We start from the raw sequence: 144,179 nt of genomic DNA on the forward strand, positions 1-144,179 counted from the left end.
AGTATATACGATCGGCTAAAAGGCTCAACTCTAGGCAGGCTCGGTGGGCACTTTTTTTCGGACGTTTTGACTTTACTCTATCGTACCGCCCGGGCTCCAAAAACATCAAGCCCGATTCTCTTTCTCGTGTTTTTGACCCTTCCGAACGCCCGTCCACTCCCGAGTGTATTCTTCCCGAGACGTTAGTGGTCTCCACTCTTACATGGGAGGTCGAATCGAAGGTCCTAGCGGCCTTAGAAGGGGTAACGCCTCCGCCCGGATGCCCACCGAACCGTTTGTTTGTGCCGGAGGGGCTAAGGACCTGCGTTATCAAGTGGGGTCATTGTTCCAACATGGCTTGCCATCCAGGGGTTAATCGAACTAGGTTTTTAGTCAAGCAACGATTCTGGTGGCCAGCTATGGCTCGTGATATTCGCAGTTTTGTTTTGGCTTGTTCAGTTTGTGCCACTGGTAAGACTTCCAACCGACCTCCAGATGGGTTACTCCAACCTCTGTCTGTCCCTTCGAGACCCTGGTCCCATATCGCACTAGATTTTGTTACCGCCCTCCCACCCTCCCAAGGGTATACGGTTGTTTTGACCGTGGTGGACCGATTCTCGAAGGCGACCCATTTTATACCCTTAGCCAAATTACCCTCTGCTAAGGAGACAGCGGTTGCGGTCATTGATCACATCTTCCGGTTACATGGCCTCCCGGTGGATGTGGTTTCTGACAGGGGTCCCCAATTTGTGTCCAAATTCTGGCAGGAGTTTTGTAAGTTACTGGGGGCGACGGTTAGTCTTTCCTCTGGGTTCCATCCCCAGACCAATGGTCAGACTGAGAGGGCCAACCAAGATTTAGAGCGAATGTTGCGATGTTTGGCGTCCAAGAATCCTTCCTCCTGGAGTCAACAACTCTCTATGATTGAGTACGCTCACAATTCACTGCCAGTGTCTTCTACGGGCCTTTCTCCATTTGAATGTAGTCTAGGTTACCAGCCACCTGTGTTTCCCAGTCTGGAGTCCGAGGTCGCCGTCCCCTCCGCTCACGCCTTCGTCCAGAGGTGCCGCCACACTTGGAACAGAGCCCGCGAGACTCTGCTGCAAGTGAGGGCGCGTACCAAGGCTAAGACCGACTGCCACCGGTCGAAGCCTCCCGTATACGTCGTGGGTCAAAAGGTGTGGCTTTCTACTAAGAACATTCCGCTCCGCTCCGTTGCCAATAAGCTTGCTCCCAAATTCATTGGCCCGTTTACTGTCACTAAAATTATTAGTCCAGTGGCAGTCCGCCTCAAATTGCCTCCGGCGTACAGGAGGATTCATCCCGCCTTTCATGTGTCCAAAATTAAACCTGTTTTCCATTCTCATCTTAATCCGCCTACTCCGGTTCGGAGGAGAGAAGTTGGGTTCCTGCTAGGGACATTCTGGATCACTCCCTTATTGATGATTACAATCAACAGGTAAGGAGTTCTGGGAACGCCGTGAGGCGTTCCTAGGAGGGAGGGTACTGTCACGGTTCACTAATCCGCTGTCTCATACTGTTGTCTGTGTGTAGGTTTTGGGATGTGTCACTTGATTGTTCTGTGTGTGATTGCTGATCAGCGGCAGCTGTGGATCATTACACCTGCCTATATTACGCCTTGTCTTTCGTCTCGTGTTTGTCAGATCGTTTGTTGTAGTCCTGGTGTTGTCCCGTTGTTTCTCGTGTTTCTTGTTCCTGGATTGGATTCTCGTCGCTGTTCCCTGTTATCTGTCTGTCTCGTTGGATTACTCGTTCTGGATTTCATGCACGGATACTCACACGGACACACCATTCAGGACCATCATTCATCACGGACACTTCATCGCCCATCGAAGTCCCTGTGTTACCCCTCTCCTGCTGTCTGTGTTGCTGCTGTGTGTTTGTCATCTACTTACCTGGCGTGAAGCTCTATTAAAGAGATATTAACTTGCATTTGTATCCAGTCTTCTTTTCCGTGACAGTTTATAAATGCTGCCAATGAATGGGATGCTATTACAAATTTGTTGAATACATATATTCTAAACATTTTGTCTTTAATAATATTTCCAATAAACTTGGCACAACCAGTCCATTTTGAGATTTTCATGCATATGTTTGAATTTAAAGAATAAATTTCCATTTACTTTTTACAAATTTATCAGCTGTTTCTTTAAGAGATTGACCAGTTATCATAGTGAACTGTTTCAAGGACACACAAAATCAAACATAGACTTTAGCATAGTTTGATAAATATTTGACTGTCCCCGATAACATTGATTCAGACGGATGAAAGCTTGTTCTCCATCTCCAGTGGAAGTCTGTCTGGTTTCTTCAGATTGCACTATGTGGCATCTTCTAGCTGGGTTAGTTCTTCTGCTGTGTGCTGCAGGTAAGGAGAAAACAACAAGACAACAGGAAGAAAACATGGTAATATGATAGTTGATCTTGTGATTTAATGTCTGCAATAATATTTCTTGTGTTGTTTTTAACACTAAACTTGTTGCCAAAGTATGGAATAGTATTTGGCAGTTTGTTTTAGTTCAAACAAAAAGTGGATTCAGTTTGTGTGATCCCTTTCTCTGTTTCTTCCTCAGATGCCGCACCAGTTGGTGACAGAACAGTTCCTGATTTTGGAAAGAAGTATCATGTCAAAGGTACATTTCTGCCTAATTACACAGAACATCCCAGTACAGTACACTTGTTTTTCAGTATGTCACATGTGCCTCTTTTCTGTAGGTGAGCTGAATTTGCCTTATTCTGATGTTTCTGGGCTAAAGGAACCGTTTGAAGTTTGGTACGACCTCGAGGGGAACAGAAGTCGCATCGACTATCGTAACAGTCAGTGATCTTCTCATGATAAAGTCACATAGTGTTAAAATCTAAATAGATTATGTATGTAGTTTCTCTTCATTGCTGTTCTCTATACAGGTACAGTGCGCACTTTTCTGATTGGAAACGACTTGGATTATGGCGTCATTTACCAGATCACACCAGTGCCAATTAAAGAAATTAAATATTTCCAGCTTAAAGGAACAAAGGAGGATCCAATACGTCCACAGGCGGCACTGCCTGATCTGCAGGGCTTTGAAGTATGTACACTGGAACACAAAAGATATTTTGAAAAATGTCTCAGTGTTGTGTTTTTGTCCATGAGATGAACGTCAATGTTCGGTGTTGTTTTGGACTCCAGTGACTTTCATTGTATAGACAAAAACAGTTGAAACTTTATCCAAAATGTCGTCTTGTGCTGTGTAGAAGAAAGTCATACAGGTTTAGAAAGATACAAATGACATTAGATCCCACAGATTCAATTAACTGTAATGCAAACCAAATCAACTTTTTTGTCCAGTTTGAGAAGATGGAGGATTACGCAGGCGTTCAGTGTGAGGTCTGGAAGAAGGTCACACAGGCTGGTCATAAGAAGAACACATATCGTCTGTGGGTCAAACGTCCAGAGGGAAGTGATTCCCCAGCCGTCCCGTACCACTTTGAGATGGAGGGCTTCAACACTCTTTTGGAGTCCCACAATGACAAATACATGATTGACTACAGTGACTTCAGCTCACAAACTGAATCGGACATTTTCACACCCCCTGGAGGTAACTGGAGAACACATTCAGTGACACGCCTCTTTTACACTTACAGACCATCTGATCAAAAGCTCACTGAGGTATTATGTGTTTAATTAGGAATGACCTATGAGGAGTTTCCAGATCCTCCTGAGGAGCGTCAAATATTGGCCAATCCCCTTCAAGACTATGTCAGCACCTCCCCTGTTAGCCACGCCCACCGATTGTTCGGCCCCTTTAAGGAGAACTTTGAGCGTCAGTATGAAAGTGAGAAAGAGCACGAGGAGCGCGAAAACAACTTTGTACATACTTTTCGGTGAGAAAAAACAACAAACATTACAATATAGAAGTAGTAAGTCTATGAATCTGTCTAATTTTAGATACATATGCTTTATTGTTCAACATCCTCTTTCTCCTCAGGTTTGTGCACTCTACAAACAGAGCCGGTCTTACATTCAGCGTTGGTATCAATCACTTCGCTGATAGGTCAAAGGCAGAGATGGCCAGGGGATGTATAATTCCAGATTAGATAAAGGAAGATACAAAATAGTCCTCACATATTTCTTTGAGTCTGTTGCCAATGTATGATACAGTTGATAAACTTTGTCTGATTAAGTGTCTTTTGATAGAGTTTGTCATTAAAATCTAAAGGTGAAATAATTAAAGGGTTAGTTCACCCAAAAATAAAAATTCTGTCATTTATTACTCACCCTCATGCCATTTCACACTGATGCAAAAACTTGGGAAAATGAGATCCAGGCAGATGATAAAGTTGATGAAAAATTATTTATTCATTACAATTAAATTTAGCCTCACACGCAAACTTTAATCGATAATGAAAATACTTAATAAAACCAAAAGGTAAAATAACCATTATAAAGTATTAGTCAATAGTTAATAATACAATTTAGAGTATTGTATCTAATAGATGAAGATCAAAAAGAGCAATAATTAAGACATTTGCAGATAAGAGACAAGACGTAGAAGCCAAGGAGAGCAAAGGAGGGAAAAAGCTGAATTATCAATGACTTGGTCAGCTTTATACCATGAGCATATAGGGAAATTTACATCCCACTCAAATTGATGTTTTGTTCTAAAAGAAAAGGTTAATTTCACCCATTACGTCATCTACTGGTAAAGTGTCAAAAATAGAGAAAAAAGTTGTTTTGACCCCCTTTGGGGAATTTTGCAAATTTTACCCTTTTAAATGTCATCAGGAAAAATAACAGACATATTTTGATCAGATTCAAATTCAAATGGTTAATTCTGCAGGCGTCCAATGTCTAACCACAAACGTGTCAGCGTGACCTGTCACACTGGAACACTTGAAGAACAATTGAACATAGCAATCATACTCTTAAATATAAAATAACCATAAGGGTACAATAACAAGTAAATCCTTGAAAATATGATAATGATAAGAATTAATATATAAAGTATTAGTACATAAATATATGAAAGCAAAAGTACAACTGATAAATCATAAGCCATAAATGATTAAAAATGAATATTAATAAAAATGCATGAATATGAATATTGACCATTTCGGATCCATCACACACCTTTAAGACCTTCGTTCATCTTCAGAACACAAATTAAGATATTTTAGTTCATGATATTTTAGATGGCTCCGTGAGGCCTTCATAGGAAGCAATGTCACTTCCTCTCTCCAGATCCATAAAGGTACTAAAAACATATTTAAATCAGGTCATGTGAGTACAGTGGTTTAATATTAATATTTCATATATATATTTCAAAACACTGCTTCTTGAAGCATCGGAGCACAAGAATCAGTGTGTCGAATCATGATTCGGATCGCGTTTCAAACTGCCAACGGCTGAAATCACGTGACTTTGGCGCTCCGAACAGCAGATTCGACATACTGATTAATCTGTGCTCTGAATCTTCCTGAAGCATTGTTTTGAAATCGGCCATCACTAAATAAGTCGTTATTTTGTTATTTTTGGCGCTCCAAAAATATTCTCATCGCTTTATAATATTAATATTGAACCACTGTACTCACATGAACTGCTTTAAATATGTTTTAGTACCTTTATGGATCTTGAGAGAGGAAGTGACATTGCTTCCTATACTGCGGTCAATCTAGCCGCCCCTATATTTCGCGGTCCGCGCATACACTTGGTATTACGGTAGGACTGACTGTGAACCGATCTGAACGTGATTTCACATTCATTCATTTATTCAGTCAGCCAGTCAGTCAATAAAAATAACTAAAAAAAAATATTTCACAGCTCAATTTCACCTGAAAATGATAGTAAACCTCAAAGCCTGACATTGTATGCTGCTGAATTCCAAAATTAAAGCCCTCCAACAATCATACGCTGTTTTGTCCATACATTGTGAAACTGAATACATTTCACAGACCTATTTTACCTCGTGTGGAGAGGACACCTTATCACAGTGTCAACTGCACCGTTTCAGGACATTCTGATGTTGCATTCCAAAATAGAGCCCCTCAAAACTCCTGGTTCTGCTGTTTTGCTCATATTTTCAGAAATTCATAAAAAATAAAATCCTAGTTTCTTTCCACAGACTAATTTCACCTCAGGTGGAGAGGACACATTCTCACAGTGTCAACTGCACCGTTTCAAGACATTCTGATGTTGCATTCCAAAATAAGAGCCCCTCAAAACTCATGTTTCTGCTGTTTTGCTCATATTTTCAGAAATTCATAAAAAATAAAATCCTAGTTTCCACAGAATAATTTCACCTCAGCTGGAGAGGACAAATTCTCACAGTGTCAACTGCACCGTTTCAGGACATTCTGATGTTGCATTCCAAAATAAGAGCCCCCCAAAACTCATGTTCCTGCTGTTTTGCTCATATTTTCAGAAATTCATAAAAAATAAAATCCTACTTTCCACAGACCAATTTCAACTCAGCTGGAGAGGACACCTTCTCACAGTGTCAACTGCACCGTTTCAAGACATTCTGATGTTGCATTCCAAAATAAGACCCCCCAAAACTCATGTTCCTGCTGTTTTGCTCATATTTTCAGAAATTCATAAAAAATAAAATCCTACTTTCCACAGACTAATTTCACCTCAGCTGGAGAGGACACATTCTCATAGTGTCAACTGCACCGTTTCAAGACATTCTGATGTTGCATTCCAAAATAAGAGCCCCCCAAACTTCATATCTATGCACTGTTTTGACTATACGTTCAGAAAATCATAAAAATAAAAGTCCTAGTTTCCACAAAACAAATTCACCTAAGATGGAGAATACACCTTCTCATAGTGTCACCTACATCGTTTCAGGACATTCTGATGTTGTGTCCCAAAATAAAAGCCCCCCAAACTTCATATCTATGCGCTGTTTTGTCTATACATTCAGAAAATCATAAAAATAAAAGTCCTAGTTTCCACAAACCAAATGCACCTCAGGTGGACAGTACACCTTGTCACGGTGTCAACTACACAGTTTCAGGAAATTCTGACGTTGTATTCCAAAATAAGAGCCCCCCCAAACTTCATATCTATGCCATGTTTTGTCTATACATTCAGAAAATCATAAAAATAAAAATCCTAGTTTCCACAAACCAATTTCACCTCAGATGGACAGTACACCTTGTCACGGTGTCAACTACACAGTTTCAAGACATTCTGATGTTGTATTCTAAAACAAGAGCCCCCCAAACTTCATATCCATGCGCTGTTTTGTCTATACATTCAGAAAATCATAAAAATAAAAGTCTTAGTTTCCACAGACTAATTTCACCTCAGATAGACAGTACACCTTCTCATAGTGTCACCTACATCGTTTCAGGACATTCTGATGTTGTATTCCAAAATTAGAGCCCCCCAAACTTCATACACAGTTTGGAATACAACGTCAGAATGTACTGTAACGGTGTATTTGTGTATAGACAAAGTGTATATATGAGATTTTGGGGGGCTCCTATTTTGGAATACAACATCAGAATGTCCTGAAACAGTGTAGCTGAAACTGTGAGAATGTGTCCTCTCCACCTGAGGTGAAATTAGTCTGTGGAAACTAGGATTTTATTTTTTATGAATTTCTGAAAATATGAGCAAAACAGCAGAAACATGAGATTTGGGGGGCTCTTATTTTGGAATGCAACATCAGAATGTCCTGAAACGGTGCAGTTGACACTGTGAGAATGTGTCCTCTCCACCTGAGGTGAAATTATTCTGTGGAAACTAGGATTTTATTTTTTATGAATTTCTGAAAATATGAGCAAAACAGCAGAAACATGAGTTTTGAGGGGCTCTTATTTTGGAATGCAACATCAGAATGTCCTGAAACAGTGTAGCTGAAACTGTGAGAATGTGTCCTCTCCACCTGAGGTGAAATTAGTCTGTGGAAACTAGGATTTTATTTTTTATGAATTTTTGAAAATATGAGCAAAACAGCAGAAACATGAGTTTTGGGGGGCTCTTATTTTGGAATGAAACATCAGAATGTCCTGAAACGGTGCAGTTGACACTGTGAGAATGTGTCCTCTCCACCTGAGGTGAAATTATTCTGTGGAAACTAGGATTTTATTTTTTATGAATTTCTGAAAATATGAGCAAAACAGCAGAAACATGAGTTTTGAGGGGCTCTTATTTTGGAATGCAACATCAGAATGTCCTGAAACGGTGCAGTTGACACTGTGAGAATGTGTCCTCTCCAGCTGAGGTGAAATTAGTCTGTGGAAACTAGGATTTTATTTTTTATGAATTTTTGAAAATTTGAGCAAAACAGCAGAAACATGAGTTTTGAGGGGCTCTTATTTTGGAATGCAACATCGGAATGCCTTGAAACGGTGCAGTTGACACTGTGAGAATGTGTCCTCTCCAGCTGAGGTGAAATTAGTCTGTGGAAACTAGGATTTTATTTTTTATGAATTTCTGAAAATATGAACAAAACAGCACAAACATGAGTTTTGGGGGGGCTCTTATTTTGGAATCCAACATCAGAATATCCTGCTGAAACGATGACGTTAACACTGTGATAAGGTGTCCTCTCCACACGAGGTAAAATAGGTCTGTGAAATGTATTCAGTTTCACAATGTATGGACAAAACAGCGTATGAGTGTTGGAGGGCTTTAATTTTGGAATTCAGCAGCATACAATGTCAGGCTTTGAGATTTACTATCATTTTCAGGTGAAATTGAGCTGTGAAATATATATTTTTTTTAGTTATTTTTATTGACTGACTGACTGAATAAATGAATGAATGAATGTGAAATCACGTTCAGATCGGTTCACAGTCAGTCCTACCGTAATACCAAGTGTATGCGCGGACCGCGAAATATATGGGCGGCTAGATTGACCGCTCATTTCTGGGTGGCGGCTGGCTTGACCGCAGTCTTCCACTGGAGGCCTCACGGAGCCATCGGATTTCAAGTAAAATATCTTAATTTATGTTCCGAAGATGAACGAAGGTCTCAAGGGTGTGAAACGGCATGAGGATGAGTAATAAATGACAGAATTTTCATTTTTGGGTGAACTAACCCTTTAAGAATTCACTATTTTATCAAGTGACTAGACTTTTCTCTGATGAGATTAGTGTAATTTAATCTTTTTCTAAATCATTTTTTGAATAATTACATTTGGTTAAATTGAGTATCTGCATCTTCAAGCTATTTTGGCAACATGTATCATTTTCAGTTTATGGTTTGTAGTTGATCTGTTTATAAAGTGATCATGGTGACATTGGTTATCGAACCAGAAGTATTGAAATGCTAATGATTAAAATACTCATTAAAACCATATGTTTTGTCTTTGATTAAATGTTCATAACATCAAAAATTACTGTCACATCAATAAGTTTTGATATTGTGTAATGTTTTCTGCCAGACTATTGTTCTAAAACCAGTGTTTACTTTTGCTTAAATTGCTTAATTTGTTTGCTTAAATGTTTCTGTCACGCTGGTGGTTGTATAAACACACACATATGTGAGCCAACCCCGCAGTTTGCTTTCCTCGCCACTAGTTTGTCGGCATCAGCTTGGTGTGTTCTGGGCTTTAGATGTCTCTAATTATTATCTTTTTTCTGCCTCTAAATTGGTCCTTAATTCAGTTCTGCCTAATTCCATCATTATACAAATATCCTTATCTGACTCTTCATAGACCTTAGTCAGGGAGCCATGTAAAATTTCTGTCAGGAATGAAAACAAGGGTTCATGTTTCATGCCCTTAAAATCTCAGCACAAAACCCACAAAAACTGAACATCATACTTAGAATTATAAAGTGTACATAGTATTAATATTTTTCTAAAATCTGACCTTGCAGTAGATATTTAGTTATGTATAATATGATTGTAAAAAAACACTACAATTATATTATAGACATCTATTTAATAATCAATACAGTATGAGAATTTATGCTATATTGTAAATATAGTCATGGCTAAAGAACTTTGGAAATGACAATTTGAAAACAAAGCAGAAGTCACTGGCAAATAAATACACAAGTGATAAATAATCCCACATGTATGCCTTTCTGCAGGTCAATTATATTAATTAATATTCATAAATTAAGCTGATTTAGCACTGTTTGTGTGCTGATTCAATCCATTTTTTAATCAAATTTATAGTGACGAATTTCTGGAAAGCGTACTTTAAACATTATCATATATGTGTTTCTATGCAGCTAGCATTTTAAAACAGTCATACTTGATAAGGCTTTTGTTACAGCCTATTTTAACTGTAAAAATGTGATTTGAAGACCTTTGATTTCCAGACAGGTTTTCTTGGTTACAGTAAACAGTCTAGAAAAAATGTAAAACTGTACAGTTACAAAATGGAAAGGTAATAAGACTGAGTTCAGACAAACAATATGCTGTACAAATGAATTTTCTTTTGTTTGTCACTGTTTACTTGAATTTCTACACTAAAACTAATGCTAATGCCATTAGTAATTAGTGAAATGTGTCCAGATGCAGTGTGTACAAGTCCATAAAAAACACAAGGGGCATTTGGGTAACTTCCCAAGCCATCAACAACAATTACAAGAAGCACTTTTGCGACGAAAGATGCTTTGAGGTGTAAATGTGTTGGTCATAGATTTGCATTGTCTTCACGAATAACTGTCAGTCTTCCCACAGCCGTTTGAGTGAAGTCCTTGCAAGTCACAGTTTTGCAAGTAAAAAGCAAAAAGCACAAACTTCCATTCACAACTGATGTGATCAACCAAGTGGTGCAGAAACAACGAAACCCTTGACTTTGTTCTTCTCTATGATAATTAAGCCATTTTAGGGAATGAGCATGATCAACCACTTATCTTAGAGTGGAATCTGGGTCCGGGCAGAGTACAATTTCTTGCAGTAAAAACTATTTCATGTCATTTTAATGTTATATTGTGTTATGTTTCTCAAAATAAAACTGAAAATAATACACCACTCTTTATTGGTATTTATACAAAGTGTCTGACTTCACTGTAAATAGGAATTGTTGGTTTAACTTAGCGTAAGTTATCTGGTTGCCTTAAAATTTTGAGTTCATTGAAATTAAAAATTTGAATTAATACACCATGAAGGCGATTGGTTTAATTACCAGAAACTCAAAAGATTATGTTATCTGAACCACATGAATTAAGCTGATTTGACAAAAGAAAAATGTTGTGATGATAAATCATGAAAATAATTTTTTACAGTGTTGTTTTCAAATTTTCCTATCGGTACATTCAAAGTCAAACCACTGGAGTTGTTTGGATTACTTGAACACTATGTCCTTTTTTTGACCTTGGTACTGTTAGATCCATTGGATGTCATTGTATGGGCAAAAATAGCTGAAAGATTCTTCAAATATCTTATTTACTTTTTGTAAGTCTAGGGCTGGAACAAAAAGATGGAACAATAATCAGAACAAAAAGTAGTTGAAGGATAATGTGCATAATTCAATTATTTATCTGACTTCAATATAATTAATCTGACTCTACTAAAGTTGTTTTTTTGCTTTAATCTCTTATTCTTTAAGGGTAAAAGTATTTCTTAGAACTGATAGAAAAACATGGGATTGAACCTGAACTTTTTGATATTATCAGTATTATCAGTGGTAAAAGGAAAGATTCTCAAAGCCTTTAAAGCAGACAAGGTTATTAAGTTACATGTTTAAATATACAGACAGAAGAATGGAACAAAATACTGTATAGAAAAATTTAGCTGTAACAAATTAATGCATTGCTGTGCAGACAAGGCCGTAAAGCGTTCTTGTAGTATGCATATAGTATGTAGGGTGCGGGAGTGGCAGGGTTAAAGCCTTTTCTCCAAGACAACAGTTAACTTTCCTTCTCACACCTTGAGCAGAGCATTGTTAAACATGAGTGGAACACAAACAACAAAACCACCTGACAGGAAACTGAAAGGTGTGGTGATCAAGAGGGGGAGAAGTAGGCTACATTAACATTCTCCTTTATCGTTGCATGGTTTAAATTGCATGGTTTCAGTAGCATGGTATAAATTAAAAATTATATATGTTTTAACCATAAATGCTCATCTTGAACTAGCTCTCTTCTTCTTCTCTATTAGAATTCTGGCAGTGTAGACACTGCTAAGTGTATTACTGCCCTCCAGAGGTCAAAGCTTGAACTAATTGTTATACTTGCATATTGTATATGAGAATTTAGTTCAAACATTCAGTCAAACTAGTTCAAAGCTATTTATGGTTAAAACGTATATAATTTTTAAATTTTATTTAGAAAGTGAGTGATGGTTTCTCTAGATAAGACTCTTATTCCTCATCTGGGATCATGTAGAGCTCTTTGAAGCTGCACTGAAACTAATTTTGACCTTCAACCCTTTGGGCTCCATTGAAGTCCACTATATGGAGAAAAATCCTGGAATGTTTTAATAAAAAAACCTTAATTTCTTTTCGACTGAAGAAAGAAAGACATGAACATCTTGGATGACATGGAGGTGAGTAAATTTTAATTTGAAAGTGAACTAATCCTTTTACAGTGCATCTTCTCGTGTGGGATAAGTCTATGGACATAATAAAAAATAATACATTAAAACCAGTGTTTACTTTCATTTGCATTCTCCACATGTGTTGGTGTACATTTCTTTCGCTGTCAGAAGCTCATCTCGTGTTTCAAGCATTTCTGCAGTTACTTTCCATCTCTCATTTCAAAACACTTCACATTCATTACGCTTTATCTTTCTCGTTTTGACGCTTAAATCTGATTTACTGTGATTCGTGTAGTAAAAAACACTTGTGAACTATGAACTTGTTAGAAATTAAGTCAGCAATTTTAACCGCCATAAAACCGATATAAGGAAGTTGCTCAAAGAAAGCAGCTGACTACAGTCATGTGACAGCAATAGACCCTCGTGTCATATGACTTCAATTCAGTCCCTCCTTCGCGTGTTTTTATTGGAACTTTCTGTTGTCTCATCTCGCCATTGGCACAAACACTCACGTAGTTTTGTTTCAGGATTGACTTTTAGACGGATGAAAGCTTATTATTCATCTCCAGTGGAAGTCTGTCTGGTTTCTTCAGATTGCACTATGTGGCGTCTTCTAGCTGGGTTTGTGCTTCTGCTGTGTGCTGCAGGTAAGGAGAAAACAGCATTACAACAGGAAGAAAACACAGCTGATCTCGTGATTTAATGGCTGCGACACATTTCCTGTGTTGTTATTTAACACTAAACATGTTGAGGGAGTATGCAATACTATATTTAGGCTTAGTAATGTTTTAAGTACTCGTAGTGTATAGTATATTATGCTTGTGCATTAGTTGATACGTAAAAGTTGATGAAAATAATTATTTGTTTTCATTCCCAGATGCCACACCAGTTGGTGGCAGAACAGTTCCTGAATTTGGGAAGATGTATCATGTCAAAGGTACATTTCTGCCTAATTACACAGTACATCCCAGTACAGTACACTTGTTTTTCAGTATGTTAGATGTGCCTCTTTTATATAGGTATGCTGTCTTTGCCTTATGCTGAGATAAAGGAACCATTTGAAGCTTGGTACGATCTTAAGGGGAACAGAAGTCGTATCGACTTTTATCATGGTCAGTGATTGTCAAATAATAAAATCAGGCAGTATTGAAATGTATGTAGTTTCTCCTAATTGCTGCTCTTTATACAGGTACAGTGTGCACTTTTTTTATCGGAAACGACTTGGATTATGGTGCCACTTACAAGATCACACCAGTCACCACTGAGACAGAATTCAATACTATGAAGTGTTTCCAGCTTAATGGTACCAAGGAGGATCCAATACTTCCACAGACGGCACTTCCTGATCTGCAGGAATTTGAAGTATGTACTACTTAAAAGGCCAGTTAACCCAAATGTGAAAAGCAAACCAATGCAACAGGGCTGAAATGTGTATAAAATCATTGTTTGTTATGCAGTTTGAGAAGATGGAGTATTACGCAGGCGTTCTGTGTGAGGTCTGGAAAAACGTCACACAAGTCGATCATAAGAAGAACACATATCGTCTGTGGGTCACACGTCCAGAGGGAAATGATTCCCCAGCTGTCCCGTACCACTATGAGATGATGGGCTTCAACACTCTTTTGGGGTCCCACTACGACAAGTACATTATTGACTACAGTGACTTCAGCCCTCGAATTGAGTCTGACATTTTCAAACTACCTGGAGGTAAATACTTAAAATGCATGGCATGTTTCTGTTTCTGACAGATCATCCAATCAAATGCTCACTTTTGTGTTTAGGAATGACCTGTGGTGACTTTCCTGGTCCTGGTGCGGAGCATCATTTATCGGCCAATCCCCTTCAAGACCTTATCCACACCTCCCCCGTTGGCCACGCCCACCGTATGTTTGGCCACTTTAAGGAGAAGTTTGAGCGTCAGTATGAAAACGAAAAGGAGCACGAGGAGCGCGAGCACAACTTTGTACATAATATTCGGTGAGGGAAAAAAACAACAAATATTACTAGAGATTTAGTGGTTTGAAAGTATAAAATTGAGAAAATACCCCAATTACTTTATTGCAAATCTATTTTTATTAAGCAACATGGTATGAAAGACTGCTGTATTGTGATAGTTGTTAGGCACAACATGCAACCCCTATAGCCATGATTATATCTCTATATCGCACATCCTTGATTGCTACTATATAGTAAAAATGATTAAAAATATTAAAGGAACACTTTTTGGGAGATTTTTTTAATTATTTGACATTTATTATGTTTGACAATAAGCAGAATCTGCTGCCAAATTATTATGACAATGTTATGGTGACTGGCATTTTAGAAAGGCTAGTTTTTAAGCTTTTAATGGTATATTATGAGTCTATCCTTTTAAAATGGTCATACACTAAGTTTTTTTTTTTTTTTTTAAACAGCAAATTTTGCAGGAAAAATGTATTTGATTTGAAATAAAGACTGTGTATCTTTAGATGAAATGACAAAAAATATAAGAAGAAAAGGCCTTTTTTTGGTTACAGTACATAGACATCTCATCTATCTAGAAACAAATGAGAATATGGAGCCTGCACAATTATATAATGAGAATGATCTTGTCTGATTTTTACATCTTTTCTTCAGTTATGTGCACTCTATGAACAGAGCCGGTCTTTCGTTCTCCCTCTCTGTCAATCACCTGGCTGATCGGTCACAGGAAGAGCTGACCACGATGAGAGGACATAAAAGATCTCATGTTCACAGAAAGGCTCAGCCTTTTCCCTCTGAAGTCCGTTCTATAGCCATCCCTGATTCAATAGACTGGAGGCTGTTTGGTTTGTAATCCTTGTTTGTTTTTTAATGAGTTGTTAAATGTGAAGTCCGAATCTTTCTACGAATGTTTAGTGTTGCAGAAGTGATTCAGATGATGATACACAGACATATATGTATTTTCAGGTGCTGTGACGCCAGTGAAAGACCAGGCTGTGTGTGGATCCTGCTGGAGCTTTGCCTCCACTGGAACACTAGAGGGAGCTCTTTTCCTCAAGGTAAATCTACACAACAAACTCCAGACTACATATCCACCTGATTTTGTAAGGCATGGCCATTTTTAAAGGGATAGTTCACCCAAAAATGAAAATTCTGTCCTCATTTACTCACCTAAAAGTTGTTCCAAACCTGTCTGAATTTCTTTCTTCTGCTGAACACAAAATAAGATATTTTGAAGAATGTCGTTAACCAAACAGTTGATGGACCCCAATGTATTTTTTTTTCCATGCTATGGAAGTCAATGGGGTCCATCAACTGTTTGGTCACTCATATTCTTCATAATATCTTCTTTTATGTTAAGCAGAAGAAAGAAATTCAGACAGGTTTGGAACAACTTTAGAGTGAGTAAATTATGACAATTTTCATTTGTGGTTGAAATCTGCCTTTAAGCGAGTGTAAACGTGCGCATTCTTTTATATGTCTAAAGCAGGGGTGACTAACGTCAGTCCTGGTGAGCCACATTCCTGCAGAGTTCCACACACACCTGAACAAGCTAATCAATGTCTGAAGGGTTGCTAGAAAGCTATAGGCAAGTGAGTTTTTATCTGGGTTGGAGCTGAACTCTGCAGGACCAGAGTTTGTCACCCCTGGTCTAAAGGATAGAGACAGAGCAACACATAATCTGAAAACCATGCCCACCGGGGGGACAACAATCCAACCCTCTCCATTGACTTTGTATTGCATTAAGCTGCCTCCTTGTCGTTTTTGACTTAAAACAAAAAACAGAACAATGTCTAAAAGCTACTATGTAACAGGGTGTTCAGAAAACAAGCTAAAAAACCCAGAACTACATTTTTAAAAGCTGTTGAACCCAAAAAAACAAGCGTTTAAGGACACAAAAATGGATAAAGGCAATTGAGACAGAGTGCAATGTGTCTATTACTCTGAAAACTACACCTACTGGAGGGGAACCTAATCGGCAATAGGAAAAATAATATATAAAACTGACATTTGGATATTTGACTTACCAGTGACAAAATGTTTACTGCACATGTAGGCATACTGAGTGTCAGGATCCCACAATTTACCCATTCTTCCTGCTGATGCTTCACGTCTTATTGCCTGTAACCACTTTTGTCTCTTTAAAGGTGCCATAGAACGTGTTTTCAAAAGATGTAATATAAGTCTAAGGTGTCCCCTGAATGTGTCTGTGAAGTTTCAGCTCAAAATACCCCATAGATTTTTTTTAATTCATTTTTTTAACTGCCTATTTTGGGGCATCATTAACTATGCACCGATTCAGGCTGCGGCCCCTTTAAATCTCTTGCTCCCTGCCCCCGAGCTCGCGACTACAAGTGCAGTTATACAGTGCATAAACAAAGTTCACACAGCTAATATAACCCTCAAATGGATCTTTACAAGATGTTTGTCATTCATGCTGCATGCATGCATCGATTCCTGTGAGTATAGTATTTATTTGGATGTTTACATTTGATTCTGAATGAGTTTGATAGTACTCCGTGGCTAACGGCTAATGCTACACTGTTGGAGTGATTTATAAAGAATGAAGTTGTGTTTATGAATTATACAGACTGCAAGTGTTTAAAAATGAAAATAGCGACGGCTCTTGTCTCCGTGAATAAAGTAATAAACGATGGTAACTTTAACCGCATTTAACAGTACATTAGCAACATGCTAACGAAACATTTAGAAAGACAGTTTACAAATAATCACTAAAAATATCATGTTATCATGAATCATGTCAGTTATTATTGCTCCATCTGCCATTTTTTGCTATTGTTCTTGCTTGCTTACCTAGTCTGATGATTCAGCTGTGCACATCCAGACGCCCTGCCCTTGTCTAATGCTTGAACATGGGCTGGCATATGCAAATATTGGAGCCTTACATATTAATGATCCCGACTGTTACGTAACAGTCGGTGTTATGTTGAGATTCGCCTGTTTTCCGGAGGTCTTTTAAACAAATTAGATTTATATAAGAAGGAGGAAACAATGGAGTTTGAGAGTCACTGTATATCTTTTCCATGTACTGAACTCTTGTTATTCAACTATGCTGAGGTAAATTCAATTTTTGATTCCAGGGCACCTTTAAAGTCTGGGTTTTTACGGTTCAGTAACTTATAAAAACTTAGTTCTGTTTTATTTTTAGCTTGTTTGTTGCACACCCTGTCACACAGTAGCTTTTAGGCATTGTTCTGTCTTTTGTTAGTAGCAAGAAATGACGAGGAGGCGGCTTCACGCAATACTAAATCAATGGAGAGTGTTGGATTGTTTTCCTTCCCGGTGTGGGCGTGGCCTAAATGCGCTGTCTCTATTGATGTCTGTTGGGTAAAACAAGAGCTTATTGATGCAATTCAGTCTTCTAACTGTTATTTGTGGTCAGAGGCTTCTGTAAATATTTAAATTATACATACAGTTACGTTTCAACTACTGGTGCAACCCAAAAAATCAACACTTTATGTCAAAACTAGGCTTAGTTGTAACTTATCCAAAGCTAGTGCAACTGCCCCCTATTTTTGCAATGTCCAACTGAATTAAGTTTTTTACTTGCTTTAAACTATTCCTTGTATTTCTCTCTCCTTTAGACGGGACAGCTGACATCATTGTCCCAGCAGATGCTGGTCGACTGCACGTGGGGATTTGGGAATAATGGTTGTGATGGAGGAGAGGAGTGGAGAGGTTTTGAGTGGATCATGAAGCATGGAGGCATTTCGACCGCAGAGAGCTATGGAGGATATAAGGGCATGGTGTGTGTACATACACCACACATCTCAACCTGGCCCAGTTTCTGACTGATTCAGATAGTCGTTTTGGTTATAACTGACATCTATAATGGGAAACAATATTTCCTGATGGCATATAATTAGTTTTCTCAGACACTGGTGGTCACTAATCAGTTGACTGTGTGTGTTTCAGAATGGTTTGTGTCATTATGATAAGTCCTTCATGGTGGCACAGTTGAGCGGGTACACTAACGTGACCAGTGGTGATATTGAGGCACTGAAGGCTGCTATCTTTAAATTCGGCCCTGTAGCAGTCAGCATCGACGCTGCTCACCGTTCCTTCGCCTTCTACAGCAACGGAGTCTACTACGAACCGGCCTGCAGTGAGTCTTCACACATTCAGTCTCACTAACTTAAATCCTAAAACAAACTCAGTTGTCCTTTCCTCCATCTTTATACCACATACTGCAATGTTATGATTTTGTGATGCATTACATGGTCTGTTAGCAGCAATCACAGACATTCGCATTAGACTGGATTAGATTTCTCAGACCACTGTGGAGTTTGAGAAAATAACAGTATATAATTTGCTCTGGAATTTTTAAGGAGGTTGTCTGAGAAAAACATAGACATGGCAGATTAGAATGATATTCTGCACTCATTTGAAATTGACTTATGACATTCTATGAAATTCATCTAAATTCACCAAATCTTATGAATGTGGTTGTTGTGGTTTGTGATCAAATGGGCACCAGCTGCTGCAGTAAATGTGGTGTATTCAAACAACTTTGACATAGTCCTTTTATGTTTACCCCTTTTAAATGCCTCTTGCCCGCTGTGAACAGTTGCCCTGAAGCCACCGGGTGGCGGTGCAACCAGGCTTGGACCCGTCATCGCTGCTTGCAGCTATATTTTGTTTTGTACTCTCCAATAAGTTGCCTCATCATCAATTTTATATGTATACAGAATGTAATAAATTCTAAAAAATATCTTTTCTATCAAGCTTGTATGTTTAGGTTCAGTAATTTCAGTTTAATGGCAATTAATAGGTCCTTTTCATTGCCATTTAATGTGAAATAACTGAACAAAAACATAATTTTAGAAGAAAATTTCAGGCACTTAGAGGCTTTTGCATCCTATCTATCTATCTATCTATCTATCTATCTATCTATCTATCTATCTATCTATCTATCTATCTATCTATCTATCTATCTATCTATCTATCTATCTATCTATCGTTCTATCGTTCTATCGTTCTATCGTTCTATCTATCTATCTATCGTTCTATCTATCTATCTATCTATCGTTCTATCTATCTATCTATCTATCGTTCTATCTATCTATCTATCGTTCTATCTATCTATCTATCTATCGTTCTATCTATCTATCTATCGTTCTATCTATCTATCTATCGTTCTATCTATCTATCGTTCTATCTATCTATCGTTCTATCTATCTATCGTTCTATCTATCGTTCTATCTATCGTTCTATCTATCGTTCTATCTATAATTTATTTTTATAATTTTTTTCATATTTTGCAGAAATTATACATATAAACTATACATATTACAGTTTTTCTCAGTTGCTTTGGTACATTTCTCAAATCATCCTTACAATTTGCAAAACTGTTCATTTCTCGAAATAATTTGAATTATTCCAAATTATTAATTAATTAGAACTGCAAAAGCCTGGAACTTGCTGAGAATCCTTAGTTCATCTCTCAAAAGCATGTATGAATGAACATATCAGTGCAGTCAGAATGACAAGTCCTTAGTTGCGTTCCAAATGACACTTATACACTATGTACTTGTGCACTATGTACTCATCCATGTAGTGCGTTAATTGTATAAGGATATTTTGTCATTTAACAACGGAGTCTGATCCTCCCTTCCCCTCCACTACGTAATTAAAGCTGCGACAGTTGAGTGCACAAAGTGTCCAACATTACACACTTAGTTTTTTCCATTAATTTAGTGCACCATCCGGGTATTTAAAGTGCACTTTTTCTTTTTGGAACTTTCAGTGTTAACGCACTACTCGCACTATTTATACTTAAAAACGTCATAGAATAGTGCATAAGTACGCGAATTGGGACGCACCTCTTGTGTCATTGTTCTCGAACAAGATTGTCAAAATGCTTAGCCATGTTGTCAATATAACGGTGATGAATATTTCAGATGTAGCCTAAACTATGGCTATGGTTTAATGACAGTGAACAAATTACTGTAAAATGTCCTTGTGATAAATGAAAAAGACTATATATACATACACTGTATATATGTATTCATGTGTATGTGTGTGATATAGTACGTATCTGTGTAAAGTTCATTTAGCCTACTATACTGTAAGTGTAAAGCAAGTGTAATATGCTACTGTAAGTGTAAAAATGCCATTGTAATATTAAGATTATAGCGTGCATACCATATTAGAGTACAGTGAACATTGCTGAAATGCATACCTGTTATGTCTACAACATGCTTGAATGATTGAGGAAAAGGTTTTTCTCCAAACATTCGGCTGCATATTTAGACCTGCATAAGCCATTGTAAGGTCATGATTGAGAACATAGTTCATGATAGTGGGGCCTCATTTCAAAAGAAACGTGCCTACGTCCTTTGCCTTATCTACCTCTTCCTCTGTTTTGCCTCCCTACCCTTCTACCACACATCCTTACTCTTCTTCTTCCCAGCTGTTGACCCTGTTCTTCCATTATCAGAAATTGAAACTCTTGTGTTGTGCTCTGCCTATATATGCTTTCCAGTTGAAGATTCATGACATGCATGAATCATTGGTTGATCTAATGCTTTTCATTCCCTGAATACATTAGTGAAAAAGCTAATGTATAAAGCAAAATTCATCAATTCAGGACACATTCACAAAAGTCTAAAAAAAAATGTATAGATAATATACTTGACATTATGATAACTAGGTCAACCATTTTGCATTTAATGACTTGTGCGATGAACTAATGACTAGATGTTTTGAGGGGTAAGATTATTCAACAGAGAACTATATAACACATTTTGAGCAACATGACATTAGCAATTGATAATGTAGGAAATAGCAGACAATTGTACATAATCAAATGTCTGAATGTACTAAAGCATTTGCAGTTTGTTCAAAAGAATGAGAAACTGCTTTTATGATGTGCAAAAGTGACTAGATGATGTGGTGGTTGAACAAGTAGTTTTGAGAATTTCAGTTTTGATCTGAGAAATGTGCCAAAGCGACTGAGAAAAACTAATATACATAATTAAAAATAATAAATAGAATTTTTTTCCATCTGCAAATTGATTTTATATATTAAATTGTTTCATATTTAATTTTATATGATTCATTTTATTATATTATATATTGTTAGTAATTTATTATAAAAACATAACATTTTGCAGATGGAAACATTTTGGGAAATATGTATATATTCTTTTTTATATATTCTTGTATATAAAATTTTTATATTAACTATGCATAATACTTACCAATTGTGTGTGTGTGTGTGTGTGTGTGTGTATGTATATATGTGTGAGTGTGTGTATAATATATATATATACATATATAATAAAAAAATATATAATATATATATTATTTTATTTTATTTTATATATATATATATATATATATATATATATATATATATATATATATATATATATTATATACACAACTATGGAAAAAAATAAGAGACCACACCAACTTCAGAAATCAAAGTTAAGTCGTATAGTAAATTACACCATAGCTCAATATATATATATATATATATATATATATATAATAAAAAAAAAAAAAATATATATATATATATATATATAATTTTTTTTTTTTTTTATTAAAATATATATATTATATATTTTTTTATTAAAATATATATATATTATATATATATTTTTATTAAAATATATATATATATATATATATTATTAAAATATATATATAAAATATATATATATATATATATAATTTTTTTATTAAAAAAAAAATATATATATATATAAAAAATAATATTATATATTTTTTTAATTATATATTATTTTTTATTTTATTATATATATATATATATATATATATATATATATATATATATATATATATATAATAAAAAAAAATGTATATATATATATATATATATTATATTTTTTATTATATAAATAAATAAAATATATAAAAATATATATATATATATATATAAATATATATATATATATATATATATATATATATATATATAATATATATTATTATTTTTTATTATATTTTTTTATTTTATATATATATATATATATATATATATATATATATATATATATATATATATATAATATGCTTCCATCTGCAAAGTCATTTTTATATATTAAATTGTTTTATATTATTATTACAAAAAACTGAAAATAACATTTTGCACATGGAAACATTTTGGGAAATATGTATATTCATTTTTAGATTAACTACACATTAATATACATGGAAACAAATTAATTGTTGTTAACTATCTCCAAATGGATTTATATATTATATGGTTATCATTATTTTATTATAAAATAATATTTTGCTGCTGGAAATGTTGCATTTTGGGAAACTGTACATTTCCTTCTACATGTAAGCACTGCCTGTATACTCCCAGTAATTTCACTCATTAAATCCTAAAAACATATGATGATATTATGCACAGTTTATATTTCATACTCAAGTACATACTCATGCATTCTTTTACCATTAGCAATGCTTTAAATCAAGTATACAGTACTCTTTTTCTGTAGAATCCAACAATTCACGTTTAATTTTTCTATATCCACAGAAAACGGGACTGATGACTTGGATCATGCTGTGCTAGCAGTCGGTTATGGGATACTGAATAACGAGCCCTACTGGCTGGTGAAGAACTCCTGGTCCACTTACTGGGGCAATGATGGTTATGTACTGATGTCCATGAAAGACAACAACTGTGGTGTGGCCACTGATGCGACGTACGTGACCTTAGCCTAATACACGTACGTCTTTCAAAGAAAATCTCACAAGGCAACAGAAGGATGGTTTTCATTGGTTTTATTGCAGATCCTGGATGCTGGACAATTATTCACAGTTTTATTGTGCTTCAGTTGGAATGTCAATAAATGGAAAGTCATAAAATGCTTGTTCATTGTAAAATCACATTAAGACTTGCATTCCATCATGCAGCAAAAATAACACTCACTCATACTGTCCACAGGCAGCAACTAGCAGGCCTTTATTAGATGCTATTTGCATTATTCTCATGTCATCATTTCATCACATTGCCTCTCACAGGAGTACCAGGCTGTTATCAGTTAACATCTCATGACAGAGTAAGAGCCTCTTAATAATCATGCAGTGATATGAAAAATGCTTTGGTTAAAGGGATAGTACTGTCATCATTTACTAACCTTCATGTTGTTACCATGGCATTTTGACTTGTGTGAAACAAACTTGTGTGAATCTTGAAAGATGCTTTCTATTTAAATACAGTACATAGTGACCATGACTGTTTAGCTCTGAATCAGGAAGAAATGATTCAGTCCAAACCACCTAATAAGAGTTGTTTAATCTGGATCAGAATGATCTGGATTTGAAAATCTCATGTTTTGCTATCCAGGATTACGTAATCCATCTTTTGTGCCAGTGTTGTGCTGAATTCCTGCTCCCGCCAAATTATAACCCCCCTAGTATTGGAAGGTTTAGGATTAGGGGTGGGGTTAGGATTAGGCAATCAGATGGCGACTTCAACGAGGGGAGTAATAATTTTGCAGGGAGCCAAAATTCGGCACAACACCGGTTTTCAATGCAAAATTGGATTGGATCACCCTAATCAAGATTACACACTTTATCAGATTACCAAATCTGTATTAAAAGTGCTCTACGGAGCCCCTAAAGGGACATGATGATGGAAAAAATATGAGATCGGGGGAAGAAAAAATTCTGTGTAGCGTTCACCCGAGAAACTTTGCGTTCACTCGCAAATAACTTTTGACTGGTTCATCTCTTATGATTGTGCCGAATGTAGTTAACAAACAGTGATAATAAACATTTTAAATTAAATATAATATTGTTGTTTAATATTTACAGCTGTGTGGGCATTATTTTATGGTGCCAAAATCTCTTTTTTACTTTATTGTAGGCGAAAGGCTTAATAGGTAGCCTAATGTCTACTTTATTACTAATTTATTACTTTGACATTTAAACTAATCAAGAGCAAAATAAAAAAATGAGTGTGTATTACATTATACAAATGTTGTATTTTTGGGGGTTTCCGTTTCAAAGCCTTTATTAAATTTTTGTTCCTGAAATTCACCCTTCTGCTGCCATAATCCGAAATGGGTTTTTTTTTAGTTTTTTTCAAATGTATCCCAATCTTACAAAAAGATTTGGACACAAATTGGTAATTTAATCCAGATCAAAACCAAGATTGGATTTTGTTCCAATCCGATAGCCGCAATCCGATCAGATTTCTTCCGTGTCACTGTCCAAAGCACCATTTGTTGTCAGTTTCTAAGTGTTAAGTTGTAATATTTTAGCACCGTTTTGTTTCACACTGGACACATTTGGCACAGCAATGCGGGGTTAACCCAAGTGTGAAACGTTCCTTTACCCGGGGTTAAAAGCAGGGTTTAGAACCACAATGACCCGGGATTAAGCATAGTGTGACAAGGCTTTTGGAGCATAGTTCAAAACTTTTATTTTCTTCTGAGCATTACAAACGTTGTCAGTGGTGAATTATCTTTTGTATGAAAAAAGACCAGCATGATTGATCTTCACAAATTTTATATGACACAGCATGAGGGTTTAAATTGACATGGGGGTGAGAAAATAATGACAGATTTATTTATTTTAGGTGAACTATCCCTTTAAGATCTGATTGCCTGTTAACATTTACAACATTAGACCAATTGCATAATAATAAAATAGTTAATTTCTATAAAACAATTTCATGCAGTAAAACTACAATTGCCTGTTTTTAAAAAGTTAATATCAGTATATAAAGGTTAAAACTAGATTGTGTCATTTGGCAGTGCTTGTCTGAGATTGAAGTCCATGAGATTGTGACTGTCCATCATCCCAATATTCTCATGTCCATCTGGCTGCAGTAATGTATGTAGCATTGGCTCAAGCAACATTAGAAAGTCATGGCATGTCAATCACATACTGCAATAAACCACTTTAATTGTGCGTGTGATGGCGTTTTTTTCACTGAAAGCAATAAAAAAAACTAAATGCAGCCAAATCAGCACTTTCCCTGTAGCTACTGAGACTATTCAGGACACTAACATGCTATTAAAACAATTTCAACCAGGCAGACGTTTCTGGGAATTGTCATTTCAAGCAAAACTAAATGCAAGCCACTGTCCTCAAATAAGACAAATATTCCCAAACACTGGACACGTACATAAAGGATTACATTACAAAGAAGGCACTGGTTTACTTTCCACTAGACGAAATGCTCACAAATCTCGCAAGTCAGTTGCCGGTGGTGTTAGTGGGAGGGGCATTCTCATCTAAAGAGCACTAACTAACCCTTTAAACGGTCCCCCCCCCCCCCCCTTTAGTGAACAGTAAGCTCCGCCTTCTTTGATTTGATTTTTTGCGCTGAGGAAGAGCAGCTTAAAAATTTTACTTTTTGTCATCCTAACAACAAACAAAAAGGTGCGTAATAAATTCCAGCAGAGCTGCATCTAGAATAGCAAATATTGGGGGGCACAATTGGATATTTCTAATTATTGGGAGACTTGTCCCCCTCAATGTCTATGGGGGTTACAGCCCTGGTCCTGATGTAATTCAGTCAAATACACAACCTACAGCCATTCCAAAAAAAAAAAAAAAATTATAATGTATTAAAATGTATCAAAACCTAAACCATTCGCAAGTTTCACCGTTCATCAGCAGGACTGATAATCAAACACACTACAAAGAGAGACTTCATAGAGTTTGTGTGTGATCATTTATATCTATCTGGACTCATCTGCTAAACTCTGCAGTTCCTGTCCTTCTGTGCTGCTTGGTGATTGGCTGGTATGTATAGGAATCTGTCCGTCATATTTCAGAGTAGACCTAAAGGAGGAGAAAATAGGAGAAACTATTACAGGGCTTTCATTTTTGGGTGAAATATCCCTTTAAGTGTATGAGGTGTCATTGTGTACCTCTCTGTATCATAAATGCTGTCTGGTAGTGGTTGATTGGCAGTCTCAGGCAATGCTAGGGCTAACACTGCAGCAAGCAGAGGGGTGGAGCCAAATATCACCATTGGCACAACAGGTGTGTGGCGTCCAAGCAGGTTTATTAGTGGCGCTAATACTCCACCCATCCGTGCAAACATAGAAGAAACACCAATACCTGTTTGTCTGTAGACACAAAAGGCATATCTGAAATTATTTCCACATAATGTTTGGCAATATGCTGAAATCAAGAGTGCAAGCAGCTCTTCAGTCCCACCAGAGGCTGCTTTGTGATATTTATAGTCATATTAATCAATACAGTGCTTTCACAATGCACACTGTTTCAAAACAGCTTTACAAACATGTTTAGAAAGAAACCATAGTTAACGTAGTTGTAGTAGTGTTTACAGCACCTCAGGCAGCTGATACTCGCTGGTTATGTTAAGTGGTGTTAAATTTCTGACACGTGCTCTAAATGGTTGACCAATCACAACAAACTAGGGCCGGCTAAACAATCAAAGCAGAGTGTGCTTTTCGGTAGGCTGGTTTTAAAGGACCTGAAACTAAGGGTACATTTAAACAACAATGATGTACTAAAAATAGAAAAGCATGCTGTATTCTGCTGCCGGGCCAGTAGTTGGCGATGTCACTTTGTAAAGAAACACAATGCACTTATAGACTGAACACATAATACGCATGTGCATCACCATTTTCACAAACATGGAAACGGTAACGGTATCATTTTCGAAAACTTGCACTTTCAGGCCCTCAATTTGCCTTTGTTGTGTAAATGAACAGCCAAAGTGCTTAAAAAGTTTTCTGTTTTTAGCTGAAAATGGTGTTTAAAATGGCCCCTAAAAGACAGAGGGTGAAAACAGGTGCTGCAACAATGTAAAATAATGAAAAATAGTGAACATTAAAGGGGACATATCATGAAAATCTGACTTTTTCCATGTTTAAGTGCTATAATCGGGTCCCCGGTGCATCTACCAATCTACAATCCAATAACTTTGTTTTGTCAAGCCTTTCTCTGCAATCATGTGAAAAATGAGCCGCTCAGATTTCGCTCCCCTTGTGACAAAGGAAGGGGATCTTATTATAATATTACCGACCCTTAATCTGCACATTTCCACCCATGGCGCCGTCATTTTGTTTTCGCAATTGATAATGGTGTAATAGTTCTAACACCATAGCAAAAGTTTGAGAACTTAACTTCTTCCTGAGTCTCTCCATCAGTGTTGACTCCGGTTTGAACAATGTAAGGCTGAACACCGTTACTGACAATCCTCATTTTGGCTGCGTGAGATTCTCCAGCTTTGTTGTTGTTGAACAACCAAAGCGCAAACTGTTAAAGCTCCGCCCTCTTTTAAGTCTTTTTAAGTTCATTTAAGTTTTAATTTCTCTTTTTTTCTCTGAAATGTGTCACTTTAGTTTTAGTGGATTTTGCATAGATTGTAATTTTTACATTAAAGGTGCAAAAGTTCTGATGTGATTTATTTTTTTGTTTAATTTTTTACATCACAAAAAAAAAAAAAGTTTTTTTTAACAGGGGTGTGTAGACTTTTTCAAATCCATTGTATATATGATGCAAATGCAAATACCTGAGAACAGTTGGAAACAGTTCTGCAGAATAAATATAGATGATGGCAAAAGACGCTGTAATTCCAAATTTCCCCACCATGGCCAAAGCAGTTCGAATATGAGCACTGTCTGAGAGAAAGAGAGTTTGACATGAAAATGATGGAAACGAGAGTAGGAGACAATTAAGGAAGAGGATTAGGGCCAAGCAATAATAAAATAATAAAACCATCTTGAGATTAAAGTTGTTAAATTTCGAGAAAAAACGTGCTAAATTACGAGAAAAAATTTGTTCAATTACGAGAACAAATTTGTTAAATTATGAGAAAAATGTTAAATTTCGAGAAAAAAGTCGAGATAAAATGTTGAGAATAAAGTCATTAAATTATGAGAACAAATTCATTAAATTACAAATTAGTTCTCATAATTTAACGACTTTTTTCTTGTAATTTAATGACTTTATTCTCATAATTTAATGAGTTTATTCTCAACATTTTATCTCGACTTTTTTCTCAAAATGTAACAACATTTTTCTCATAATTTAACGAATTTGTTCTCGGAATTTAACGACTTTTTTCTCGTAATTTAATGACTTTATTCTAAACATTTTATCTTTTAACTTTTTTCTTGAAATTTAACAAGTTTTTTTCGTAATTTAATGAGTTTATTATCAACTATTTATTTTGACTTTTTTCTCGAAATTTAACGAGTTTTTTTTTTCGAAATGGTTTTATTTTTTTTACTATTGCTTGGCCCTAATCCTCTTCCGTACACAATAGTGGGCACAATAGTGCAAGAAAATACTACACCCTTGGGGGAAAAAAATAAATATAAAAGACAGAAATAAATTGTAGAAAAGTGCCTCTGGCCATGTTTGACTGCTCACCTGCTGGAACAATGAGGGTAAGCAGACACGCACCACCTCCCACAGCCAGGAACACACTCTGTGGGATTCGTCGACTGCAGGGCAGGAGAACCAACACCAGTGACCTTGCGGGAATTTCCACCAATCCAAACATGAACTGAGTAAGGTAAAGGTCTGCGCCGAGGTCAGACACACCCAGAGACAGACCATAATACACCAACACATTAACAAACCTGGAGAAACAAAGAGACAAAAAGTAAATTAAGGGACACCTCTATGTGCGTGTGAAGGGCATGACTTCAAACAATGAATATTGCACATATACACTGCACACAGTCGAGTTTGAGGGTGATTCTTCAACTATGAGAATGTGGACACTCTGACTGGAGACTGTCCTTGTTTTTTATGAAAGTAGTAAATTTTCACCACAGTGTTATTTCCACCACAATTCAGATATGCATGTTTTCACTGTTATTACACATCTTCTGAAAGAGTAGAGAATCTCCGGATCAAAGCAAAGGAAAAGAAGAAGTTAAAACAAGCAATAAAAGCATTGCTTATGAGCATGTCAAATAACGTGATCGTCAAACATTAAACGGCATATAAAATAAAAACCGCCAAACGTTATCGAATGATATGTGTCAACCCGTAAAGCTTTGGGGGTGTTGATGAACTCGATCTATTGTATCTATGTTTTGATCATCGTTCTGAATCTAATCATGAAAACATGATTTTCTCAGCTTTTTATTCAAAATGTTGCTTTTTAAAAAAAAATGAAACTTACCCACATTCAAGTGTTGATAAATAAAGAATGCATGAAGCTAGATTTTTTTGTTCTTGTTGTTTAAAAGCAGAGGTTCTGTTCTTTCTTTTGATATATTGTAGTGATTCTAGTTTATAAAGTTTTAAATATGGATATTTTTCTTACAAAAACCCATCGCTTCGCTTCAAAAGGCCTTTATTAACCCCCTGGAGTTGTATGGATTACTTTTATGATGTATAGATGTACTTTTTTGGGCTTCAAAATTTTAGTTACCATTCACTCCCATTATAAAGCTTGGAAGAGCCAGGATATATTTTTTAATATAACTCCGATTGTGTTTGGCTGAAAGTAGAAAGTCATATACAACTAGGATGGCGATGAGAGTAAGTAAATTATGAGACTATTTTAATTTTTGGGTGAACTAACCCTTTAATATTAATATTATTAATATGATGGATTTTCATGTATGGGACCAGGGTAAAACATTAACATAAAGGGAGTTTGAAATGTAGTAAGAACAAAAAAGAAGGCATGATAAAAAGGTTTCCAAGACCTGGCCTTCATATTACAGAAAGTACAACACTGAAGTCTAAATATATACTATATAAATGGATATAAAAGTGCCAAACATGTAATTTATCAAAACTATACTCCTACACAGCAACTCCTAGTAATCTCACCAGATATAGAAGAGTATAAGCGCTCTCCTCCTCATCTGGGGAGTTCGGAGCAGATCAACAGCTGTATACTGACTGCGTCCTTGTGGGCCCTCGTATCGCTCCACCTGTGATAACAGAAGTGACGCTTTAATACATTGAAGCAAATGCTATAAAACATCCTGTTTTCAAAACAAACACTCACATTCGGGACAATGGGAGAAACCTTGGTAAATGCAATTAATGATCTGATTGTGTGAAAGTCATCTAGTTGCTCTGGTGATGTGAACCAAAGCTTCAGACTATCACTTCCTAAAGACTATAAACAAAAGCCCCATGGTTGCCTAGGGTGGGGGATGGTTGTTGTCATGGTGATGCTAACAAAGCTATAAGAGATTTTATGGGATTTGAAGATTGTGCCAGAGGCGTGACAGGAAAAAAGAAGCCAGAAAGAGTGAAAGCAAGTCCATGAGAAAGTTTGTGGTACCTGAACAGTTGGAGGTAAGGTGCGACCATTGACCGTAGCTGCCTTACGCAGAAGATCAATCGCCTCCTCCTTTCGGTTATTCACCAACAGCCAACGGGCTGAATGTGGAAGAACCCTGAGAAAAAGGAGGAGAGCAGAGTGGAAGGAGATTTATGTTGACAGAATGATAAAAACAGAGGAAGGGAGGAAGTTAAGTAAGTGAAAGAGAGACTTGAGTACTGGTTTTTATGTACTTTTTTATGAGGCAACTTTTATAAAGAGTCTCTGAGCCTTATTGTGTAATGTCAGATACATATACAAATTATACCATCAATGCTTTATAGTAATTATTTTAGTAATAACTTATTATTACTATCTATATAAGATTATTAAAGACCAAAAATGAAAATTCTGTCATTAATCACTCACCCTCACCCTCAAACCCGTAAGACCTTTGTTCATCTTCGGAACACAAATGAAGATATTTTTTAATCAAATCTGAGAGTTTTCTGTCCCTCCATTGACAGTCGACGCAACTACCACTTTCAAGCCCCAGAAAGGTGGTAAAGACATCATTAAAGTAATCCATGTGACCCCAGCGGTTTAACCTTAGTTTTATCAGTGCGTTTTTTTGCAAAAAAACATAATTTACCACTTTATTTACAAAATATGAATCTCCAACGTGAGTAATTAATGACAGAATTTTAATTTTTGGGTGAACTAGCCCTTTAACATTAATAATATTGTTAACAATAGTAATAATAATAATGTCCTGTTCAAAAATAAAACTGATTTAAAACTATTTGTTTATCCTCTTTTAAAAATTAAACATCTAAATAAAGTTACAATAATTTAATATAAATAATAATACGTACAATTAGCACAAAAAAGTTCTCACAAAAACATGAAGCAGCTCAACTGTATACAGCATTGATAAAAAATAAAAAAAATAACTAAATCAGCATCAGATTTCTTAAAGGGATAGTTCACCCAAAAATGAAAATTTGACATATGACAAATGAAAAGTTGGACATAGTGGTGTATTCGAGGTAAAAAATTATATAAATATTGTTCGGTTTCTCACACAAACCGATCGTTTCGTGTCTTAGGAGATCAATATGCAATCACAAGCCGTAGGGGTTTAATTTGCATTTGTCTAAGCAAGTTTTATTTACTCTTATAAAAGAAGTTCCCATTGACACACATTATACGGCTGACAGACGGCAACGGTTGGAGTTAAAAATCATCATTTGTGTTCTACTGAAGAAACAAAGTCACCTACATCTTGGATGCGCTGGGGCTAAGCAGATAAACATCAAATTTTCATTTTTGGGTGAACTACGCCTTTAAGGAACATGTGACAGTAATGATGCTGAAAATTCAGCTTTACATCACAGGAATAAATTACATTTTAAGACATATTAAAATACAAAACAGATATTTAAAATTGTAATAATATTACTGTTTTTACTGTATTATTAATCAGCATAACAGTGAGCATAAGAGACCCCCAAAAAATATCAAATTATTTTAATTATTTATATATTCACTTGTTAACTTGGTGTTGTCTCACCAGATATAGAATATGAAGAGAAAGCCTGGTGCAGAGATTGCAATCTGCAGCTTCCTCCAGTCTCTGATGAGATAGGCCACACCCGCCAGCAGCATGTAGCCGAAACCAAAGAAGTAGTCGGTGAAGATGCCGGCCAACATCCGTCTCTGTGTGCATGTCCACTCTGTGCCTGTGGAGGGAGGTTAAGTGTTTGGGGGTGGTTGGGATTGGGGTTTAAGGGCTCAATCTAGGGTATTTAGGTCTATGGCAAAGAAGAAATGAGTTTATTACTGTTGGCATACAAATATGTCAGCATCACATTGAGCAAGAGTTTGGTATGTGAATTAGACTTCAAATATCATGTAGTGTTTACTTCAAATATCATCAGTGTCTTGCTCAAGGGCACAATAACAGGAGGTTTTCTTGATATAAATTACTAGAGAGTTGCTCCAGAATGCCAAGGCTCACCTAGCACAAACGCATTGATTATCACACCCGACACTGACATTCCTATGATGAAGCGCAGGGTGACATAAACGGGGAAGTTTGGAGCGAAGGCAGCGGCCACACCAAACACTGTCTGAAGGGCTAAAGACAAGAGCATGGCAAACCTCCTCCCACACCTTACAGAGAGAGAGAGAGAAAGAATGAGAAAGATTTGATGAGAAATGTTGGTGGATGGATGGGTGTTTTTTATCATACAGTAGAGGGTTTGATAAAATTATATATAGGGTGGATTCAGGTAAACTTTTGGCCACTTTTGAGCATCTCAATAGTGCCTCGGTTTTCCTTAATAAGGCCATATTATGGCCTTTTACTGTCTTGATTTTGTTTTTATGCTCTACTAGAACAGGTTTTCATGATTGAATGTTCAAAAACACCTTATTTTTCACATTTCTGAAATTGTTGCAGCTCCTCTGTTCCCAGTCTGTCAGTAACGCTCTGTTTAGTTTCTGTTCTCTCTCAGTGAAGCTCCTCCTTCTGAAAAGCACAATGCGCTCTGATTGGTCAGCTGGACCAGTGTGTTTTGATTGGTCAACAGCTTCGAGTGTGTTAGAGAAATGTTACCATAACCGTGAGTTTCAACATACTACTAACTAACTCAACCAGGCCCTTAGGCGGGAATTATTTAAATGAGGAATATAGTCACCTTTATTTATATAGCGCTTTTTACAATGTAGATTGTGTCAAAGCAGCTTTACATTGATAACTGGTACATTATTTTGGCTGCACAGCAGCTCTTAAATAATAGTGTCAATGCAGGCAGATTAAAGCACTGTTGATTATCAAATGTCAAGTCAAATGTCAAGTGTCCCCAACTAAGCAAGCCAAAGGCGACAGCGGCAAGGAACCCAAACTCCAACAGGTGACATCAGGTGGCAAACAAGTGGCAAATAGGTGTTAAAATGGAGAAAAAATTAAAATAAAAATATAGTGAATATAGTGATGTGTTCATTCCTGGAAGAAACTCAAGACTACAATGGAGGCTTTCAGGAGTTCAGAAGCAGTGACACGGATATAGAGAATAACTCCCACTGGAGGGACCTTTTTCATGCTCAAACAGCAAAATTACACAATAAAAAAAGGTGAAAATGTAAAAGCATAACAGGTCTTTAATTCACCCTATATAGCAGTGGTTCTCAACTTTTTTGACTTCAAGGCCCCACTTTGTCCGAAGATGATATGTACATCTAGTACTTCTGTTGTAATAAGAACAAGTAAATTCAAAAATATGCTGTCTGTAGTGTTTTCAGTAGCACTGTAATTAAGGTTATACAACTTTTAAATCATAAGACATATTGGGGTCAACTAGACATTTGCAGAGGTCTCACAGCAGTGGTTCTCAAACTTCCTCTATAGCGTATACAAAGTATACACACCACAAAGTTGGAAACAATGATGTGTATTTACTTTCTATGAATGCATAAATAACTCTAGGCAACATGCATTTGACATTAAAAATGTATTAAATGCGCTGAGGGCATTTAATGCAGAAACAGTTGAATGGAAAGAACAAAGAAAAAGAGAGAGAGAGAGAGAGAGAGAGAGAGAGAGAGAGCTATGAGCAGGGCATGACTTCTGGTTTCCCTCGGGTTGTTTAGGGCTGAGTGAGCACATGTGAAGTGTGAGGATGCATATACCTGTCTGCCATTGCTCCAAACACAACAGCTCCTACCAGCAGCCCCAGCATATAGACAGATGAGCCCAGACTGTTTAGACCTGCCTTGTCACACACCAGATCCCACTGCACAGATAAACACACAAAACACTAATATTAGCACATGAAAAATCATTACTGGCATTTGATGATTTATTTTTTATTTGTTTTGGGGGTGTTCTTGCACTTGTTGCAAATCTACAGATTATTTACAGTTTAGGATATTAACTGACAAAGAAAAGGGGCATGTTCACCCAAAAATGAAAATTCTGTCATCATTTACTCACCCTCAGTATACATTTCTTTGTTCTGTTGAAAACAAAGGACAATATCTTGAAGAAAGTTTGTAACCCAGCCACTTTGGGCCACCATTGACTTCCATAGTACTTTTTTCCTTACAAAGTCTCTTGTGCTCAGCAAGGCTGCATTTTTTTTAATCAAAAATACAAAAACAATAATACTGTGAAATATTATTACAATTTAAAATAACTGTTTACTGTTTTAATATATATTTAAAAAGTATTTTATTCCTGTGATCAAAGCTGAATCTTCAGTGTCACATGATCCTTCAGAAATCATGATGATTTGCTGCCCAAGAAATATTTCTTATTATTATCAAAGTTGAAATACGCTGTGCTGCTTAATATTTTGTGGACACCTTTATACATTTATTTTTGTTCAGGATTCTTTGATGAATAGAAAAGAACAGCATTTATTTGAGATCGAAATCTTTTGTAACAATATAAATATTTTACTCTCACTATTGATCAAAAAAATCATACTGAATGTTTAAACGGTAGTGTATAGGCTATATAGATTATATTTTGTTTATATATTTGTTTATAGATTATTATGTAACAAGGATTAGATAGATATATAGATAGATAGATAGATATTTTTAGGGCTGTCAAACGATTAATCGTGATTAATCGCATCCAAAATAAAAGCTTGTGTTTACATAATATATGTGTGTACTGTGTATATTTAATATGTATAAATAATACATGCACATACATGTATATTTTTAAAGGGTTAGTTCACCCAAAAATGAAAATAATGTCATTTATTACTCACCCTCATGCCGTTCCACACCCGTAAAACCTTCATTAATGTTCGGAACACAAATTAAGATATTTTTGTTGAAATCCAATGGCTCCGTGAGGCCTTCATAGCCAGCAATGACATTTCCTCTCTCAAGATCCATTAATGTACTAAAAACATATTTAAATCAGTTCATGTGAGTACAGTGATTCAATATTAATATTATAAAGCGAGAATATTTTTGGTGCGCCAAAAAAACAAAATAACAACTTATTTAGTGATGGCTGATTTCAAAACACTGCTTCAGGAAGCTTCAGAGCGTTATGAATCTTTTGTGTCGATTGTGTCGGTTCGGAGCGCCAAAGTCACGTGATTTCAGCAGTTTGGCGGTTTGACACGCGATCTGAATCATGATTCGACACAAAAGATTCATAACACTCCGAAGCTTCATGAAGCAGTGTTTTGAAATCGGGCATCACTAAGTCGTTATTTTTTATTTTTATTTTTTTATTTTATTTTATTTGATGTATATATTTGTTAAATATATACATGTACGTGTATGTATTTATATATACATAATAAATATACACAGTAGGCTACACACATATATTACGTAAACAAACTTTTATTTGGATGCAGTTAATCGCGATTAATCGTTTGACAGCAATAATATCAAATAATATTATATTTGGGTTAAATATATGGGTCAAATAATATTTATTGTGCCCATTTAAGAAATAAAAACGACATTAAATTGCTATTTTTGGAGAATGTATAGCGCGTGCCCGTGTTTACCTCAGTGACAGTGGTGCTCTGGAAGAGCTCGTGGCTGTACACCCATCCTGTCTTACAACTTGAGCGTGCACTATCGTTCTTTCCTGAAACTACTGTGCACGAGTCCGCGTGCTCTGGCAGAAGGGAGACGCTCAGATTCACATTTGAAAGGTTGGCGGCGGTAAGGGACCAGTCCTCCATCCTCGAACCCCGACAATGGTGGGGTGGCGTGGCGCCTGTGAAGACGCTCGCCATCATGTGGAATGCGAGAAAGATCTGCGGCAGACATATCCACACATACAAAAGCTTCTGGTATCTCCCAAAGCCACCGACTGTGGCCAGCAGCTGATCGAAATGCATTCCCGACCTTGGAAAAATAAGTCTCGAGGAAAATGAGCCTTCACACCCCCATCAAAATACAGTGACCAAGTGTACAGATCAGAATCAATTTAAACGCAGGCAGAATTAAAAATCATTATTCATTTATTTTATCCCGAGGAAAGCTCACATAAATCAATAGGCTAACAAATGTTTACGCAGCACGTGCCATTGTATGTTGTTGTTAATCAACATCATCTTAGGAACAAAATGATATTTTGGGTTTAAAAAGAAGCTCAAGCAAGTCCTTCCCCCACCTGTTCAAGACAAAACAGTTCATTAAAAGCCAGAAATGTTAAAATGAGTTCATGTCCACTTTCCAGCCGTCTTCTTTTTCCAAGGCTCGCGACAGATCTGGTTTGACTGTTCGGAATCGCCACACACCCCGCGCGCTCCGCTGTTACAAAATCCTGAAACAACGAGAAAGGCTGGAGCAGAACAACATCGTCTGGAATGGATCGAGAGCAGCTGCTGTGTTACTTTTACTCATTTGACCAGAAACGATGAAGAACATAATGGATAACCAACATTGTTACATTGAGCTGAATTGGCTGATTAGTTTGAAGATCCTTCTTAAGTTGAGCTCGCGGCTGGTGAAGTCTGGTCTAAATGGGACACGCGCATAATGAGACTGTAGAAGATCAAAGCTCTGTGTAAATTAGTCCCACGCGACCCTCTAGTGCACCTTACACGGGAAAAACAACCTCCGGGTGAAAACAAGACATGAGGTGACTTGGACAAACAAAAGCGTGCCATCAGAAAGAAAGCTGCTTTTCAGTCCAAATGCAAGAATTACTTTTGAATTGCAACCTTTATAGTAAACGTTAAAACACAAACACAAGCGACAGCAAAATTAATAACAGCAAACTTTATAATGGATGTACACTCTAAAAAACAAAATGCTGGGCTAAAAACAACCCAAGTTGGGTTAAATGTTTGCTCATCCTGCTGGGTAGTTTTATTTAACCCAGCTATTGTTTAAAAAATACATTATTGCTTGCTTAAAATGAACCCAACATATGTTGGAAATGAACATTTATTAATAAGTTTAATGAATAATAATTAAAAAATAAACATTTATTTAATTGTTTATTATAAAATGGCTAGTTCCTGTCCTTTATTCTGATTGGTCAATAGCTGTGTTTTATTCATGATAAAACATGGCTTCAGCAACCACTCTTAGCAACATAAACTGTTTATTCTCATTTGATATTGTTCATTGAAGCTTACTTTATTATGTAGAAGAGTATTGTGAGAAAGAGATCGAGAGAGCGAGTTTATTACCTGCATTCAGATTTAGCATTTTCCTTCAGGTCAGTCCTGTTCATAATAAAAAATCAGTTTTAATGCAATATCTTGTCCTTTTAACAGTTAAGGGGTTTTCCCGTGACTGACAGCGCTAGTCAAAGCATTTGTCAGTTGTGTCTTGTTCCGTTTTCACAACAATTCAGTCTTTTTAATATAAAAGTTTTCGCTACTGAGTGACACACTCATAAAGACAGTCTTTGCCGCCATCTAGTGGCGTAATAATGTAACTTCTGTTGCTGTTCACGGTGAGGGACAATTTTTTTCTGGCGGAAGGAAGGCTTTTAGTGATTTTACTTCATGAAAGTTGCATCGATACATATTTTTTGGCTTTAATAATTGTATTGTGTGGCAACCGTTTTATAAAAGCAACAAGGTACGAGAGGCTGTGCTGTATCGTGAATAAGTCATGGCTGAAGGGGTTACTGCGCTTTGTGTCATGCCTAACAACGCCCTTCAGCCGTGAATTATTCACAATACAGCACAGCCTTTCGTACCTTATTACTTAATAAATGTTCACCTTTTGATTAGGCCTATTATTGTTGCCTCTAGTAATTATGAGTCTGATTTTTAATATCCAACATATGGGTTCATTTTAAGCCAGCCATATAGTAATTTTTAAACAATAGTTGGGTTAAATAAAACTGCCCAGCAGCACGTTTTGCAAACATTTAACCCAACCACTGGGTTAAAACAATCCAATCGCTGGATTTGTCCATTTTCAACCCAACTTTGGTTGTTTTTAACCAAGCATTTTTTAGAGTGTAGCTTACAGACATTTTTAGAACAAAACCACTTGTGTCTTCAGTGAATACCAGCTTTTTGCATTCTGGGAAAACAAAATTTAATTTAAAAAATCTACACAAATGCAAATATCTTTAAGGAGGAGCCTAGTAGAAAAAAAATAGTCAATCAGCTGTTCATAGAGAACTAAACATCAATAGAAAGATAGCGGTCATAATTAAAAAACAAAACAGATTTTATACTTCAAAGATTATAATTTTAACACAAACTATTCACCATGACAGGTGTTATAGAAGCACAGAACCCAACAAACATTTATGTTGTGACAACGTTGCTGCTACGTTCTGTTTTCATTATTGCAATAGTTTGTGTTGTTCTCTATGTTTATGCAACGTGACAATAAATTTAAGATGCAAGAGGGCTATAGCAATAATGTTAAGCAACATTCAGCAAATGTGTGGCAGGCGACCTTCTGAATACATTTGAAGTTTTCTATTGCTCTAGCAACACACAAAATGGCTATTAAACACATTAAAATATGAAATGAACAGTATTAGATTATCTAAATTTAATTCTTAATCACATGCATGTCAAAATTTCATGCCCAAGATGTATAAGATTATCATCATTACCAACAAAATGAAACGTGAAGTATCTGTATCCAGCTAACTTTTTATTTGTTAGTCTTGCGGAGATGCCCAGCTGCCCCAGTGACTCCCAAGGTTTGATCATACAGTGATTACTCAGCTGCTAAAACATGGCCTTCACTTTCTGATGTCTGATGTCCTGGTGAGCTTGTTTTTTGAGCACAACTTCACTCTCTACACGCTGTGAGGCTGACATGGAAAGTTTCAGGCGCCACATGAACAGAAATGGCTTCAGTAAACATGACCATTCAATGCTTTTTATTAGATTTAAATGAGTTTCTTTTGAGTTGACACAGTTCAGCATGTATTTAATGGCCATAAGCTTTAACAAATAAAAAGTTGTCTTTTAAATGTATTATATCAACTACTAGAGCATCATCACCTCCATTTACCTTTTAGCAGGAGGATCATTTGTTACCTGCCATTTAGCAGACACTTTTTCCTTTGAATATTCTCAGTCTTAACCAGGCCTGCAGCACTATAAATGCATTTTATAAGGCCTGACCAATGAACTAAAGCTTAAAGTCGTCATAACAGAAGCTGCAATAGTCTTTTCTTCCCTATTTGTGACGTATACCCGAGTAAAACGGCTTCTCGAGCAAGAGAAAATGTAGGGCGGGGCTTCATTTTGTCTACAGGGATTTTATTGGATGGTTGTGTTTTGCTATTGGTCGATCTCATGCACATTAATTAATTTTGCACAGATAACAAAATTATAATAAATGCTGCAATATTCCATAAAAATAAGAATTGTCCATTTTGATTTCATGGTGACTGTACAGATTTTTAAAACGTATATATAAATAGCACTATTTCAAAAACACAGAGGAAGTTCCAGAAGGACCCTATAGCTTAAAAAACTCTTCCGGGTTTTATATATTTTAAAATAATTTTAATGCTCTGCTTATTTTTGCTCAGCTAATCAATATGAATTTGATCTTTTTTTATTTGTTACATATTTATTACTATTTAGCTTTAAATATGAACTACATTTTCCCCCTATTTCTCAGCACAAGTACAACCCTTTAGAAATGACAATAAACCATAGAAATGAACACAACCCAGCATCCCATCATGCATAGCGCGCGTTGCGTCATTTCCGTCAATCTTGAACATGGAGTCGAATGGACTGAAGCTGAATTTCTGGGAGAACGGACCGAAACCCGGTCAGTTTTATTCATTCCCGGGTAGCAGCAGCGCGGCTCCATCATGTGGACCCATCAAACACACACTGTAAGTTCAGCACGACCGCTCGGTTCTGTGTTTATCAGCCGGTAAAGTTGTGCTTTCGATTTGCCTTTTTCTCTGCTGCATCATCATGGAGGAAAGTTGCTGCTTATCCCGGCCGGAATGTTGTCTAATATACACATTCTACCTCTATTTGATCATTTAAATATACTTTGAATATAATTTATATCTGTTTTTACTCACACTTGATAAAGTCAGAAAGTAAGAGTTGAATGGTCCAGTGATCTGTTAGCCTGTTAGCAATAATGCTAATGATTAGGCAAATATCAAAACCGGTGTCTTTTTAATTAACAGACTTATAAAGTATAGTACAATAGTACATAATGAACGTAATTGTGGACATAAATGAGACAAGTAATAAAAAAACCCTCATAATAAAAACAATAATTGAACTAAAATACACAATTTATAAATCTATAGGGTGAATTCAGGGTGTTTTTGCCGTTGAGATGAATTGGAAAAAGTGTCCCAATCAATCTGAATTCACCATATTCACCATATATGCAAAAACACATCAGATGTTACAATATGCAAATGTGAAAGTGGTGAACTTAAAGGGTTAGTTCACCCAAAAATTTAAATTCTGTCATTAATTACTCACCCTCATGTCGTTCCACACCCGTAAGACCTTCATTAATCTTCAGAACACAAATTAAGAAATCTTTTGTTGAAATCCGATGTCTCCATGAGGCCTTCATAGGGAGCAATGACATTTCCTCTCTCAAGATTTATTAATGTACTAAAAACATATTTAAATCAGGTCATGTGAGTACAGTGGTTCAATATTAATATTATAAAGCGACCGGAATATTTTTGGCGCGCCAAAAAAAAAAAAATAACGACTTATATAGTGTTGGCCATTTTTAAAACACTGCTTCATGAAGCTTCGGAGTGTTATGAATCTTTTGTGTTGAATCATGATTCGGATTGCGTGTCAAACCACCAAACTGCTGAAATCACGTGACTTTGGCGCGCCGAATCGCTGATTCGACAATGATTCATTATGCTCCGAAGCTTCATGAAGCAGTGTTTTGAAATCGGAAGTCGTTATTTAGTTTTTTTTGTGCACCAAAAATATTCTCGTGGCTTTATAATATTAATATTGAACCACTGTACTCACATGAACTGATTTAAATATGTTTTTAGTACCTTTATGGATCTTGAGAGAGGAAATGTCATTGCTCCCTATGCAGGCCTTACTGAGCCATCGGATTTCATCAAAAATATCTTAATTTGCGTTATGAAGATTAATGAAGGTCTTATGGGTGTGGAATGGCATGAGGGTGAGTAATTAATGACATTATTTTCATTTTTGGGTGAACTAACCCTTTAAGTACTAATACAATGGTACATTTTAGTTAAAATATTCATAATGATGTTCATACATATACACCATCGTTTAAGAGCTTGGAGTCGGTACGTTTTTTTTTTTTTTAAAGAAATGTATCATTTTATTCAGCAACGGCACATTAAATGAATCAAAAGTACAGTAAAGACATTTATAATGTTTTAATTTCATTATATTTCAAATAAATGCTGTTTGATTTTCATCAAAGAATGCAATATATATATATATATATCTGTTTCCCCCAAAATATGAAGTAGCACAACTGTTTTCAACATTAATAATAATCAGAAATGTTTCTTGAGCAGAAAATCAACATATTAGAATAATTTCTGAAGTATCATGTGACAATGATGACTGTAATATTTCACAATATTACATTTTTATTGTTTTTTTTGATCAAATAAATGCAGTCTCGGTGAGCAAGACTTTCTAAAACATTAAAAATCTTTCAAACCCCAAACTTTTGAATGGTGATTTATGTACATTTACGCTCAATTTGATTCATTTCCAGCAACCCCATGGTAACGGGCACGTCAGTGCTGGGTGTGAAGTTCACCGGTGGTGTGATCATTGCTGCCGACATGCTCGGCTCCTACGGGTCCCTGGCGCGTTTCCGCAACATCTCCAGACTCATGAAAGTCAACAACACCACCATCCTCGGAGCCTCAGGAGACTATGCTGACTACCAGTACCTTAAACAGATCATTGAGCAGATGGTGTAAGTACACACACGTTTGGTTGAATACTTTGTCATTGGTACGCGAATAGGTTGAAAACTCTGTGTTTGTTTTAGGATCGATGAGGAGCTTCTTGGAGATGGACACAGCTACACACCTAAAGCCATCCACTCCTGGCTCACACGGGTCATGTACAACCGCCGCAGCAAGATGAACCCCTTGTGGAACACAGTGGTCATTGGTGGATTTTACAATGGAGAGAGGTGGGACTGAAAGCATTAAACAACATTCACGACCCGTCAGACTTATTTAAAAGTGAAACATAAAAAAATAGGGAGGGACTTTGATTTTATCTTTTGTGAATTGGTCTCTAATTGATTAAAAAAAATAAAAATTGGTGACGTGAAGTTTACATTATTATAAATGATTACATTTTGTTGAAACGATGAATAACATGCACAATAAATTTAATATGTCATAGTCAGGTCAATTTTATTTGTATAGCGTTTTTCACAATACACATAGTTTCAAAGCAGCTTTACAGAAAATTATGATGTTAATAATACAATCTTAAAGGAACACTCCACTTTTTTTGAAAAAAGGGTCATTTTCCAACTCCCCTAGAGTTAAACAGTTGAGTTTTACCGTTTTCGAATCCATTCAGCCGATCTCCGGTTCTGGCGGTACCACTTTTAGCATAGCTTAGCATAGTTCATTGAATCTGATTAGACCGTTAGCATCGCGTTTAAAAATTAGGAACTATTAGGAACTATACTCTCATTCAGGCGTAATAATCAAGGAACTTTGCTGCCGTATCATGGCTGCAGCAGTGCAATGATATTACGCAGCGTCTCTCACATACGTCTCCATGGTTGCAAGGCACGTTCCCTGTGCAAGCAGGGGCTCACAGGCGCTCCGTAATATCATTGCGCCTGCTGCAGCCATGATACGGCAGCAAAGTTCCTTGATTATTACGCCTGAATGAGAGTATAGTTCCTAGCCATATCAGCCTAGAAAATCACAACTTTTTATTTTCCGTCGGTCTTAGTACACGATTTAACTAAAGAAGAGTCAAGTTTTAAATAGGAAAAATATCAAAACTCTTTGGTCATTTTTAAGCGCGATGCTAACGGTCTAATCATATTCAATGAACTATGCTAAGCTATGCTAAAAGTGGTACCGCCAGAACCGGAAATCGGCTGAATGGATTCGAAAACGGTAAAACTCAACTGTTTAACTCTAGGGGAGTTGGAAAATGAGCCTATTTTCAAAAAAAGTGGAGTGTTCCTTTAAAGGGTTAGTTCACCCAAAAAATAAATTTCTGTCATTAATTGCATTACTCACCCTCATGTCGTTCCACACCCGCAAGACCTTCATTCATCTTCAGAACACATATTAAGATATTTTTGATGAAATCCAAGAGCTTTCTGACATAGACAGCAATTTAACCACCACTTTCAAGGCCCAGAAAGGTACTAAAGTCATCGTTAAAATAGTTCATGTGACTGCAGTGGTTCAACCTTAATTTTATGAAGCGACGAGATACAAACATACATACATAGCTTTGCATGAGTGTGCGGTTCTTATGCAGATAAAGTTATATATAAGAGCTGTGCGGTAATACAATTACACTTTTGTTATGCTATATTCAGTTATGCAGCCGATTTTTTGCTCTATAGTTTATATTGTTTTACATGACTATTTTGTATGTATGCAGGTAAAGTACGATGAACCATATCAAACTTTTAATATGTCGCTCAATAACACAATAATACATACCAAATAATGTGAGTGTACTGTATGTATCTGGTTAAGGTTGGATATACCTATAATAGTTGTGTATTTTGTTATTATTTCAGTATCTGGTGATATTGAGAATTATGAAACCTTTTTCAATTTATAACAATTTGGTGTAGTGACAAGTATGATACTAAAAATAATTAGGCTTGTCATATACAGTTATAGAGTAAAGAGAGACAAATTTGATTTCATGATGGCATTAATTGAGTGTCTGTTATTAAAGTTTTACTGAACACAATTTTTTTTTCTTGTTTCTCTCTTAAGCTTTCTCGGTTATGTGGACAAGTTAGGAGTTGCATATGAAGCCCCAACAGTAGCAACAGGATTTGGTGCTTATTTGGCTCAGGTAGGTTTTCTTCTTCTTTTTTCCCCCCATCAGATGCTAAAACCCTTATCCTGTGAACTTATCGTATGTGCTTGTGTTTTTGCAGCCCTTGATGAGGGAGGTGCTAGACAACAAGGTAGAAATCACAAAGGATGAGGCACGAGCACTGATAGAGCGATGCCTTAAAGTGCTGTACTACCGTGACGCCCGCTCATACAACAGGGTAAGACACGCTCTTTATTCTTTCAGCTGATTGTCCTTCATGAAAATATCTCGGGTGCAACATTTCATTGTATGCGTTTCAAGAAACAGAAAATAATGTTCTTCTTGTTCTAGCATGAAATCGCCATTGTAACAGCTGATGGTGTGGAGATTATTGGACCACTGTCTTCTGAAACAAACTGGGACATTGCTCATCTGGTCAGGTAGGCTGAAATTATTGATGTTTGCTTACAATTTATGGTTTAATAGACATTTATGGATATTTATGATAATCAATAAACTGATATGAAGTATCTTAACTGTATAGGTTTCTACAAATGTTTGAATTAGTATAATATACACTTTTGTTTGGGGTCAGTAAGATTAAAAAAAAAAAGTTATTTAAAGAAGTCATTAATTCTCACCAATTTTGATTAAAATACAGTAATATTGTGAATTTTCATCATTACTTCAGTCTAACATGATCCTTCAGAAATCATAATATACTGATCTGCTGCTCAAAATACATTTCTTATTATCAATGTTGAAAACAGTTGTGCGGCTTTATATTTTTGTGAAAATCGTGATGTATTGAATGAAAGCAAAACAAAATCTTACCGACCTCAACTTTAAATGGTAGTGTATTTTGTTGGATATGCATGATGTATATCTCAATGTACATATTTAACATCACAGTTAAATCATGATTGCTGATTCATTTTATTGCCCCACTAACTGCTGTTTTGTTTTATCGCAGTGGTTTTGAATGAATCCTGTTCTGCTGAGCCTGTTTTCGTCACATCATCTTTGGATATGCTCTTAGTACCACCAGATCACTATTATATTGCCAAGATTACTGTTAGACTTGTTTCTCGCTCTTTTGTTATTCATAAATAAACTTAATAAAGTTGTCTACTGTGTCCTCATTTGTCCTTTTTCATGTATAATTAAATAGTTGGTAGATCAAATCAAGTTTTTATATAGATGTTCAAGAATGCAAATTAATTTATGAATTGCAAATCTAAACATTTGTCATGTATTTTACATTTTCAAATTCTGCTGATTAGTCACCAACATACATATATATATATATATATTTTTTTTTACAGATTTTTCAAATGTTTTGCATTCTATGCCATAGTTTTCCACCAAAAGTATTTGAATATGTTACATGAATTTGTTACATTAGTCATCTTTTTTTCCCGAAAACATATGTAAAGGAAACCTATAATTTAATGAAAAATTATAAATACTTCTTGCAAATACTTTGTGGTCAGAACAAGTAATACTAGTCACAATTTCCCATGTGACTGTACGTAATTTTTATCATGTGACTATATACACAGAAAAGGATCATATACAGCAGATACCTGTGATTAAGGGGAGCACATACAAAATTAAGTTTATACTAAAACTTCTGTTTTCGACATGCCAATTAAAATCACTGTCAAAGCAAATTTGTCTAAAAATGTATATCTGTATAGCATACAATGTGTGTATAAACTGTTATTTTAGAGGCCATTGGTCAGATTTCCTTAAAAGGGACCCATTATGCCCCTTTTCACAAGATGTAATATAAGTCTCTGGTGTCTCCAGAATGTGTCTGAAGTTTCAGCTCAAAATCCCCCACAGATCATTTATTATAGCTTGTCAAATTTGCCCCTATTTGGGTATGAGCAAAAACACACCATTTTTGTGTGTGTCCCTTTAAATGCAAATGAGCTGCTGCTCCCTTTCCAGAAGAGGGCGGAGCTTTGGTTGCTCGACAACAAAGCTGGAGAATCTCATGCAGCCAAAATGAGGATTGTCAGTAATGGTGTTCAGCCTTACATTGTTCACAATTGAGCATCATAACTTTGCATTTGTTGTTTATGTTCAAACAGCAACATTATACACTAAAGTTAAAGTAAAATCATAATCAACCACACTTTTAACTTAAATACCTTCTTAAAAGACAACACCCCATGCTTCTTAAAGGGAAAAAAAACACTGCTTAAATTACCTATAAAAGTGTTTATTCTTTGACATGAATCAATTATGTTACAGTATAACCCTAAATACAGTAGGTAATGATTTCAAATCATTTCTATTTACATTTATGCACATTATGATAGAGATCAAACCTGATGAAAAGGAAAACAGTGATAAACTAAACCACATGGTGTAACAGGTTGCACATTAGTAGTTCAAAGAATAGTAGAAGCCTCGACTACAGAGGACTTCAAACTAGGGATCTTTAGCACCCATTAATGCAAAAAAATATTTACAAATGCAACCATACAGACATATGCAAGCAATAACCTACATTTGCATGACTCATTTTCAAAGACACTTCAATGAGAAGTTCATTTTATTCTCCAAAATTAAAATCATCAGTTATTGTTGGCAGAAGGCACGTAAAACGGCTGCAAGTTTCGATGATCTGACTTAATGATCTATGATTTCTGATTCCTCAAAACCATGGAAAGACTCCAAATCGCTGTCTTTCTCAAAGATCTTTTTCAACGAAAGCATGCTGGACTGCGGAGAGGACAACGATTCTGCAGAAACAATACTCGAGGTCTCCGCTTTCTGCTCCTCAACTTTATCTCCTTGCAATTTACTGACAAGGAGAGCTTCAGTGAGACTCCGCACGAGCTCTGAAGGTTCCTCAGACGTCACCTCTGGGTTTGAGCTCAAAACCCGATCGAAAGAGCGGAAGAGTAGCTTAGGCTCTGCTTTAAGGACATCCAGTACCTCCACAAGCCAGCGAGCAAGAAGAAGAGCAAGGTCAGCCGGTTTGGCTCCAACCAGTTCCTGTGGCACCGTCGTCACATGCTCGCTCCATCGAGCCTGCAGGAACTCGCGTAACACAGGCCCCAGGCAGGCTTCGAGGGGCTGCAGACGGCGAGAGCAACTGCGAGGGATCAGACCTGGAAGAGTGTTGGCACTGTTGAGCGCTGCCAAGAATTCATTAGACGTGTGGCCTCTGTATGTGTCCATTATCAGCAATCCTTTGCCTCCAGAACTAGGGTTGACATGCCGACACCACACCTTGTCCAACCAAAGCTGTAGTTTTTCTTCCTCCGTGAACCCTTCTGGTCTAGCCTCCAGGATGATGAGATCTGGCAAGGAATGTGCATCTGGTTTGAAAGGTTCGCCTCTGAGGAAAAGCATGGTGGACAATGTGGTCCCATCAGCCAGGGCTGTGAACACAACCTCTATGAGTGGATGTGTGGTGCCCATCAACTTAAAAGCAGACAACATGGACGATGAATCTGCAGAAGCTTCATCCAGCTGCTGCATATCTAAAAATATGGAAAGCTCATCCATGGCGCCCATAGAAGATAGTCTAAAGGCTTGTGAATTAACTTGCTTTTTCAGGAAGCTGCTGAAGGAGCGCTCCAGCTCCTGGGATTTACCCGGTAGCAACTTGCTGGAGGTGGCAAACGCCTGCAAGCCCAGATCATGGCGTAGCAAGAAATCAACCGCCGAGTCGTAAGAGATATCTTGCGCACCATGACTGCTCATGAAGTCGAAAAGGTTAGCTTCATCGATAGGTAGCTGTTGCTCACGTTGGCACAGCACCCATTCGACTAACCTATCGGCCGCCGGTGGCGTCAAGCTTTCTCTGCTTCTCAAGGGCTCAAGCTGAAGCTTCCGTTTCAAAAGCAACGACTGGACTTCTTCCGGAGGAGTGTCGAAGTGATTGGCGGCCTGTGGGACCCCACAGCAGAGGGCGTACAGTACAACTTTCAGCTGAGCTACGGTGAGCGAGTTCTCCACTGTACATCCTGTATCGACTTCAGAAAGCCCTCCGTTCAAAGTTTGCTTCGGAGCATCTGGTTTGACGCCACAGTTTTTGTCTGGAATGGGAGTTTGTTCAATAGGTTGAACCTGAATGGGAAAGGACGCTGTGTGAGCGGGACTAGCAGGCAGCGTTATTGTGTAGCTGGGTCGAGGAAGGGGTGTAGAGGACAGAGGAAGTGAACTCCTGTTCACTTGCTTCACTTGCAAAGGCAAAAAGAATGCGTTGTTGAGTATCTGACCTCCTCGGAGTAGGTCCGTTGGGATGAAGACGAATCTACAATGAAAGTAATTTATAAGTTATCTCTTCTGCTAAACAGGATTTTCAATCGCTTTTATGAGCTCTACATGAATTAAAGGGATAGTTCACCCAAAAATGATAATTATCCCATGATTTACTCATCCTCAAGCCATCCTAAGTGTATATGACTATCTTCTTTCACAATCAAAGATATTTTTAAAAATATCCTGGCTCTTCCAAGCTTTATAATGGTAGTAAATGGGGGTTGAGATTTTGAAGCTCCAAAAAAGTGCGTCCATCCATCATAAAAAAATTCATATGGTTCCAGGGGGTTAAATAAAGGCCTTCTGAAGTGAAGCGATGGGTTTTTGTAAGAAAAATATCCGTATTTAAAACTAAAATAACTAGCTTCTGGCAGATGACCGTACGCATACTGCTCAAGTCGACTTGCGCCAAATGAGTAACCCCTTAAGCGATGTATGACGTAGGACAGTGGTTCTCAAACGGGGGTACGCGCGAACAAAATGCTGAGTAGTCTAGTTCATTCAATTCTACCTTAAAATTATATTAAAAATACATGCTTGATTTTAATTGCCAAAATGTCGTAAATCCAGTACATTTAATCAAATTACCTCATCATTTGCAGTCAAAAATGACTGTATCCACACAAGCAGCATGCATATGAATGATAGATTGCGTGCAGTCTGCTGCCTTAAATCGCGCTAAATTACTGCCGTTCTCGACAATGCACTTTTGTAAAAGTGGGGATTTAGCACTTACTCGCATGAAGAACAAATATAGACACAGATAATGAATTAATTTCGATTTAAGACTCAAACTTTCTCCGATACAAAAACATACCTTGTGTGAGTTCTTGTATTTAATGATGATAATGAACAATTGTTCCCAAATATCCACGACTGCAAACGTGACATTATAATACAACAGATCAAAAAATAAAACATATAGTACTGTCAGTATTTACTCTATTTTGCTATGAAATAATAGTTCTAACGAAAACCACAGCAGAACTACAACACACGACATGTCTGTGTTTCGCGAACAATTCTGCGGCTTTGAACGAATCATGAGAGTCAATGATTCAATGATTCATTCACAGCCACTAGCTTACTGAATGAATGACTCGATGACTCACTCATAAAAACAATGACTCACTGCCACCTACTGGCGGTTTTAGTTTAATATTTAAAAGTTTTACTTAGTTTTGCCATCATTGCATATTTCTCTATAGAACATTTTTTATTTAAAAACATTATTTATTTTATATATTTATAGATAAAGGTAAAAAAAGCACTGGAAAATCAATTTAAGGGGCAAATATTGTCCCTTAATGGTAAAGGTGTGACTGCAGTCGAAGTGGAAGAGAGGGGGTACGCAGAAGGATAGTCATACCTTCAGGGGGTACTCCAAGCTAAAAAGTTTGGGAACCACTGACATAGGATATAGGAATATCGTAAACTAAGACGCCTCTCGCGGTTTAAACAAATATGGCTGTGCCACAAACTCAAGCTCCTCTTCTCTTATATCAAAATCCTCTGACATTTCTCTTTAAAATTTCTCATTTTAGACTTCTGATTCATGACCAGTGTTTTGTTTTGCTCGATCCTCTGCACTTCCGTGTTCATCATTGCGTCATGCCATAAATCAATGAGTACAGCTGTCTGCCGGAAGCTAGTTATTATAGTTAATTAAATTTTAAATATGGATATTTTATGGATAATATGGATAGCCCCCCTGGAGCTGTATGGATTATTTTTATGATGGATGGATGCATTTTTTTTGGCCTTCAAAATCCCAACCCCCTTTCACTATTATTATAAAGCTTGGAAGAGGCAGGATATTTTTTTAAATACAAAAACAATCTCTGATTGAAAGAAGAGTGTCATATACACCTAGGATGGCTTGAGGTTGAGTAAATCATTTGATGATTTTCAAGCTTCTACAGACTTTTCCTAAGAGTTTTCTATTTTGGGCAAACTATCCCAATAAGCATTCCTTTTCTGTCATCATTTGCTCACCCTCATGTTGTTCCAAACCTGTATCACTGTAAAAGTTATTCTGAAGAATGTTTTTGTCCATACAATAAAAGTTAGTGGGGTCCGAAACAACATCAGACCCCATTGACATCCATTATATGGAAACAAAACGAAAAAAAAAACCTGAAGACATTTTAAAATATCTTTTATGTTTCACAGATTCACAGTAGACAGACAGACATACAGGTTTGGAACAACATGAGGGAGTAAATGATAGAAACTAACCCTTTAAATTGAAAAAGAAGCAGAAATCAACATACCTTTTGTAGCCACGTGAAAATCCTTCTGAAACATGAGGAATAATATTAATAATGTGATTGTGATAGCATCATTATTAAGTGCTTGACTTTTCAATTAAAAAATATTTTTAGACATAAATAAATAACTTACCCCGCAAGGTGCACCGGCTTGCTTGATGTTTAGGATAATCAGCAAGATGTTTAGCCATCGAATCTCCAACCCGAGTTTTGTATTTACATGTGGTACAGTTCAACCTCCCCTTCCTGCAAACATTTTCATTATCATGATTGACAATAAAAGTAATATTACATTCAGAGCAAACAAAAAAAAAAAAAAACCTCAGGTCTTACTTTGGGCAGGGTTTGTATAGGGTGATATATTTTTTGGTGCTTCTCCGAGGAACATGTACACTGCAAATAAACATGAGGGAGAAATGAGAAAACACTCAACACCTCACAAAAATTAAATTATAAGTTTTTCACCAGATCATGTTATATTAATTGTTTTTTTACAGATAGGTAAAGGTAATCTAAATGTAAATATAAGGGAAATAACCATGCACAATTAAATATTAAATAATACCAAACAATATCAATCCATTAGCAAATAATCAATACATGATATATTGTCCATTCCTAAGGTAAAACACTTGGTTTTTTCAAATAATACTACTACCTCAAAAACTGTAAAAATCAAAAGATTTTCACCTGATCATGTGATTTGCATAAGCTCTGGAACAGCAAGTACAGTATCGGCAGAGGGAACAGCTCACATAGGTGGGGAAATGGTTGGAAAAATACGGAATGTCAAAGTTGCATTCCATGCAGAAGTGTTTTTCTGTTGGCTTGCTGGAAGAACAATATGATGGTCAGAAGATTTTATATATAGAGAAAATATTATATCTATATACACTCACCATTGACTCTCAAACTTGACCATTAGCTCCATCATGCTTTCCACTGGCTTTTTCTTGAGAGGAATGACTTTATTGGTGACACTGTGAGATGCTACAGGTGTTGATGTAGCATTTGAGGAAGTGTTCAATGGAGGTGCTCCTAACTGATCTCTGTTGTCAGTACTGTCAGCGTAGGCTCGGATGATAACCTGAAGCAGAGAGGAGTAAATGTGAGGCCATCAAACAAGCAATAAACCAGCAATATCTATGACTGGGAGTCTCTTACCCTAGTTCCAGGTGTGAGGCCCTCTAATTGCTTGGGTTTGACACAGGTCCTGTGAAACCTTTGTCTGTGGTGCAACTCGTCCTTCTCACAAGTGAACTGAAGTCGGCATCTGCCACAATGATGCGCTTTTTTTTTCTGGATGAATAAACTTTAATGAATGTAGACATCACAACATTATGTGCAGTATGCAAAATGGTATTTCATTATGACATTGTGATATTAAATGATGTGTTCATTAGATGAAGGTTATTAATTGTTATTATCTATCATTAAAAACCCTCTGAGCACAGACACTTCAGTGCTAAGCACATTCTTTACCTGATGTCTAATGTAGTGCAACTGGAAGCCACCACATGACCTAAACACTTTTAAGCAGTAGGGACACATTAAGATGCAGGTGTCCTTGTGCTGCTCTGTGAAGTGGCTTATAACATCTTGGTAGAAAGAAGATCGGTACTCGCACACCTGAGGAGCAAAAAGAGTAAGTGATTTACACAAATATTTTCAAGACAAAACAGTTGCTGCTGAGAGGAATGACATGAAGCACGTGTACACAAAGTTACCTGACACATGTAGGGCATCTCACCAGGCTTGTGCGCGTGTTTCATGTGGTTCAGAAAGAGCGGTTCGCTCTCAAAGGACCACTCACAGATCTTGCACACTTCTGTAAAGCAGAATGAAATGTTTTAAAGGGGACCTGCTTTTTTACATTGTAATGTTGCTGTTCGAGTATGAAAAAGGTCTGCAAAGTCTTGTCCAAGGGAGTTATTCTCTATATCAGTGTGCACTGTTTCTGAACTCCTGGAAATGACTTCATTGTAGTTTACATGTCATAATATTCCTCATTAAAATAATTACCACCCAAGGTGTATGCAAAATAAAGGGGTGGGGCCTGGTTGAGTTAGTTAGTAGTGTGTTGAAACTCATGGTTATGGTAAGGGGCGGGACATTTCCCAAACACGCTCAAAGTAGTTGACCAATCACAACACACTGGTCCAGCCGACCAATCAGAGCACATTGTGCTTTTCAGAAGGAGGGGCTTCATAGAGACAGGAACTAAACAGGGGTGCATTTCCCAAAAGCATTGTTAGCCAACTATCATCGCAATTTCCATTGAATTCTATTGGTAATGACGGAACTTGCGATGATGGTTGGCTTTGGGAAACGCACCCCAGATCGTTACTGACAGACTGGGAAAAGAGGTGCTGCAACAATGTCAAATATGGGAAAAATAAGTTTTTTTTTTTTTTTTTTTGAAAATTCAAGCCCAAAAACAAAATCAAGACTTTGTAAAAGGGCATAATATGGCCTCTAAGTTGGAACTAAAATACCGGCAGTCAAATATTAACAACTCATGCATCAACAATGGTTTAAAACCTAGTTTTTGACATACATATGAAAGGGTTTTTGGTGTATAGACTCACTTGAGGACTCTGCATGGTTATGAACTGTCTCAACATGGCACTGCAGACGGAAGGGTGTTGAGAAGTTTCTGTAGCAATGCTGGCACATAGAATGATAGTCCACTTCCCCTGTTTGGCGCTCCAACTCCATGTGGTGTTTCATGTGGTTCATCATCCTTTAAAATGAGGATTGAGTGTTGAATATCTATCTATAACAACAACACCCCTCAAAAACAAATCTGAAAACCAACTTACTTGATGTTGCCCTTCACCTTCTTGTCACAGAATTGACATTTCATTGCAACAGGATCTGCATTGGTTCTTAATGATGCAGGTTGGCCAGGATGTTGCCCATAGAAGAAGTCTTCAACTAACATGATCATTCTGCCTTGGTCGTCAAAATCTCCAGAGCGAGGATTAGGCACTCCCTCAGGTATCTCAGATGTGGTGACGTGTTTGAGAGATGTTTCTGAGGACGTGGAGAAGGAAACGGGATTCTCTGATGTGGAGGGTTTTGAGTGGGTTGTGTCACTCGTGCGCTTGATCCTTTTTCTAGATTGGGCCTTCAGGTCCCGGACACTCTTGATAAGTTCTTGATTGCATTGCTGGAAAATGGGGAACAAGATGAATGGACATGAGTAAGACCTAGGCAAAAGGTTTAAAGACCACCATAGAGGAGGTTTCCTACAGCATTGTTTGTAGATATTTAATCTAAAAAGTGCATGAGTAAAAACTTACACAGAAGTATCCACGGAGGGACTGACTCTTTTGGTAAACGGCTTTACAGCAGACACAGAAATTCGAAGAACTGGCTCCTCTTTTTAATGCTGTAGAACAAAGATATGCCACTCAATCCCTTCTCAAAGACCTCTTAAAGGGATAGATCACCCAAAAATGAAAATTCTGTCATCAATTAATCACCTTCATGTCGCTCCAAATCCAAACAACACCTTGTTTTTGCAGCGACTTTCAGCATGTTTCCTTTAACAATATCTGATGTCTACGTTTTATGTCATGGCGTGAGAAATGTACAAACCATGCGAAATCTGATCAGAGCAGTCAAACTGAAATGGATTTGAATAGGATATCAAACCACATGTGTAGCATTTCATTTGATTTTTTGCCATTCACACTTACTAAATCTGCTCAGATTTCAATCAGATATGCACTAAAATCGGATTTGGACAAAGTATGAACGTTGCCTAAATGAAGACAAATTAAATTTTTGGGTAAACTAGTACTTTAAACACACAAGAGCTGCATGATTCTGAATACACTGAGAATCACAGCATTTTTCTGTTTAAAATGGGGATCACAATTTTTCCTCAATTCTGAATAGACAGCTAAACAAAATAACAATTTACTAGAGCTTGTGACAAAATGTTAATTGCTGCAGTCTATATAATAAATATTTAATTAACTTGAATTAATTTTTTTTATTGGTTTGAATGAATGATTCAATGACTCACTCATACAAACTTCACTCACTACTGGATGAATCAGCATTTTTGAACAAATTTCTTGAATGAATCAATCAATGACAAATACATTTTTAACAGTCACTTGTCGCCATCTACTGGTGTAACAATGTAATGATACAATCTTTATTTGAAGCATCAAGTTACTAGTTGAAAAGGTGATTTAGTCTATTTTGATCGCTTCTGTAGACATCAAGCTATAAACTTTTATCCCAGTACTCTCTAATAATTTTTATTGATGCAAGACAGAAATAATGATACTGTATGGTTGAAGAGACTGTTTGAGAAGCTATTTCATACCTACTGTATACATGAAGGTTTAATAGACATAGTGAATCATTGTTATTAAGGAATAAGTGGAATGAGTGTTTGAATCGAGATTGCAATCTTTTAACGATTATTCGTGCAGCTCTAAAACACAAACAATGTCAATCAATATGTTTACTCAATAAGCTGATGTCAAAATATAAAGCATCAGCAGTAATTAAAAACTAGATCTGAAAAATAGGAGGGTAAAACCGAATCAGTGATTCATCAGAAAAAGGTCCTGACCGTTAGTTGTTGAGGCAGGAGGGGCAAAGATCTGCGCTTGAGGTCTCACAGTCTGAGACAGCCCACCAGACAGGAACGGGGCTGGAGCTCTGTTTATGTTGTTCTGGATGGTGACGGTTGAGGTGGGCTGCACTAGTGAACTCACTACTTGACCAGCAGCTGCTCCAGCAAGCTTCGTAAACTTTATAACTTTAATTGTTGCACCTATCAAAGTAAACAAAAAATAAAACAGACAGGTCAATGACCCAAGAATCGATGCACAATGTAAAAATTGTGTGATAAACTGCATGAATTGTCACCTGGAGCTGCGGCTGGTAGGACGTTGGAGGGTGTCACATTGAGAGTGGTCACTCCTGGGGCCGATGAGGTGATGCTTTGTACGTTTGAGGGGCTATTGATGGTCAAGGTGACTGGGATCTGCAATGCTGATAGTTTTCCAGGCGTCGTTTGCTGTACTGCACTCCCTGGGGTGACCATCCGCGGAGCAATTAACTGGGGTGTCTGAGCTGAAGAGGTCAGAGAAAGTATTTCAGCAAAATGAGTAATGCCCCAATAAAAATACAAAACATCTGTTTGAATATGCGACCTCTAGTATTGTGCCTTTAAAATCGTGATGAAATGAATGCCGCGACAGATCTTTTCTTTTGCACTGTGACGTGTAAAACAAGCAAAAATGTAAGGCGGCGACTTGTTTCTATCCATTGGTTGCAGATTGGATTTTAAGATGTTGGCATTGCACTCAAAAATTAATGAGTGCTTGCAATAGACTATAAAAAAAGAGGCAGAGTGAACCAGAGACAAGTCTGTTGTTTACACAGGAAAACTGAGTAATGATTAAACATTTCATGGTCAAACATTTTTGAAAATGAAACATAAATGCATAGATGAATTGCTCACAGCAAGATACAGTATTTAACATGCATTTAGAAAATACACAGGGAATTTTCTTTCATGCTGACTTAAAATTCAGCAATGCATCCTGCAAAATATGTCTGGGAGGGAGTAACCATGTAATTAAATCAAATTATGACTTACCAGCAGTAAGAAAACTAATAGGCTGTCCATTCAAGATGTAACCAAGTGATGTTCCCAAACTCATTGGCCCTGCCAAAGGCTGACCTGGATTAGGCTAAAACAGATGATCATCACTTAAATACAACATCTTTGGTATGTCTATGTATGTAAACAGAAGGTTAAATGCCTTATTGATAGTAAAAGAGCAAAGTGAAACCTGTGCACTGATGTAGATAGTCTGGCCAAGTGTGCCACCTGCAGCTCCACCCGGCTGGACAGCATTAGGCAGTAACGTAACAGCAGGAGCTAGAGGTAAAAACAAATCAACAAGTCCCACAGTTATTCTTTTAACAGTATTTTTTCAGTGTGGCGTCATGTCTGCGATCACTAATGACCAATAGGTACATGGAAAGAAAGCCTCTAACTGGAAAGTCAATTCTGCATAGCACTGGAATACTGTTTAGATCTTTATTGCATGTTTGTTTTCTTCTTACCAGAAGCCAAAGGCACAGCTTGATTTACAAGGTCAGTTGTAGCTGATGTCGGTTCAGCGGTGCAAACAGATTGTGCTGGTATCTGTGCACTATTGCCACTTGGGACTACAGTAACTAAATTAAAAAATAAACAAAAGGCATTAAATTTCTATTTTTATTTACACTTGTTTTCCTAATATATGGTTAAATGCTCGATTAAATGATCAAGAAATGATAATGAGTGTTTTTACATATAGTGAAAACTAAACAAATGCCCTGTCCAAATACCCACACTTATGGTCTTGGCCACCTGAGAGCGCGTGCACGCGGCAGGAAGTAAGTGCGCAAGACTGTCCCATGTCTTAAAAATGCCAAAGTGCAGTGCTAAACCTGCACTAAACCCACACTTTCCCATCATGCATCATGTTCAGGATGTTCCTCTAAATCGAGAAATCGTGAAATGTTGAGGAAAACATTCCACTGTAAGGTAATTTAATTAGATATTACATAGAATTTGGAAGTAAAACAAGTGTTGCACTATTTATTGGTGCATTGATGAGTAGGCTATGTGTATTTTGTACAACATTTGCAACTGCCTTTAATCAATTAGAAGCACCACAATTTTAAATGGGGTCTTCTGTTACATTGGGGTCTACCATCTACTTAGAAGTTTTTAAATTTAATTTTAAAATTTTCATTTTAAGTTTATTACATTTTAAAATGCATAGTATTGAAAATCAAAATTAACACAATTTAGAATTTTTGCAATACTATAAGGGTGTCCCATTGGGTAATAAAAAAATTCTACATACTTGCGGTCTTCACGTCTACTTGAACACTTGGGCCAAATACAGGAAACTTCATGCAAGTAGACAAGTGGTCAAGTGCAAAGACCGCAAGTGTGGGTATTTGGACAGGGCAAAAAACATTCACCTTTGTTATATCGCTGGTTCCTGTTTTCTGTAATACTCTGGCATGGCTCTAGATCATCTTCATCACATTGCATGTAAAGGTCCGAATCTGCCATGTTTCTGTAAACAAAAATAGTCGCTTATACAGTCATCACTCCCGTCAGCAAGACTATGTTGGCTATGGCCAGTGGGTAGCTAAACATATACTATCTATTTGACATTAAAATATTACTATTATTATTAATAAATCGAAAAGCTAACAGGACAAGTGATCATTTTGTTATATGCAATACAGCTTTTAATCAACAATAACATTTAAAGTCTGGACAATGTGTAACAAGACCTTATTTTTCCTAAAAGTTTATATATATATATTATACATTTTAGTTGTCAGTGGTTGTTCTGAGGCTCTCAACTGATACTTTCAAACATAAAGTTAAAAAAATTCATAAACAGTGTTGGTGTGATGCATTACTAAGTAATTAATGACTAATTTAATTACTTTTCACATGAAAAAAGTAAAGTAAGGGATTACGCTTATTTTTTTCTGTAATCTGATTACAGTTATTTCAGATGTAATTGCATTAAATACTATATAGAACAATTCTACATAAAACAGTGGATTTAACATCAAATTTAATTTTATATTATTTTATTTGAAAGAATTAAAAGAGCAGTTTCACGTCTATCCTCGTAACTTGAGGTTGATATGGTATTTAGAAAGTCATTTTTTAGAGAGACTATTTAGTACAGTAAGCCAACTAAGATGTAATTAGTAGCTAGTAATAATTACTTTTTAGAGTAACCCACCCAACACTGTTCATATTGTTTAATTTCCTGTCATACGTTGGCAAAAAAAAGTGATATGTATGACATAAACCGATTTTTTCCCTCAGTATCTACAAACTGTCATAATAATAAACGTGAGCTGTAACAGACGCGCGCTCGCGATCCTCCCCTAGAGCGCGCGCGAGGCTAACATTAGCCCGCCCTGCTAACTGCATGCATGTGTCCTGCCAATGCGCGACCCCGTGCAGCTGTGTATGCAAAGCTAGAGGGGCTAGCCTTTACCTGACTGCACAACTTTTAACAACTACTTTACAAACACCGACGCGTTGTTTCTAGGGAGAAGAAAGGGAAGTCTTACCTCATGCACAGTTTTGCATATGCGCAAGATAGGACACTGATTTATAACGCGTTATTTCCTTTAATTCTTCGCGGGGTTTGCCATGATGGAAAAACAATGATCCCTGTTCTGCAGACGTTTTTCCCTCTTTGCTCGCGGTGGTAGGCGAAACATTTAAAAACGTCACTTCCACGCGTGTTTCCCTGCGCTCTGATTGGTTGCGATCTTTTGTGAGAAACGCGGGATGATCGTTATTATCCAATATTTAATAAAAAAAGGCAAATAAAACACTTAATGTCAGTGCAGGGTCATGTTACATGCATATTATGATATGGAAGGAGTATCATTTCCAATAATAAACAATAACGTAAATGCGTTTTAAAGCATATTATTACCATCTACAGTGAAATATTAAGCATATATGCACATTTTGAGACCATTATCGTCCTACCTGCTGCACAGATTTGCTTTTATAACGGCAATATTTATCTACGCTAAACATGCACTAACTTAGCCGGATAAATTAGTGCAGTGATCCAAAACCGCCGCAAACTTGACTCGATCACTGAGAGAAAAACATTGGCTTTTAGTCAATGCATGTTAGTTTCGCGCTATAACTAATAGTTTCCCGCGTATTCGTTTTCTTTCTGCCTGCTTTTATTAATTCCAAGATGGCGGCTGATGTTTAGAAGGCAGGAATGCATTATTGACGTAACATACAATCATGTTTCCCAAGCAACAACACATTTCTGTGATATATATATATATATATATATATATATATATATATATATATATATATATATATATATATATATATATATATAAACAAGAGTTCGTGTTTTGTTGTTATAAACGTGCGAACAAAGAAATCCCTCATGTTTTCATGCTGCTCAATTTATTATCCCACAACCAAGAACAGAATTAGCATTTAGGCTTCCCCTCGACATTTCTTTTGAGGTTTTTAATAAGAGGAATGGCAGTTAACATTCTAAATAAGATTTAATAACATAAATGACCCACAGTCATACCTTTTAGAAGTGAAATTTGAATCTTTTTGTTGTTTTTTAAACATATCCTAGCTATAGCAATTTGTTTGCACTTTGTTTTAAAACAAAGCAGCTTCAAAATTCACATTTACCATTTAAATGTATTATGCTGTAAAATTAACAAAACGTCTCTTCAAGTAGGCTAATTTGAACACACAACATAAAATAAACATATAATATTCTAAAAGCCTATAGAAAAAATGTACCTTATAAGTTGACATCATCCCTTACGAAAATTAACCATGGTTGTTTTGTAGTAACCATGGTTTAACCATGGTTTTTATAGTAAAACCATAGTAATTACAAAATTAACCATGGTTTTACGTAGTAACCATAGTTAAACTATGTTTTTTGTAGTAAAACAATTAACATGCACTAACTTAGCCAGCTGCTTTCATTAATTCCAAGATGGCAGCTGATGTTTAGAAGGCAGGAATGCATTATTGATGTAACATATTGAGTGTTTCTATTCAAATGTTCCTTGAATGAAACATCAACTTTTTAATATTAAAACGATCACGTCTTTTTCTTATATATATATATATATATATATATATATATATATATATATATATATATATATATATATATATATATATATATATATATATATATATAACAATAGTTTGTGTTTTGTTGTTATAACGTTACTTGCAGTGAACAAAGAAATCCCTCATGTTTTTATAGAGCTGCTCAGTTTATTATCCCACAACAAAGAACAGAATTAGCATTTTTGAGCAAAATGGCTTCCCTTCGACATTTCTTTTGGGGATTTTAATAAGAAGAATGGCAGTTTTGATTTAAAAACATTCTAAATAAGATTTAATAACATAAATTACACAGTCATACCTTTTAGAAGTGAAATTTGAATCTTTAGTTGTTTTTTAAATGTAGCCTAGCTATCACAATTTGTTAGCACTTTGTTAGCACAAAGCAGCTTCAAAATGCACATTTACCGTTTAATTTAGCTGTAGAATTAACAAAACGTCTCTTCACGTAGGCTAATTTTAACACAGACTATTTATAACCATTCTAAAAGCCTATAGAAAAAAATTAAACTTTTGAGTTAAGTTGATCCCTTACGAAAATTAACCATGTTTTTTTTTTGTTTTGTTTTTTGTAGTAACCATGGTTTAACCATGTTTTTTTTATAGTAAAACCATAGTAACTACAAAATGAAACATGGTTTTACTAAAGTAACCAAAGTTAAACTATGGTTTTTGTAGTAAAACCATAGTAATTACATAATGAACCATGGTTAACTATCGTATTACTACAGAAACCATGGTGTAACTATGGCCTTTGCAGTAAGATAGTAACCCAGCTAACAATGTACCATAGTAAGCCGACAGTCTGTCCAGTGTTTCTACTGAGTGCTTACAGGACATCTTTATTTGATAAATATATATTTATTTTAATGTATTTTTACGGTTAAAAAGAATCTGAAAACACTGAATAAAAAATAGTGAGGCTGCACACACAGCTCTTTTGCACTAGTTAAGTGGATAAACTGCAACCTTTTTAGCCTGGGACTTTATTAAATAAAAAGTAGGTCATGTGCAAGTGCAGTGTGTCTTGTTTACATGGCTATAACAACAGGTTGATATGTAATAAGAAAGCACAATTTAAAACACATGACATTTAATCTCATTTGATCAACACTGTCCCTGACAACTTCAAGATTCCAGGGCAATGTTTCCTAAAGCATCGTAAGCCTACACTTCTGGTCTTGGCTAATATATAAAAATAAGTGCTAAACAACTGAATAAAGCCCTTAAGAGGGAGGGAGGGAGGGAGGGAGGGAGGGAGGGCCACATGGTCCATACAACATACCCCCAAAAGCTTTTTGTAGCTTAAAAGATCAGAGAGCTGTTTTCAAATGCCTCAGACTGCACAAATTAAGTCACATCTTAAAAGTAGACTATACTTTTCTCCTAATGAAAATCTTTGCTTTACTGTTATCTGCTATAGAAGTGGAAATAGTTTTGATCGTTGTTTTTGTTATTCACATTTCCGTCTGACCGCAAGCCATGGAATCTAACATGATCTTGACTTAATCTTCTTATAAAACCTTAACCCTGGCTTGAACACAGGGTGATTAGACTTGATAGCCGGCACTGAGCTTGATGGTGGCTGTGCAGATTTTTTAAAACAAAGAAAAGAGTTTAGTACTGTACGACAGAAAATAAAATGAAAGCAGAGCTGACAGCGCATCACAGTGGATGACATGTATCTCTCTATCCCAGCCACAAAACTGTGGGAGGAACTGAAGGAAAATTGCCTCGCCAAATACGGTGCAGTAACTGCGGTCACAGCTATTAGTAAGTTACATAATGTCATTTCCTCTCATTCTAACTTTTGCTGGGCTGAAACAATGTTTCAGTCAGTTATGAACTAATACAATTTCTTTCATATGTATTGTAGAATATAATAAACAGCACAGTTTCAGTGCGGTACAATGTTGTGGCTCAAGAGGTATTTGATGTAGCTTAAAGGATAACAGAATTACAGATTAACAGAGTTCAGAGGCTGTCTGTAATCATGTGTTTTTACAACAAATTCATGATTGTAATATGAAATCCATTTTATACATATATATATATATATATATATATATATATATATATATATATATATATATATATATATATATATATATATATATATATACAGGAGTTGGGTTAAATGTTTGCCCAACTTGCTCGGTAGTTTTATTTAACTCATCTATTGTTTGAAAATGACTACTGCTTGCATAAAATGAGCCCAAAATATGTTGTAAATTAACATTTATTCATATGTCTAATATATGAATGTTTATTGATAAGTTTAATGAATAATTATTCCACACTAAACTAAATATATTAAATTGCTTATTAATAAATGTTCACCTTTTGATTATTATTGTTGCCTCTAGTAATTATGTGTCTGATTTTTAATTTCCAACATATTTTGGGTTTATTTTAAGCCAGCCATATAATAGTTTAACCCAACCACTGGGTTTGTCCATTTTCAACCCAACTTGGGTTGTTTTTAACCCAGCATTTTTTAGAGTGTATAAACACATTTGGCAAAAATTGGAAATAAGTTGAAGTTGAAGTACTAAAATTGAAATAAAAACTAATTAAGGCTAAATAGAATAAAAAGCACATTACCAAAACTGAAAATATCAAAATAAAAACTAAATAAAAAAGTTTATAAATACTATACTAAAATAACACTGATGCTATTTCGAATTGGATTTAGTTGGACATTTGTTTAAACAGCGATTGTATTTACAGTAATACTTTCCAATACATTTTTTATCATGGATCTCATTGATTTGATATCAAATCTGCTGAGGGAAACAAGTCAGCTCTCCAACAGTGCTTCCAAGCCAGATCTGACCTAAAAGCATTTTGTTTAGATCTTTAAAAACCTGTATTTAGAATTTCCTTGTTTTTGAATTGAAGAAAGTGCTCTATAATGGATTTTCTTCAAAAACAGGTTTGGTTCTGCTGAGAAAATGGATTGCAGGTGGAGTGTGTCGCTGTCGGGTGCGACTGGATGGGAAGACAGTCATCATTACTGGCGCCAACACTGGCATTGGAAAAGAGACGGCACATGACATGGCCATGAGAGGTAAACACGCTGCATTCTTAAAAATAAAAGAGTGGTTTTCACAGCAATGCTTTGTTTCCCCAAAGAACCTTTCAGTCACCCCTTAATGTTAAGAACATTTTAATAATCTAAAGAACCTTTTGAGCAATGGAATGTTTCCATGGATGTTAAAGGTTCTTCATGGAACCATCAATGCCAAGAAAGAACTTTATTTTTATGAGTGAAGAAAGTCTATATTTTAGGTCCACTTTGCATCATGGCAAATCATTAAGCTGGACCAGGGCAGCGTTTCCCAAAAGCATTGTAAGCTTAAGTTGATCGTAGCTCCATTGAAACCAATGGAGCTACGATCAACTTAGGCTTACGATGCTTTTGGGAAACGCTGCCCAGATTGATAAACAATCTTTTTTTAGGGGCCCGGGTTGTGATGGCTTGTCGAGATCTTTCAAAAGCAGAAAAGGCTGCTGCAGAGATTCGCAGATCTACAGGAAATGGCGACATAGTAGTTCGGCACTTAAACCTGGCATCTCTGTTCTCCGTACGGCAGTTTGCACATGAATACACTGCCACTGAGAATCGACTGGATATACTTATTAACAATGCTGGTGAGACATTTGACTACTAGTTAATCAACAAATCACACTGTGCTTTTAGCTGTATTATTAATTGTTGCTTTTTTTTTTTTTTTTTTGTGGATAAACCTATTAGGAGTGATGATGTGCCCTAAAAGCCTTACAGAGGATGGCTATGAAACCCAGTTTGCTGTCAATCATTTAGGCCATTTCCTCCTGACTGTTCTGCTCCTGGACATGCTGAAGAAGTCTAGCCCTAGTCGAGTTATCAATGTATCCAGTATTGCTCACAAAGGAGGTAAACCCACCAATTAACATCATTCCTTTTAGATTGTCTGCTTCACTCCTTTTAGTTGAAAGACTATCCATAAAACTCTAAAGAAGATGCGTTTCACAGCGATGCCATAAAAGAACCATTTTGGGTTCCTTAAAGAACCTGTCAGTGATCATTTTTTTGTGTGTGTGTGTGTGTGTGTCAAGAACATTTGTGCAATGGAAAGAATGTTATTCAATTATTAATGTTTTTAAGGATGAAGTGAGTGTTAGATGAAAGCAAATGTTTTAAATACTCATGTTCATTTCCCCCTTTTTTCACAATTAAATATCCAATCACAACATATTTCAGTCTGATGACCTTTCTCATAGGTAAGATCAACTTTGATGACCTTAACTTCAATAAAGCACCATATGATTCATTGGTCAGCTACAGGCAGAGCAAACTTGCCAACCTGCTGTTTACTCGCGAGTTAGCACGGAGGATTAAAGGTTTGTGCGCTCATCAGTACATCAGTCACGTTCAAACATAGAAAATGCTTCAAAAGCTGTTTTACACCTGAATGTTGTATTTTCCCTACATTAATCCTGCTCTGTTTTAAATCAGGGTCTGGTGTAACAGTGTACTCCCTTCACCCTGGAGTAATCCGCACTGAACTGGGACGTTACGTGCAGACCCGCTACCCTCTGCTCAGTGCCCTGTTGTCTTTTCCTGCTCTCCTACTGATGAAAACCCCCAGTCAAGGTGCTCAGACGTCCATCTTCTGTGCGGTTGCTGAGGGGTTGGAGTCTCACAGTGGCTGCTATTTCAGGTGAGCTGTTAACAAGGACCTATTGTGCACATTTTCAGTGTTGATTTTGTTTTTGGGCTCTACTAGAATAGGTTTTAATGCTTTAATGTTCAAAAAACACCTTATTTTTCACATATTTTACATTGTGGAGGCACCTCTCTTTTCTAAAACTTGAACCTTTATGTTTGACACTGGATGATTCTGAGATCTGTTTGCAGTGATTGTAAGCTGAAGGAACCAGCTCCTGAAGGTAAAGATGATCTCGCTGCTCTGCGATTATGGAAAATAAGTGCAAAGCTTGTGGGCTATGAAGAGGACTGACAACACTCCACCAAACTCTGTTCATAATACCACATGCATATACAGGAATGCTGTGTATGCAGCTATCAACATTCAGATCATCATTTCCATCAAGTTTTTTTTTTTTTTTCTAATGGAAACTTTATTTAATTTAATTGATTATTAGTGGTTTCTGTCTAAATGGTATTTTTATCTGGATCAGTACTATAGCAATCCCCATGTTCCCTGTCTTGCACATTATTGTATAAATGTAAGATAACTGATATTAACATCTCATCATTTGTCATTTTAAAGCTGTTTTGAAGTATCTAATTTGATGATCAATAAAGGTTTCATTAAGTCATATTTTTATTGTAGCCTAAATGTTATCAAAATAATATTCAAATAACATACATTAGTAATTTTAGCATTAGATGCTGGTAAAATACATTAAGAGTTAAGTGCCTAATGAATTTGAATCTTTAAACATGAACCCGAACACTGCAATGAACCAGCATTTTAATGCTGATAATGATTTTATTTTGATGATAATAAAATCGTAATGAAATCATATTAATGTAACAATGATGTTTGGAAAAACCCATAAATTAATTTTCAGTGTTGGGGTAACGCATTAGAAATAATGCAAGTTATGTAATCAGATTGCTTTTTTTTAAGTAACATATGTTCAAATTTACATCTAAATATTTGAGTTACTTTTTCAAATAAGTAATGCACGTTACTTTGTTTTCCCATTTAATGAATGACGCCTCCTCTGTCCCCATGTTGAGAAAAATCGGGAGTAAGGTGCAGATGCATTGTGTGCGGGTGCGCTATGTAAACTTGATTATTGTAATTCTTACTTTAAAAAGTAACTTTCCCTAACGCTGTTAATTTTAAAAAGTGCAGTAATGCTGGTGAGATTGATTGTTAGCGATGAATGATTCCTGACCGAATCATTCTTCTTGAATGATGAATCAAATCTTTAGAATCAATTCTTTCACGAAACCGACTTAAAGGGTTAATTCACCCAAAAATGAAAATAATGTCATTTATTACTCATCCTCATGTCGTTCCACACCCGTAAGACCTTCGTTAATCTTTGGAACACAAGTTAAGATATTTTTTTTTGAAATCCGGTGTCTCCATGAGGCCTTCATAGGGAGCAATGACATTTCCTCTCTCAAGATCCATTAATGTACTAAAAACATATTTAAATTAGTTCATGTGAGTACAGTGGTTCAATATTAATATTATAAAGCAACAAGAATATTTTTGTTGCGCCAAAAACAAAACAAAATAGTGAGTTATTTAGTGATGGCCGATATCAAAACACTGCTTCAGGAAGCTTCAGAGCGTTATGAATCAGTGTATCGAATCATAATTCGGATCGCCTGTCAAACCGCCAAACTGCTGAAATCACATGACTTTGGCACTCCGAACAGCTGATTCGACACAAAAGACTCATAATGCTCCGATGCTTCATGAAGCAGTGTTTTGAAATCGGCCATCACTAAATAAGTCGTTATTTATTTTTTTTGGCACACCAAAAATATTCACGTTGCTTTATAATATTAATACTGAACCACTGTACTCACATGAACTGATTTAAATATGTTTTTAGTACATAACTGGATCTTGAGAGAGGAAATATATCTCAATATATCTCAACAAAAATATCTCAGTTTGCGTTCCGAAGATTAACGAAGGTCTTACGGGTGTGGAACGTTATGAATTAATGACAAAATTTTCATTTTTATGTGAACTAACCCTTTAATTGGTCTGAGCAATGACTCACTGAACCAACACATTAATACTGTTAATGAAATTGTTTTTTAGTATTTATTTTTATGATTAATAAAAGTTTAATGAGATCATATCTTTACGTAATCATACTATAAAACACATAAACGAATAAATAATGCTTTAGGTCGTCTGGTTGAGATGTCCGATTCATGACCGAATCGTTCTTCTGAGTCGAATCTTTTCGAATCCGACTAATAAATTGCTCCGAGCACTGACTCACTGAAAGTTTTAGTATTTATTTCGATGATAACTAAAAGTTTAATGAACTCATAACATTAAGCAATCATGCTATAAAACACAAACGAAGAGTTCAGTGATTCATTACGCTCGTCTGGGGCGAGGAAAAAAAAACCTTCCATCGCCCTCACCAATATGGCGCTTTATTTACTCCGTTTTACGTAGCAGCCTTGAATTATGGGATATTGTTCATGCCCTACGAACTGTTACCAGATCAGTTGAACTAGTAAATCGAACCTTCAAGACTGACGGATCGATTGAACTACAACAGATCCCAAATCAGATGCGGACTGAATACTCGGGTACACCGGAAGTAGCAGGAAGCGCAGTGAGTTGTCTGTCTCCCATTGTCAACAGTGTTGGTATACGGGAGTAGTTTACTAATGAAAAGAGCTTTTTATCATTAGTTAAACAACTTTGAAGGGATTCGATCATTTGACCCATTCTCACTGACAATCAGAACATATATAAAACGACAAAATGAACGTGACTCTGGCTGTCAAGCAGTATATTTCCAAAATGATAGAGAGCAGCGGACCCGGGATGAAGGTGCTGCTGATGGACAAGGAGACGGTAAATTAATTTAAACAGCCTTAACAGTTCAAACAAAAGCGCAAATGTGCTTAAGTCAATGATAATCTAGTACTGTGTGCAGTATAAATGGGTTTTGCTGTCATGTGAACTGAACTGAACTGAACTGAACTCTCATTTGTTTCTAAATAAAGTAGATTGTAAACTAGTCATAGACAGTGACAAACAGTGGTTAAAACATTGCTAGCATGTTCTCTTTACTCTTCCTCTGTTTCTTTACAGACCAGTATTGTGAGTGTGGTCTACACTCAGTCTGAGATCCTGCAGAAGGAGGTCTACCTTTTTGAGCGCATTGACTCACAAAACCGAGACAATATGAAGCACCTTAAAGCCATCTGCTTTCTCCGGCCAACCAAGGTTTCATCATTGTCTCTTATAACATAGATTTAGACTGCATTTCCAGGTGGTTTCATACATAAGATGTCTCTGCTTTCAGGAGAACGTAGAGCATCTGATTCAAGAGCTTCGTCGGCCCAAGTATAGTGTCTATTTCATCTGTGAGTGCCAGCATCAGTTTACCTCTTATTTTAATGAGTTTGCAGAATAAGGGTGGTCAGAAGATGCACTTTCACTAACTTTAGGCTTATTCTGTGCAGATTTCAGTAACGTGATCAGTAAGAGTGAGATAAAGGCTTTGGCTGAGGCGGATGAACAGGAAGTAGTTGCAGAAGTGCAGGTGGGTCTTATTCATAATTGATTCATAAATATGCTTTCCATATTTATATACAGTGTCCATAAAATGTTGTCAAACTGATCATTTTGTTACTCTAGGAGTTCTATGGAGATTTCATTGCTGTGAACCCTCATCTTTTTTCCCTCAACCTTCAAGGAGTATCTAGGGTAATATAATTTAAAAAGAATTTGAATATGGAACTAGTGCATGCATTTTATTGCACTGAATGTTTTGGCTTGCATTTAATTATTTCTAAATTAATCATTTAAAGGGGGCCTATTATTCTTGGTTTTGTTTTTGGACTCTACTAGAATGTGTTTTCATGCTTGAATGTTCAAAAACACCTTATTGTTGCAGCTCCTCTCTTCCCAGTCTGTCAGTTACGCACTGTTTAGTTCCTGTCTCTATGAAGCCCCTCCTTCTGAAATTTCCATAAACATGGAGTCGTATTACATTACGTATGTATTTACATTGTAAAAAGCGCTATATATATATAAAGCTGACCTGACTATTAAGAAATATCTGCGTGCACACGAAACCACTGAAACCGACTCAAAACGATGTACTATACATGCCCGACCAGTATGTGGCGCTGTAATTCTGCCACAGAGATACACTAAAAATGGAGAAGAAGACTTGGAGCATGTGCGTAAACCTTGCGCACTGTAAACAAACCCAACACGACACAAAGACAAGACGTGGGGTGATGAAATCATCGTTTCATAAAATATAAGGATTGGCTGTACAAACAAAAATGCAAGGGTGTCCTTTTCAGATTTACCCACTCTGGGACCCGGTTTAAAAAAAATAGGGGTTTCAGGCTCCCAAACGCCGGATTCGCCTGTACAAAACTCTGATATGATACAAAATGTTTACGTATACAGCTAAACGCTTCTTTGTGTGTACAAGCTCTAACTCAACCAGGCCCCGCCCCCTTATTTTGCATATGCCTTGGGGTTGAATTATTTAAATGAGGAATATTGTGAGGTGTTTGTTACCGGAAGAAAACTCAAGACTACAATGGAGGCGTTTCAGAGAGTTCAGAAACAGTGACACTGATATAGAGAATAACTCCTGCTGGAGGGACTTTGTATCTTTGAAGGCCTTTTTCATGCTCAAACAGCAACATGACACACTGAAGAAAGATGAACGTAAAAAAGCATTGTAGGACCCTTTTAAATATAGTTTGAGTTATTAGGGATAAAGGCATGTTATGATACCAAACCGAAAACTGGTTCAAAACATGTAAATTAGTTCACAAGATCTACTTGTGCTGCTTGGAATTATTTCCTTTTCATCTTTTTATTTAATTTCTTTCATCAAGTTAATCATTTTCTCACAACTATCAGGGACCCTTGTGAACAGGAATCCTTCTGTTTTAGGCTCTCTGTGAATATCCCGTTGCATGTTTATAGGGTCGCAGTTGGGAGCCCAGTGTACTGCCTCGTGTCACTCAGGGTTTGACATCAGTGCTGCTGTCCCTGAAGAAATGCCCCATGATCCGCTACCAGCTCTCTTCTGACATGTCCAAAAGGCTGGCAGAGAGTGTCAAAGTAAGACTTCACTTTGTAATTGAGTCATAGATCTGTAGTATGCATTTCGGTGAACAGGTGATTGTTTTATAATTAATTAAGTTGGCTTGAAAAAGCAAACTTACTGTTATGCTATTTTCATGTGAGACTAAAATTTCCAACTCTAACTCCTCCTAGAGCTTTAACTCTACAAACTCGGGTCAGACCTTCAGAATGTTCTGACTTAGTGTGCTATATCTTTACTGATTCAACTTATGGTTTTCCTAAAAATTACTATTAAAGCTCGGAAAAATCCCATTGACTTTCATTGATGGAATGTTTAAATGAGCCAAGACTTTCAAGTTACAACTGTCAATATTCAAATTTAAACTACAGAAGCCCATTAGACTCAAACTCAATTAGACTCAAGTATATTCTATGTACTATTTCTAATCCATTGAAACTCATAAACCTATCTATCTATCTATCTATCTATCTATCTATCTATCTATCTATCTATCTATCTATCTATCTATCTATCTATCTATCTATCTATCTATCTCATAGCAACCACCCAAAACAACTTAGCAACTGCATAGCAACACCTTAGCAACTACTCAGAATACCCTAGCAACCACATAGCAACACCCTAGAAACCACCCCGAGTACCCTAGCAACTGCATAGCAACACCTTAGCAACCACCCAGAGTACCCTAGCAACCGCATAGCAACACCTTAGCAACCACCCGAGTTCCCTAGCAACCGCATAGCAACACCCTAGCAACCGCATAGCAACACCCTAGCAACGACCCTGTGTACCCTAGCAACCACCTTGAGTACCCTAGCCTTGAGACCCCTATCTATCTATCTATCTATCTATCTATCTATCTATCTATCTATCTATCTATCTATCTATCTATCTATCTATCTATCTATCTATCTATCTAATCAAAACTACAACTTTCAAACTTCAAACTTTCAAACTTCAAACTTTTAAAACTACTTCAAACTTTCTAGCTAGGCTTTTTCAAGCCAACTTAAAGTTTGTCTTCAAACTTTTTAATCTAGTTTGATTTACTCTACAGAAAAATGTATCAACTAATGATCTGTTTGTGTTTCCCACAGCAAATCATTACTAAAGAGTATGAACTGTTTGACTTCAGAAAAACAGAAGTACCTCCTCTTCTCCTGATTTTAGACAGAAGCGATGATGCCATTACTCCACTTCTCAACCAGGCAAGAAACAATGTGACATCAAAATCTCATATTACAGAACAAGATCTGTATGCAAAATCCTTGACATGACCACCAGAGGGAGATAGAGCCCGTGGAAAATTCTGTTAAAACAGTATTCAATTTCAGTGCTAGATATCAAATAAGATGCATTTTATTCTTTTTCCCTACTGTGAGATTTACAGGAGCCAGTGCACCCTGCTTGCATTTGCTGAAAAATGTTACTGCAGCAAAATAATTATTACATAATGATTTAGTGTGCTGATGTTGCAGTAATTGCTACATGTGCCTGTGTTTGCTTCCTCTAGTGGACGTATCAGGCTATGGTTCATGAGCTATTGGGCCTCAATAACAACCGCATAGACCTGTCCAGAGTGCCTGGAATCAGTAAGGACCTACGGGAGGTGGTCTTGTCTGCAGAAAATGATGAGTTTTATGCAAATGTGAGTAACATATTGTTTGAAGTACATTAACAGATTCCATTAAAGAGCGTAATACATCATGAGATTATTTACCAGGTAATTTTTTGTTTCAAAGAAACTAATGTAGTGTACACAATGAGGTCTTGTAAGATGATAATAAAGTTTTAGTTTTTTGAAAAATTTAAAACAAAGAAACATTATTACAAAATGAATACAAATTGTTTACAATTTCTAGGTTACAAGTTGTGACTTGTCCATGTTTAACCCCTTACATACTGACATTAAAGCAAAAGAAAGCACAAATGAGAATTTTTATCTCTGATAGATAGATAGATAGATAGATAGATAGATAGATAGATAGATAGATAGATAGATAGATAGATAGATAGATAGATAGATAGATAGATAGATGTAGTGATTTCAGACTTTTGGACCCCTATCTATATGTTGTTTTCGTTCTTTTTCTCTCGATAAGAACTTGTACCTGAATTTTGGTGAGATTGGAACAAACATCAAGAACCTGATGGAGGATTTTCAGAAGAAAAAGCCCAAGGACCAACAGAAGTTAGAGTCCATATCTGACATGAAGGTGAGCGAACCACTGCTGAAGCCAGTCAAAGGGTTAGTTCACACAATTTCTGTCATTAATTACTCTCTCTCATGTCGTTCCACACCCGTAAGACCTTCGTTCATCTTGAGAACACAATTTAAGACATTTTTGATGAAATCCAAGAGGTTTTTTTTGTAATCTCCAATAGAAAGCAACATAATAACTGTCATTCAAGGTCCAGAAAAGTAGTAAAGACACGGTGTAATTTGATGGTAATTACATTGCTTTCTATTAGGGATGAAAAAAAAAAAAAAAAAACCTCTTAGATTTCATCAAAAATATCTTAATTTGTGTTCTGAAGATGAACGAAGGATGTGGAATGACATGAGGGAGAGTAATTAATGACAGAATATTTATTTTTGTGTGAACTAACCCTTTAAATACTGTTCACTGTAGCACATTTACATTTAATCATTTAGCAGATGCCTTTATCCAAAGTGACTTACAAATGAGGAGAACAATAGAAGCACATCATCTTATATGAAGAGTGAACCATTTTTGTGTTTCTTTATTGTGTTACGGTATTATGACCACTTTCTGCCCACCTTTGTAGGCTTTTGTGGATAACTACCCCCAGTTTAAGAAAATGTCGGGCACGGTCTCAAAACACGTGACCGTGGTTGGGGAGCTGTCCCGCCTGGTCAGTGAAAGACAGCTGATGGAGGTGTCAGAGGTGGAGCAGGAGTTGGCCTGCCAGAATGACCACTCCAACGCACAACAGGTCAGAGTACAGACCTGCATTCTTATCGCTAAAAATGTTGATTATTATTTCACAACATCACTGTTTTTACTGTATTTTTTTATCAAATAAACGCAGCTTTAAAGGTGCCGAAGAACATGTTTTTAAAAGATGTAATATAAGTATAAGGTGTCCCCTGAATGTGTCTGTGAAGTTTCTGCTCAAAATACCCCATAGTTTTTTTTTTTATTAATTTTTTTTATCTGCCTTTTTTGGGGCATCATTATAAATGCACTGATTCAGGGTGTGCGGCCCCTTTAAATTCTCATGCTCCACGCCCCAAGAGCTCGCGCTTTCCTTAAACAACATAAAAAAAGTTCACACAGCTAATATAACCCTCAAAATGGATCTTTACGAAGTGTTTGTCATGTAGCACGTCTAATTGCGTAAGTATAGTATTTATTTGGATGTTTACATTTGATTCTGAATGAGTTTGATAGTGCTCCTTGGCTAAAGCTAACATTACACACTGTTGGAGAGATTTATAAAGAATGAAGTTGTGTTTATGAATTATACAGACTGCAAGTGTTTAAAAATGAAAATAGCGACAGCTCTTGTCTCCGTGAATACAGTAAGAAACGATGGTAACTTTAACCACATTTAACAGTACATTAGCAACATGCTAACGAAACATTTAGAAAGACAATTTACAAATATCACTAAAAATATCATGATATCATGGATCATGTCAGTTATTATTGCTCCATCTGCCATTTTTCGCTGTTGTTCTTGCTTGCTTACCTAGTCTGATGATTCAGCTGTGCACAGATCCAGACGTTAATACTGGCTGCCCTTGTGTAATTCCTTGAACATGGGCTGGCATATGCAAATATTGGGGGTGTACATATTATGTACATGTTATGTTGAGATTCGCTTGTTCTTCGGAGGTCTTTTAAACAAATGAGATTTATATAAGAAGGAGGAAACAATGGAGTTTGAGGTTCACTGTATGTCATTTCCATGTACTGAACTCTTGTTATTCAACTATGCCGAGGTAAATCAAATTTTTGAATCTAGGGCACCTTTAATAAGCAAAGAGACTTTGAACCGAGTGAATGTCCATCCACAACGTTTTTTGTGTTCACCTACAGTATGTTAAGCGCTGTAAATCTTGAACCATTGCTGATGAGAAACTTGTTCCTCTTCCTGCAGAGCTTGAGGCGGTTACTCCAGAACCCTCGGCTTTCTGAAATCGACGCTGTGCGGCTTGTGATGCTGTACGCGCTTCGCTATGAGAAACACAGCAGCAGTATTCTGCCCAGCCTTATGGAAGAGCTCAATCGCAAAGGGGTGTCAGAGAGACACCGCAAGGTGCGGGCCAGCAGATCTGTCCTGTAGCACAGTGTATTATTATTGATTGGTAAAGTCCTACTATTACTAGTACTATTATTAAAAAAGAAAGCAATTTTGCCTCCATCTGTGCTGTAGATGGTGCAAGCCGTGGTGGAATATGGTGGAAAACGAGTCAGAGGAAGTGACCTCATCGCTCCTACAGATGCTGTGGCCATTACCAAGCAGTTTTTCAAAGGACTCAAGGTAGATCATCTGTTTACCAATATGTTTTCGTAAAGGGGTCCTCATTTAAAAAAATTCCCACCCAAGGCAAAATAAAGGGGGCAAGGCCTGGTTGAGTTAGTTCGTAGTGTGTTGAAATGCATTGTTATGGCAAGGGTCGTGACATTTCCAAAACATGCTCGAAGCAGTTGACAAATCACAACACACTGATCCAACTGACCAATCAGAGCACATTGTGCTTTTCAGAAGGAGGGGCTTCATAGAGAGAGAAACTAAACAGAGTGTTACTGATAGACTGCGAAGAGAGATATAGATAGATATGTTCCCATCCAAATTTCTGAATTTAACTTATGCGCAAAATTGGAATATCACGTACAACAATCATGAATAAAGCAGTGTTTCCATCCCATGTTTTCAAGAGGACAAAATGGTCACTTCCTGGGAAATTGGTGTAAATTATCTGTAATAAAAATGGAAGTTGCTGCAATCAGGGAAGAAATCATGTCTCTTTTTTTCTACGTCATAATAGACTTGCACCTCAGAGAGCACAGGTGTTAATGAATGCAGTCGTGTGAGATGCTTTGGGAAAGGTCAGGCAATTCAGAATGATCAAACCAATATATGAGATGCAATAAAACTTGTCCAGTTGTCTAATCACACAGCCTCTGTTGAGGCAAAGTCATGTGAGGTTTTTTTTGCACATCGAGAGACTATTCAGCAAATGTTACCATCATAGTTTATACGAATATCTCATCAGATAAAAATGTTTGCAAAAGTTTTTTATGTGCATTTTTAAAATTTAGCAAATTAAATAAATACATTTTATAGCTCTATATATATATATATATATATATATATATATATATATATATATATATATATATATATATATATATATAATAAAATATAATATATATATTTAAAATGTGATACCCCAAAATGTGCATAAAAATAGGTGGATGGAAACATAGCTACTGTAAAATATGTGAAAATAATGTGTTTTTTTTAGACATTCAAGCATTAAAATATATTCTAGTAAAACAAAACAAAATCAACACAGTGTAAAAGTGCATAATAGGTACACTTTAACATGTCATATAGCCATAGTCACATGCTGTTTATAACTTGTTTATGTGTTTGAATAGGGAGTCGAAAATGTGTACACGCAGCATCAGCCGCTTCTACACGACACGCTGGATCAGCTGATCAAGGGTCGTTTGAAGGACAGCCAGTTCCCCTACCTCGGGCCAAATTCTCTGAGAGACAGGTGATACAGATACATAAATAGACTGCCATTCACACTCATGCATTAATAATGTACAGGCACACTTAAAGACATTTAATGTGAGCATTTTGTTGCTGCTTTAAAGGTAAAGTGTGTCTGTGATGCTTTTTTTAAATAGGCTGTTTAATGTGCAATTCAGAAACTTTGTGCTTGGATTGAAACACACATGGACAATTCTCCTACGATTCTGAACAGACAACTAAACAAAATAACATGTAATTTACTAGAGGTTCTGACAAAATGTTAATTGCTGCTGTCTATATTGTATAATAAATATTAAATTATTTTGAATTATTTTTTTTAATTGGTTTGAAATGAATGAATCAATGACTCACTCATAAAGACTGCACTTGTTTCATTACTGAATCATTCAGTTTCATTACTGAAACAAGTGAAGTCTTTATGAGTGAGTCATTGAATCATTCATTTCAAACCAATAAAAAAAAAAAAATTCAAATCAGTGTTTTTGATCAAATCTCTTGAATGAATGATTCAATGACAAATACATTTTTAACAGTCACTTGTCGCCACCTACTGGTGTAACAAAGTAATTGATACAATTTTTATTTGAAGCATCAAGTTACTTTCAAAAGGTGATTCACTCTATTTTGATCACTTCCATAGACACCAGTGTTTATATCCAAACTATAAACTTTTATCCTAGTACTTCTGTGATCACTTGAATTATTGTAACACAGAAATAATGATACTCTGTGGTTTTAGTCTATTTCATACATATACATGACAACTGCTCTCTCTGGGTCAGAACCCAGATCTGAATGTTCGCTGTGATCGTGCTTGTCAAAGGTTTAATAGACATGGCGAATCACTGTCATTAAGGAATAAGATCTCGTGGGTGTTTGAATCCAGAGCAGAATTAATCGTGCAGTTAAATAAATGTGCTCCTTCACACTCTGTCTTCACCCTTCAGACCTCAAGACATTATTGTCTTCATAATTGGCGGGGCCACTTACGAGGAGGCATTAACTGTTTACAACCTGAACCGCACAATGCCAGGCGTACGCATCGTACTCGGGGGCACGGCCATTCACAACACTAAGAGGTCGGTGTTTTTAAATGCTCTTAACGCTCTTTTCACCATCTCACCTCTGTCCATTAGCCCTCTGGCACACAAGCCTTTATGCCTTATTCAAGAAAGAGCCCGGTTACAGTGACATCAGCCCTAGAATGGTGTTGTGTAAAGAACATACACTTGTTGTGCACATATAACTTCGTTGAATCTTTCAGGGTCTCATTCTGTTTCATTCTGGACTATATGGAGTTTTGTTTCTTGGTGCTCTGACTTATAAGATGATTTTGATTTCTTTTAGATATTGCACTACTTATTTAATATATGAATTATATATTTTTCTATATACACTACTGCTAAAAAGTTTGAGGTTCAACAAATTTTCTTTGAAAGAAATTAATACTTTTATTCATCAAAGACACATTAAATTGATCAAGTGACATTAAAGACATTTTATAATGTTACACAAGATTTCTACTTCAAATAAATGCTGTTCTTTTGAACTTTCTGTTAAACAAAGAATCCTAAAAAAAAATGTTTTTCATAAAAATATTAAGCAAATTGGCATATTAGTATGATTTCTGAAGGATCATGTGACACTGAAGACTGGTGCTGAAAATTCAGCTTTGATCACAGGAATTACATTTTATAATATATTACAATAGAAAACTCTTATTAGTAATACAATTGTGTTTCAGATTGTAATAATAATTTACAATATTACTGTTTTTACTGCATTTAGTTCAGTATTTACATGATGTCTGCTATGTAAACTCTGAATGAATCTTAATATTTTCAAGCAAATGAATTTAGTTTAGCTAAACTTCATAAAACTTCAATTTATTTCCACCTAATTTAACCAGATCTGGGGCTTTTGTAGCCATTAGACACTAGTTTACCTACTTGACTCTATAAACTTCCTGAAAAAATATGTGCATGATCATTTTGCTTTCTGTTTGTTTAAAATTTCTCCCTTGCAGGTAATGCAACATAAGTGATGTCTGACATATTTTGTTACCCACTGAGGATTCTGCCAAATAACGTGCTGACTGTACTCATGCATTATAAACCAAATATGTTCCCGTTCTCTGTTACAGCTTCCTGGAGGAAGTGATGCTCTCTGTGGGTTCAGGTGGAGACAGGACACAAGGAAGAGGCCGTCAGATGAGCCGACGTTGAGCTGTTCTCATCACTCATATTAATGTGCGCTGTCTTTCCTCTGAACCCTAAGCTGAGCACATTTGCCCTCTTTTTCTCTCTCCTAACATTCCTTTTGAAATGTTTCAGTTTTAGGGAGGTAAATGGTAATACTGCACAATAAAGTTCAATTCTTTAACATTAATGAACAACAATTTGTACAGCATTTATTAATCTAGGTTACATATAAATAATATAATAATAAATATAATATTGTTCATAAATGTTTGTTCATAAGGACAAGCAACAATCTGAATTGTTAAAAATGTGTTGGTATATGTGGAAATGTGCAGAAATATGTAGTAAACATTAGCCTAAATTAATAAATATTGTAAAATTCTTGTTCATTGTTAGTTTAATGTGCTAACTAATACTAATGTAAATGAGTTGAAACGTGTTGTAAAGTGTTATATATACATAAATATATATAAGTGTTGATAATGGTATGTGAAACACTATAAATGTGCATAACTTTTATGATCACATGTAAATAATACCCCAAAAGAGTTCACAATGACAACATTTTTATTTATTGGCTTGGTGATGCTGCATTTGATCATTTTTGGATAGATGACTACTGTATGTTTCAGTAAAAAAGTATATATGTATATTTATACAGTACAGTCTAAAAGTTTGGAACCACTAAGATTTTTAATGTTTTTAAAAGAAGTTTCGTCTGCTCACCAAGGCTACATTTATTTCATTAAAAATACAGTAAAAAACAGTAATATTGTGAAATATTATTACAATTTAAAATAACTGTGTACTATTTAAATATATTTGACGAAGTAATTTATTCCTGTGATGCAGGAATTTATTCTTCAGTGTCACATGATCCTTCAGAAATCATTTTAATATGATGATTTGCTGCTCAAGAAACATTTATGATTATTTTCAATGTTGAAAACAGTTGTGTACTTTTTTTTTTCAGGATTCCTTGATGAATAGAAAGTTCAAAAGAACAGCATTTATCTGAAAAACAAAGCTTCTGTAGCATTATACACTACCGTTCAAAAGTTTGGGGTCAGTAAGATTTTTTTATTTTTATTTTTTTGAAAAGAAATTAAAGAAATTAATACTTTTATTCAGCAAGGATGCATTAAATCAATCAAAAGTGACAGTAAAGACATTTATAATGTTACAAAAGATTAGATTTCAGATAAAAACTCTGTTCTTTTGAACTTTCTATTCATTAAATAATCCTGAAAAAAATATTGTACACAAATATTTTGCACAATTGTACACATTAGATGTTTCTTGAGCAGCAGATCAGCATATTAGAATGATTTCTGAAGAATCATGTGACACTGAAGACTGGATTAATGATGCTGAAAATTCAGCTTTGCCATCACAGGAATAAATTACTTTGTGAAATATATTCAAATAGTACAGTTATTTTAAATTGTAATAATATTTCACAATATTACAGTTTTTTACTGTATTTTTAATTCAATAAATGTAGCCTTGGTGAGCAGATGAAACTTCTTTTAAAAACATTAAAAATCTTAGTGGTTCCAAACTTTTGGACTGTACTGTATATAACACAAATATAATATATATATGACAATAATGTGAAATTTTGCATCAAAAGTGCCCAACAAAGCTGGAAAAAACATTCATGTCTTTAACTCGAGAAGAAGTGCTCATCAGTTCACAATTACTACACAATTAATCTGACAGTTCTTGGTAGACAAAAAGTTTCAATCAGCGAGCTTTAAAGCCTTGTATAAAACATCTTTGTGTGTCCGTGCATGTTTTTTTTCGTAAGTCCTACTAACTTATCTTTACCTTTGTACATAGCTTGATTAACTTGACAACATAATAAGTGACAATATTTCATGATGTTCTTCAATAAATGAAAGGAAAAATGCTTATCAATTGATTCATCCAATAAATTCAGACCAACACATTTTCATGTTTTTATTACCACCAAAACCTCAGTTGGCAGTCTGTGTAACACCTCACAAATGATTCACTGATGAAATTGTATCAATTAGCCCTGTCCAGAGCTTAAACCCCCATAGACAAGTTCAGGTTGCTCCACTATAACTCCCCTTCCTCCCTCACTAATCACGTCCATTAATCCTCACCATCATCCAGAGGACCGGCAGACCTGAACGACTTAATGGCTTTACTGCATCAAGCACAGTTTTCTGTGTGTGGATTAAAAACATTAACAGTTGCTTATGATGAGTCAGTAAAGGGCCTGGTAGATTTCCAGCCACATTATGTCACGCGTGATGTTTTGTACCAAAATACACATTCATACAGTGGAACAAAAATCAGGCATAAAATGTGTCCGTTTGTTATTTCCAGATGTGGATAAAAGAAATCTTAACCTCTCCTGGGCAGATTTGTCAATCCAAGGGAAACGTTTCTTGCTTCGTTCTGGAATAATGTGGTCAATTTATGTAGACGGAAAAGAAGCTTAGAGCAGTGTAATTATAGTGATCGTGTGTGTGTGGTTTTCTCAGAGCTTGTAGAAGGGAATATCCTAGGAAATCCCCCTATATACTTGAGTTACATAATAGATGTTTTCTATTTTAAAGTGTGTTTATGCATTTTGTTTTATTGCAATTCTAATATTTTATGTGCTATATTCAGATCTATGCTCTTATTTATTGTCTTTTTTAACTTTTGCTCCACACTTCGTTTTAGATTTACTGAAAGAAAGCTGTTACACAAGTAATAGTCTAGTCAGAAATATATGGAACATTAACACTTATTATCCAGGAAAAAATGACTGCCCCAGCAGTATGTTTTCACACTCTATGGGGTAAGTTGTCACAATGGAACCTGCCTTTATTATATACATTTCAGCTAAATTTAAACAGTTAAAGGGTTAGTTCACCCAAAAATCATGCCATTCCACCTTCATTAATCTTCGGAACGCAAATGAAGATATTTTTGTTAAAATACGATGGCTCAGTGAGGCCTGCATATAGGGAGCAATGACATTTCCTCTCTCAAGATCCATTAATGTACTAAAAACATATTTAAATCAGGTCATGAGAGTACAGTGGTTCAATATTAATATTATAAAGCGACGAGAATATTTTTGGTGCACCAAAAAAACAAAATAACGCCTTATATAGTGATGGCCAATTTCAAAACACTGCTTCATGAAACTTCAGAGCTTTATGAATCTTTTGTGTCGAATCAGCGGTTCGGAGCGCCAAAGTCTCGTGATTTCAGCAGTTTGACACGCGATCCGAGCAGTGTTTTGAAATCGGCCACCAAAAATATTTTTATTTTCGCACCAAAAATATTCTTGTCGCTTTATAACATTAATATTGAACCACTGTACTCACATGAACTGATTTAAATATGTTTTTAGTACATTAATGGATCTTGAGAGAGGAAATGTCATTGCTCCCTATGCAGGCCTCACTGAGCCATCGGATTTCATCAAAAATATCTTAATTTACATTCCAAAGATTAACGAAGGTCTTACAGGTGTGGAACAACATGCGGATGAGTAATAAATGACATCATTTTCATTTTTGGGTGAACTAACCCTTTAATAATCAATTATGAAGAAAAGTGATGCTTGAATCATCAGAAATGTGATATTTCACTAATATTTGACAAATTGCCCCAACCTGCAATTTATGAACAAAATCCGTGCCTGAATATGTAGCGGTTTCATTGTGTTAACTTGTTCCCCAAAAACTAAAAATATGATATTGTCATTTTAGTTTGCAGGACAACATTCACAAAAATTCATTTAAAATATGAATGAATCAACATTATTGTTATAGTTTTTTCCTCAGTTGAAAAAAACTATTTAATTACTAGCTAGTAATTACATTTTCAACAGTGTAATTAGATTATGTACTAATTCGATATTGGATACTTATGAGATTTAGAAAGTAATTAGTAATATCAACCTGACCAGTTGATCAATACGAGGATAGACTGCAAAAACTGCACTTCTGATTCTTTCAAATAAACAATTTTCAATTGCATAAATTATTCTTGAACTGACCAAAGTATGTAAAGGGAGGAGATTACATTAAAAAAACATACATTTTAACATTAAATTTTGATATTAAATCCACTATTGTTTTATATAAAACTGTTCTATACTTTAATGCAATTACATCAGAAGTAACTGTAATTCAATTACAGAGTACTTTTGCAAGGTAAAAGTAATTAAATTACAATAATTCGATTATTCAAGTAATTAATTACACCCAACACTAGTTGGATGCATCACATTATAAAAAACATGACATATTCTTGAATGCATTAGGTTACACACATAAACAAACACACAGTAATATTGATTATCACTTAAAATAACTATATATCCGTTGCTGATTTGCGGTGTGTTCAGGCTGATGAGGGGAAACAGAGCTCCACTGAAGCTCCATATGCACCGTGACATCACTCCGACAGCTGTGCTCCTTCAATAGATGGAGCAGTCGAGCTCTATAAACGGGAAAATCCGTGTCGGTAAGAAGCACAGCAGCTCAGGGACTCACCCAAGCCAATGGAGAGCCTGTGCCCGCGGTTTGCAAATCGTCAATGTAGAGACTGGCAGTCCATCAGTGCTGAGAGCCAACAGCTCGTGCCATATACAACACCTGCACGCGGCAAATTCACATCAAAAGATACACAAAAACACCTCAGTTTCTTCTAGAAAGCGGGACAGATCGCGGATTATTCGTCGGAAAAGACATTTTGCGAACAGCATGAAGAAAAGCCATTTGGTCAAAAGGGTGAGAATTTCATACAGTGAGTCTCTGATGTGTAAAGGCTAATGTTGATGAATGATAGTTTTATTCAACAGTGACTGAATGTAATAAAGCTTCTGCTTTTTAATGTAGAAATTAATTTAACAATGACTCCTTTGTTATGAAACGCCGAATGTGAGCGCGTCCTTTACGCATTTGTCATTATGCTTCAGTCGCGCGTATTATTTTCATATTTTACTTTATTTAACTGAATTTTTAATTGACCACACCCTTAATTGGCCAACTGACAGTAAAACATTTTGAAAGGGTGCATTATGTCAGGCTGTATTAACGTTAACTATTTATTTTGTTAATGTTTTTTTGTTATTAACCTACTAAGTAATCCAATACTGACTAGCAGCCTTTTACATCTTTTTTACCTTCTTAGTCCAATAGTGATCTTATTAATTAGACACTATGGACTAAATTATGGACTCAATAGTTACTAGTAGCCTATTTTATCTTAGTAGATACCTATTCATATTAAACTAATATATTAAACCTATTACTAGCTACTAGTACATTTTTTCTGTAGTTACTTACAATAGTTTTACTTGTCATATGACTACAAAGGGCTCAATTAAAAATCTTACTAATTATATTTTAAAATGGTAGTAACTACAGGTAAACTACAATAAGGTTTCATTTGTTACATTAGTTAACATGCGATGACAATGAAAAATACTTTTACAGCATTTATTAATTTTAGCTGATGTCAGTCTCATTATTTACAACATTTTTTAAGATCAAAAGTTGTATTTGTGAACATTTTTATTAACTAACATTAACAAAAGTCAATAAATGCTGTAAAATATATTGCCCATTGTTAGCTCATTTTAGTTAATGCATTAACTAATATTGTAAAGCGTTACTAAATTTTTATATGCACTAGTATCTAATAAATAGCTACTAACAAAACTACATCTAACCGAATACTTCAAATAGACACATACTAGGACCTGTGAAAATATATTAGTCACTGTTGGACAACTTACTAATAGTTATAAAATAAGTACTAATAACAGATATGGATTAAACATTATGATGGCTTAGCATAGTGCGATATGACAGAGATCTGTTTGAACTTGAATACTATTATGTAAGACGGTCGACACACTAACCGAGTCACTGTTGACACACTCAGGGTCTTCAGGATGCCAACCAGCCGTCTTCCCAACCAGACAAAGTAGGCTGGATCCGCAGGTTCAGCGGCAAAGGAATATTCAGGGAAATTTGGCGAAATCGCTTTGTGATGCTTAAAGGAGATCATCTGTTCATCTTTGAAAAAGAGGTGAGTTATGAAGACTATAATTATAATACATTTTCATAATGATTTCATGCTGTCAACCTCTCAGAAGTATATCATATCAACTACCCATTCAGATTTTAACATAAACAACAGAGATTACTGATCATGATCCTGTCCTTGATATAAAGGACATACTCTTGCAACATCAAAGTAATCCTTTTGACAAGCTATAATTTTCTGAAGGGTATTATGTAAACACTGAAAATTGAAACCCATTTGTGGCCTCAAATGAACCTGGTTAGTGGCTACAATCAATATTTCCCTGTGTCATGGATTTTGTGTCAGTACCACTACCAAAGATCCCTGAAGCTTCCTGAAGTTGCTTACAAATATTTAATTTCCGGTTCGATGTAGGAGCAACAAATCTTTATAATTGAATTATTTGCTCACTTGAAGCTCATGTGGAGGCATGGTTGTAATTTTCATGGAAGTGCAGCAGCTTGTTTCTGTCATTGCCTGTAGGCTTTCATCACTTTCACAGAGCCGTCAGATAACAGCATATCATTGAGGGAAACTGTACAGGGGTGCTGTGGTTTTCTCATTAAAGTGAAGTAATTGGTTTTAAGAGTTGAGAAAGCAGTTGCACATCCCTCATTCACACATCTGCTGTCTTTCGAATGAGCGACGTTATTTACATTAAAAGATTCAAAGCTCAGCTGCACCTCTCTCGCTCCCTGGAGATGTCCAGGGCGCTGAATCCAGTGTCACGCCATCATGTAAATAAACCACATGCAAATTGCTGCAACACTTCATTTAGATGTTGTATCCATGTGCTTTGTTCTGTCAGTGACACAAATAAGAAACAGATATGCTCTTCAAGTTCACCATGAACAGAAATATTAATGCAACTCTAAGATCTTTAGTCTTTATTGTTGTCTATTCACAGTCTTTACTGCTGGGTCACAGATTCAAATCAATGTCAGATTTAATTGAAAGTCTTTTTGCATTCTGTCTTTTTGCTAGTTTGTTTTTTAGAAATGAACTTGGAAACAATGAATGGAGGAAGAACAAAAGTCTATGCTTCAAAGAGACATCGATTTACATGTAGAGACCAAGTACACACACAAATGCATGTGGTGTTGCAGTGAAGTAGAATGAGTGTGGATGTTTCCTATTCATGTGGTGGATTATTCAAACATGAACTTTACAGAGACAGACCACATGGACATAAACTGGACCTGCTGGCATTGATGCAGTTGGCACCCTGAGTTAAGTGTTATGCTTTTGTAAAAAAAAAAAAAAAAATATATATATATATATATATATATATAAAACTTTAATATTAAAACTACTAAAGGAACATAAAAATTTAAATAATATATTTTAATGTATTACTAATTAATTTAATATATTTTATAAATGATTACTTTTATTTTAAAGATGAATTATTATGCATTTTTAAGGAGGAGCACAGAGTACAGAGATGGCTGTCAGGTCGGACACTTTGTGCTTTCCGTAGTGTGCTGAACCATTGTCATTCATGGTAGACCACATGATTTTTGCGTTGATTGTAGCAGAATAAGTGGATGCGATTGAAATTCCCATGTTTTGAATATCATATATTCAATATCAAGAAAAAACATGCAACACACGTTGTCCTTGTCATTACAGAAACTGACCAATGAGAATAAAATGTGTCGTCATCAACGCTTTCGCAGCCAATTTTGAGCAACTGCAGTGCCTGACCTTGGCGGCTGGTCTCGTTTTGCTCTCGCGGTACAATGATGGCACATCAGCTGCAGCGCCGATCAAAGTCAGACAAATTTTCTAACCAGAATGCATTGCTTTTGTCAGGTGGCAGCCAATCTTTGCGGTGCCGCATGAAGTCGAACAAGCCTATTATCAACTATTCAAGCCCCAATCAGCCAATCAGATCGCCTTATGTAAATACCCTAGCGCAGGTGCTAGCCAATTGCGTTTCAAGTCCCTTTAAGACAAGTCATTTCACTCGGTGGCCATCTTTGAAACGCCTCTCAGGCATCATGCAATCTCTTTGAATGGGGAAACATCAAATTCTCCAAAACTGTTCGCCAACCTTACGATTAAATTTCATATTTGAAATCACTAATGAAATCTAACAAAAACTGGCTCATAAATTTAGTTTCTAAACGCTCGAATCATAACAAAAAACTATTTTTCAGGCTGAATCAAGCTAATGCGCATGCACAGACCTAAATGCGCTTCTCCGAAGAGACGCATCTGACTGTTTCTATAGAAACCGGTGATTCTAACGGCCGCTGAAGTGATGCGATGACTTTACCAGTCGGCAAATGGCTCTTATTTAGAAGGCGGGATTTATTCCGCCATATTGCACGTTACACTTTCTCCCATTCAAAACAATACGAGTGACACGTCTTGTGTTATTCTATAGTCTTTGGTTTCATACAACACCGGAAAGTAATTTGATTTGCTGTTCTCTCTATGATGGTTGCATCAGCATCAAGCTTCAGACACGCACTCCGTCATGTGTCGACGCCCCGTTTGAATGCAGCTTAAAGTTGCTGTTTGAGCATTAAAAAGGTCTCCAAAGTTGCAAAGTCACTGCAAAGAGAGTTATTCTCTTTATCAGTGTCACTGCTTCTGAACTTCCTGAAACACCTCCATTGTAGTTTTGAGTTTTCTTCTGGGAACAAACACGTCACAATATTCCTCATTTAAATAATTCCCGCCCAATGAATATGCAAAGGGGCGGGGCCTGGTTGAGTTAGTTGTGTTGTGAAACACGTGGTTATGGTTCCCAAACACGCTCAATTTCCCAAACACGCTCAAAGCGACTGATCAGTCGCAACACACTGGTCCAGCTGACCAATCAGAGCACACTGCGCTTGTCAGAAGTAGGGGCTTCATAGAGACAGGAACTAAACAGAGCGTTACTGACAGACTGGGAAAAAACGTGCTGCAACAATGTCAAATATGTGGAAAAATATTGTGTTTTTTTTTCCATTTTCCACTGTCAACAGCACTTGAATTCCCAAAATATTTCAGTTTGGCAAACATGACATTATATTTTCACAAGATTCCCTAGGTATTCAGAGAAATTAAAGTCGTCAAAGGAGCCGCAAATCACATTAACATTCTGTACACCCATCTTCTAGCCCTGTGAATCATCCAACCAGTCAGACAAGCAAGGTTATTTTTATAGTATCAGAATACAATGTCAGCAGGTTGCATCAGTCTGAGTATGCGCGCTACAGGTCTGTCCGCTGGTGATCGCATGCCTTCAGGCTCTGTGTAGAGTTTGCTGTGGCTGTCTTAGTACTGATAGCGTTATGCACCGCTGCACTTGACTTTGCTTCAGTGCTCAAGGTAGCCCTGTTCTTGCCAGAATTATGTCACTTGACATAACTATTCAATTGATCTCACTCATGTAGCATAGTGAGACACACTTCATGCAACTCTAGTCGTAAAAGCTACGATCCTTTCTGATTCCCAAGTGAATTATTTGAAGTTTATACATGTAGACAGCTGAGCATCTATAACTGGGTTCAAAGTGCTTCTTTTCAAGCTCTCTTTCTATACATCTGGTGTAAATAATTGATGCTCTAGTCTAGTATTCACGGTATTGAGGCTGATCAGTCACGGTTGAGGGTGCATCTTGTGTGCAAATGGATCATATGTAAACATGTACGGAGGATTTACTCGTAAACAATGTGGATTCACAGATATGTCTGTAAATGTGTCAGTGTCTGTTTGAATTATGATATTTAACTTTGCATAACACTCATCTAATTGTCAGGGCAAAAGGCTGTTAGGTTTACTTGTGTTTATTTTAATTATGTCTATTTTAGGAAAATTGACCTCAAAATAATGCAGTCAACCAGATTACAGAACACACCGAACACGTGATTCGAGGGGATTCTGCAAATCTATTTTCCGCCTTTAATTCCAGCCAGTTCGTAGAAGTACAACTGGGCAAGTAATTGCAGTATTTACTTCATCTTTACTACACTGTACGGTCCTTACATCTTGAGACTGAGTTTACGCTCCAAGCAAAGCATCCGGATCCAGCTTTATAAAACTACCAATTCACAATGCCTTGAAAACCAGCTCTGTTCGTTTCAAAAGTGAATGTAATATTCATAGATGTACTCTTTACGAAGGCTGCATTTTAGTCCTTACATCTTGTTGTGGATGGAGTTACCTCCGTCAGAATGAAGATGGTGGGTTAGTGAGTTATTTTTGGAGGTGGTTAATCCAGAGATCAGGATGGCCCCCTGCCGGGAACGTGCTGTGCCAACAGTGGGGGAGTGAAATATTGATGTGGTGAAGAGAGGCCAGGCTCTTTTCCTCCAGGGGTCTTTTGCCCCATATTAGCATCACTAGTACGCTCTTTCTCAGAGTGTGCACTCACTCACATTTAAATGTGTGACCCCAGGAGGCCATCTGGAGGCATACGGTTACAAACATTACCTTTAGCCATATGTGGCATACGGGGGATTTTACCTAAATGCTGCTCTTTATCGTAAAGCTGGTTGCTTTGTGAACTATCTTAGCTTGACCCAATTTTAAGCAGAATATTGTAGAGTCATATTAACTAGAGATGTTATGAACAGGCTGGTTTGCTTGTGCTTGCTGTTTGGTGTGTGATCATGGATCACTTTGATCTTTGTACTTTAATCTCAAGCTCACTGACTCCAGATTCCTTTGTTGCGTATTTCCATTGCTATGGTGAATGCATGGTAACCATGCAGAACTCTGACCTAAAATGTCTACGTTTTTTGATCTGTGTGACATCACATGCATGCTAATATGTTTTTATGTTCGTCTCAGCAGAAACCCTTGTGACCCTCATTGTGGCTCTGTGGGATTTAAAGTCCCACTGTGGGTTTTTTCCCCCCTCAGGTTCAGTGAAATTTACCTCTTTTTCACCACAGTCATCTATAATGATGACTGACTTGCCTTAAAATGAAGCATTTTCACAGATGGGTCACTGGCTGAATGATTAGAGGAGGGGCTGAACTAACTGAAAACCGTTTGGAACATCTGTCTTGATTTCTGATGGAAAAGAACACAGTTCTTTTCCTTTTGTATTATTTGGCATGAATCGAGAATATGAGGCTTGGTTATGTATGCGTGTGGTTTGCGCTAGTCTTGAGGTTTCATTGTAAAATGTGAAACATAATCAAAAAATAATGCTCTTAAGCCTCATAATTCACATTGTGAGATATAAAGTCTCATTTGCATTGGCAATTTTGAGGTACAATATAACTCTCTGATATATACACTAGCTAGCTTTCAAAACTCATAATGTCATATTATAAAATGGTAAACCACAATTACATTACATTAATTAGCAGTTGTCAGATATAGTTGCAATTACAGTTACAAAATATAGCTGCAAGCAGCAATTATCAGGGTTCAAGCATTTTAAGGCCTTTAAGCACATGCGTAAAAAGGTATTATATTTTAATAAGTAAGCCTGTAACCATCTGAAAAGACCATTTACAGCCAATACAGGCAATTTACCATAGGAAATATATGGTTTTTAAAGCTTTTTAACAGTTATCACAGTTGAGCCAAAAACCTAGGACTAGTTTGCCAAAGGTAGTTTTTGAAATAATCTCCAATATTTAATGAACAAGTCGCTGGACAGAGGCGGTCCTAGAGGCAAAGATCCTCAGAATGAGGATTTCTACCATGTGGTATGAATTTCGTAGGTGTGTGTGAAAAATCGTGCGATACACGATCGTTTGTGTACGTGAAAAATGCGAAGGCGCCCCCCGGTGGCCGATTTCTTTCAAATTTCTCAAACAGGCTCAGCGAGTTTCATTCCGATCAGCCTCCTTTAACATTGTCTGATAGCTACTCAGACTTCATTGGCCGATGGCGGTCATGTTTTTTGAGATACCTCAGTGTACTCATATACAATCATGGCACCTCAGGCAAAGACACTGCATGCCAATTTTCAAGTCGATTGGACTAACGTTGAAGTAGTTATAGCCATTTTCATGTTTTTTTGCTATTATAGCGCCACCAAGTGGCCAGTCCCCGGGTCCTTTTTCATGCGACCACAGAATGAGCTCTTGCATAGGTGTGCTAAATTTGGTGAAAAACTCCATTCACGAGTTATAGCCTTTTTCGTAATGTTTTGGTGGCCCTTAGGGACCTTGAATCGAAATTTAAACTTTTTTTTTTTTTGATAATTATTGACAATAAGACTCGAAGAGTCTCGCTGTACTGGTTTGGTTCTGATTGGGCCAAAAACATAGGACTAGTTCACAAAAGTAGGTTTTAAAAAAAAATCTAAAATCCAGTCCAAAATACAAACAAAAAATCAAATCCGAAAATTTCGCAAGACACTTGAGCCTACGCCTAACGGTTCAGGAGTTATGAGCCATTTCATACTTTTGACCGCTGTAGCGCCCTCATCAGGCCGATCAGGGCGAGCCTTGGTGATGTTGTAGGCTGTGTGAGTACTACAAGCCCTCAAAGTTTCAAGTCTTTATGACTTACGGTTTGGTCTGCCTGATGACTTTTATGGGAGAATGCTGATCCTTGGAAAATGTAACAATTAAAATAGGGTTTCAGCACTACTCGCTTGAACCCCTAATAAACAAACAATTATGAGGAATAAAGTTACAATTACCTTTTAATGTTATACTTGAGGTGCTTCCATAGAGTAATAAGTTACTACAGAATTGATTTATAGCTGTATTTGTCCTTCATATATCCTTAAATAAGGGTACAGATGTTTTTGTAACTATTTGTAAAACAAATGTTGGTGTTTTGTTGAGTGTTCTGTCAGCATGGACTGATCTCACAGCAGTGTTCTGTTGAACATTAATTATTGCTATCCTTCGAGCTAAAATCAATATGTCCCAGTCCCACCATGAATCACTGTTGTCGACACAGTTGGCCTGGGAAAGCGCTGCTGATAATTTCAATTAATGTTAGCAATTGTTTATAGCTTCAGGCTTGTGTCTGTATGCTGATGCTCCTGCTCTTGTGTTCAGATGAAGAATAATGGGAAGACTCATGAAGTGTTTGACCTGGCACAGTACGAGCGCTCGGAGGAACTGCGAAAGGCCAAGAGCCACAGCAAGAAGAACCACAGTAAATTTACCCTGCTCCGCTGCCAACACCCTGGAAACAAGGTAAGGACTAAACACTATGACATTATGCATTGAAAAAATAGAGGTAAATTCAAATCGTGCCTGTTTTACTACAATGAGTTTAATCAGTTTTTAGGGTGTGTTCACAATTGGCAGGTTTGGTTCGATTAAAACGAACTCTGGTGCGATTGTTCTGTTAGTGCGGTTCATTTGAGTGAGTGCGAACGCTGCCATCTGAACCTTGGTGCGCACCAAACAAGCCGACCAAAACCCCTGAAAAGGTGGGTCTCAATCCGCTTCCAAATGAACTCTGGTGCAGTTCAACTGAAACATGAATGCAACACGGACCAAAGACATCTAAACGATGTCACCCTAAAAATGCTCAAGAATACTCTAGTTGCGATGTTGCCCATTACAGTTTGGTTCAGACGTCAGAACCATGTCTTCTTGCAGCAGATCTTTGTTTATGTGTGTGACAGAGGAATTTGTGGCACTGTTTTTACTCTTTTGCACATTTTATAAGCTCCTCGAGTTCTCGGCTGGTCAAAATACCATCATATATACACACATACAACTAGCGTATTTAGTCCAGCACACAGCATTATTTTGGATGTTTGGTAAGTTCTGATGCGAAATATACATCATAAAAGCTGTTTTATGTTTTGGATCTTTAGGTTCAGTGTTAAAAATGACAGTGAATGCTAAGTGAACCAAAAGTTCCAAGAGAACCAAACTACAATAGTAAACACACCCTTAATCTTTGTTTCTTGCTCAATAATCAGAAGCTGTGTCAGTCATCATCAGACTACTTTTTGATGAGGGGTCACAAACATGAAGATTTTGCCATAAGAAATTGATTCTTTCATAATAAGATAAAAAAAAAAACAGTTTTGGGGTTTTTCAAAGACCCTTAAAATGTATGTTTGAAAATTCTAAATACCATAATTATTCATTTAAAAAACTCTAATAGTTGATATTTTAATAAGTGCTTTTTCTTATTTAGAGTCCCAATCTTGTGTTTCTGGCTGTGAGTCCAGAGGAGAAGGAATCTTGGATCAATGTTTTAAATACAGCGATTACCAGAGCTAAGAATCGTGTCCTGGATGAGGTGAGCACAGACATTTCATATAGATGTGACCCTAAAAAGGAAAGATCTTTATTCATTCCTTGTTTTTAAATGCTCATCTTTTAGCTTTCCACTCCCACACTCATTCCTGTCATTAGTCAGTCTCAATCTGTATATATTTCTTTCTCTTTCATATTCTAGTGCTAACCCTCTTCCATTTCACTTTTAGATTTTTCTATCTTTTTATCATTATTTGGTTTTTGCACTTTTAGGATACTGGAAATGCTTTGTGCTATTTTTTTCACAAAAGCAGAAAATACAACTTTTAAAAAATTAAAAATATTTAGTCCTTCAACCATTATAGTACTTCAACCAATCAGATCAACGATCCGGGTGACGTACTTTTGCAGAGCGATGCAAAAACTCCAGACAGGTGTAGTTTGTATTGGTTTGTAGCATTGATCAGCAGTTTGCAGAAGCAGCAATGGCATCGAGCGATTTTTGCAGGTTGTGCAAAAAAACATGAAAGTGAGTAATATTTACACCCAGTCGAGTGATTTGTTTGCTAAACTAAAGAAGTCATTTAGCATCGTTGAGAGATGTTATAACCGCCCAGAGTCATAGAAAGAGCTCTGTACCCACCAATAACAAGCAAGGTGGATAAGCCAGTCTGTGATTGGCTCCCGCAAAAGTGTAACAGATGCAGCAGAAATGAATGTACGGGTTTCCAGACTGAGTTGCCGGGCGAAATCAAATCGCCGGCAGATCAGGCTGGGTTTACCCAATCTATAATGTTGCTGTTTGAGCTTAAAAAATCTCTTTATCTCTGTATCTATATCTATTCTCTATATCAGTGTGCACTGTCTCTGAACTCTCTGAAATGCATCGATTGTTGTCTCATGTCACTATATTCCTCATTTAAATAACTCCCACCCAAGGCATATGCAAAATAAAGGGGCGGGGCCTGGTTGAGTTAGTAGTGTGTTGAAACTTGCGGTTATAGTAAGGGGCGTGACATTTCCCAAACACGCTCAAAGTGGTTGACCAATCACAACTCACTGGTCCAGCTGACCAATCTGAGCATATTGTGCTTTTCAGAAGGGGGGGGGCTTTATAGAGACAGGAACTTACAGACTGGGAAGTAGACAGTCTTGTTTCCACTTGTAATTTCACTGCATTTCATATACCAGGAACCCACTTTAACATCATCTGTATATGGCACTTTCTATTTATAAATCTGCAAATTCGTTTTCACGCTAACAACTGCTGGATTAAACTGAGATGAATGTGAGACTAATTAACATCTTTTGTCATATAGGCCTTTTGTGTTGTGTAAATTAGAAACCAGATAAGGTTTCTGCTGAAAATTACTGTGTTAATACAGAGGTTTTTTTATATCTGCAGGTCACGATTGAGGAGGAGAGTCTTCTGGCTCACCCTACTCGCGATCGGGCCAAGATCCCACTTGGGCGGCGTTTGCCTACGCGGGGTCATCTCATGGCTGTGGTGGGTGGCATTCTTGTTTTGACATTGATTCCGTAGACTGTTGTTGTTTGTCTGTTCATACTGTTGTGCACCAGGGGAAATATACTGACTTCATGGCACTAGGTGGTTGTTCGCTGCAATAGTGATGAAACTTATATGCAGCTATTTATAACATGACTGCATAACAGAGAGGTAGTGCTGTCCAGAAATCTTTTCTGTTTAAAAGGTGCACTCTTATTTTTTCCTCAATTAAAAAGTTTTACACATAAAGAATAGTATAAGATGGGGTAAGATGTCCACACCACCTTTCATTTTTCATAGATGTTACTAAATCTCATCTCAACAAAATTATTGGTTATGCTCTTAGTAATTTTCTCAACAATTGTGAGAATTATTTAAAGGGATAGTTCACCCAAAAATGAAAATTTGATGTTTATCTGCTTACCCCCAGTGCATCCAAGATGTAGAGGACTTTTTTTCTTCAGTCGAACGCAAATTATGGTTGGGAACTTGAACAATAAGAGTCGAAAAAACTTCCATAGACAAATCCAAATGAAACCCTGCGGCTCGTGACGGCACATTGATGTCCTAAGACACAAAACGATCGGTTTGTGCGAGAAACCGAACAGTATTTATATCATTTTTTACCTCTAATACACCACTATGTCCAACTGCGTTCAGCTTCCGGCTAGTGAGGTCTGATCGCGCTCTGACAACAGAAGTGATGTCTCGTGTCATTGAAGTATATGGGCGAGACATCACTTCCGTCAACAGAACGCGTTTTTTGACCTCACTAACAGGAAGCTGAACGAAGTTGGACATAGTGGTGTATTAGAGGTAAAAATTATATAAATAATGTTCGGTTTCTCGCACAAACCGATCGTTTCGTGTCTTAGGACATTAATGTGTCGTAACGAGCCGCAGGTTTTAATTTTGATTTGTCTAAGCAAGTTTTATTTACTGTTATAGTTGAAGTTCCCAATCACTGCTATTATTTGACTGACAGACGGCAGCGGTTGCAGTTAAAAATCATAATTTGCATTCGACTGAAGAAAAAAAGTCACCTACATCTTGGATGCACTGGGGGTAAGCAGATAAACATCAAATTTTCATTTTTGGGTGAACTATCCTTTAAACTGAACAGTTTTAGGTTTATAATAATTATCTTTGAATTTATTTCATTTTGAGTTTGGGTTAGTAGATTTATCTGTCATTTTGCAACTAAAAAGTTCGTAAGGTTCGTAAGTTTTTTTTTATTCAGCAAGGATGCATTAAACTGATCAAAACTTACAGTAAACACTTTTAAATTGTTACAGTGAATTAATAAATGCTGTTTCTTTCTATTCATAAAAGAATCCTTAAAAAAATATATCACTGTTTCCATGAAATTATTAAGCAACATAACTGTTTTCAACATTGATAATAATAAGAAATGTTTCTTGAGCAACAACTCAGCATATTAGGATGTTTCTGAAGGATCATGTGACACTGAAGACTGATGGTGAAAATTCACCTTTGATCACAGGAATAAATTACATTTTAAAACGTATTAAAACAGAAATAAAGTATTTTTGATCAAATAAATGCAGCCTGTATGAGCATTAGAGACTTTCAAAGTCATTTAAATTCATACCGACCCAAAACTTTACAAGGGTATTGTATATTTAGATAAACTTAGTTCAGTATTTTAAATAAATAATTAAAATGATATCTGATGCATTTTACATATTGGGATCATATAACCACCTGAATACTGCTCACTTAATATTGGTGCATTTCTTTGAGGGTATTTGTAACCGAAAACTAATTCATGATTATTCATGATGCGATTCGTGGATCGATTCTGATATTTTCCAAATGCACCGCAAATCGATTCGGAGCTTAGTTTTTTAACAGCAGATGGCGCTTTAAGCTAGTTATTAACCGCATAATCAAATGCTCATGAAGAAGAGCGCTTGTGTGTTTGGCTGAGTCTAAGAATGTATTTGCACCTCAGAATGCTTTTATGATGCAAGATTAATGTAAGCAGCCCACTGCAAACACCCTTTTCCAAACTTTATGAATGATTATTTTATTGAAGGTTCAAGTGGTCTGTTTAAGAAATTGGAAGGAAGCAGAATACAGCTGTTTCTAAAGCATGCAGTGCCATCTGCTGTTAAAAACTAAACTCAGAATCGATTGGAGAGAGAATCGTGATGCATGCGGAAATGATCAGAATCCATCCAGAATCATTTCTCGATTCGCGATGCATTGATATATTGTTCCAGCCATACTGCATTCATGCTGCTAGGTGTCAAGATACTGGCATATCCACCAGAAAAACATAAAATGGTATTAAATGTTTTCTTCTTGTAGGCCTCTGCCTCCTCTGATGGAATGCTGATGCTGGACTTGGTGAATGAGGAAGATGCTGGTATGCTCGATGACGATCAGGATGAGTGGTTGAAGGACCATCGGGTCAACTTGGATAAACTGGCTCCTGGCCGTCGCCGCGCTGGTACCGATGTATCCAGGCCGCCGTCCTCCGTTACAGAGGCCAAGGTGAAAACCAGCAGCTTGCCACGCAGGACAGAGTTCTCCTGGAGCAATGAAAACCAGCCTCAGACACCTCAAAGTGAGAAGAAGTTAGCTCAGGGCCGTAACCGATGTGCTTCCATGGATGACGCTCTGTCCCGAGGAGAGCGAAAACCAACTAGAAGGAATGGGCACCAGGCGACGCTGGCCCAGAGTCCCACAGGCCACCTGCAGGATCTGATCACCCAGCGGCTGCAGAGGACTCAAGAGCTACTCGCTGAGATTCAAGAACAGGAACCCCATCGGGGCAGGATGGGATCTTACCCCTACCTGAGAGGCATTGACTCCCCCCGTCTCCGCCATCTCAAGGGCTCTGACTCGCCACACTCCAAGGGCTCAAGCTCTCATAGTTCACCTCACAGCAAAGGCACAGACTCACCGTCAGTGAGGGCGAAAGATTCACCTAGTTCCAAAGGGAAAGAATCGCCACATGTGAAATCAAAAGACTCGCCCCGTTTTAAGTTGTCCAAATCCCCTCATTCCAAAGACTCACTTCGCTCAAAGAGCTTCGATTCACCTGATTCAAAAGAATCAATTTCACCTCAAATGAAATGCATCGATCTGACCCACATCAAAGGTTCAGACTCGCCTCTGTCCACTGGCTCAAATTCACCCCATATGAAGTCGACAGACGGTGCTTTTTTTCGAATCTCTAACTCACCCTATTTCAAAAGCATGAAGGGTACTGATTCTCCTCTCAGTGAGGCTTTGGACTGGGACAGCAGGAGGGCGGCAGCTGAACGGCTCTTACAAGAGGCCATTTCCTCCTGGCGAGAAGCTAGAGAGGTTTTGGCTGAGGTAAAGGAGTTGCAAGCCAGGCAGCAGCGGGCAGAGCACAGTAAAACTAGAACACCCACAACACCCTCAAAGAACAGAAAACAGAAAAGCCCCTGATCAAATCTTTAGTCAGTCATAATATTTGAATGCAAGGAATGAGAACAATATGTGGAACTTTCTGTTTCACCCACAGTGTTCTGTTTTATCTCACAGTCTATTGTTTATATATTAACTGTTGTTCCTCTGACACCTCAACCCTTTGTCTTTGCACTTTGAACTACTGTATTTTTACTTGTGACTTCACTTTCAAGGCTGTAGTATTTCTGTTGGCACTGGTAATATGTAATGTTAATCATGATTAAAGTGGTTTATGGTTCACTTTTTGCAAAAACAGCTCAGGTAAAAAGAGAGGGCAATGTTGGGATTTGTGTGGAAAAGATTGTTTCAGGTAAAAGTGGGAACACTAACAGTTTTTGGCAAGTCTATCCTGCTCCCCAATATCAGGTGGGTCAATCATAATTTGCATTTCAAAAGATATTTGTAGAATATCCCCCCCTCAAAATGCACAAATTTTAAAAATAAAATGCTTTTTTCTTGCTATACCTTAGTTTTTATTTGATGGAGTTTGAGTATCTAATAACTAACTAGTGCAGTAAGTGTTGTTGATAAAAGTATACTGTTGAAAAAACCAGCATATGCTGGTTAGGTATGTTTTGAAGCATGGAAGCTGGTTTATGCTGGACCTTAGCAGGTCATGAGCTGGTTTAAACTGGTCAAGTGCTGGTCCTAAGCCACTAGCTCCAGCTCATGACCAGCACTTGGCCAGCTTAAACCAGCCAAGGACCAGCATAAACCAGCTCAAACTAGCTTCCATGCTTCAAAACGTACCTAACCAGCATATTCAGGGTTTTTCAACAGATAACAATATCGAATTGACAGCTTGTGAACTGCAATGTTCTTGATTCGATTCCAATTCATTTTGTCCATTTTGCTTACATATTGTTAGATATAGAAATAAATAAGTAAAATGAACAGGGCAGTATTTTAGGATGAGTAAAAATTCACTTGACTCATAAGAGTCATTCGTTTTCGATTCAAGAATTGGGCTACATTGGTATATCCCTGCATGCATCCCAATGTGCATACTATCCACCTTATCTGCCCTAAATAATATTGAAAATTACTAGTCACATACTATTTAGGATGGATAGTTTGCACATTGAGACGCAGCCACGCAGGCTGTTTCTGATTCACAAGAGTCATTTGTTAGTGAATCGGTTTGGTCCCCAGACAGCAACATAGTGTGGCCCAGATCTGGCCCACATCTGGTCCATGTGGACTACATGCTGACCGGATGTGGGCCGGATCTGGGCCAACTCTATGTTGCTGTCAGGGTCGCATTGTATGTTCGTTATCGCGTGCAGGAGGAGAACTCTGAGAAATATGTTTCCCGCCATTATTTAGCGGTCTTCTACGAAGTCACAACTCGGATAAAATATTATGTATTTTTGAATATTAGTCTTTCAAAACAGTGAACTGCTTTTTTTAGTATGAACACAAAGAATTGGAGTCATTCACAGTGCTGCCAATTTAGCGATTTTGTCGCTAGATTCCCCGCTCCTTTTGAGATTTTTTTGAAAAGCCTAGCGACAAATCTATCAACTTCTTGGACAAACCTTATCTAGACTCTGTGACTCGCCCACTGATCTATATTTATATTAATAAAGATTAGTGGACTCGCCAGTATGACGTCATTTAACGACCAGTTTTAACTACTTTCAACTGAAAGCAATTGGCAACACTAGCACTGTTGGAACTCCTCTTGTCCAGTCAAATTACTATTAACCTGAACAAAATGTTCCCTATATACTATGTTTTCATTTAACAATGATAATATAGCAAAATTAGATTATTAATTATACAAAATTAGTCAAAAAGACAGCACAATAACACTATTTTTCTTTTTACAATCACACAAATGTATCCACATGCCTCAGAAACAAGCTCTGTTGCTCGGAGAATCTAGCCAGTTACTGCTCTTACACTTGAATTGCATCACTCTGAGATTCATTTTTCATAAAGCAGGTTGACCCCCTCATTTTAGAGGCCTGGTGTTGTTTTGAATAATTACAGTACTGAATTTAATGAAAGAATACCTATGAATGGGATACATTGTGGTTGGAAGAAGCTGCTTATTAACATCTTTTGACTGTCTGGAGGAATAGTAATTATGAGGTCATAATTACAGGCCTAATCATCAGTTACTGATATGAGCTCAAATCAGGTGGGTGGGTGAACAGAGTCAACAAATGCCCCTATACTCAGTGCACTTTTGTGAACTGCATCTACGTTTATTATTGCAGCAGACATGGCTCCACATGATTACAGTTTTTATTAGGAAACACAAGTACCCATTAGATTATGACTGTTCTGAAAGCCCAGAGTTTTAGCCATATTAGATGACAAAATGAGCATAAATCATAGGCCACTAAATTAATTATGACTGTAATCTAGGCCACAGCTATCCAAAGCAGGCTTGAGTTAAGCATGCCAAGCTTAACATGCAAAGCTTATTCACACTGCAAAAACGTACAGCTAATTAAATTTGGTTTAAGGCCAAGTGAGGTCTAGCAGAAATCGTAGCGTACAGCTTTTAACCTCGTCGCCCCATCTCACATTTTCTTTAACATTTTAAGACTTTTACTGATCCAGTATAAAAGGATGGCAGATGATTATTCTGATCAAGTGACAACTAAAATTGTTGTATTTTAATATATTTTAAATGTAACATATTCCTGTGATAGCAAAGCTGAATTTTCAGCAGCCTTTGTGTCACATGATCCTTCAGAAAACATTCAAATAATGTGGTGATGATAATAACAATAATTATATTAAATGCAGCAAATGCATGCAGCACATACTTTACAGTAGGGTAGCACATCTGTTCAGTGATGCATCTAATGCATTCAGATGCATCAGCCTACGTAAGAGCCTGTATACACTTTACATGTTAGTATTCATAGTGTACTCAAGTGAAACATCACTGACACACTTTAGGGTATGATACAAAACTGAGTCATCCTGTTGGCCCAGTTCCAATCCATGATGAATCCAGTTCTTTGTGTGGAGCTTCAAAATCTTATCATCAGGATCTGTGGCATGGCGAATGCAAAAATGTTATTATACAGGGAAACTAATGTTTAAAATAACCCTGTTGCAAATATTTCTGACATGCAGTATTCTTAACTTCATGTTGCAATATTTTTCTTCATTGTATAATATAAAGCAATGCAATTTTTTGCCTCACAACAATTGACTGGCAAATCTAATCAAGAAGAACTACTTAAGAAACATATTTTCTAAAGCGTATGCTGAACTGGTTCTGCTGCATGACTAGAATAAATGATTTATATCCCACTCCCCTCTGTTTCTCACTTCTCACCATCCTTAATAAGCTCTGGGGCCTGCGAGGATCAGCACTACATTTCCTCAAAAAAAATTGCATCAAACATGACATGTAGGATAGGACGGGTATACATTTTAAGGACCGCTTTGCTTTCACATTTATTTTTTATGGGATTAATGCTGAAATTCTTGCAGAAGTGTCCTGAAGGGTTATTCTGTATGCAGGGCTTGAACTCGAGTGGATGATCGGCAACACCTGATTCACACTGAGGCAACCGATTCATCTGGGCCAATGAGAGCGTAGGGCTGTTGCTTTGTGACTCATTAGCCTTGCAGCATCTGGTTTTGCTGTGCTTCTACGGATTCAAATAGATTAATAGAGACATCCCAGAGACGTCATTCTTGGGTTTGAAGCCTGAAGCTAAATAGTTATAGCCTTGCTCTCCCTAAAATTGTATTTCTGCATTTGAGAAAGGCTTAGAAAGAATGGTTGTTAAATGTGACCTATATTCACAAATAGATCAGACACAACACATCACAGTGGGGGACTCATATGGTGTGTATATCTTGTTCAGTTGTTTAATAGGTATGATGTTTGCTCAATTAATCAAATCATTAAGGTGGCACTGATGAATTTAGGTTAATTTACATATTTAGGTATTAATATATCAGTGCACTATAGAGGACAAACCCACATTTAGCAGGCTACATTGTCATTCTTAAAATAATGTTTTATCAGTGGCAGTGCTGGGTATTCACTAGCGCTAATTAAACGTCTGTTTCTGTCACTGATTTCAGCCCTCTGAACCCGAAAATAGTTATTTTAGCTGAAAATTTCGATAGCTGATACCCTAGTATCCACCTTATTTTGCAAAGTGGAAGTAATCTAAGTTATTTTCTGTGAATGTGCGAGACTTCTGATTCATTAGCTGCTTCAGATAAATAACAGTGCAGTAAATGGAAAAACTGTTTGCGCTCCATCCAGTGTGTTTTTGATCACGACCATACATTAAAATAAGATAATATAAGAAATACTATTTTGCAATATCAAACAGCATAATGCACTGGTTTGTACAGGTAAAATAATTGATGACACCGGGAGCCTCGCACATTCAAATTTACGGAGCCCTGCACATGGCGTGCAAGAAAAAAAGTAAATCGTGCACACTATTTAATAATCTGTTCCCTTGATTTTCTAAATTGTGCGCACAATTTACTATTTTGTTCTCTTGATTTGCTAAATCATGCACACGATTTACTAATTTATTCCTTTGATTTACTAAATGGTGCGCACAATTTACTATTTTGTTCCCTTGATTTGCTAAATCATGCACACAATTTACTAATTCGTTCCCTCGATTTGCTAAATCATGCGCATGATTTACTAATTTATTCCCTTGATTTACTAAATTGTGCGCACAATTTACTATTTTGTTCCCTTGATTTGCTAAATCATGCACACAATTTACTAATTCGTTCCCTCGATTTGCTAAATCATGCGCATGATTTACTAATTTATTCCCTTGATTTACTAAATGGTGCGCACAATTTACTATTTTGTTCCCTCGATTTGCTAAATTGTGCACGATTTACTAATTAATTCCCTTGATTTGCTAAATCATGCGCACGATTTACTAATTTATTCCCTTGATTTACTAAATTGTGCGCACAATTTACTATTTTGTTCCCTTGATTTGCTAAATCATGCACACAATTTACTAATTCGTTCCCTCGATTTGCTAAATCATGCGCATGATTTACTAATTTATTCCCTTGATTTACTAAATTGTGCGCACAATTTACTATTTTGTTCCCTTGATTTGCTAAATCATGCACACAATTTACTAATTCGTTCCCTCGATTTGCTAAATCATGCGCATGATTTACTAATTTATTCCCTTGATTTACTAAATTGTGCGCACAATTTACTATTTTGTTCCCTTTGATTTGCTAAATCATGCACACGATTTACTAATTCGTTCCCTCGATTTGCTAAATCATGCGCATGATTTACTAATTTATTCCCTTGATTTACTAAATTGTGCGTACAATTTACTATTTTGTTCCCTCGATTTGCTAAATCATGCGCACGATTTACTAATTTATTCCTTTGATTTACTAAATCGTGCGCACAATTTACTATTTTGTTCCCTCGATTTGCTAAATCGTGCACGATTTACTAATTCATTCCCTCGATTTGCTAAATCATGCGCACAATTTACTAATTTATTACCTTGATTTACTAAATTGTGCGTACAATTTACTATATTGTTCCCTTTGATTTGCTAAATCATGCGCACGATTTACTAATTTATTCCCTTGATTTACTAAATTGTGCGTACAATTTACTATTTTGTTCCCTCGATTTGCTAAATCATGCGCACGATTTACTAATTTATTCCTTTGATTTACTAAATCGTGCGCACAATTTACTATTTTGTTCCCTCGATTTGCTAAATCGTGCACGATTTACTAATTCATTCCCTCGATTTGCTAAATCATGCGCACAATTTACTAATTTATTACCTTGATTTACTAAATTGTGCGCACAATTTACTATTTTGTTCCCTCGATTTGCTAAATCATGCACGATTAATTTGTTCCCTCGATTTGCTAAATCATGCGCACGATTTACTAATTTATTCCCTTGATTTACTAAATTGTGCACACAATTTACTATTTTGTTCCCTCGATTTGCTAAATCATGCACACGATTTACTAATTTATTCCTTTGATTTACTAAATCGTGTGCACAATTTACTATTTTGTTCCCTTGGTTTACTAAATCATGCGCACGATTTACTAATTTATTCCTTTGATTTACTAAATCGTGCGCAGTTTACTATTTTGTTCCCTTGGTTTACTAAATCATGCGCACGATTTACTAATTTATTACCTTGATTTACTAAATTGTGCGCACAATTTACTATTTTGTTCCCTCGATTTACTAAATCATGCGCACGATTTACTAATTTATTCCCTTGATTTACTAAATTGTGCGCACAATTTACTATTTTGTTCCCTCGATTTACTAAATCATGCGCACAATTTACTAATTTATTCACTTGATTTACTAAATTGTGCGCACAATTTACTATTTTGTTCCCTCGATTTGCTAAATCATGCACACAATTTACTAATTCATTCCTTTGATTTACTAAATCGTGCGCAGTTTACTATTTTGTTCCCTTGGTTTACTAAATCATGCGCACGATTTACTAATTTATTACCTTGATTTACTAAATTGTGCGCACAATTTACTATTTTGTTCCCTCGATTTACTAAATCATGCGCACGATTTACTAATTTATAACCTTGATTTACTAAATTGTGCTCACAATTTACTATTTTGTTCCCTCGATTTACTAAATCATGCGCACGATTTACTAATTTATTCCCTTGATTTACTGAATTGTGTGCACAATTTACTATTTTTTAATCGTGCGAAATTCGTTCCCTCGATTTGCTAAATCAAGCACAAGATTTACTAAGAGTTTAGAGTATTAGCAGACTGTTAGGTTAGGAAAATAAAATGACATACTTGCAAAAGTCAGTTGAATGTCTGTTTGGTAGCATCAAAATGAAGTGTTAGCAGATATTAAGCAGATAATCTACTAATACGCTAATGAGAGTTAGTTGACATGTAGTTGCAAAGTTACTTATAGTTAGTAGAATGTCTAAAGTGGATAAAAGTTTTGCCAAAAACAATATGGGATTTTGAATAAATATGTCACTATTGATCTTGAACTGGTACATTTATAATAAATACAACAAAACACCTCAGCTACAGAGCCCCTAAAGGGACATTAAAGTTTTGCGTTCCTAGAGAAACTTTGCGTTTAAACAAAAATTTGTTGTGTTCTTTGCGAGCGAACGCAAAGTTTCTCAGAGAACGCAAAAGCATTGAAAAATATTTTTTCCTCCCATCGCATATTTTTTCTCTTCATACATGTCCCTTTAGGACCTCTGTACGGCGACTGACATAACAGACTAAAGCATTGTACAGAGAATCGAATCGTGAATTTTTTTATGTTCATTTACATGAACTGTCTGAATGATCCAATTCACTAGGACTTTCCGACGTTAAAAATGAAAGACGGGACCTTTAAGCATGAACCGATTCACTAGAATGAATCAGATTTTCTGCGTTACAAATGTGAGCAAAAGAAAGGACAGTTTAGATGAGAACTGTATGCACGACTTCTCCAATCATTTAGTCTGCTGAAACCCCACCCCTTTTTTAAACAAAGCCTTTGTTGCATATTGGTGAAGATAGTAGAGGTGTTTTCTTCTCAAAATCCAATCAACAGCAGATGCCAAAAAAACAATCCTTTGTTGATAATCCCTTTCACAATCCATCACAATACTGAAGAAAAGATCTTTTGCTACTTCCATTTCATCACAACCTTAAGTTCGGTCGTCTTACATCACACCTTTTTTATATATAACTGAACTAATGTCACGCTACTAAAAGCATTGCAACCTTCAGTTAGTTACTCGCCAACACTGCTGTTCACAAAGTGATTTAAAAACTATGACTAATGTCACATGAATACATTCTCAAGCACAGGCATGCACCAATAACCCCTAGCAGATTTTCAGTCTGCTAAAAATATACGTCTCGGACACCGGTTTTATTTCCAGTTCCAAATTACATCTCTGTTTCCACCTTTCAACAATAACATTGCTTCCTCCTTTTGAGAGAGGATTTTCCCCAGTGTGAGCATTGTGCGGATGCTAGCAACAGAGCTAAAAATACATGCAGTTTTACTAATACCACATGATAAAACACAAACACTATATAGCGCTCTGGGAGAGCAAAGGCCCAAACCTAATGTGTCATTTCTTTCAGACCAGCGCACATTGCACATGGCCACTTATAAAAATAACATGACAACAGAGAGCTTTTAGAGAGATGCTGGGTTTTGCATATTTAAAGGATGAGCCACGCCGCATGTAAACACTCGGACAGTCAACTCTGAGGGGTTAACGCAAAAGTTACTCTTTTCAGGATACTGGTCTCTTTATACCTTGATCAAATAGTTTAACATGCAATTGAATATTTCAATTTCTAGTTGGCTTTTATCTTATTTTGCATTAATGAACAACGTTTTTGCTGTACATCCCCTTTAATAATTCACATCCTCTTAAACACTTCTCTAGATAAAAAGTAAAGGAGATTCAGCAATAATTGCAGGCTGTGCTTCTGATCACTCGAACCGTGGGTTCAAAACAGCTGGTGCTGTGTGCCCTCTCATGTTTAATTCATGAAGCGCACTGTACTGATGATTATAGCTTTGTAAAGACCCTAAATTAGTGATCATGTGTTAATGAATATGCTTCCTGGTAGTTCAGTGTCTTCATATCCGCTCAGTTTCTCTCTCTATGACCACCATTCAAGTGGTGGCAGTTTGCTAACTCAATGAAAATGACTTTAGCCCCATGAGTTTGATGAAATAATGATCGATTGATCACTCTACAGATGACTTATGGGGTTTGATGACAGAGTAACACAACTGTTTACAGTCACCTGCATTCTTCTGGGACATCTGGGCCAAAGTATTTCATGACCAAATTAATTTAAGTAATATTTAGGTATATAAACATGCTTATCTTTGCTAAACACTTTAATCATTGTATTTTTGTTGCCAAAAATGTGAATGTGTCTCTATCGATCTTGAACAGGTACATTTACACTAAATTCAGCAACTGATATAACGGAGTCGAAAGCATTGTACATGAACTCGAGTTGCGATTAAAAAAAAGAATTCACAAGAACCCTCGGAATGAACCGATTCACTATAGAGCGAGGACCGTTTAGATTAAAACGAGTCATTAGAATGAATCTGGCTTTTGAACCCTACAAATGTGAGAAAAAAAGGACAGTTTAGGTGAGCGAGTTTTATTATTCTGTCAGTTTTAAAGGGTTAGTTCACCCAAAAATGAAAAAAATGTCATAAATTACGAACCCTCATGTCGTTATACACCCGTAAGACACAAATTAAGATATTTTTTAAGTGAGGCCTGCATAGCCAGCAAGATAATTTCCTTTTTCAATGCACAGAAAGCTACTAAAAACATATTTAAATCAGTTCATGTGACTACAGTAGTTCAACCTTAATATTATAAAGTGATGAGAATACTTTTGTGCGCCAAAAAAAAAAAAAAAAAAATAGCGACTTTATTCAACAATATCTATGGGTGATTTCAAAACACTGCTTCATGAAGCTTCGAAGCTTAAAGGGTTAACGTTAGTTCATCCAAAAATGAAAATAATGTCATTTATTACTCATCCTCCACACCCGTAAGACCTTCGTTAATCTTCAGAACGCAAATTAAGGTATTTTAGTTGAAATCCGATGGCTCATCTAGGCCTCCATAGCCAGCAATGACATTTCCTCTCTCAAGATCCATTAATGTACTAAAAACATATTTAAATCAGTTCATGTGAGCACAGTGGTTCAATATTAATATTATAAAGCAATGAGAATATTTTTGGTGCACCAAAAAAAACATTATTTAGTGATGGCTGATTTCAAAACACGGAGCGTTATGAATCTTTTGTGTCGAATCCGCGGTTCGGAGCGCCAAAGTCACGTGATTTCAGCAGTTTGACACGCGATCTGAATCATGATTTGACACAAAAGATTCATAACGCTCCGAAGCTTAATGAAGCAGTGTTTTGAAATCGGCCATCACTAGATATTGTTGAATAAAGTCGTTTTTCTTTTTGCACACAAAAAAAGTTTTTATCAAAAATATCTTAATTTGTGTTCCGAAGATGAATGAAGGTCTTACGGGTGTGGAACGGCATGAGGGTGAGTAATAAAAGATAATAAAAGAGACCCTTTAAATGCATGTTATAGATCTTATTGTGAACGATTCATCCTTGTATGTTCATTTAAAAACAAACAAACAAAACTTTTTGACTAAGTAATTTTTTAATTTGGCAAAACGCCATAACTGGATCTAAACTATGAAAACTGTGACGTATGGAAAAACAAATTTTACAAATCAAAGTCTGCCTCAGATTACAACGGTTTTTCCATAAATGTAGGTTACTTCTCAAAGTACAGATTAGAGGATTCAAATTTCTGTTGGTTGAGTGTGTAGGCCTAATGTATTTGCACGCCACTCATCTTTTCATTCACTCACCTCGGGCCTCCTAGGGATTTTGTGGCTTTGTGGGTGTAAGGCATATATAAAGCATTGGTAATATAAAAGTTCCCCCTCAGAGCAATAAAGATTTTGTGTCACAACAAAAGCTAAATGGCTACTCATCATAACTGCTCACCAATCTTGGTTATTCACTGCATTGACTCCATATAAGGCTTACAGAGGCTCGGGTTTTCTGATTGGACGGCTGCAGCTCATCAGCTGCTGTGGGGGTTGAGGCAGACTGTACATGGATGAGCTTTAGGCCTTGTGTGTGTGTGTGTTTGTGTGTGTGTGTGTAGTTTCATCTAAGCTGTAATGTACATGAGCACAGCTGAAGCATTCTGTGTTGAAATACTCTTTTCGTGTGGTGTCTAAAAATACACTACATCACAAACAGACTCTACAGTCATGAAACAAACGTGGGTTGCTCTTGAAATTGAAAGAAAAAAAAACTAAAATACAAAGATTTTGTTAACTGACCTTTCCTTAGCTTTATCTATAGTCTTGAACTATGTTCACAGGAATATATTAACATGGTTGAAGCTTCTTAAAGCCTCCTGAGCTATTGGGACGTGATGGTAATGTGGGGATGATTTTGTGCCTGAAATAAAACATGTATTACTAGTAAATTAGCTCCCTCAAGTGGTCTAACAGCCATGTTACAGTGCATGTTTGGATGTCAGTTCAGAATAATAAAAATACCATTCATTGAACACAATGACACTTTATGTGGCATTTTATCATATAATATTGGGCAAATTGTCAAAATGCCATTAAACAGGCTATTATTGGCTTTTCAGAATTATGAAACATGATACAATTAATGAAACCAAAACCACTGTTTTGACCAACACAAAATACAATTAATAAGTTGTATAAATGTATAAGTGAGAACACATTTCTGGGTAAACAAACATTTAATAGAGTTAATTTCAGCTAGGTGTAAACTAAGTCTTTCTCCAGAGAAGAGCAGATAAAGAACGCAACACAATAAAAGGGAATGAGAAAATAATGTGGAAAATAAATAATCTTCTGTGAATGGTATGAATTCTTAAACAAGAGATGAATCATGGACCAAACATATTTTAATTTCTTAATAAAATTAAAAAACTTTGATGTGCGATATTATCCATGCTGACAGGTTTGAAAGTTCATGTAACATTCTGGTCTCAAATAAAAAATTTTTTTTTTTCAGTAACCAATGTTCTATTTAGAAGATCAATATTCAAGTTCTATTTAGAAGATCATTGCATTCACTGCTATTGATTTATATGAACATAAATTGTAAGTTGCATGCAATATAAATATGCTTTAAATATTCCTGTCAAAGTACAGTATCATTAAATTTCATTAATATTTCTTATTACTAATAATCACCTGTAGTGAAACACTCACTTGTCAAATCTGTGAATAATTAATGAGCATCACAGTGACTCCACCCTTCCAGTGATACAGATGTATTCCTATTGGCTGGATGGAGAACGCTTCACTCCTGATTAATTGATGAGGCCTCTGGTAACTCTGTCTGTTGATCACATGACACACCCATTTTCTTCTATGCTCTGCTGCTTAAAGTTTGTGTAACTCATAAATGATAAATGGTCCATGTACAAGGCTTTGCAGATGGCAGTGTAGTATAAAATTGAAGTTCGCAGGCTCTTTCTAAGTTTGTGGAGCTCGTGCCTCAAGCTAAATAAAGTTGTCAAGTTACACTTGAGCTAGGATTTGTGTAATTATATTAAAAATCCTTCTATTTACTCGACCTATTCTGCATTGCTGGTATTTTTTCTTCTTTGAAGAACACAAAATTAAAACATTTTCTAAACCACAAGGACATTACGGTGAAAGGTTTTTCCTTTATTTTCCACATCAAACTTACATCAGGCTGCATTCATTGAAAGGGTTTTTATAAATCTTTCAAATTCATCTAAAAATGATTGAAACATCACTGCCATTTTTATCAGGACACATTTTTCCTATCATCAATTTTGGAGACATTAAAAACAGTGCTTCCGCACCCATATACGAGGCTTCCAGACGGCTCTCATTTTGAGAAAATCCAAAATTTTGTAATCAAATTACAGAAATCTTTAGCAGACAAAAGTCCATCTTTGAACATAACATCCCATGGAGTTATGCCATTTTAATAATCAAAAGGACAAGTCACTCATTCATTACAACTAACTCAAGAGGAGCTCATAATTGGACAAAGGAGCTTGCAAACTTAAAAACAAAAAAAAGAGACACAAAACACTCTAAACCCAGTAAAACAAAACATCAAAATCCAACAACTAAAATCCTTTTTAGAGGTTTATAGCCCATAAAACCCCAAACACAACACTCACACAACAACCAAGTATTGAAATTTAAACAGGTGACCTGTGTGTATGTAAGTCCTTTGACGTGATTTGTATTAAAACAACTGACCAAACAGATTAATTAAAAAAAGAAAAGGAAAATAAAACCTGTTGAAACAGATACTATATACATATTGCCATACGAACATCAGATTAAAGGTATTACTCTGTAAAATACCTCAACAAAAGGTAGAAACTAACCTGTTTCCACAGCAAGACAAAGGTAGAAAGGTACTCTAGGGTACTGTTTAATCCAACAAAGCTGTTAAACCTGAACATGAGAAATTTCCAGCAATGGCATTTCTCTTAAGAACAAACAAATCTTGATTTTATCGTCTAAGATGTCAAAAATAGGTGACTTCTGCATAAAACGTGAGAAAGGGCAAACTGCTCACATAATTGAACTCTTTATTAAAAAACTACTTGGAGATTAAAATTCAATTTGCCAACCTACAGCTCGACTCCCGATCTTTGCTCAATTTACATCACATTTACATACATCACACTTTAAAATTCGCGAGATCACATACCATCTGGTCTGCCTACATGAGCCTGATCTACCAGAAAAGCTTAATCAAGTGGAGACCATCCCATATAAAGAGTGTGACAAGATCCTTGGCAGCGATTGGTTGATCCAAGAACAAAAGGGTTCACGGTTGGAGATGATTGGCTTGCTGCTCTGTGGTGGGCTGAGAATGAGACCTGGAGAGGTAGATGAGGAGCAGGAAACACTCTGCCTCCTCACAGAGGTCTTGGGGAGCTGGAGTTTATGGATTTGCCATCTCCTCTCAGTGGTGAAAGCCTAGCGCTGTCTCGAACGGGCCGTCCAACAGCTTATTTACAATCGGGAAATCTCAAACCCGCGCCCACCCCAATTTACATGTTGGGAATTAACTTGGAATGGCTATAAATGAATTGTCAATAAACCCCTTTTATATAGTGTAATATATAATGTATTTATAAAAGAAAACACTTAGCCTCTACAGTGATTTATCTATGGTTTACAAAGAGAAAAACAATCTGCAAGATCACGGTCTTTTTCAGGGTTGATCTACAGCTTGGATATTGTTTCTAAGAAGTCAAACAAAGGGTTAGTCGTCGTCTTCGTCGTCATCTTCGCCCTCATCCTCTGCGTCCCTCTTTCGTTTCTCTCCTCGAACGCCGGCCTCCTCTTCTGCACAGAACAAATTTCAGTCATTAAAGAACAGTTCGACACAAAAGCGTCAATTTTAAGATGCTTGGTAGCATTAATGCTTACCCTCTCCTTCCTCCTCTTCCTCTTCTACGTAGTCGTCATCATCTTCCTCGTCCTGTTACAGAAGGAATCCGTTGTTATTAAGAGGTAAAGTTTTCAGAAACTCATTGCGAATGTTAGAAACACGTGAAAGCTACATCACCTGGATGTCCTCTTTCATTAGATAGGACAGCCCAACTTCTCCACCCTCTGAGCCTTCCTCATCCTCCTCCTCTTCCTCATACTCCCCGAGCTGCCCTGCTCCTTCTTCGCCATCCTCATCATCATCTGCGTAATAGTTCAAGAAATAATGACTTGATTTAGCATGCTTTTATGTATGGTTAAGCATAATTATCTGTGTGATCAAACTCATGGTTCTTACCATCATCATCAGCCTCCGAGTCTGGAGCTTCATTGTCTTCTGCGTCAAAGCCATCCAGGTATGTGACCTGAGGCAGAAGCTCAAAGATGCTTTCCCTGTAGTCCTCCAACGTGGTGATCTCACAGTTGAACAGGTCCAAACTCTTCAGGTTCTTTAGGTTTTGCTGAGGATTGAAGAGCAAATCATACATCAAAGGGCTGATGAAAGCATCTCCAAAATATATTTATGATATTAATTTGGAAATATAGTGTTAACGCATCAGTGTTTTTACCAGGGCCTCCAGTGTGCTGAGTTCTTTAATCTTGTTGCCACTCAAATTTAAGTAAGTCAGGTTGGCGCATTTCTCTGCAAGTGTCTCCAGTGCCCCTGTGATGTTATTATCACTCAGCTCCAGCTGTAAAAGAGAGAATTGCCCTTAAATTAACTGGAAAGTTAAGAAATAAACATCTTGGCATTTTTTTTTTTTTATATATAAAATACAATTAAAGCACAATGTAATGAGAAGCCACTGTTTGTTAAAGTGTAGTAATAATAATCAACATATACTTAATGTATAGAACCAATTATGTGCTTATAAGACCGATTTCCTATTCTAATCATGCAATATGATTAATATTTTGCCACATTACACTACTAAAGTTTCCATTAGGCATTCTCCATCCATTTTTTTGCACACTTTAATAATACAACGTGTCTACATTAATATGTAAACTGTGTTACCGTATCGGTTTTCTGCATGGTTAGAACTTGAAACACAACAGATCTTCTTGTTAAAAGAACTTTGCCTGGTGTTTTCTGAAATTAATGCTTGATCTCTTGACTGACCTTCCTCAGTTTTGGCAGTGAGGGTAGTTTGGCCAGGGAGGTGAGTCCCACGTTGACCATGCTGAGAAACTCCAGCTCCTTAAACTCATCTGTCAGGCCTTCAATCTCACCGTCACTCGAGCGGCAGTTATCCACCACCAGCTCTGCTACCTGCAGGAGATGAACATGAACAGGCCCTTGGTGAGCAAAGACATTGTTTCTTTCATACTACTGCAACATTTAATAACTGCTAATATTACAACTAAGCATTATTTAATGGATTATTTCACTTTCAAATTAAAATTTCTTGATTATTTACTCACCCCCATGTCATCCAAGATGTTCATGTCTTTCTATCTTCAGTCAAAAAGAAATTAAGGTTTTTGATGAAAACATTCCAGGATTTTTCTCTCCATATAGTGGACTTCAGTGGAGCCCAAACGATTGAAGGTCAAAATTACACTCTACAGCGATCCCAGACAAGAAAATAGGGTCTTATCTAGAGAAAACATCGATCATTTTCTTTAAAAAAATTAATAAATAAATAAAAATGTATACGTTTTAACCATAAATGCTCATCTTGAACTAGCTCTCTTCTTCTTCTCTATTAGAATTCCAGAAGTGTAGACACTGCTAAGTTTATTACTGCCCTCCACAGGTCAAAGTTTGAACTAAATTGTCATATACAATATGCTAGTGCAAGTATATAACAATTAGTTCAAACTTTAACCTGTAGAGGGCAGTAATACACTTAGTGTCTACACTGCCGGAATTCTAATAGAGAAGAAGAAGAGAGCTAATTCAAGTTGAGCATTTATGGTTGAAATGTATAAAATTAAAAAAAAAAAAAAAATTTAGAAAATGAGTGACGGTTTCTCTAGATAAGACCCTTTTTTCTCGTCTGGGATCATGTAGAGCGCTTTGAAGCTGCAATAAAACTGTAATTTGGACCTTCAACCGTTTGGAGGCCATTGAAGTCCACTATATGGAGAAAAATCCTGGAATGTTTTCATCAAAAACCTTAATTTCTTTTTGACTGAAGAAAGACAGACATGAACATCTTGGTTGACATAGGGGTGAGTAAATTATCAGGAAATTTTAATTTGAAAGTGAACTAATCCTTTAATTCTCTAAACATTAAGACTAAACTGAAGCATGCACCACTAGTGTCACCAAATGGAACTGCAAAAACAATAAGTGTTTTCTAACAGGTTTCTCAAACACTCCCCCATTGCTATTGGTCGAACACACAAAGTCCCGGCCCCAACCTCACGCCATTGGTTGAGCCAGTGTTGCTAGATCGGATTCAGAAACAAACAATACCCCAACAGCTCCACTGCATTTACACTTTTTGAGGAAAATAAAAGTATTTTAACATGGGTGGGGGGGGGGGGGATATTTTTTAAGGGTACTGTGAGGATTAATTGATGTTTATCAAGAGTGAAACTTAAAATGGGTACCAACTGAATAGTTGTATGTAAGTTTAGAAACTTTATTATAATAAATAAAACTGATTATGGGCTTTTTTTGAGGAACATGCTCAACACATTCAAACGTGTACACACGCGCACGCGCACTGTCGTGCACTGCAGCCCTTATGTATTTAAATATTCAATAACTTGTTGCCCTTATGGATTCTTCAGCACGTGGTGTAGCCTTGATAATGTTTACCCCCTTCATCATCACTCAGGATTTAGGTTGAATTTACTGCCAAGAAGATTTCAGAGCGCTCGCGATTATGCGCGCGGCGGTAATATTTTGCTAGTGACGCAAGATACACCCGAGTTAAAAGCCACGTATCATTTATACACGAGCATTAACTCAAGCTAGTGTAAAAGATCCCATCCCATTCAAAAGAAGCGTGCTCCTCTACTTCGGTTCAGGCAAGCCTACAATAATCTACTAAAATCGGAGGGGAGGAAGGGGGGCTCGCCCCTTCGCCATCTGCCACATTCCTTCAATTAATAAAACGGTGACGGATATCCCAAATGGCTTCATAAAGCCGAATAAATACTGCTTAACTTCGGTAATAAATAATGTTACCGCAGGTTACATAATTACGCCATTAACGTAACCATGGAAGAAAATGGCAACGTGTTTTTTTAAACTCTTCGCAACCGTCGAGCGACTATTTCTGGCTCTACGCGCCAATTATTCCGTTCTACACACCACGTAGGCATTGCGAATCAAAAATCGATTAATCTGATTAATAAAAACAAATTCAAAGCCACAAAACACCGGCATTTGCGTCTCAACTATTGATGCAACAAAATGACTTCCACTCCCCGCCCGTCAACACGGAGACTCGAGCAGCATTTCACACACACCATCCTCACCACACACACAGCGAGGCGCTGCAGAAGCCACGAACGCTTAATTATGCAGTTTGACCTGACATTCGCTCGATATGTGCTTGTGCTCTCAAACTCTGAACATAATGGCTTAGGAGGAAGACCGAAGGCAAGTGCCCCTGAATGTCTAATGTCGAAGAGATGGAGTGTAAGATGTCCGCCTTTGGAAGTCGAAACTGCTCGTTTTACGGTACGCGTCCGTGAAGCTAGCTTACAATAAACTTTTTATGTGAGCAGATAAGCCGTTCACTCGCGTGATGTTTTGCTCCGATATTTTGCATAAATAGGCTATGAATGTTTATAACAACAATGACGTTTTGTTTTTAATTATTTCTGTTTCCCGCTTGAAGCGATAACACTATCGTATCGAGGGCTATAATAACATCGTAACCGTCACTTGTTGAGTAATAAACATTTTTTTCTGAACCATCGAATAAAAAAAGATCTCAATATTATTTTGAGGTACTAGTTGGGACGCCCACATCGATAAGTCTAATGTAATGGCGAAGGAGACCGAGTTCACAAGAGTTTTACGCGCTCAAATAACGATTTTATTTTAAATCAAATCGTATAGATCTAAATACGCATTGTGTAATGCGTTCATCCATGACTATAAGTGTAATTCGCATCCTTGTGAGCGCCCATGTGGTCGCTGCCATTCAGCGGAGACTACTGAGTATTCCGTAAGTGCAGGATAGACAGGTTGCGAACTAACATCATTTCTTGTTTCCGTGGAAAAATAAATAATAAAAGCGCTCACCTCCGCTGGAGTTCTGTTCCTCAGCTCTAAACTGATCCTCTTCTTCATCTCCATTTTGTTGGTGTTTGCTGCACTGGGTTAGACCGCTTAAAGAAAAAAAATTGTCAGAAACTCCGGAGCGCGGACCAACGGCTCGGCTATCTTCAATGGCTGCCGTTCTCTAACTGATCCTCCATGATACCTCGCACCCAACCCCCTTTCTGAGATCCCGCCCTCACTGTGCTCTGATTGGATGGTTGTTATTTTTGAACCTGTGAGCGGCGGAGCAGCCTGTCACTCAAACGGATCACGCTTATCAACATAATCGGTCTTTGTAGACGTACGTGATTGGTTGGAAATACGCGCGCAGTAGATTTTAGACGGGACGGTCAGAACGTCAGTATGAAGCTTTCAAACTGTTAATCCGCCCATTCTTTGTTCTCATTGGCGCCTGGAAGCAATGTCCGTGTCCTTTAAAATAAATACTCCAGTAATTATTCGAAATCAATTTGGAGACCAGGTTAAAATTGTGTATTTTAAGTAGCCTAAAGTGAACACTAACACATAAGTAATTTATTTTCCTCACATACAAATAAAAAAGTGTTTAAGCACAGATTAAACTCGTAATACTTTGAGTGTCTTCCATACAATAATTCTACAAAATGGCTGACCATAAACCCAGACAGTCATGGTGGCTTGAAGGCTGCACGCACGCCACGCCATCTGTCCCATGTAACGTGCTGCTGATCGCTTCCCCAGAGGACTCACAAAGGCCCATTGGTCGCAGTAGAGTACAAGCAAGCATATTGTAATAAATTACTAAAAAAATCACTAAATTTTCTTCAAAAATATCTTTATTTTAAAATAAGCATAAAAACACCTATAAGACGGAAATAAGCGCTGATGTAAAATGAATGCTTTCAGCAATGTGCATTAGTGCAATACCCCAAGGTGACCACTAGGGCTGCATGGCACACTGACCCTGAAATGGAATGGACACCACAACTGATCTCCTAAGCTGATTTATCTAGGCTGCCAGAGAAGAAGTGAATAATCTTTTGTATAAAACAGTCATTAGGATAGACTACCTATTTGTTTGTTTGTCTCAAGAGATACGAGCATGTCTCAAATAACATGAGAAATGTGCTTTTTATGCATTAATTTATAAGATAATTACATTTTAAGGTGCACTTTTTACCTTAATGATTGCATATTTGTCTAACTAATATATTTTCGCTCTTACGTTTTTTAATACCTCAGGCATTTTTATTATTTTTGCAGTATTTTTTTCCCGGAATTCTTTTGTTTATTTTATTTTTATTTTATTTTTTTAACACAGCAGATGGTAAACCTAATGTATCAGGTTAATAGATAAGATGTATATCAAGTGATATCATATATATATAATATATTTTCTCTCAAAGTATTTGTTTTTTTAAAAATACAAATCAGATTCAACAATCCCCCGACCCTCGCCAACAAATCCTTGGGGATTACATCCATGCTCTAATGTCTTTTAATTAAAATATCCCTTTTTTTTCGTTTGCAAACATATAGATAACTCATGGGAAACCCAGAATTTAAATGTTGGGACACATTTAAAAATAACAGGCAGGAAACAGGAAATGCCTTAGCAAAGTGGAGAGGTGTGTAAGATGCAACAAAAAGTCTGCTCAGAATGACACAAATCGAATTTTTTTATTAAAAGTATATTTTAGTTTATAGGTTTTAATACATTATTTTGGACAACTTAAAACGTTTTATCATGCATTGCATGAGGCAAATTGGATAAACACTGAACAACAATGACATAAAAATCCACTAGATGGCAGACAGTGAAAGGACACGGTTGAAACCAGTTCGGACTGGTTAAGACTGCATGTGTACCTTGTGGCCTTATAGGAAGCTGCCGCTAGATGGAGCACTAGAGCTTTACACAGACATTGTACTTTTTTTTTTTTTTTTTTTTTTTTAATGTACATAACATTTAAAACCCTTTTTCCCATTATAACATGTAAACAGACCGTTTTTACACATGTACCTCAATTTTTGTAAGAAATTGGACAGGTGTAAGAATGATGCATCGGACCAAGTTAACTAGCCTAATGACTGGTAATATTCATCATGCTTGAACTCTGGAACTTCTCTTGCTTGACCTTGATTGAGGGCCATTGTCACATCTCAATGTTTCCTGCAGCCTTTTGTCCTCCGGCTGCATGGTGGCCCGCTGAGGGGGTCGACAGATGGGGGAGAGGGTTTCACGTTCAGGCAAGAATAATGGGAGACACACACTAGTGTATTCTCATGCAAAAACACAATGGGCCAACGGCAATCAGACTGCCTTGGGAATCCCTAACAAGTGTTTAATACTGGAGTGATTGAGAGGAATACACCGGCAAGCACAAAAGACAGACCCAAGAGGCTCAAGACAGACGTTTTAGACTCTAAGTGTCAGGACTATTTAGAACAATTAGTCAGTCATTAAAATGGAGAACATTACTTTCTGCTCCAAATGTTGTCGTGTTATGAATTTAAATATGCAGATTAGAGATTGTAAATAGTGTTAGTCTGGATTACTTGAACTCAATCCAGACACATGAACAGCATTGTCCTAATAAAGCAAAACACAATAGAATGAAGTTCTGGACTTGGTTAGGAATAACGAGGAATGTGAGAAACATTTAATTGGATCCAGGTGTAGCTGCCAGCCCACATGAACAAGGTCAAGTGTGCGTGGGTTTGTGGGATTGAGTCTGTAGCGATTTGGGATATGGATACCAAATCCTGGGAAAATGCTGTCTTCTTTAGAACAGTGCTGTGTAAATCACAAGCAGAAATGAGAAAAGTGATAAAAAGGGCACTTATAATGCAAACAGAAACTGATTAAAAACTGAAAAAGGTGCTTAGAATAACTGTAAAAATTCACTTTGAGTAAATAAAAGCAATAAAAGCTTGAGTAATGTCTCAGGCAATGGGTTGCATTAGTAAACAAGATGACATTATTAAGTTATTTTCAGACATAAAAGCAAGCCAGCAATATTTTTGTGAGTTGTTGGATCCGACACTGTTCATTCATCATTTGCTACAGCCAAAGAGGAAGACTTATTTCATGTGGCTGTGCAAGTCTTTGATGCTTTCTGAATGAACATATTGATCACACACAGGCAACATCTGCGCTGGAGCCTGTTTCTAAAACACTGTGTTAACAAAGGGTTTATTTGTGCATATGTCTCAGTACATCACACCCTAACATGTAAAGGCTCGTGAAGGTGAGTTTGTGAGCGTGTCAGGGAGTGTGTTTAATCCTTCAAGGGAGGTTATGAATATGCCAAAAAGGGTGTATAGCACAATGCCTGACACAGTCTGTATTTTGTTTTTGAAAGCTAACCCAAATAGCAAATTGGTATGCCGCAGAATTTAGGCTGGGAGTTTGGCCCACATACCACATGGAATTACGGCCCGAGATTGGCCCAAAAGCTTGCCGAAGGTAAACCAGATCTATACCAGAAGCAGACCAAAACTCACCCACAACTTTTTGTTGTGTTCGGGTCATTTTGACCAGGAGAGGATTTTCTTTTTTCCTGAAAATGCTAAAGGGATGGTTTACTCAAAAATGAAAATTCCGTCATCATTTACTCACCCTCAAGTTGTTTCAAACCTGTATCAATTTCTTTGTTCTGCTGAACACAAAGGAAGATATTTGGAAGAAGAAGCAGATCCCGCCCCGCCCCGCAGTATATAGTATTTTTTTTTCCTACTATAGTCAATTGGGTAAACTCTTCACTTTAATGTTTTGTTTACACAACACTTCCCAACATTTTGTGGCTAATTTTTGTACTTTTTTGGGGTGTTTTTTCCCACCTGGTTACACTTGTGGTGTTCCTGGTCAAAAATGACTGATAGATTATAAATCTCTTGTTATGCTATTTTATCACCAAATACTGGATTCATTTTTTCAACTTGTTTTCTTTTAATTAGGACAGGTTTTGTATTTCTTTTTGAAACTTACTGATTATAGGCCTCATTGATCTGACCTGATATTGGTAAAAAATAACCACTGAAAATGAATGGCAGAGATCGAAAATAACAGAAACATGTCCAGGAGCATGTTCATCATGTTCATGTTCACATATGTATATGTGCTTGGAAAGACAAAGGCCTTGGACCTGTGCATGTGTGGATACACACACACACACACACACACACACACACACACACACACACACACACACACACACACACACACACACACACACACACACACACACACACACACACACACACACACACACACATTGAGTTCAATATTTGGTGATAATATAGCATAACAAGTGATTTACATGCAATTTTTAAAAGGCCAGTTACAGGGTTTTCAACTTTGAAGGAAATCAATTTCTATCAGTCACTCATAAAAAAAAAAAAAAAAAAAAGATTTCTTTTCACAAAAATAAATAATAATGTGATTTTTTGTTGTTGTTGTTTTTTTTAAACTGAAACTTTACTATTACTATTTTTGCCATTTGGAAATATAGAACATGTTTGGGACAAACTAACAAAACTTCATATTGCAGTTGTTCAAATTATTTCAAAACAGTAAAGATTTACTCATAGTGTTGGAAAGGCAGATTCATTCTAGTGAATCAGTTCATTCAGACATTTCTTGTAATTGAACATTAAAAATAAGATAAACCAAATAAAATCTCTGCATGGCATTTTTGTTATTTGTTAAAGGTGCCCAGAACATTCTTTCACAAGATGTAATATAAAGCCGGGGACACACCTAACGATTAGCTGAAACATTCTAAGACTGAACTGAACACACATACCGATTGATTCCTTAGTCTGGAGCCAATTTATATACTCACACATGGAATTTGAACACCGACTGTAATCGCAGACTGAATGCAACTGGCTCTGACTGGACGCGTTTGAGCGCGATCAGTCATAAGTATCAATTTACATTCATAATCGGTCTTACAATCATTAAGTGTGTGCACGGCTTAATGTGTCCCCTGAATGTGTCTGTGAAGTTTCAGCTCAAAATACCCCATAGATTTTTTTTTAATTAATTTTTTAAACTGCCTATTTTGGGGCATCATTAACTATGCACGGATTCAGGCTGCGGGCCCTTTAAATCTCGCGCTCCCCGCCCCCTGAGCTCTCGACTATAATACAGTGCATAAACAAAGTTCACACAGCTAATATAACCATAAAATGGATCTTTACAAAATGTTTGTCATGCATGCTTCATATCATGTGAGTATAGTATTTATTTGGATGTTTATATTTGATTCTGAATGAGTTTGATAGTGCTCCGTGGCTAAAGCTAACATTACACACTGTTGGAGAGATTTATAAAGAATGAAGTTGTGTTTATGAATTATACAGACTGCAAGTGTTTAAAAATGAAAATAGCGACAGCTCTCTTGTCTCCGTGAATACAGTAAGAAACGATGGTAACTTTAACCACATTTAACAGTACGTTAGCAACATGCTAACGAAACATTTAGAAAGACAATTCACAAATATCACTAAAAATATCATGATATCATGGATCATATCAGTTATTATTGCTCCATCTGCCATTTTTCGCTATTGTTCTTGCTTGATTACCTAGTCTGATGATTCAGCTGTGCTCAGATCCAGACGTTAATACTGGCTGCCCTTGTCTAATGCCTTGAACATGAGCTGGCATATGCAAATATTGGGGGTGTACATATTAATGATCCCGACTGTTACGTAACAGTCAGTGTTATGTTGAGATTCGCCTGTTCTTCTGAGGTCTTTTAAACAAATTAGATTTATATAAGAAGGAGGAAACAATGGTGTTTGAAACTCACTGTATGTCATTTCCATGTACTGAATTTTTGTTATTCAACTATGCCAAGGTAAATTCAATTTTTGATTCTAGGGCACCTTTAAGGGAAATATTTAGTCCATCACTATGACTATGACACAGTTATATAAATGAAGAAGTATTTGAGTTGTTTTGTTGTATTCGTTTTATTTAGTGACAAATTATCAGTTCAGTTTAATTGTTCGTTCATTCATTAATTCAAAAAATAAAAAAATAACCCACATTGATTTGTACAAGGGTTCTGATTAAATTGTTAATTACGTAATTTGATAGTTATTTAAAAAAAATAATAAGTAGCTTCAAGTGTGGTGAACCATATAAAGAGTAGCTTGACTCTTATTAAAATTAGGATTAGCTTGTAGCTTGAAAAGTGGCTTCACTCACACTTATCTTTATGAAAAGCATGCCCACACTTGCATCATTGTCTTATTCAAAGGCATTTGAATGCCCTGTGGTCATATAGATGAGTCGAATCTGATGATGTAATCATCTTCCAGAAAATCCCCAATCTTGTTTAATAAGGCGTCTTTCAGTTACTATAATTGCCTTGAAGGCCTCAGCACAGAAAACACGAGACAGAGCAGCAGTGAACAGATACAGGCTGTTATCAATGACCGTCAGTTCAAACGGAAGAACTCAAGAGATGAACTGAGATATGCGTGAGGGAGATAAATTGACTAAGCCCAATTTACACAGATTAATTCTCCCCTTCCCCCTTTCCTGTTGCTTTTCCAAAATTCACTGCTATCCAAGTCTACAAACACCTTTTAGAAACTTTCCTACTATGAGCAAAAGGATTTGGAAAAAATGAAGACATCATCAGTGGATGCACACTTGATCTAATTTAGACTAACTGAAGCTCCTTTTCTGGGAGCGTAAGGTGGAGGTCACTTACAAATCAGTCCCAGAGAAACCCAGCCTCTGTTTTCTTAGGCTTCTCAGGATAGCCATTCTGACCATAATCCATGACTGATTTACAAAGGAAAAAGGACATGGACCTGAACACTGTATAGGTCAAGGACAGAGGTCAATAACTCCTCCTGTGGGGACAAGAAGAATGCTGACTTGGGACTAAGCTTTTAACCATCCCTGAAATACATGAGAACATATTCATTGTAAATCAATGCATTTTTAATCCTTAGTAAGAGTAAAACAAACCTTAGGTTAGGAAAACTGTTTGAGAAGACATTTGTAGCACAGTAACATTATTTCATATAATACACTCTAAAAAATGCTGGGTTAAAAACAACCCAAGTTGGGTTGAAAATGGACAATCCCAGCAATTGGGTTGTTTTACCCCAGCGATTGGGTTAAATGTTTGTCCAACCTGCTGGGTAGTTTTATTTAACTCAACTACTGTTTAAAAATTACTGTATTGTTTAATTAAAATTAACCCAAAGTATGTTGGAAATGAACATTTATTAATGTTCAATTAATAATTATTAAACAATAAACATTTATTAAATTGCTTATTAATAAATGTATATTAATAAACTATTAAATTTATATTAATAAAGCTTATTAATAAACATTCACCTTTTGTCTATTATTGTTGCCTCTAATTGCATCTGGTTTTTAATTTCCCAACTATTTTGGGTTCATTTTAAGCTAGCCATATAGCAATTTTTAAACAATAGTTGGTTTAAATAAAACTACCCAGCAGGTTGGGCAAACATTTAACCCAACCGCTGGGTTAAAACAACCCAATCGCTGGGTTTGTCCATTTTCAACCCAACTTTGGTTGTTTTTAAGAGTGTATCTATCTATTTATCTATCTGAAAACATTCAGCTCTCATTCCACACTTTTGTTTTCAAATCACTTAACTGCACTGTTGGGGAATCATTATTTCTGCACGTTTAACCGAAACGTGGATGTCGTGTAGCGGTGTGTTTATAACAGCTAACTGTCAATCATTTCTGCCTATGCTGTAGTCACAGACCGTTTTTCTTAGTGAGCTCATTTCCTGCATGTGCTTCCAGGAAGGGGAACGATGGGAACCAGAGATTTAGCAGGTATCCCAAACTTTGGCCTCTATCCCAAATGCTTTTTTCCCTATACCTCTCCAAAGACTCTGCTCTGTGGGTGGGTTTAAAGAAAAAATCCATAAACTCTAAATACTCAAAACATATCAATTTGAACCGGATTTATACCTGTAAAACATGTGAATGCACCAATAGTCACATTAGAACAAATGCTCCATTGAAGGGCGCCGTTGAGTCTCAAAATAATCAAATCATGGCAATAAAAATTAAGTTTCTTGGTAACACTTCAGTATGGGGAACACATATTCGCTATTAACTACAACTTTTGCCTCAATAAACTCTGAATTTATTGCTTTTTAAAAGTTAGTAAGGTAGTTTTAGTAGCATTTAAGTTTAGATATTGGATTAAAGGATGTAGAATAAGGTCATGCAGAAACAGGCAAGAATATGTGCTTTGTAAGTACTAATAAACAGCCAATATTAGTATTATGCATGCTAATAGTAATATGCAAGCATCCCACAAAAGGTTATTTATTGTAGAAAAGGGCTCCTTGGATTATTAAAATGTTCTTTACATATAAGAACAAAAAGAGTTCTTTTAAGAACTGGTTAGGAACCTTAAATGGATCTTGCTGTAAAACAATCCTTTTGGAACCATTATTTTTAAGAGTGTAATGTCCAGAAAGTTAAGCTATTCCACTTTGGGCATCTTTCCTTTAAATACAATGTTGAAGGAAATTTGGTCATGCAGACATGCAGTGATTCATCAAAGTATTATATAACTGCTTTATGCTGCACAAGACATATACTTCATGGCAGAGGGTTCAGTTCCTCCCAGCTGTGTCAACTGCATCTACTCATTTAAACATTTGTTGTCTTGTGGTTGTCCAGGGTTCATGCTGCAAAAAAAGACTGTTCTTATCACTTGAGAACATCTCTCAGTGCCAGCATTAAATGAGCAATCTGCAGATGGGGGGATAAGTGTAAACAGCCTGTTGATTTCAGACTTGGCTTTCAGCAAGTTGTGCATTGAAAATAATAGGCCATGTTTTTTTTTACTCCATTATATCTGATTTCATATGTTAGAGCTTTAACATCATGGAAAGTTTTTTTTTTTTGGGTGTTTCAATGAATGCCAGAATTTTTCTTCTGTTGTACGGTTGGCTATTTTAATCAACGACCATGGACTGTGTGTTGCAGCATGTCATTTTAATGATATAACCATCTAGAAATGTAAATACATCAAACCTATCATGACTTACTGTATTGTTTCTGAGTTGAATACAAGTTAAACTCGTTAAACAGCATTTTTGATGAATGTTTATTGCAAAACAGTCATTTTGACTTGTGCCTCTTTTTCTTTTAGATCCTTTTTTAAAAAAAATTAATGAGGTACTTGCATAAGAAATAAATTCGGACAATTTTCAAAGGATTCAAAAGCTGAAGTGTGAATCTTATAATTTTAAAAACGCAAATTACATTTCACTCTTTCCCCGCCATTGTTGGAATTTTCCGGCTTTCCATGTTTTCACTATTATGCATCTTCTGAAAGAGTATAAAGTCATAATTGCATGCTTTATAACATGCAATTGCAAGTTATAAAGCCCGAATTGTGAGATATAAACTCGCAATTCTGAGAAAAAATGTCAGTCCCTCACAACTGCATTTATATCTCGCAATTCTGACTTTATATCATGTAATTCTAACTTTATAATTCACAATTTTTACTTTATATCGCACAATTCTGACTTTATAACTCACAATTCTGACTTTATAACTCACAATTTTGACTTTATATTGTGCAATTCTGACTTTATAACTCACAATTGTGTGTTTATATCTTGCAATTTGGAGAAAAAAGTCAGAATTGTGAAATATAAACTCGCAATTGCAAGAAAATAAAAGTCAGAATTGTGAGATAAGTCGCAATTCCATTTTTTATTTTTTTATTTTATTTTAATGGCAGTGTTGGGGATAAACAGTTTAGGACCCTTGAGACCAGATATGTTGAATAAAGACCCGGAGTCAAAGTTTAAAAAAATAATAAATTGAAGAAAAATTTAATGAAGAATAGTTTGCAGTTTCATCAGCAGAAGCCAGCTTCAAGTCTCGCAAGGAGTTCGTAGGCCGCTCTGCATACATTCACATTTCCACAACAATTATACTCTAACAGAGTCCACTAACTACGTCATTCAGGTTGGATCATTCTGATTTGCTAGAAAAATAGACAAGATTAGAAATTTTCCACACGTGGACAGATAGTAAGAAGCATATGTCCCTTCGTCACGGTGATGACGAGGGGGACCCTGGATTTAGGTACCGGATATCCTTTTGGGGTCATGATGTGGCGTCTGCTGGTCTCGAGCAGAATGCCAGTTGTCCAGTACAAAGGGACCTGCACAAAACACTTAGCGCACATACACAGATACACATGATTCACAGCTTCTTCAAGGCTGAAGTTGATCTGAGCTCTGCGCTGAGCAGGAAACTTTCCCCAAAACATACTGATAACATGTTCTTTTCTCTCAGTGAGAGGTACAGAGGAAAATAGATGCTTTAACATACATTGAAGAAGTCATTCAAATAATTTAACAGACATATAAATGTTGATTAATAACTTAAAAGATATATATTGAAGCGGCAGTGGATTCCAGAATCCACCCCTTCAGCAGAAACAAGCTTCTGATCAGAAACAAGTGATAAAAGCATTGCTTATGCACGTTGCAATGCGATTTTCTCAGCTTTTTGTTCAAAATCTTGCTTTTTTTTTTTATAAAACTTACATTCTAGAGTTAATAAAAAATGCATGAAGCTAGAATAAAACTTTTGTTTATTTGTTTAAAAGCAGAGGCTCTGTTCTTTCTTTTGATATATTGCATGTTCAGACATTCATACAACAAAATATTCTGGGGGCTATGAACATTTTACACAGAAGAGTTCAGAAAGCAATTTCTTCCACACTTTAATCAAGTTAACAAGCAAATCATTTACATCTTGTGGCTATGTTATTGAATTTTTTTAACATTCACAGATTAGCCCCATTCACTTACATTGTGTCTCACTGTAACCCAAATTTGAGCTTCTTTTGAAAATTCTACATTTTTGTGGTAAACAAATGATGTCAAACTTGTACTGAACCCTGAATATTCCTTTAATCTCCAATCATCAAAACAAATGAATACAGAAATAGAGTGAGTTTTGTGTGTAAGAAGTCCATGATGGAGAATTCCTCACAGGTCTGTTCTTACAGTATGCATGGAAAACAGCTTCTGGACGAGAGCCCAGATTCCATGCAAATGCTCTTTGCTAAACACTCACAAATGTTTTCTCCCACCGTCTTGTCCATTGTGGGACCTCACAGCCGGAGCGGCAGATCCATCCCCGCTCCCACTGGGGTCTCCGGCGACCCCCGAGACTCATCTTCTCCCTGTTCTCACGTACACACATCCCATTTGATGCGCTGGTCAGATGTGCCCACGCGGAGATATCAGTGGGAGTGTGGCTGACATCCTGCTCACATGTAAATTAGGAAAGAAGCCTCCACTGGATAATGTTCACAGAGTCTTTCTAAACACTCCTATTACAGCTCAAACCCTAAAAGCTAAATTCAGGATCCAAAAGTGATATTTTATGTTTCCCCCAAAACACTTAATCATGACTGCAATACAATTCATAAAATGTTTACAAAAGAAAGTAATGCATTAGATGAAGTCTGGTCTCTCATAGGGGTAGGGAGTGAAGATATCAATCTCTAATCCCTTCACTTATCCCCCACAAGAGAAATACTATCCTGTTTTTCCAGTCTCACCATGGTGGCTTAGATTCATTTCAAAAGAGCAATTTCTTACATAATTTACTGAGAAACTGTTTTTATTGTTACATAAAATGTTTCAGAGAAAAACTCAAGTATGCTTTGGTTGCTATAGCAAGTGACTATTTTGTTGAATTTAATTACTGTTAACTAAAACTATTAAAAAGAATTCTGTTCATTGAAATAAAGCTGAAATAAAATAAAATAAAAAGTTGAATAACTTAAGGAAGGAAAGTTAGAAATGTTGCCTTGGCAATAAACTAAAATAAGTTTAAGCACTAAAATAATAACCATTTTTACCTGCCAGAGTTTCTTTAAAAAGTCGGTCAGCCAGCCACCATCAGCGCTTTTGATAACTTTCACAAAAATTTCATGGCCTCCAGAATATTTTTTTTGCATGAACATACAATATATCAAAAGAAAGAACAGAGCGCCTGCTTTTAAACAAAAATGTTTAATTCTAGCTTCCTGCATTCTTTTTTAAACATTTGATTGTGGTTTAAAAAAAGTAGCATTTTGAACAAAAAGCTGAGAAAATCACATTTTTGTCAAAGACCACAACATGCATAAGCAATGCTTTTATTGCTTGTTTCTGCTCCTTTCCCTGTGTTTTGATCTGGAGGTTCTGTACACTTTCAGAAGATGTGTAATAGCGCCCCCTACCATATAACATTGAAAAAATGGAAAGCCGGGAAAATTCCGTCAATGGTGGGGAAAGAGTTAACTGGAAATAAACAAAAACTAAACACTAAATAGCAATTAAAAAAAACTAATAAAATGACAAAAGAACATAACTACGGAGCCCCTAAAGGGACATGGTGATGGGAAAAAATATGAGATGGGAGGAAAAATATATTTCAATGCTTTTGCGTTTGCTTGCAAAGAATGCAAAACATTTGCGAGTGAACGGAAAAGCATTAACATAATTTTTCCTCCCCTCTAATATAATATATATTGCAAAAAAGCTATATTGGAGGCACAATGAAAAAAAACAAAACAAATAATTGTTTTCCATATATTTTAATTTTTTCAAAAATATGTTGAGATCAAGTAATAATCGGTGGACCACCTGCAGTACTGCTCTAGTCCCTGGATTTTCCTGTTGAAAACCCCTGTCACAGCGGAAAAACTTCACATGAGAACATCAAAACAAGCAAAATATAATATATAAAAGAAATACACACAAAATGCATTATATATTTTTTAAATGTCCTCTGTGCAGAGTCAGACAGCATCTTTACCCATGTCAAAATTACTCAAGTAAAAGAGCAACACAAAATGAATATACTAGACACCCAATACAGCATAAATGTTCTCCACTGAAGAGCGATAATACACAGGGGTTGTTTGAGTTGGCACCTTACACAGTGTACTATATATCAACATGGCCATTTATGACCCATGTGGGCGCTGACAGTCTCCTTGCAGTCAATCTGAGGTTTTGCTCTCTTTTTAATAGAAGGCATCTCAGATTTCAGCATAAGCTAAGGGTGTGTCCGCAGCCCACGGGCTCAGACTAGGATTGAAACAAGAGGACTAGGCTTTTTAAGGCAGGAAAAAAGATCTTAACTGGACGTAAGTGGGGCTTGTCTTGTCTCACATATGCGCAGCTCACCCACACAGTCCCACGGTCCAATTCACACAGCTGGGGGTTGTGAAGAGGGTTTGAAGAGAGCCAAGTCTGGCTGACTCAGAGCAAGGACTGGGGAACAGGCCACATCAGTGCTGCAAGACAGGAAAGAAAGGCTGAAAGGCCCAGAATATTCATTCATTTACGTACAAACACCCCCTGCGCTCTGCTCTTTCCATCTCTATGTACCTTGAGCCTCTCCTCAAGCCCCTGCTGAGTAGAAAGGATGGGCAGGTCGAAACCCCCTGCCTCCTCACCGCAGAACTCAAAAACATCTGGCACTTGGCATAGCAGAGGGTTTCTACTACTGTGGGACCCGCATGCAAAGATATTCAGGCTTTTTTTTTAAAGATATTTGACACTTGAACATCTTTAAGTAGAACCAAAACAACTGTGTGTGAGTTTAAACTGCTCTGCGTCCTTGAGTTTTTGTAAGAGTTAAAGCCCTCATAATGATGTAGTGATTATGTTACTTGGATTTATAACTTGTTGCTGAATGATATTTATTGCATATACCGTAGTGTTTTAACTGTATTTCAAGCTGTTCAAGGGGGTGCTAGGGGAAAATTTGAGAGAAAAATATATAAAAGGTTGGCCTATTTTAACAGTAAGAAATAAAAAGCAAACATGAACATGGTCGCAACTAAATGTTATTTATTTAAAAATATTATAAATGTAAAAAGAAATATTTAAATGTTAAACAAATACATTGCTTTAAATAAAACTTTAAACTATTATATATAAAATAAATGTTTAAATATTTTGCATTTATCATAATTTAAAAACATTATATTATAAATAAAAAAAATCTTTAAATGTAAAAACAAAAACAAAATGTGATTAATGATTAAATTATTTAAAACATTAAACTATTATATATAAAATAAATGTTTACATTTTTTACAAACACTTTAATGTTTATCATAATTAAAAAAAAAGTTAAATTATAAATAAAACAAATCTTTGAAAGTTAAAAAAAATGTGATTAATGATTAAATATTGAAACCATTAAACTATTATATAAAATAAATGTTTAAATATTTGACAAATATTATAATAAGGATTATTATAATTTAAAAAAATTATATTATAAATAAAAAATTCTTTAAATGTTAAAAAAGCTTTTAAAAATGTTATTAATGATTAAATTATTTAAAACATTAAACTGTTATATATAAAATGAATGTTTAAATAAAAAAAAATATTACAATAATGATTATTAAAAATATTATAAATGTAAAAAAATCTTTAAATGTTAAAAAATAAATTCAAAGTGTGATTAATCACTAAATATTTAAAATATTAAAATATTATATAAATAAAACAAATGTTTAAATATTTTAAATATAATACGGATTATCATCATTTAAAAAAATAATAGGCCTATTATAAATGTAAAAAATCTTTAAATGTTAAAAAAATTGAATTAATAATGTGATTAATGATTGAATATTTAAAACATGAACTTATTATATATAAAATAAATGTTTAAATATTTGACAAATATTATAATAAGGATAATTATAATTTAAAAAAATTATATTATAAATAAAAAATTCTTTAAATGTTAAAAAGGCTTTTAAAAATGTTATTAATGATTAAATTATATAAAACATTAAACTGTTATATATAAAATGAATGTTTAAATGTAAAAAAAAATATTACAATAATGATTATTAAAAATATTATAAATGTAAAAAAATCTTTAAATGTTAAAAAATAAATTAAAAGTGTGATTAATCCCTAAATATTTAAAATATTAAAATATTATATATATAAAACAAATGTTTAAATATTTTAAATATAATACGGATTATTATCATTTAAAAAAATAATATTATAAATGTAAAAAATCTTTAAATGTTAAAAAAATTGAATTAATAATGTGATTAATGATTAAACATTTAAAACATTAACGTATTATATATAAAATAAATGTTTAAATATTTTACAAATATTATAATAAGGATTATTATCATATTGTAAATTTAAAAAAAATCTTTAAATGTTAAAAAATTAATTAATAATGTGATTAAGATTAAATTTTAAAACATTATTATATATATATACAATAAATGTTTAAATATTTTGCTAATGTTATATTAAAGATTATTGACATCTCTTTTTCCTTTCTACAGATTTTCTTTTTTCTTTAACTGGCTCACTAAATCTGGTTTGGAGCAATATTTAGGATGGAGGATCCTTGGCATTAAAAAAACTTGGAAAACCTCTGCTGTAAGGTACTAAAAAGACTACTATTGTACAAAAAAAAAAAAAAAAAAATCATGGTATTATCATGAAATCTTGTGAGCACTGAAATGTAAGCATTTTCTGAAGTTTCTTGCTGGGCCACATATTAAATGCCTTTGTTACCTAATCATGAAACATCCTTTCCGAACCATTAACTGCTCAGCAGGCATCCAAGTTTATCACTAATCAAGATCAGTTGACAAACAGCAGATACAACACCAGAGTCACACAGCTGCCTGGATAACATATAGATCTGCTGACCTATACGAACAACTTCACAGAGCTTTCTGTGCGCTCTGTGACCCACATCCCAACCCCGGGTCAGTCTTTTCATCTCTCGTCTATCTTAAAAAGCCATATTACTAAAAATAACCTGTTTAAATGAGAGTCATATCTATAATCTCGAGCTATAATCCGAACCCATTTTCATTTGAGTCAGTCACTAGTATTGTATGAAGGAGGTGCTAGTTAACAGATGAATGAGGGATCTAAAACTTTGGAGTTCCCACCCCCTCTAACTCCTTCCTCCCACCCCTTCTCCCAGCGGTTTCCTCTCCTCACACTCACTCACATGCTGCAGTCATTCAGAGGCACAGCGTGGAGGCTGCACACATACACACACCAACACGTTTAGAGCGACATGGCAAGACTACCTCACCGCTGTGTGATGATATCAGTGTGTTTGGCAGGAACTCTCCTTCTGCTGCCGCTCTGCTGGGGTGAGTGTGTGTGAGACTGATTACGACTTCAATGAGGGTACTTGCTATGTGTGAATGTTTGACACAGATCTAGTGTGAGTGCATTTGAAAAGATATTTGCATGTGTTGTTGTATTTGAGGCTGAGAAACCTGTTAAAAACCGGTAACTTGCAATTGTTTCCTTAAAGGGATAGTGCACCCCAAAAATGAATTCACCCTCATGTTGTTCCAAACACTTTTGTTCATATGAGGAACATGCACAAAAAATATATTTTGAAGAATTTTTAAACTGTTTTTGTCCATGCAGTGAAGGTCTATGGGGTCCAAAACAACATTGGACAAACAACCCATTTTCAGAATATATCCTTTCTGTTCAACCGAACAAAGAAAGCCATTATTTTTTGTTATTTGTTGGTGCAACTTAATGCATTTAGGCTGATTCAGGTTAATTTTTTCCTATTGTCAAATCAACTTAGATAATAAATGTGGTTCAGATAACATAATATCTTGAGTTTCTGTTGATTAAACCAATCGCCTTCATTGCATTAACTCAAATTGTTTATTTCAATGAACTCAACATTTTAAGGCAACCAGATAACTTACTTTTTTAAGTTAAACCAACAATCCTTTTTTTACAGTGCAAACTTTTAATCAGTCTCAAGACCCACCAAAATATTTGAGATGGTGGTCCAGAAAATGTAAGATTTCAATTTAATGCTGGTTTATGTGCATGTGTGTGTGTGTGTGTGTAATTTTTCTCTCTGTATTGACGTTTATGAGCATGCAGAAATCCACTGACAGGAAAAGTGTGTGTTATGGGAATCTGGTTTTGATTTGTGTCTTTGGAGTGCACAAGAAGACTTCTATATTTTCAGAAAGTTTCCAAGCTTGGTTATATATCTGCAGCATACGCTGAAAATGCATCATGAATTTATTGACTTATTAAGCCCAAAAATATTATTCCAAAATCAACCATATACATTAGGTTATTCCAAAAAATAATGAAAAAAGTTTCCCCAAATAAAAAGTAAATATTTTAAATAATAATGATTAAAAGACACTGAAGAAAACAAAAGAGGATGTATCGCTGAAAACACGTTTTGCATTTTGTCTGAGCAACACATTGCGCAAAATTTTTAGGAAAAAAAGAAGAAAATTCATTAGTCAGCATGGCGCTTGTTAAATCAGACAGTGCAATTTGTAAACTTAGCTCTTAAAGTAACACTCTAGGTTTGGAAATTCCCAGGGAAAAGGACACAAAAGTGCATCCTTTTGGAGTTGTATGACAGTGCAATCCAGCGCAAACTCTTCGGCATGACAGACGGCCCCAGGGGGTCATAACAATCAGGAGGGCAAAGTAATCCCACCGTGTTCCCCGCACAGCTGTTTTCTGTCGACGCACACTCACAGCTCTGACTTCCTTCTCTTGTTCTGTTCATTGACTACCAGCAGAAACAAGCAAGAATTTGTTCTTTTGTCTTGAGGAAGTGAGAACATCCATGACATCATTGTGGTGCAGAGCTACAATGTGATAATAAGGAAAAGAAGAGTGAATGATATCCTTAGCAAGGAATAAAACCTTCACAGCAAAGATTTACCCATTCAAACGTTGTGATTTGTTGTTCGCTTTTAGTGCATGAGAATTTACGCTGGAGCACTTGGCAGCTTGCGCTGGGGAATGTACCCAACGGTATGTGCCAAGAGCCTGCTGATTTTATGAATTAATTAAACAGAAGATAATCTGGGAATTAATAAAGCAGATGGCATGAGATGAGTACCATTCATGCTTGTGTTATACTGTTGGACTGAACCCATCACCTCCTGAGGTTTGAGTAGAGCGATAAGAAGAAACGCCGGCCAAAAATCATTATGGGAGTGCAGTCTTACCTTAAGGATATTTGCGTAACTTTAAGTTCATGCTTGTTTTGACATTTCTTTAGGATAACATCTTGAAATCACAAGTTTTGGGGGCTTTTGAATGACTGATGGTGGTTGGTGGGAGTTGAAGGGTCAAGTTCCGCCTGACTAAATTTCCCAATGCCTCTCAAGAAACTCAGTGACTGCTACGAAATGTCAATCTAAGCTTAAACGCAATATTCTTAGTTTAAATGGTGTTGTTCTTAGCTTTCATTACTTTTTTTTTGGCTTTCGTGTTCTAACTTGTTTGCTGTGTGACCAGGTTGGTTTTATAGTCTGAGAGCATGAAGTTGGACAAAAGCCAGATAGTATGTTGAACCGCTAAACTCTGGGAGTTTACTCATATATCAGCTGCATTGAGTGAGAGGAATAAAAGTGGGGTAAAACATGCGTGTTTGAGCCGTAGGTTCACAGCTCAGCTTCATTAACTTTCCTCGCCGAAGGAGAACTTGAAAGGAAAACTCATTCGGCGGGGCATGTGAATACCTTCACCCTAAAATCCACCATGTTAACTTGCAGACAAAACACACTGTTATTTTTGTTTCTTTATTTGGCAAAGCTGTCTGATTAAGGGGAGACGATAATGTTTGGATAAGAAACCGTAGAGTGAGTTGTGGACTGTAGCGTGGGACTCACTTCACAGTATTCAGATGGCACTTATAGACAGTGACTGCTGTACCCTAGGGATGATGACTTTAAAATAAACAACACATCGCATGCTCACCACAGACCTGGCCAGACGTCCCGCGCGCTGATAGCGAAGAGCGTTTAGCCTCATGCTGTTTATGGTACCACTTATTTATTGGTGTTGATCCAGGTATAAACTCGGCCCTGTTTCCCACGGATCTCAAGAGAGAGCGAAAAGATTATGGTTATTAGTCAGTAGACGACAGTCTCCAAAGAAGTATGACTGTATATAAGTTTGATTGTGACTGATCTGAAAAGGTCACTAAGAACATTGAGTACAAACCTGTCATGGATGATGAAGAAAAATGACGTCTTGTTCCTTCAGGGTTGATTGTAATGATAAAGCAAGAGAAGTCTGGGAAAAGGTTTGGAGATATATATGGTTCTGGCAAACAGCCATGATGCAAACGCCGGTGTCATTTCTTGGTCATGTGTGGCAAAACATTGGGAACGTTTTGGGTTCCATGATGCTGTCAATCAAACACTCATCTTGAGTATTGTTTGATTGTTTGTTTGAATTGAAATTGTATTTGAGAAACTTTGTTTTATTTGACCTATTCGCCCTTTTAATTTTGTTTGCCTGGTTGTATATATTGTAAATACTGCTTATTTGGGAAAGTAGGGAGGCTGACGCCATTTTTGTTTATTGTAAGCTGTTTGATCTTTGTTTTTTGGTTAGGGAGTTAGGTTTGTATATTGTATTTTTATTTAATTTTCTTTTGGGTTAGGGCTTAGGAAAGTTTAAAAACAAGGAGGTTTTGTTTGTTATTTTGGCCCAGTCTGCTCATGATTTACAAGTTCAAAATTTAAAGTCAATAAATGTATCATTGTTCAGTTTCACTACATTTCTCAGTCTTTCATGTTGCACCCTTTCCCCTAGACAGGTCGTAACACCAAACAACAATGTAATAAAATAAGGTATAAAGAGACTAAAAATAATAGATGCCGGCAATTCAGCAACTCTCAGTGCCTCAAGTCCATTACAATGTACGAACAATATTACAGTAATATTAATACTGAAGTGGATGTTCGCTGCAATCGATTATTATGGAAGCCCATTTCCATATAAGAAAAAAACATGCTTTGGTAAATCATAATTATAACATAAATAGTTGCAATTATGAGATAAAAAGTCATAATTATGACATAAAGAGTCATAATGTGAAAAGAAAAAAATCACTTTTTATCTCATAATTTCAACTATTTATGTTATAATTAAGATTTACCAAAGCATGCTTTTTTTCTTGTGTGGCAGAAAAGTCATAATCATGATTAAAAGAGCACAAATTTTGACTTATGTCTTGACTTTTGACATAATTATGACTTTTTAATCTCTTTTAATCCCATTATTTCAATTTTTTTATGTCATAATTATGACTATTGTGATTTGCCAAAGCATGATTTATGGTAACACCTTAGTTTAGGGTCCAATTCTCATAATCATCTTGCTTATTAGTATGCATATTACTAGAATATTGTCTATTTATTAGTACTTACAAAGTAAATATGAATGCCTTATTCTACTTGACCATATTCTACATCCCATAACCCTACACAATACCTAAACTACCTATTAATAAGCAGTAATTAGGAGTTTATTGAGGCAAAAGTCATAGTTAAAAGTTAGTTAATAGTGAAAATTGGACCACAATCTAAAGTGTAACCTGATTTTTTCTTCTGTGGTGGAAATGGGCTTGCATAGATTACTAATATCTTTGTGAGTGAATCATTGGTGTGATACGAGGAACATAAAAAGTAGCACCGACTTCAGTGTTGCCATGATGACAGAGAATATTGGGAAATATCTGACCACTGGATATTGAAATTAACCAATAAGAATTGAGTATTCCAGAAAACAACATAATAAATTCATGAATACTTCAAAACCTCATTTCAAAACAAAATGAAAGGGTTAGATCAGCTCCTTAAGAAAACACTTGCAAGTTACCCATTTTTACAATGTGTCAGGGTGTAACTGACAATGGAAAAGAGCTTTTAACAATCTTTTTCTGCTCTGACATCTGATATTTACCTTTCTCCCTAAAAAGTTCAAAGTAAATGGAGTCAGACAAATCCAGATAAGCCTAAGGCATATGAGGTGGGATTCTTGGGCTCAGCTCCCAGGTGTAGTCTGGATATCATTCACATTCCCTGAAGAGAAAACACTGACACTGATCACCTTGGTCTCACTAAACAGCTGTATAAATGAGTAAGATGTAAAAGGAAAAGCCAGACAGATTATTTTTTCAGCCAAAGGAAGAAGATTCTGGGGTCAGTTCCCATCCTCTGTACATTAAAACTGAGCTCTGAGGAGGATCAGCACTTAAGGGACTTCCAGGGGCCTTAAGTACCATAAATACAGTGACCCAAAGGTTTAGAAGATTTCCATATGATTCAGAGGAATCATCAAGGGACTTATGTTTTATAGTGCCAGCCAAGACCCTGAAACTCTGGGTTTACAAGGTGATGCTCCATGTTGTCTGATTACACATCCCATGATGCTTTGTCCCTTTGGGACTTAATTAGGAAACAGTTATCTTTTTAAAGCACTACACTAGAATAAAACAGAATGAATCTTAATAATTTCCCTTTAAACTGTTATATGATCCAAAATACAGTTCAAAAGTTTGGGGTCTGTAAGATTTTGTTTTGTTTTTTAAATAAAATAATACTTTTATTCCACAAGGACATATTAAATTGATCAAAAGTGACATGTATAATGTTATAAAAGATTTCTATTTCAAATAGAAATGTTTTAACTTTCTATTCACCAAATAACCCTGAAAAAAAAAGTATCACAGTTTCTTTATACAAAAATATTAAGCAGCACAACTGTTTTTAACATTGATAATAATAATAAATGATTCTCGAGCAGTAATCAGCGAATCAGAATAATTTCAGAAGGATCATGTGACACTGAAGACTGGATTAATGATGCTGAAAATTCAGCTTTTGCAGGAATGCATTACATTTTGTACTATATTTAAAAAGCTATTTTATTACTGTTTTTATACCAACCCTAAACTTTTGAACTGTTATTAGATCTGAATAAATCACATGTAAATGTTGCAGAGAAAAATATCTGCTATGTCAAATGTCAATCTCTGGAGCCTGACAGAACTGGCTTCACAGATGTTACTGCAGACTCTTCATTCATTAACATCTCAGTCCCCAGTAATCTCACACATATATCAGGAAAAGACAGGATGCTTGGGAAGAAAGAATGTCATGGTGAATGGTCTCACATAACTGACAAATGGCAATAGTATGCGAGAAGCAATACAAAGATCTCCAATTACTGACACTGCTTCTTTTCAATGGGAAACAATGTCCTCTATGGTTCAGTGAGGTGTGCTGGCCAGTAAAGATGGCCAGATAATGTTCAAAGCATTAATTGTGTTTGTGAAATGAAGACAAGTCATAATTGATGGCTGACATGCTATGACGGTCACTGTCTGACTGGTGTCAATGTAAGTTTAACAAAAGGACAGGCATGTTGAATGATCTGCCCAGATGCTTTTCCATGTAAAAGTTTTTCAAGAATAACAGCTAAATCAAATCTCTTTTGTCTTCGCAGGAGGAGAGGACTATTATGACTATGATTACACTCAAACCCCGGATTACGACAATTCAACGTTCGGATTCTTCAGTAGGTTTTCAATGGTTTCACATTCTTAGAAGAAAAGGTTCTATTTAGAGCTTCCAAAGGTTCTTTCAGGTGCTTCATATACAGTAGTGACTAAAATGATGTCCGGCCTAGGAAAACTGATTTCTTCGACTTTTGTGCTTGAAGTCAATAGTTTTATTTGTAAAAAATGCAATGTAACATGGCAAATTATGTGACATACTTTTTGGCCAGGCTGTCATACAAAGAAATTATAAACATGCAAAAACAAAAGAGAAGCAAAATATTAATAACTGATTATGCTGTAGTCAGTGAATGCTTTTTCCTGTGAGCTTTTTGTTTTCTATGCATTATTTTTTGCATAAACCTGTAGCTGTAGTTTGCTTTTTTTTTTTTTTTTGCCAAAAACTAGCGTCAGATAAATACCTATAGTCAACTTTAGTGTTTTGTTCTTCCCTCATATTTAAAATATTTATCAAATGAAATATTTTCCTCATATTTTTAATGGTTTAATCGAACTTGTAGGGTCTTTAAAAACAAATATCCCTTTCCGGATATCACTTTTGGCCACTACCTCACCTTTTAAGTGTTCCCGTCATGGGATTTATGAATTTAGTTTTAATTAACAATTTTTTTTATTTTATTTTTTTTATTTTATTAAATCAAACAGCTCATGAATACACTTTATTCCTCGAAAAAGTAACCTGTTAAACGTGAAAGTATGATGCATTTATTTAAGACAAATCAGTAACACTTTATTTTTCACTACAGCTACATGTCAACTAGCAGTCATTAGAGTATCAGTAGACTGTCTGCTAACACTTTATTTTGATTCTCCCAACAGACATTCTACTGACTATAAATAACTTTGCAACTACATGTCAAGTTATTCTACTAACCCTAACCTAACAGTCTACAAATACTCTAATGACTGCTAGTTGACATGTAGTTGCAAAGTTAGTTAGTGGACCATCGAAGTAAATCCGAAAATCTCCTTATATAGAACCTTTTTGGCATATAACTAACTACTCTGACCAGATATGCTGCCTAAGAATTATAGTTACCTGACCGCAGTCAGAACCCCGCCTATGTCTCGTCCCCTTTTGAACACTATCACTTGGGAATAAGGTCTTTAGTGTTCCCTAACTTGCTGCAAAGCAAAAACCCAGACTATGCCTTAGAGTATGCTTTAATCATGGCCGGAAGACCTCAAATCAATCACAGAGAATCCCACTAGCAAAAAGAATACAACAGTTTATATAGGACAGGAGCATGACAAAGCATTCTACAATATGATTGGTTCTTCATATGTCAAACCCTTCTGTTACTAGGTAAAGCAAGATCTGCCCAAATCATGTGTTTATTAGTTTGTTGGTTACTAAATATCATGGGCTGCTATTATATTTAGATAGTTGCCTGGATGTCTTTAAGTTTCATTTCCCCTTTTTGTTAGATATGATTCAGACCCACACTGACTTTGGCCCAACACTCTAAAAAATGCTGGGTTAAATATGGACAAAACCAGAGATTGATTGTTTTCACCCAGCCATTTTTTTCAACCAAATTTGGATTAATTTTTTTTAGCCAGCAATATAGCAATATAGTAAAAGGCATGTTTTTGCTCACTCCCAAATAGGGGCAAATTTGTGGGGTATTTTGAGCTGAAACTTGACCAGACCAGAGACTTGTATTACATCTTGTGAAAGAGGGCATAGGTGCCCTTTAACCCAACCTGCTGGGTTTGTCCATATTTAACCCAGCATTTTTTTAGAGAGAAGGTTTGGGGACATTTAGGTTTCAAAAGCATATAAATGTTAATCCTGCAAGGAAAAGAAATGTTAGTTATGATTAATTAAAAAATTCCATCACAGACGTGATCAGACTAGTCAGTATATGCAGTTTGAATACAGTGGGGCAGGAGGGGCAGAGTTCTACCGCAGCCCAGAGTGTCATTCATTATAACAGCAAGAGGTCGACCTCCATGACACTGAACTGAGATTAATCTTAAAAAAATCGTAGTCATACACTAATTGTGCAATCATCTCTATGTGAAGGATAAGAAAATAGATTTGTTACATTACATACATAAATAACCAACAATTTCATAAAATAAGCTATAAAGGTGTATACAGATTGACTAACTACAGTATAAAGGCCATATCAATATACTGTATATTGATCATCATCATATAAATGACTTTTGTAGATAAATGTCATACTTTTATCAAGTTTTATAAATCAGCATCATGACAACTTGAAAACCATTGTCCAATGTGTTCAAATGTTTGGGGTCAGTACGATTTTTATTATTTTTTTAAAGAATGAAATTAATACTTTTATTCAGCAAGGATGCATTATATTGATCACATAAAATCTGTACTTTTTATTCATCAAATGATACTGAAAAAAAAAATGTTTTCAACATTGATGATAAGCATTTCTGAAGGATCATGTGACCAGTGTTGGGGTAACGCATTACAAGTAACATTACAAGTTACAAGTGTTACGTAATCAGATTACTTTTTTCATGTACCTAGTAAAGTAACGCATTACCTTTAAATTTACAACAAAATAAGTGTTACTTTTTCAAATAAGTAACATAAGTTACTTTGATTTCCCATGTATTGACTGACAGCTAGTAACGCAAAAAGTAACGCTAAAGTAATGTAACACACTACTTTCCATGAAAAGTAACTATGTAACACAATTAGTTACTTTTATATTGTAATATTGTAACATTACTTTTAAAAGTAACTTTCCCCAACACTACATGTGACACTGAATACTGATAATTTAGCTTTGCATCACAGGAATTAATTACATTTTAAAATATATTCAAATTAGGGCTGTCAAATGATTAATCGCGATTAATCGCATACAAAATAAAAGTTTGAGTTTGCCTAATATATGTGGGTGTACTGTGTGTAATTATTATGTATATATAAATACAAACACATTCATGTATATATTTGAGAAATATTTACAAGTATATGTATTTATTTATATTTTTATATAATATTATATATAAATAAAAATATTTTGTACATAAATAACATATTTCTCTTAAATACATACATTAATTTGTGTGTATTTATATATACATAATAATTAAACACAGTACACCCACATATATTAGGCAAACTCAAACTTTTATTTTGTATGCGATTAATCGCGATTAATTGTTTGACAGCCCTAATTCAAATATAAAACAGTTATTTTAAATTGTAATAATATATTTCACAATATTACTGTTTTTACTGTATTTTTTTAATCGGTTGCATTTTATTTGGATAGTCCCCTTTAGTCATTCTTTTGATTATAACGTTGCACCTACATGTCAACTAACTCTCATTAGAGTATTAGCAGATTAGGGTTTGTAGAATAAGTTGATACGTACCTGCAAAGTTACTCCAAAAAGATCTTACCAACCCAAACTTTTGAAGGATACTGTATGTGTTTATGTACTTGCATGAAGCATAACCACTGCTCATTTAAGACTGTATCTGTCTCATCAGGCAATGTCAGCCATGAAGTAATAGAGAAGATTTTAATGGAAGGAGGGATAGACTCTGGAGGAGAAACAAGCTTTACAGAAACAGAAACAGAAACAGATGGAAGTGTACATGAACAAAAGCCCACTGAGCCCACCATCAGGAATCAGGTATTTCTTGAACCACTTTTGTTATAAATCCTAATGCATTGTAATATGCTGAACACACAAAACACTCACATGTGCCAATTCATTATGAAAGTCCCGAGTAATGTGGTTTATCTCTCCTGACACACAAAGGCCTTGTGTCTTTGTGATGGGATTATGAAAGGGGGATTGCTTACTTTACCATTTTTGCGGGCGGACAGAACTCCTCCGCACAGAACTTTGAATCGCAGAGGTCAGACGTTCAGCATCTTAAACCCTGCCTTCGCAAAATGAAAAACAAATGATATATCTGCTCAATAACAGAGAAGTGTTATCTTCTGTGAAAAATTTGGAAATATATCACTGATCTGTTCTTACATCCCAGGAAAAGAAACAAATGTTGTGAAATTCAGAGATGATTTCTGGATGATTTCAACACCACATTGTCTCCATAAAACACGCTTATGCTATGTGTATGGCGATTAGAATTATTGCAGTAATTAAAAACCAATATTTAATGCCAGCATTGTGAAAATATGTTTAATGAGTGCAGTAAAACTCATTTAGGTGAAATGTCATTTTTTATTAGATTAGCCGTGGTGTTTGACAAAGCATACGGACCTGCTGACCAAGCAAACTGGGAGTGAACATGAATGTAAACAGGTGTCCCTGTTATTTTAAGAACATGGATTCTTTTGAAAGCTCCATCTGCTTCTTATCCTCATGTGTTGGAAAGTTAAACAATGGCTCTGCTCTGCATTAAAGGAAGGCATCTGTAAACAGAGGAAATGCGGAAGGAGAGGCAATGCCACAATCAACCTATTTAAGCATGCACATTTAATTAAACAAGCTACTAATTATATAAAGCCATTTGAATTCCTGTGAGAAAGCAAATGCATTACATTTGCAACATCTGCTTTAAACACACACAATGGAAAAATCTCAGACAATAAAACACTTTGTCACACTGCTCCACTTTGTGGAGAGAACTGTAAAACACACTGAACAGTTTGAAGAACTTAAGAGAAGCAAAAATAGGTAGCCTAAGTTAAAAAAAAAAAAAGTCATAAATAGGTAAGATGGGCACTACCGAATGGAAAGCAATAGGCTACAGAAGTGTAATCCAACTCACAAAAATTCTGTTTTCAGACTTGACTCAAGCTTTAAAAAAAAAAAAAAAAGATCCCATGATGGAAGCCCAAAATATGAAATGCCTGACGGAACCCTTTAAGGTTCCAAATGCAGTAGCGTGTCTATGCCAACAATAGAATTTTATAACGGCAAAACCTGGGTCACTGTCGTGAAACACGTAACGGTCTCCTGTTCCCATGTTGAGAGTAAAGTATAGAATAACACAAGACATGTCTCTGATATTGGTTTGAATGGGAGAAAGTGTAACGCGCATTATGGCGGAATAAGTTCCGCCCTCTAAATAAGAGCCAATCGCCGACTGGTAAAGTCATCGCGTCACTTCAGTTGCCGTTAGAATCACCGGTTTCTATAGAAACAGTCAGACGCGCGCCTCCGAAGCGAAGCGCATTTAGGTCTGCGCATGCGCTTTAGCTTGATCCAGCCTGAAAAATACTTTTTTTTTTTGTCATGATTCGAGCGTTTAGAAACTAAATTTGTGAGCCGGTTGTTGTTAGATTTCATTAGTGATTTCAAATATGAAATTTAATCGTAAGGTTGGCGAACAGTTTTGGAGAATTATATGTTTCCCCATTCAAAGAGATTGCATGATGCCCAGGATGCCCGAGAAGCGTTTCAAAGATGGCCGCCGAGTGAAATGACCAGTGCCCAAGGAAGTCGACCGGAAGTTGAAGTCGGCCGCGTGCCGCCATCTTGTAGCAGAACTTCACTTGCGTTAGCATCCCATTGACTCCCATTCATTTTGGCGTCACTTTGACAGCGAATAACTTTACATGTGAGGCGTTTAAAGACTCCATTTGTCCATAATTTATT

General features: G+C 36.2%; 10 protein-coding genes across 12 annotated transcripts in view; 7 read left to right on the forward strand and 3 right to left on the reverse strand.

Moving 5' to 3' along the window:
* The first annotated feature begins 2,244 nt into the window (after positions 1 to 2,244).
* On the forward strand, positions 2,245 to 4,196 carry LOC137001958 (counting factor associated protein D-like). The gene is made up of 7 exons (XM_067361335.1): positions 2,245 to 2,368; positions 2,574 to 2,633; positions 2,716 to 2,817; positions 2,908 to 3,068; positions 3,329 to 3,578; positions 3,669 to 3,864; positions 3,969 to 4,196. The coding sequence occupies exons 1-7, from the start codon at positions 2,266 to 2,268 to the stop codon at positions 4,075 to 4,077; spliced, it is 981 nt and encodes a 326-aa protein (XP_067217436.1). The 5' UTR covers positions 2,245 to 2,265; the 3' UTR covers positions 4,078 to 4,196.
* An 8,683-nt stretch (positions 4,197 to 12,879) lies between these two features.
* On the forward strand, positions 12,880 to 25,315 carry zgc:110239 (uncharacterized protein LOC550326 homolog). Its single transcript, XM_067411927.1, has 11 exons — positions 12,880 to 13,074; positions 13,305 to 13,364; positions 13,447 to 13,539; positions 13,617 to 13,789; positions 13,885 to 14,134; positions 14,209 to 14,404; positions 15,044 to 15,234; positions 15,356 to 15,447; positions 17,995 to 18,156; positions 18,326 to 18,515; positions 22,926 to 25,315. Exons 1-11 carry the CDS (start codon positions 12,972 to 12,974, stop codon positions 23,111 to 23,113), a joined length of 1,698 nt encoding a protein of 565 aa, XP_067268028.1. The 5' UTR covers positions 12,880 to 12,971; the 3' UTR covers positions 23,114 to 25,315.
* Positions 25,316 to 26,085: 770 nt separating this feature from the next.
* On the reverse strand, positions 26,086 to 36,505 carry si:dkey-166k12.1 (solute carrier family 22 member 13). The gene is made up of 10 exons (XM_067361423.1): positions 36,167 to 36,505; positions 34,314 to 34,417; positions 32,641 to 32,795; positions 32,194 to 32,362; positions 30,642 to 30,756; positions 30,179 to 30,282; positions 28,757 to 28,968; positions 27,894 to 28,002; positions 26,278 to 26,478; positions 26,086 to 26,188 (listed from the first exon to the last, which is right to left on the reverse strand). The coding sequence occupies exons 1-10, from the start codon at positions 36,503 to 36,505 to the stop codon at positions 26,086 to 26,088; spliced, it is 1,611 nt and encodes a 536-aa protein (XP_067217524.1).
* A 3,806-nt stretch (positions 36,506 to 40,311) lies between these two features.
* Positions 40,312 to 45,729, forward strand: psmb4 (proteasome 20S subunit beta 4). The gene is made up of 7 exons (XM_067411891.1): positions 40,312 to 40,452; positions 42,327 to 42,533; positions 42,609 to 42,755; positions 44,557 to 44,638; positions 44,724 to 44,840; positions 44,954 to 45,042; positions 45,576 to 45,729. Exons 1-7 carry the CDS (start codon positions 40,334 to 40,336, stop codon positions 45,586 to 45,588), a joined length of 774 nt encoding a protein of 257 aa, XP_067267992.1. The 5' UTR covers positions 40,312 to 40,333; the 3' UTR covers positions 45,589 to 45,729.
* A 1,094-nt stretch (positions 45,730 to 46,823) lies between these two features.
* Positions 46,824 to 59,941, reverse strand: pogza (pogo transposable element derived with ZNF domain a). 3 transcript variants are annotated; one of them, XM_067411909.1, is made up of 19 exons: positions 59,732 to 59,941; positions 58,177 to 58,274; positions 57,265 to 57,378; positions 56,988 to 57,076; positions 56,792 to 56,885; positions 56,056 to 56,262; positions 55,757 to 55,960; positions 54,465 to 54,553; positions 53,982 to 54,331; positions 53,748 to 53,902; positions 52,887 to 52,987; positions 52,642 to 52,788; positions 52,324 to 52,458; positions 52,059 to 52,246; positions 51,850 to 51,990; positions 51,493 to 51,552; positions 51,293 to 51,405; positions 51,163 to 51,187; positions 46,824 to 48,881 (listed from the first exon to the last, which is right to left on the reverse strand). In XM_067411909.1, the coding sequence occupies exons 2-19, from the start codon at positions 58,268 to 58,270 to the stop codon at positions 47,246 to 47,248; spliced, it is 3,942 nt and encodes a 1,313-aa protein (XP_067268010.1). In that variant the 5' UTR covers positions 58,271 to 58,274; positions 59,732 to 59,941; the 3' UTR covers positions 46,824 to 47,245. The 3 variants fall into 3 exon arrangements, with proteins under 3 accessions (XP_067268010.1, XP_067268009.1, XP_067268008.1); XM_067411908.1 differs by lacking the exon at positions 59,732 to 59,941 and adding an exon at positions 59,302 to 59,418 and having other exon boundaries at positions 51,163 to 51,184; XM_067411907.1 differs by lacking the exon at positions 59,732 to 59,941 and adding an exon at positions 59,302 to 59,418.
* A 2,615-nt stretch (positions 59,942 to 62,556) lies between these two features.
* Positions 62,557 to 65,883, forward strand: zgc:153441 (retinol-DH_like_SDR_c domain-containing protein). Its single transcript, XM_067411193.1, has 7 exons — positions 62,557 to 62,650; positions 63,813 to 63,947; positions 64,340 to 64,531; positions 64,635 to 64,796; positions 65,144 to 65,263; positions 65,379 to 65,583; positions 65,781 to 65,883. Exons 1-7 carry the CDS (start codon positions 62,557 to 62,559, stop codon positions 65,881 to 65,883), a joined length of 1,011 nt encoding a protein of 336 aa, XP_067267294.1.
* A 2,299-nt stretch (positions 65,884 to 68,182) lies between these two features.
* Positions 68,183 to 80,067, forward strand: vps45 (vacuolar protein sorting 45 homolog). The gene is made up of 15 exons (XM_067411362.1): positions 68,183 to 68,457; positions 68,698 to 68,832; positions 68,912 to 68,972; positions 69,072 to 69,151; positions 69,247 to 69,315; positions 70,564 to 70,701; positions 71,785 to 71,895; positions 72,201 to 72,335; positions 72,790 to 72,903; positions 73,478 to 73,645; positions 74,816 to 74,974; positions 75,092 to 75,199; positions 76,324 to 76,445; positions 77,395 to 77,526; positions 78,591 to 80,067. Exons 1-15 carry the CDS (start codon positions 68,365 to 68,367, stop codon positions 78,670 to 78,672), a joined length of 1,707 nt encoding a protein of 568 aa, XP_067267463.1. The 5' UTR covers positions 68,183 to 68,364; the 3' UTR covers positions 78,673 to 80,067.
* A 3,320-nt stretch (positions 80,068 to 83,387) lies between these two features.
* plekho1a (pleckstrin homology domain containing, family O member 1a) lies at positions 83,388 to 98,018 on the forward strand. The gene is made up of 6 exons (XM_067361410.1): positions 83,388 to 83,414; positions 84,574 to 84,720; positions 91,692 to 91,832; positions 92,794 to 92,898; positions 94,261 to 94,362; positions 96,697 to 98,018. The coding sequence occupies exons 1-6, from the start codon at positions 83,388 to 83,390 to the stop codon at positions 97,807 to 97,809; spliced, it is 1,635 nt and encodes a 544-aa protein (XP_067217511.1). The 3' UTR covers positions 97,810 to 98,018.
* Positions 98,019 to 110,073: 12,055 nt separating this feature from the next.
* anp32e (acidic (leucine-rich) nuclear phosphoprotein 32 family, member E) lies at positions 110,074 to 116,300 on the reverse strand. Its single transcript, XM_067411115.1, has 7 exons — positions 116,144 to 116,300; positions 113,054 to 113,203; positions 112,500 to 112,622; positions 112,229 to 112,391; positions 112,010 to 112,134; positions 111,871 to 111,922; positions 110,074 to 111,786 (listed from the first exon to the last, which is right to left on the reverse strand). The coding sequence occupies exons 1-7, from the start codon at positions 116,195 to 116,197 to the stop codon at positions 111,704 to 111,706; spliced, it is 750 nt and encodes a 249-aa protein (XP_067267216.1). The 5' UTR covers positions 116,198 to 116,300; the 3' UTR covers positions 110,074 to 111,703.
* A 15,938-nt stretch (positions 116,301 to 132,238) lies between these two features.
* Positions 132,239 to 144,179, forward strand: part of si:ch211-191i18.2 (uncharacterized protein LOC564095 homolog) — a 16,505-nt gene continuing 4,564 nt past the window's right edge. The window contains exons 1-3 of the mRNA XM_067411963.1: positions 132,239 to 132,372; positions 138,533 to 138,604; positions 142,096 to 142,241. Of these exons, the coding sequence (XP_067268064.1) occupies positions 132,294 to 132,372; positions 138,533 to 138,604; positions 142,096 to 142,241 (297 nt within the window). The 5' untranslated portion in view covers positions 132,239 to 132,293. The remainder of the gene's footprint in view (positions 132,373 to 138,532; positions 138,605 to 142,095; positions 142,242 to 144,179) is intronic.

This window comes from Chanodichthys erythropterus, chromosome 15, assembly GCF_024489055.1.
Source record: "Chanodichthys erythropterus isolate Z2021 chromosome 15, ASM2448905v1, whole genome shotgun sequence".
NCBI classification, from domain to species: Eukaryota; Metazoa; Chordata; class Actinopteri; order Cypriniformes; family Xenocyprididae; genus Chanodichthys; species Chanodichthys erythropterus.

Bases quoted from the DNA above. Each gene is read 5' to 3' on its own strand.
- pogza (XM_067411907.1), bottom strand. The intron at 57,379-58,176 runs GTGAATGTTTTT...TTTTTAATTTAG, and splicing joins GAACCAGCGATATAACAAAG to TTACTGTAGTCCCAAGTGGC. The intron at 57,077-57,264 runs GTAAGAAGAAAA...TTTTACCTCTAG, and splicing joins AGCTGTGCCTTTGGCTTCTG to CTCCTGCTGTTACGTTACTG.
- zgc:153441 (XM_067411193.1), top strand. From the start codon at position 62,557: ATGTATCTCTCTATCCCAGCCACAAAACTGTGGGAGGAACTGAAGGAA. The intron at 63,948-64,339 runs GTAAACACGCTG...ATCTTTTTTTAG, and splicing joins ACATGACATGGCCATGAGAG to GGGCCCGGGTTGTGATGGCT. The intron at 64,532-64,634 runs GTGAGACATTTG...TAAACCTATTAG, and splicing joins TATACTTATTAACAATGCTG to GAGTGATGATGTGCCCTAAA.
- vps45 (XM_067411362.1), top strand. From the start codon at position 68,365: ATGAACGTGACTCTGGCTGTCAAGCAGTATATTTCCAAAATGATAGAG. The intron at 68,833-68,911 runs GTTTCATCATTG...CTCTGCTTTCAG, and splicing joins GCTTTCTCCGGCCAACCAAG to GAGAACGTAGAGCATCTGAT. The intron at 72,904-73,477 runs GTGAGCGAACCA...CCACCTTTGTAG, and splicing joins AGTCCATATCTGACATGAAG to GCTTTTGTGGATAACTACCC.
- si:dkey-166k12.1 (XM_067361423.1), bottom strand. From the start codon at position 36,505: ATGCATTTCGATCAGCTGCTGGCCACAGTCGGTGGCTTTGGGAGATAC. The intron at 34,418-36,166 runs GTAAACACGGGC...TTATCTGTGCAG, and splicing joins AGAGCACCACTGTCACTGAG to TGGGATCTGGTGTGTGACAA. The intron at 32,363-32,640 runs GTGAGCCTTGGC...CTCCCTCCACAG, and splicing joins AATCAATGCGTTTGTGCTAG to GCACAGAGTGGACATGCACA.
- psmb4 (XM_067411891.1), top strand. From the start codon at position 40,334: ATGGAGTCGAATGGACTGAAGCTGAATTTCTGGGAGAACGGACCGAAA. The intron at 40,453-42,326 runs GTAAGTTCAGCA...ATTCATTTCCAG, and splicing joins GGACCCATCAAACACACACT to CAACCCCATGGTAACGGGCA. The intron at 44,639-44,723 runs GTAGGTTTTCTT...GTGTTTTTGCAG, and splicing joins TTGGTGCTTATTTGGCTCAG to CCCTTGATGAGGGAGGTGCT.
- zgc:110239 (XM_067411927.1), top strand. From the start codon at position 12,972: ATGAAAGCTTATTATTCATCTCCAGTGGAAGTCTGTCTGGTTTCTTCA. The intron at 13,075-13,304 runs GTAAGGAGAAAA...TTTCATTCCCAG, and splicing joins GCTTCTGCTGTGTGCTGCAG to ATGCCACACCAGTTGGTGGC. The intron at 13,365-13,446 runs GTACATTTCTGC...TCTTTTATATAG, and splicing joins GAAGATGTATCATGTCAAAG to GTATGCTGTCTTTGCCTTAT.
- anp32e (XM_067411115.1), bottom strand. From the start codon at position 116,197: ATGGAGATGAAGAAGAGGATCAGTTTAGAGCTGAGGAACAGAACTCCA. The intron at 113,204-116,143 runs GTGAGCGCTTTT...CATCTCCTGCAG, and splicing joins GGAACAGAACTCCAGCGGAG to GTAGCAGAGCTGGTGGTGGA. The intron at 111,787-111,870 runs GTAAGCATTAAT...TGTTCTGTGCAG, and splicing joins GGAAGAGGAGGAAGGAGAGG to AAGAGGAGGCCGGCGTTCGA.
- LOC137001958 (XM_067361335.1), top strand. From the start codon at position 2,266: ATGAAAGCTTGTTCTCCATCTCCAGTGGAAGTCTGTCTGGTTTCTTCA. The intron at 2,818-2,907 runs GTCAGTGATCTT...TTCTCTATACAG, and splicing joins TCGCATCGACTATCGTAACA to GTACAGTGCGCACTTTTCTG. The intron at 3,865-3,968 runs GTGAGAAAAAAC...CTTTCTCCTCAG, and splicing joins AACTTTGTACATACTTTTCG to GTTTGTGCACTCTACAAACA.
- plekho1a (XM_067361410.1), top strand. From the start codon at position 83,388: ATGAAGAAAAGCCATTTGGTCAAAAGG. The intron at 83,415-84,573 runs GTGAGAATTTCA...TGACACACTCAG, and splicing joins AAAGCCATTTGGTCAAAAGG to GGTCTTCAGGATGCCAACCA. The intron at 91,833-92,793 runs GTAAGGACTAAA...TTTCTTATTTAG, and splicing joins GCCAACACCCTGGAAACAAG to AGTCCCAATCTTGTGTTTCT.